The 144,179-nt window shown below is 46.4% G+C and overlaps 2 pseudogenes across 1 annotated transcript; one reads left to right on the top strand and one right to left on the bottom strand.

The window, feature by feature from the left end:
* Positions 1-41,206: 41,206 nt before the first annotated feature.
* LOC144163849 (putative 4-coumarate--CoA ligase 1) lies at positions 41,207-135,714 on the bottom strand (annotated as a pseudogene).
* Positions 73,336-83,078, top strand: LOC144164295 (uncharacterized; annotated as a pseudogene). Its single transcript, XR_013321144.1, has 4 exons — positions 73,336-73,877; positions 74,701-74,835; positions 75,914-76,036; positions 82,495-83,078. The product of XR_013321144.1 is annotated as an uncharacterized LOC144164295 (transcript).
* Positions 135,715-144,179: the final 8,465 nt, after the last annotated feature.

The raw sequence follows: 144,179 nt of genomic DNA, 5'->3' as shown, positions 1-144,179 counted from the left end.
GGGACGATGCAACTTGGGAGGATATCATTACCATCTGCGCTTTCCGTTTCTTATTGCAGTCCGCGATACCGGTAGTGTTTTGTTTGAGTCAGTTTGTTCAAGAAACAATTATGGTATATTTTTATGAGCTCTGCTTCAAAGTACTTATGCGGGGAACGTTAAAGAAAGCACTTTGTCTTTGAGTTGTTTAGTGTTAACTTATGCCCATTAGGAAAATTTGATAACAGCAACAACTTATCATTTGTTTCACTCACTACACCTTCCGCTGACAATCCACCTACAATAACGGCGGTATCGGGCGCTTACGGTATTGCCCTGGATAAAGTTAAATATAGAGCAAGTTATTTAACGGGAAGAAAACAGCCGCTCAGCAGACACTGTATCCTGGGCACGGGAAACCTGTAGAGATAAAAGACTGTAACGATGGAACTTTGGAAACAGAAACATACTGCTTCCGATGTCCCCATAAGTGGAAAAAAGTATTTCTTTCATCTGGGAAACCCATAACGTTCTAAGTTTTTTAAGATAATTATTTGGGTTACGGAGTCGTTCGCTTTCTTTAGGTAACAAATTCCGCCCCCCCCCCCCCTTTGACTGTTCTTTAAAGCAGAATGCGTGTCTTGAATTAGTGCAATTGCAGCGGAAAACGTCGATCCATTTCTTTTTAATTTATGTTGGCCTCGGCATTATATTGTTATTAGGCGCTAAGTGTTTTCGGAGACAAATAAAGATAAGGATCTCAGAAACAGTGCTTTAACACCCAAGATGGATATCAGCCGGTAACTGCCAGGATCATTGTGGTCACAACTTTTGAAAATCGGTGCGACTCTTGCTACTTTCAGGTTGTCAGAGAGAAACTCTTTGAAAACGGCGTAATACAAAAAGATGTAGAAACTAGGGATTAGTTACGTGAATTCTTTCCTTCATAGCACAAACTGTTATCACACCAAGACCGGCGGCTTGTCTGGGAGATTTGATATAGCTTTCACAGTTTCAGGGTAGTCAGTTTAATGAATCACAAAGGGGCATTCCATTCCATTGCCGCTTGGATCCCCTTACATCTAAGGAACCTTGCCAGATAAGTGCGGCCCTATGGTGGTACATAATTGATTAAATTAATTATGATGTGGTTATGGGATGGCAGAAGTTTTAGAGGATTGTCCCGCCGAAATAAAAATCCTTTCCCACATTTTTATAGCTTTTCCTTGTGATGCGTCATCTGTTAAGAAGTGTGGAAATTACGGTGGCAGAAAGATTCCGCTTGTGAAGCCTCCGTTTAGGGTAACATGAACCTCGTTTGTTTTTTTACGTACAGCATAAGTTTGTAATCCGAAGAAACAGGTGTTGGTCGTACTTATATCTATCATGGGTTCTGCACTTGGGTACTATAGACAAAGATGTAAGAAAGTTAAAAAACTCGGTAGGCACGTCTTCATCTAGGATGGGAGTGAGTACGTGTTTTGAAGTTTCACTTTCAGCAGGGCATACCTGACCCTTAAATCTGTAGCAGATCTGCTTTTTGTCAGGAACAGACTCATTAGTGCGGAGCCAAGCAAACACAGGGGAATGGTCGCTAAAACGTTCATCGTACACCGCAGCCAAGACTGAGTTCAAGTCAAAGAAAATATGTTCAACAATTTTGTCAGTGTTTTAGTGTAACTGGAAAGCACTGTTATCAGGCTAATAAATCTATATGACGAGAGATGTAGTCTGTAAGTTAGGTTTTGTTCGGCCTATGTATCAATATATAGCCACCCTCAATTACTACAGGATGTTTACGCCTGGGGCTTTACACGTTTAGAATATTGTGCATTCTGTCAAGGAACAGCGGTACACTAGAACTAGGAGGTCGCTCGATGACGCCTACAAGTGCTCCAAATGTTAGTGCCACAACGCTACGTATCGTATAACAACACATGGCGCGGAAGTTGGAATTGGAACACATGGTAGTTGGAAAGTTGGAAGTTGGAACACATGGAGTTGGAATGAAGTTGGTACTCTATTACCACTACGTTACGGGGCATTCACACGGCGGACATATCCGCAGCCGGACCGGTGACGTAGCGCGACATCAGTGGACGGTCCGGCGCAAGGAAGCAATCACACCAATGATAAAGCGAGCAGACGAAAGCACGAACGTGCAGAGCATGCTCTATACGCGTGGACTATCCGCACGCGGCGAAAAGCGCAAGTGGTTTGAGTGGTTGAGGGTAGCGGCAAAGATGGACGCCGACGAAAAGCCTCATAGCACATAGTAGCGCGGCGATGGCGGTAGCATTGGCCAGAGGCATGAGCCGCGTGAGGTCATGATGATGAAGTGGTTGTTGGGGGGGGGGGGGAAGGGGGGACAGAGGCCGGTAACTGTCTGGCGTTACGCCGACACCTCAACCGGCGTGAGGTCATATATACAAAAAAGATGTAGCGCCCACATTTTCGGAATCGGAGATTCTTGAACTCCTGCTTTTTTTGCTTCACGCACTCTTCCCTTACCGGATTTCACATAGCTGCCGACATTATGGCAGGCTTGCGTCACTTCTCATTTTGTCATCGGCGCTGGGCAGGCAGTTTACGAGCGCTGCTATCAGTGTTTCGCCCATTCATATTTGTGTCTCACCTATCAAATGCTCCTGGCGCGAAAGCCTGTATCGCCGTGATGCCGTACCGAAACAAGTACGCGTACCTCGTAAAACGGCTCAAGGGCATAAAAATGTCAACAAACGAAAATCTCGATACGCCCGCTGCTCCAATAAGGGAAGCATGGTTGCCAGAGTATCCAGCCCCGTGATAGCCAGAGCAAAGTATTTTACTGTATTCCCCCGCTACAATAGCGAACGAAAATGAAGCCTCGCATTGTCAGCCCGCATTGCCCGCGGTGCGTTTGCGAGGGCCACGAATCGCAGACAGCGTATCTCATGGCACGCATTCCCCCTCCCGAATCAGCGATTCCGTCCGCTATGTGGATCAGCCTTTAGGCGCAGTAAAGAAAACTACAGGATGAGTGAGACTGCGTCCCGTTGTTTTTATAAATTCAGTTGTAAGTTAGCGCTGGTCCTTGCCTCTCTCGTCCTGTTTTCTTTCTGCGCTTAACGGAGTTATAACGATGTATCTGTTATTACAAATAAAGAATCCATTGTGTCTAATGTAGCACAGCCCAGAAAAGTTCATGAAAGACTTCAAATCTGCTCGCCGCTCTGCAACCCAGCTTCGGACAAAGCAACAGCCTGCGAAAAAACCTGTGCCTGATCAGGAAATTTAACAGAAGTTTGTCGTTTTTCCTCGGACTTGCAATATTACGGTTGCAATGGAAAATGAGGCGACTTACAAAACCCCTGGTTGATGTGGTAACACGAAATGGCCATGCGAAGCAACGAGTGTGGTCATAAAGACGCAGTAATACATTTAGAATAATTTAGCGAGATGCTATAATAATTTATGGAGAATATTTTGGCTATCTAGAACAATTTAGCTAGACGCTAGAGGCCGAAAGAGTTTCCGGCATTCCTTATGCAAATTGGGCCTTGGTAGACCCCATAATATTTCCTCATTATTTCACCATTTTTGTTCGCCGCCTTACCGAAGCTTTTCTTACACTCTGAGCACTAATGCTCATTGACAAGATTGGTGCTTTCGTACCCCAAGCGTAGATTCCGAAAGCCTTTGCTTTCGTGCCTTCCCTAGAATTTCATATTTTAGAGTCCTAGACACGAATTTCACAACAATCTTCTCTTGTTTTTTTGGTTCGAATGCGTTAAATCTCTTTGATGTTTTAGCAATCGTTGTTATCACGTGCACCAATTTCCATCCGCACAGGCCAGAACGCCTTTGGTCTCCAGGTTGTTCCGCCTGCTACATTGTTTCAGTCCCACGATTCATTTGTGCATGTCCTGGGCTTGCTGCTGGAGCATCTTCGCTCCGGTGTAGTTTTGGTTGTGCTGTTCTTTTACACCCGAACCTTTCGCGCCCGTTCTATGGGCTTCAGTCCTCAATTGTTGAAAGGCTTTTAAATGAATACATTGATTATTTTAACTACTGTATTTTACCTAGAGGTACCTGGTTATTAGCTATGCTCCTGATAGATATCTATTCTAATGCCAGTGGTGACGTTTTTTAATTCCCAATGCCAGTTCCACTGGAGCCTTGCCTTTAGAGCGTGGTTTACCAGCGTGCACTTAGACAAGAGTTTTTCAGGGATTTGTCGGCGTCGTGTACCGCCTGAGGTCACAGGAAAGAATGGAGACATTGTAAGGAAACTGCAAATTTATGTATACTCCAGAAAAGAACATCCAAGCAAGCGCAATAGCACTAAAAATAGCACGAAAAATCTATACTAATCCCAAAGCAAATATGTAGAGTTTAAACCCAAACGACATCGAATAAAGTCCTCACAAAAAATGCTTTACTCAATTTGGACTACCCAGTACAGCTGTCATGATGATGCGGACTAGCGTGGACATCCCGGATAGCTGGATGACAGTCTTGCTCCTAATGCCGAGGCCGGGTGAAAACGGATCGCTGATGCTGCCGTTTCTTGAGGTCGTTGCTCATTGACGAGTTCCGCAATAGCCGCACATCCGAGGAGGTGGCGCCTGGTTCCCGTGGAGCGGCTCTTGAGGAGCCCGTCTCGCCGTAAGTTGACGTTGGGATGGCACTACGCATAGCTACTTGACCCGTAGTTGCTGGGGGCCGCGCAGGAACCTGGAACCGCTGCGCCGCCTGGTCCGCCCCTGCCCATACTTAGGTTCCGTTGTCGTTGACCCGGCAGCACTCCCTGGTTTCGTCGTTCGGGACCTTATTGTCCGCTCCTGGTTCTCCCTTCTGTGCTCCGGCTCCCTTCTCCTTTGTCTCCCCGCTTAAGCGACTTCAGGGCTCCGTCGCTGCAACTTCTTATTCACCTGATATTTCAATTTCTTTTTTGTCCCTGATGGCGATTTCAATGTGGGGCGCTGCCTTAATGGTTACTTTTTCGGCTATAAATGGTTGGTTGGTTCAAAGTTACTGCATATATACAATTTGCGAAACTCCCCATAGGCCCCATGTATCACAATCCGGTGTTTGGTTGCCCTCCTGAGCCCGGGCTAGCACGGGGCAACTTGACTAGCCTGTCGTCTGTCGGCAGAACGTTGAAGTAGTACTTAAGTGCTTGCGGATGCTGCCGTAAGTAATAAGGAAGCCGCAAAGACACAAGTAAATTTCACTTAATTAATGTATTCTAATTTGAGAAGCAATCTTTTTTTACATAAAAAATTTGAATAATAATGGTCAGGCGGGTAAAGCTGGCTCAAAAATGTGTCTAAATACGGATGCCGCCATGATGCCACGCTGTAGTTGCCAGATCAGTAGTTGAAGATATGGCTAACATTTTGTCTTAAAAATTAGGCACAAATTTAGGACTCTAAGCTAAAATTAGGCAACTTTTATGGCAATAACTGAGTATTTTTACAAGTTTGTATGCTTTTTATTAGTTTTCTCGAAGCGTTCATGCTTGACGAACAAAAATAAATGAAATATTAAGCAAAAAGAGGACATCGGGCTGAGGCGCCAAATTCAGTTTCAGTATATTGTGCGGAGTGTCAGTAATGTGGGGGTAATTTACAAAGGTTCACTCTAACACGTTGTCTGCTGTGTCACTTTGTTGCTTGTGAAGACAAGCTTGCGAAGACGGCCGACGATACGGAATAACGCCGCCGCCGCCTATCTTCAAGGACGCCTCCTCTACATGTCCGTAGTGGGTGCGGCCGATTTCAACTCGCCGTCAGCCGGTCATATCATGTTACACGAGACATTGCTGGGCAGATCGGATCCTTTTAACCGTACATGATTCGTAAATTAAAAGCTACCAGATGTACGAAACATTTTACCATGCCTAGCGTATAACCAGGCTCTTGTTTACGAGTGCTGTTATACTTTCACTGAACGGTGTTTTACGTGAGTGAGAGACGAAACAACCGCCAACTAATAAGAATTATTGTAACTTTATTTGCGCAATAAGGTGGTCTTCTAGAGGAGGACAAGGCGAAGCCGAAAGGTAATCCCGAATGTAGGAGCTGAAATCTCCTGTATGCGTGTGTGCGATTGGTGCATGCTCCTTCGATCGCTGGAACAAGCAATCTAAAATTTTCGAGAATATAATTGATGCTTTGCATGACACATTTCATAAATTCGGTGGGTCAGCGACATTGTTTCATTACGTCTACTTGCACCTATACTCTCATATGGCCCATGTATACACCTGCACAGAGGAGACGGAGCAGTAAACTTCATTCATGTGAGATGGGCGTCCGTGTGGCGGGGCGTTAAGAAAAATTATTCTGTGCTTCCCTGGGTGCCTTCGCCAATGAATGCAAACTGCCACCTGTTCACGCCCAATTACCAGGACCACCCCGCCTGCAGGCGGTTCTGCCTGAAATGCCTGCGGGTTCGGCCGGAAATCTGTCTGTCAACAGAAACCGCCTAGGAAGCATGTTGAGGTAACACACATAGGCGCTTTCTTGTGTCGCGAAGGGACTGTCATTTATTTTGTGCAAGAAAAAGTCGACGAAGGAAATACGTCTCCCTTGAAACGTAAATTAATTTGAGTGTACCTATAAATTATTCTTGCCCCGCATTAGTTCAATCATGGAGGTTAATTTTGAAAGAGCTGCCAAACATAACTATTGCAGGGGAATCAGACTGCCTAGCATGAGACTATCAATCGCTAATATAGAATATTCAGACACTTAATGTGTATTACATATGACAGTCATTAAGAAAGCCGACAATAAATTGAACTCTCAATTTTATTATTAGCGACAGGTACATCTGCACATATCGGTTCAGCCAAGGCCACCTGGAGAAATTCTTCAGCTGTATACGCCAGATAAAAGGAAGGAATGCGAAATGCAAATACGATACCCGATAGAAGGAAGGAATTCGATATGTGTAGAACAGCCTTCTCATTTATGCCAACAACAAACCGGTGGCCGCAAGGGTGTCACACCAGACCTTGTGGAATTTCCACGCTTCCATTCCAGCGTGCTCACAGCAAAAAAGGATGATGACGAAGTTGCATTACCGAAGCTGGGTTCCAGTAATGCTGTAGCTGATTATGGAAGTTCTGGCTAATGCTCGTTCAGATTGTGGTCACCAGCATTCTTATTTTCATCAAAAATAATGGGCCATCACAATGCCATCAGCACGTGTATCATGTGCTTCCCACCATAGAATATATTCCGTCTCGCAATTCCGACAACGAAAAAAAGAAATTTGACATTGCCAGCCTTGCCTTCTCATCCTTCTACCGGTTTTGTTTGAGGTGTGGGAAGTTATTTGTGCACGCTAAGCCGAATAAAATCTTGCGCACAAGTTACTTTTCATACGTACCTTAGTCTTTGGCTTCCAGAACAAGCACAAATAAACACAGAAAAAGCAAGAGGGTCATATGTACAAGCAGTTCCCATCCAACAAATTTTATTTCACCACCAGTAATACCACCAGACCTCTAGGGAAGTTTGTGATGGTAAGAGCAAGGCTAAGATGACCTAATGTGCGACTTTAAAGAAAAGAAAAAAACTGTAGAAGAAAGCTAGGGAGGTGAACCAAAGAAAAAAGAAGAACTGTCCAGCTGGCTGTGCTACATGTTGAAATGGGAACAGGAAATTTGAAAGGAAAGGAAAGGACTGGCATAAAATAAAGGATAGAAAATTCGGGAGAAAAAAATGACGCCATGTCCACGGAATGAATGATGATAAGTAGGGCGAAGCTCGAGAGGGGGAGATCATCGGTAACCGTAACTCTCTCGTGAGAGTTCGCCCATTACATCATTAAGAAAGACGTAAGACTGTGTGCGTACATTGTATAAATCAACTTTTATTTTCGGGGTCAATGCTCCCAGGCCCAGACCTGGTGAAATACCCCGCGCCATCGAGGACTACCCCGCACCTAAACCACAATTTGTCACGTAGGATGGGACACAACGGTAAAGAAAGAACTTTTATTTAGGGCGAACTGGTGCCCGAACAAGACGAGAGGAAACGAGCAAAGGTCTTTGCACCTCGTTCGATCTCCGAGAACGACTGCCTGCGTTCGTGGCGTGATCTCTTGCGTGATCTCCCCCTCGAAGTGCACGTGCGCTCGCGCCTCCGTTGGCGAATACAGACAAGCTCGCACTCCTGGTGCCGAGTTTGGCTGCCGGTTGCAGCCGGTTCTTGCGCGTGCAACGCGGCCCACTTTGCGACATCTCCGAAAGCATGCGGCGGTCACGTACCACGAGACACAAGGCATGGACAGACCCATGGCTTTAGGAGCTTCGCCCCTAAAAAAAACATGTCGTGGAAATGACCAGTACAAAGACAGCACCATGGGCAAAAAAAAAGATAGGCATAAAACATGCAGGCAAAATGACAAAATGGTCAAACGAAGGATGCTGCATGCTGGTAACACCCCTACAGCACCTGTGAGTGTTTTTCTCTTATTCACTTCAATCTGCTTCTTCAAGGCGAGAACTGATTTGGCTATTTCAGGTCCATCTTGTTTAAAACCACTGAAATATGTCTGATTTTCTCTGTACATGATGTAAATAGGGTACATAATTTCTAATTTTTTAGAAATTTCTCCTGAAGTGTCTGTTCCTCGTGGCAAGTTTTCGTGACTAACTTCCTCGTAGAATTGCATGTGCTTTGTTCAGTTTTTGCTCTTTTATGCTGCCTCTGCTTGTATTTGTTTATTTCGTGCTTCTCCTCTTGTCCAGTGCTTAAGTTATTTTATAATAATATTGTTTTTTCTTCAAAAAGGTTTTTTGGCTTTTAGCCCTGTCTGTTTATTGGTTTCAACCTGACAAGCTTTGCTGGAAATAGTTCCTCACACATTTTTCCTCTTTCTTTATTCGGGGAGAGGGGGCATGAAATTTTAAAAGGTAACGAGCCCTGCAGCAACTAATGAACAATTGCATTACTTTTTTTGTGGTTGGAAGCACTAAAAGCTATAGTTCCACAAATCCAGAATGGATATGCGCGTTCCACATGACATCTTCTAGTCTCTGGTGTGCTTTTGTTGAGAGTTTGTTTAGGCGGCTATTAAATAGATTAATTGCGACCTAAGGTAAACTGACAACATTAATCATCTATCTGGTGTGACGTCCCCAAGGATACAATCAATGCCAAATGTTCTAAGCGTACCTAGAAAAAGGAAAAATCTCTTGAGTGAGTTTCATGATGCAGATAACACAGTATATTAGGCTTGGGTATTTCACGGTTATTGAATCGAAGCTAATGCAAGGGCCACTACCTAAAAGCATTTCAACTGCAGATAAAAGTTGTCACACGTGCTGCAGAGGCCTCGTAGACAGGCACAGGCACAGAAAGCGTGTTTTTTTAGCACGAAGTGCAGTCACAAATACGATTTCAATTTACAAGCATGTCTTGGAAGCGTTGTCCAGTTCGAACTTCCATGCACTAAAAAAGCCAGTAGTTGTAATGAGCACCTCAATAGATTGCGAAAACAATCAGCTGACGCATACAGGGGGGGGGGGGGGGGGGGCGTGTGAAACATGTTAAAATAGCGCTGTACAGACGGGTCAACAAAGAAAATACTACACTGGACTAGCGCTGCATATAAACTGAACTCTTTTACCACACACAAAATGATATATACAGAAACAGCGCATGCGCGAATACGGGGGAAGGCACCAGGGAAAAAATCAGGGGAAAAAAGCTATCAGGGGGGAGTGACTTCTTTTTAAAGGAAGAAGGAAAATAAATGGATTGGGGATATTAAGCTCTCATGGGAGCTCACCTGCATTTAACACAGTCCAGAAGCGGGAATAGTAGGGGATATAAGATAGGAGAGAGAAAAGTAAATATTAGAAAAGTGCGGAAAGAGTAGAGAAGAGTAGTTCCACTGTGGTCGATTCCGTCGCACACAACACACCATGAACACTGATGGCTGGCGTAATGCTTCGTCCGGGAGACGAGAAGCCTATAAGGGAACGGTGAAGCGCGGAGGAGAGGTTGGTGCGACGAAGAGCGAAGTCTCCGGGAAAACTTCACACAACGTTTCTGCACAGCAAAGTTGTCACGGCGGAACTCACAGCAACGGTGGCTGCCATGATGGAATGCGTTGGTTGCTAGGTGAATACCCATTACTGCCGCCAACTCTAGTAGGCAAAAAGACAGTAGGCAACGCTGTCAGGGTGGCATCATGTCTGCGCCCGGGTGTAGCACGGTTTCAATGCACGGGCTGGCCGGGCAGCTTTTCCTCTAGAGTCAGTAGCATTAACTCTATGATAATAGTTTAGCGAAGTTCAGTTTTTGTCTCCTAGGTGCCGCTCGCGTCAACTTTCCCCCCAGCTTCAACGGAGCAGGGGGGCTAGCATCATGGAGGAAGAAAAATGTTAGGAAGAAGCATGACGTCAGGCGGCCCAGCTTCGGCAAGCCAACCTCCCCTGAAGCCGCTTTCTCCTCTCCTCGGGCTCCTCCCGCGCCATGCATTACGGAAAATCCACCACGCTCAGGCCCGCGGTAGCATTTAGTTGCTCCGGGTATCTGCCGGTGGAAATGGAGGCGAGCGCCGTCGCCGAAGGCGCCATACAAGATTGTTCGCCAGCGTTGCGCTCCAAGCTTCGTATCGTGGAAGTACTGCCGCTGTCGCTGTTCAAAGCAAGGCGAGACTTCGATCTCATTCTTACGAAGAACCATCACGAGCTCCAAGCCGAATTTCACTTCTGACGTTGGATCGCTCGAACGCGCAGCCGTTAACATTCACAAGCATGGAGCGGCCTACAGCTGCGCGGTGTTTGCCAGGTGTGCTGTGACGATTGCGTTTGGCATTCTGCTGAGTTATCGCGCGTAACGAGTGTCGTGTCGGCGGGGAGGTGGTGAGAGAAGCTTTGGTTTCACGCGCGCGCGCTTTTTTATACGTTCGCCTTTTCGGTGCTCCGGTATGGTGGTACGTTTTTATTTACTTCAGTGCACTGGAAAACAAAGGCTTCAGAACCCTTATGTTGGGTGTGACCACCTCGCGTCGCAAGCAGCACGCCGGCTGTTTGTCCGCTGAGGACCGCTCGATCGGTGCGATACGTATATGAAAAAAAAAAAAAAAACGAATGCTAGATTACGCCTGGGAGGGACCTTGCTGAATTGTGGACTGACAGCGCCTTGGCAATAAATGGTTAAAAAAAGGTTGAAATGGTTGATCTTTTTAACTTTTCCTGAGATCATCTCCACGTCTGCACGCGGCGGTGGCACACAACTTTCCGACTGCGGCGTGAACTTCGTCGGGTCCTAAAGCTCAGTAAACAAAGATGTTTTCTGCCTCTCCCGTCCGACCACTTTGCCCGCACGATCAGGCCGCTGCGCGTTTCGGGTTGCAGGCAGAGCTGCGCGCAACGACTCGTCGCCGAAACTCGAATACGCGGACGGCCCGGCAACCAAACGGATAGACGCACGCACGCAGCGTCGGCGAAGGGCCACATTAGGCGCAAAGAACTACTGCTTGCCGGTAACGTGAATAGAACATCTCCCATCAGTATTTCCTTTTTATTTTTGATGACTACGCTTCACGATTGTCACGTGATGCTCCCTCCTAAACTTTTCTTTCCTCCATGGCTAGCACCGCCCGGATTGTGAAGGAGTGTTTCGAAGTGGTATATATTGAGTAACTCTGGGTTGGTTGGTACCAAAAATGAATGCCGCGTTCCCACTATGGGGGGGGGGTGGTCTATTTCAAGGTCTTCATCTTCTGCTAATGGCGTTTTGACTGATGTCTGCTCAGTGGACTGCCCTGTAATCGCGACGCTCAATATGCCCCGCACCACTACCAAAACTCTAAAGAGGCTTTATTCTCCGTCGAAAAAGCGCAGCCAGAAGGCGGGAGTCGTTGAGAAAGTCGCACCTCAAAGAACAGCTGAGACAGCCATCGGTATGTTCCCACGAGCGACGGGTTCTACGCCTTCATCGCACGACCCAAGGGTTATCACGCAGGATGACGGCGATACCTGTGGCTAGGTGATGGCGCATACCCACTACGGGGGAATGACTTGCTGTGGCTATATGCCTTAGTTTGGTGCGCGTATTTCCAAACGCTTCGCTGAACAGAGCACCCACGTGATATATCTGTTCGCGCGATGGAGAACAGTAATCGAACGCTGTCATTGGCTGCGCCGCAAACCTCAAACGACCTAAAACTTACCAAACCACCATTACGAACACAAAAAAAAACGCGTAGAATTGAGTTTAGAGAAAAAAGAAATTGGGAAAAATAGTTCAGCAATGAAAACAAGCATACCTAGTAGGGCTCGAACTCCAGCTGGTAACGACAGTACTCAGTACTCTACATCTAGGCCACAGAGCCCGAACAGTGGGCTTGTATTAGCCGGTGCTCAAAAGGATAGCGCGCGCAGTGACGTCACGCATGTCACGTGAGTGCTCTGTGCAGCAAAGCGTTTGAAAACACGCCTCCCGGAGCGAGGGAGATTTTTTTTTTTGTGTGGTGGCTCTTCCCCTTGGGCACAAACGTTGCTCAGCAATTGCCATGGCTGTGTAAAATTCACTTACCCAAACAACCCAAGTGGTTTAAAATTGGGGCCGTAGAATTACGTAGATGTTTTAAAACACGAAACACAATTCCTACAAGTTGAACTCAACTAAAAACTTATTAAAATTGCGCGGTTCATTCTAAGTATAATGCGCACATAACATACGCCTCCCACTATAACCGCAGAATTTACAGTTCGTATATTTAAAATGCACTGTGCTCATTTTTGAAAGAGTGAATATAAAAATTACTTTCCGGAACAGTATAAAATAAAGGGACATAAATAGCCCACGTCAGAACGGACAAGGTGTGGCGAAGGCGAATGTACGAACATTGAATTTAGTTCCCAGTGAATGAATTCCCAGTGCCAGTACTGAAAGGGCAAAAAAGAGGGATGTTCGTGGCTATCGCGCCTTCAGCACATCGTCCTTCGTCGAAATTTCCTGCAAACATGATGATATGAGCCCTAGTTTTTTGGACGATTTGCTGTATCATGACAACTTTCCGAGTCATAAATAGATAATTTCAGTGGTTTCGAAACTACGGTGCAGTTTTACGTTTTCTTTTCTTTGCGTTGCTTTCAGGTAAATGTCAAAACTTTGGCTACAGACTATGTTCCTCAGTAACAATAAGTGGTTTTGCCAAATATTTAGGAAAACATACAAGGCGTGAGATGTTGAATTTAACAAGGAAATTTAATGTTTTTTTCTTCGCTTGTCTTCGCCAAGGTAATTGTAAATTATCGGAATACCTTCAACTATAAGCTATAGTGTGTTCCTGACTGAAGGAAATATGGTAGAAAGACCATATTAGCCACGGGCACACTACTGTTGCGGGAAGCGCACGTGGGCGCTCCCGGACTGCTCCAAGGGACGCATCACCGACGGTGACAAAACAGTAGATGACTCGGAATTCTGCTCGAGAATTCGCGGCCGCTTGTAATTTGATCGCAATGCTATGCGACATCGCTCTACGGTAAACATATCTCTCACATCTTCCATGCTTCGCCTCATTTGTCTTGCTGCAACGTAACAATATTGGCGCTTATACAACATTCGTCTTTCGGTGTCACTGCCTTCTCCATGATACCAGGCGGGAAAATAGGTGCTCACATGCGGCTTATGCTTTATAGAGACGTGGTCGAATCGTAAGATAACACGATAACATGCTATGCGTAAAACAAAATGAAACCGATGCTTACGACTGCTGAGGTGATTGACTGCCAAAGCATCCCTGGTTATTCAGGCACTGCGATCCCTTATGCGCGCACATTCTGCTCAGACACCTTGCTGTACACCACCGCGTTTTGGGTAAGGTATCAGAAAAACAAACCAATAGGCAAAAAAACCGAAATGACGCAGGGCAGATCACCGGAAAGTATGGAGGCAGGACGGATCACACAAGAGTTTCGGCGTAATGAGTAAGCGTGGGTAACGACATGAGCCGGCAAAACTGGGCGAGGGAGAAATGGGACATCGTTGAAAGGCTCTGGTGTGTCCTCTGTAAAGGCATGCGCATCCTATTGGCGTTTGCTGTTTCATAATTAGGCCTCATCGTGCAAAATTTGTGTCATCCAGTGTACCAAAGCCTTTAGGTCACAAAAGTGAGGTTGATGGTAAATATTACCTAAGGAATCTATAGCGCAACAAAAAGAGACGAAGGGCGGAAAGGATGCACAAGGACAAAGCGCTAACTTGCAACTGCTGGTTGATTAAAGGACGCACTTTATACCTACGGGGTACATAAAAAGCGGTAACCTACGCGACACAAACCAAGAAGAAGGAAAGGTATATTTTATATCCTACACACATTCTCATCGCCCCCTTCCCGAGAAACGGGCTTCCAAATAAGCAATCTTTTTCCCGATGAAGCCATTTATTCTTGACTAATGCATTGCCCGCCGGCTTTGAAAATTTTTTGTCGCGCTATACACCAATTCAGTATGATCGACCAACTAGCCCAACAACGTACCTTATTAGGAACAATGCGAGCGCGAGTACGTCCACGACAACAGAAAATCGACAAAGAAAGTGCTCACTCGAAACAGGCATCGCCTTGCATGTATATACAAACTTTTCACCGAAGCATGTGCCCAAGGAAACCATAGAAACACTGCTAGAATATTTGCAATAACAGAGCAACTTCCTAAAACACATAGGGAAGCTGACGTGCTTACCGAAAATGACGTGCTTACCGACTTAGATGCAGGTTTATAAAGTTTCTTGCGCGCTGACTCCGAATATCAAATTGAATTTTATCGTAGATGAGTCCAACCGGGATTTATCTTCAAAACACGCGATCCCGTTTTAAAGACGCGCTATTTTCGTCTTTGACGCCTCTGATTGGTTGTGCCCGTCATGACGTCAACGGAGCATATCCTTCGGCCGCGCGGGTTGTCGCAAGCATTGGGAACGATTGCACGGCAGCGGCGCTTGCCTTCTCGGCAAGTTAGCTTGCAGTTTAGTGTTCGCACATGACTGCAAGTTCATTTTCCAACTTCACGTTTTGGTGGTTCCAGTATCTTGAAGCTTGATTTTCCTTTAGACGACCGAGAACCCCAAAGCATTGACTGTGGCGTTGGCTAGAGGCTTCCGTCTTAATATTTCTGAACTGGGCAACCAGAATAGAGGGTTTCTATTCTTTACGTTATTAATAATAAGTACTGCCTGAACTATTTGTTGCTATATACGAACCCATTTATGCCCCAGAATAAGCGGCGTTTTATGAACAATGTACCAGCTAAAAGAACGTACATGCACTGAGCGAAAAAATAGTGTTCATGCGCTCTATACGTATATGCGAGAGATATGTTGCCGGCACACGCATAATCCTACAAGCGCACTCTGCTTCTGAATTTCCTTTGTTCGTTGTCCCCAACCCCATCCCCCTTGTTGATCATCATACACAAACCCACACGCGCGCGTACGCGCACGTGCTATTTGGGCAGCGGCGCTAAGGCGCCTCCGCGATCGCTAGCTGCACTTCGATGAGGGGCCTTTGTACTGCTTGACTGAGCATTTATTCTGAAAACACTCTAGCATACTGGTGCCTCCGCAGCCTTATAGGCTCTAGTAGAGCTCTATTGTCACGTGTGCGTTGCGCATTCTGCTACAATATTACGGCCACCTCGTCTTAGTTAAAAGACCAATCGGACAAAGCAGTTACGTTGTAGTTAAGTTACTTTAGGTAAGAATCACCAAACGTTTGTGGTAATTAATCCTTGGCCTGGTTCAGCATTTCTTTTTTCAAGCTTTTACCGCTCTAGTCGGACATAGGCCGTACATTTACTCTTAGCGCCTACTTTATTTAGTCTCATCGTTATATATTTCAACGACTATTGCTGGAGCAGAGTTGAAGTCCTGCGGCAACAAGTGCTTTCCAGCCTATAATATGCAGGGGCACAGAATCTTGGGCAAAGAATTAGGCCCCCGCAGTCAACACGAATTATGGTCGGTGGTGGTTCGGAGCGGTTTTTTTTTTATTCCAGACAAATATTACCTTATCGTGGCATGTATACTTAGAAAATATCTAATGTGGTGGTCTTGGTTCTTTTGCTTTGTACAAATACTGTTTACCTATTAGCCGGGAGAAAACGTCTATCAGGCTTGGCCCCTTGTGTTAGTTTCGCCAAAAATTCGGTTTTTAAACACTGTTCTAAGCCACAGAAAAAGAAAACCGACTCGTTTAATGAAACCCGTATTTTCTGAACAAATGTCACTGTTTCTGGAACGTAACGAAACATCCCGGGCCAAAGTACAGCAGTATTCAGCATCCCTCCTAAATCTAGCTTCTAATTTGAACATTCATCTTCGCCGCATCGAGAAAAAAGAAAAAAGAAAAGAAAGAAAAAAATAGGAAAATCACATTGAAGCGTTTTGCAAAGTATTTAACTTTGTGTAGTGTATTCTCTGTCATCAAGGACAGCCACCTCGGTTGTCGCTTCCGTATGGTAAAAACATCCCGGCGTGGTATTATCCTGCTTATAAATACGGCATGGTAATGTATTCCTCTCTTGGCGGTCGTGCATAATTTTTGAACGCGATAATTGTACAAATAATTGCTATTAACACCAACAACAACAGAAAGTGTCATTCTTTCTTTGGCGGGCCTCTACAGGAAACAAGGCGAGAAGTGCAGGGCAGAGGCGTCCTATTCGGCCGGAAGTCCAGGTATGACGTTTTCCGCCCGTTTTCCTCTGCGCTGTTCGGTTTTTCGGCATTGCGCGCCAAAATGGGGGCGGGGCATCGGGCCAATTTTGTTTGCGCATTGCGCCGCTTCTATTGAATGCATTTAAAAAATATTTCCTACGCGGGAACTATTTAATATTTACATGCTGGTATTCAACTTTTCTCTTAATTCGAAAACCTCTTCACCTTCCCATTAAATTGACTTGCGTGCAGTTGCAATGATGTTGCACTGACCCAGTTGTCCCCGTTCCTCCTCTAATTAAAGGCTTCTAAAAGCTCCCTGCCACTGGTGTTCACTTCAGCCGACATACTAATCTTCTGAAAGAAAAATATCAATTTTCGACTACAAAGAAGTAAATGGCCGGCACTGATTACAACGGGATGGTAAATGCGCGCCAGCATCATTGTTTACTCACGAATTGTGCTTCTGTGCCCTGTCATTCACACATCTGACCGTCTGGCCAATATATGGCTCCCTGAATGATACCGGCATCTCGTACACCTTTCCCACGTCGAAGGGCAAATAATAACGCTTCGCGTACTGCTCTTCGCATATTTCTTTGTAGTTTTGGAAGCAAGAAATGTGAACATACATGCGGCGAAGATAGTGGAGCGGAACACACCACAGGCACTTTGTGTTTTTCTGCCGTGTACTTCACTTTGTTTCTAACCCTATGTATAGAAGGTAGGACTACTGGCTTGGCGTCAGGCTGTTTTAAAGGGACACTGAAGTGATATGTAAACATTGCGGGATTACTAGCGCAAATTGTAGTCCGGAGTCCCCAGGCCATGTTTCGACCACTCTAGGCGCGTTTACGCGATTTTATTTAGTAGAAAAACTAATCCGAAAACGCTGTCCTCCTCTCTTTACGGTCGCCCATTTTCTGTGGCGTTTTCGTGTGACGTCAGGAGGGGATGAGCTGGCAATTGGCTGCGCCACGGCTGCGCTACTGCATGGCTCCCCGGCCGACAGAGTCAGTCGGCCCAGCGTTTCGTCCGCCGGCCGCCGGCGGGTCGTCGCAATCAAGGAGGTTAAAAAAATTGCTTGGTCGCAATTCGTTCCTTAGTTGAAACGAAGCCAGGACACGTTTATGAATGGGAGAATGTGCCTTTCTTTACTTGGTTTGTTTGTACACTGTATCTAGCTCCAAGTCAAGGTCGCTTCACACAAGCGCTGCACATGCGACACTTCGCTGACTGGTACGCCAGTAGGAAAATATATGGCCTCTTGAAGGCGGGAGAAGAGTCAGCGAAGTCAATATAGATACTAAGCAAATAAAATCAACTGATATTTTTACCGTACAGCGTAAAACTAGGGTGCGGGAAGCACTTTTTTGCGCTGGGCGAACAAGCACAGCGGTCAGCAGCACGACTACGCATCTGCGAACGCTTTTCCGTCTACGAAATGCAATTGCTAGACGTGAGCTACTGTGGAAACTCGGGCGACGCTTACTGCACGATCGCAGTACAACAAATAGTCACCTAAGCGGCTTGAAACGCCAAAACTAAATAAAAGTGTAAACCGGTTGTACAATATATACCCTATATTAGCAAGGCATTCTCGTCACGCTCCGTGTCCTAGCAGTCTGGGGCGCTAGGAATACACCGCAAGTATTTTGCGAGTCACGAGTTCGAATCCCCGCGGGTACGTGCTTTTTTTTTTGTAAGTTAACTTTTTTGTTTTCCGCCGATGTTTTCACTATTGAGTTCACCTTTTTTGGGGCCGCAACGTTCATGGCTACACGAACTAGTTCACAAAACGCGCGCAGGCTGGCGCTGGCGCGCTAGCGAGTTCTCGTTGGCGTGCTGTTGCCATAAGCACCGACTGCTTGCAGGCAGTGGGCACAGGCCAGAATGAACAGACCCTTGGCCTGGTGCGAACACGCTTTTTACGATACAGGCATGAGGGAGGCAAGCTCCAAATATGGGGGAAAAGCGCATGACATTTGGGCGCCTGCGGGTACGCGGAGGGCGTTCATGCACTGCGTAGGTCTCGGCTAGTGAATGCTACGACTACAAGCCGTCCTGGGAGGCTTATCTTGTGCATTTTACAGCCGACAACATGGCAGAAGCACGGTACGATGATTACTGAAATATTGAGAATGCCCATCCAACAAAGCCATTGGTTATGTTTTACAGAACCGAAACCGAAACCGAAACTTGTGTGATTGCTAACCTTGGCCATCGTCCAATCACGGCGCCCCTCCTCTCAACGTCACAGCCTTAGTTGGTGCGGCCGCCGCAAACCGCGCATGGTAGTTTTTCTTCTTTCGGGCTTTGTAAAATAATCACCGATTTGTCAACCGGATAAACGATGAAAAGTGTGCTAATTTGAGCCAGTCTACGCAGTGCATGCAAAAACGGGAGCTTGACAAATTCACTTCAGTGTCCCTTTAACGCCATTCGATGAGCTTGATCCTTCGCTTTTATTAGTGAAGGTTCAGAAACACCCACCAAAACAGAGGTCGGGTAGCCTACCGAATGAAATATACCTATTTGAGAGTCAAACTCTCACTAACCGCATGAACGCACGACCTCTTCAGTACGGATTAGGGAACCGGAGATTCTATGGCCCATTGAATGTCTATGAATGAGCAGACGCACATGCAGAAGCTGTTTGTTGGCGCATGGAGAATAAATTCAAGAAACTCGGCGGGATAAAAACCTAGAATTGATTTGTAAATACTGCAGTGACGTATGGCAGGGCAATTCATGAGTATATTCAAGACCCCTCTTAATCCTCCCAAAATTCTAATAAAATACTTGTGCGAATTCCGTGTAGTTACAAGAACATGTTGTATTTAAAACCGCTTAGAAATCAGCCCCATTAAACTATTGAATAAAACACATAATATTTTGCTAACGAGACTAAACCCACCAAAGTAATTTAAAAAAATTTTGGTACCCTCGGGAGCAGTCTTGCTTTTTCGCATGAATTGCCTTACGATAACTGCATGCTAATATTAAACACCGATTTTAGTTTCTCGTTCAACGCCCATCATTGAATTTATGCCCCACGCACAAAACAAAGCTTCCACCAGATGCTTTGGAAGGTAGCGCTGATGATTTCAGACATACGTTTGGATACGGCTTTTTCATCACTGACGGAGTGCGGGGAGCAAATGACTGTTTGATAGATTGGTGAAAAGTCACGTTGGCCTGTTTCCGCCAAACACTCACCAGAAAAATCGTTTCTCCTTAAATAAGTAAATATACTTCTATTTCTAGCGTTTCGCCTCACCTTGACAGCGACAAGTACTATACCTCTAGTTCAACCAGGTAAATTTAAAAAGAACTCGGACATTGTCTTCTTATAGCTGATGTATACTAAAATAAACTGGTTATTAGAATTGCAGCAGCGGCTGGGGAACAAATGACAGTTTGATAGATTGGTGACACGTCACGTTGGCCTGTTTCTGCCAAAAACGCGTCAGAAAAATCGTTTCGCCTAAAATAAGTGAATATACTTACAATTTTAGGTTTCCTCCACACCTTAGCAGCGACAAGTACTATACGACTAGTTCAACCAGTAAAATTAAAAAAAAAACTGAAACGTTGATTGTCTTCTTATAGCTGGTGTATACTACAATAAACCGTTTATTAGAAATGCAGCGGCTGCTTTTTTTCGCGTATCTTGCGAACTTGAATATAAATGTGGTCGGTGGTGCGGAGCAGAAACGCCTGAGGCCATCACCGGTAGATTGCGAAAAGAGCTTCCTTGCTTCGCTACGGCGAATTCTCTAAGCCTTCCAAAAAGACTTGGCATTCTAAAACGCACCGATGTCTACTGTACATTTCTTTGTTTTGACAGGTAAGTTTATGCGGATCTTTTATAATACGCGTATGTAAAAAAATTAAAATAAATCTTGCATAAATAAGGCACACAAAGGTATGACCAATGCACATATTGCATCGCAAATGCATTACTGTGGCGCATTATCGTGGTGCTCCTACATCACGACACCTGCGTCTTTGGTCACCGCTGTAGTCAAGGGATCTCGCGTCGTTTTCTGGAAAGAGGTCCATTTTCAGCTGGCGGATTACAGTTTAACGAGCTGGTTCTATTTATGCCCGCACTACGTCTTAAGGTCCGTCAAAACCAAGAGGCCGAAGTTTTTTTTGCAAAAAATTATGATAGAGCAAGGCGTATTTAACCACGTATAGACGCAATGCGATGAGAATATTTACGAATTGCTTGACAAGTAACAAGAGTGCGTTCTTTCGGTCGTCAAAGTTCGCCCTGTTCTGTTCATCAGATATCAGGATGTTTCTACTTGTGCTCAGGATCACGTATTTGTACAGCCTTGTGTTTCCTTCGAGAGGCAGCATATTCAGCCTCACGAATTACGAATGACGATACGTTCATTTTACAGTACTCCTTGCCAAAAATATCCTAGACCATTGTCAACTTGATACTGCAAGGATATATATAGAAAACAAGACGTTACGCTAATTTACCCTTAGGTATGGAACTTCAGAAATGTTCTAAAATATTTGAGAGGTGAAAAAGGCGTCGTTACAAAATCGGAGCCAAGGGACATAGTACTCAGGCGAAAGTTAAGTGACTTGCCGTATACGCAATTAAAAATCTACCACACGCTGCAAAGAAGACCTCAACACGAACGATTTAAGAGTGCTTAAGACCTATAAATTCAACGAAACTCCTATAAGCCTGTGAAAACAATGATATTTACGGAGGGTATTTAACAATATCACAAATGTAACGCAATCATACCTGATTGTCAGCATTTCAGCTATTGTGGCAATCTCAGTGTAGACCTACAAATGGAGGTTTGTATGACATCCATTGTACCCATTGGGAATGTCCGGCTGGTCGTTCCAGGAAGCACCATGCGTCTTTCTCATTGCATACTTGTATTCCAGGCGGTGTTCGATAGGGAAAGCTTGGAAGATTATTTTAACGAGAGTCAAACCATTTCTTACATCAGTCCCTTTGGCTGCTGTTACCCAATTCTCTTCGTTCAAAAAAAGCATTAAACTGCAATGCCCAGCGAAATTCACGGTGCATAATAACAAAATAGTGTGTTTCCAGAGCCAAGCATGCGTGTAATAAAGGTACATCGTAAAGGACACTCTTTTGCCCAACTAGTCTGGACCCACGTCTAGTAGGCTGGTAATTCTAGCCTTACTACTTACGACAATTTCTACGGCGTATCACTGTTTTACCTTCCTATTTTATACGACACCAGTTTGACCACGTCACAATCAATCAATTACACATGTTTAAATGTTCACACGTACACAAATACCGCCCATCCAATGGGCGGCCAACAAGAAAAATCGCGCGTTATCTCTAGATTCGGTTAACTGTGTAGCTTCACGTTCTAACTTCAAGTCTAATCACTTTACTAAAACATCCCAGGATGATTAGGGACACGGAAAAAAAGCCAAAAAAGGCTTGACGGGGGTCCGTGCTCCCTACAAGGCATACAGTAAAAAGCTGAGCAGGTTCATCTCAGCCAACGATTATCTTAATTCGCACTAACGGTGGACCTCTAAACGTACCGTCACGAAACTCTGTTTGCCTTGTCTCGCAAATACGAATAGTGTTCTACTGCTTACGCTATAAATTACAAGCGAAAAAATGTCCAGACCGTGAAATGTAACACGATAATACATCTTACATTCTCGTTTGCATTCTCGTATTGAGTATGTTTATTAAAAATGTTGAGATATCATTTCTTAACCATATTTACGTTACGGCGCTTTTGCAAGAGAACACAGCTAAAATTAAGCTACTAATCACCATACCAACACATGTGGTGATTAAAAATTTTGTAACTAAGACACTTAGCGAAACTGTACACACTTAGCGACTGTGCAGCTAAATTGCCCCCTACTGTGTTAGTCCTTTATCGTTCATATTCTCCGTTTTTTTTCTTCTGCAGTGGGAGTCATTTGTTTTGTGGATCCGATGAGTGCTGCTACGACGGCCGCAAGGATGTCCTCCGGCCACAATTTGATTTCCGCAAGTGATCTTATGGCAGCGGAACGGGCAATGGGGCATGCACAAATTCCAATTGAAAGATCCCTAGCATCTCGCTCCATTGGAATGCAACAATCAATGCTTGTGCGCCATTCAGCAATTGAAATACCCACGAAGCTGCGTGCGCCTCTAATGGCCAGGTCCTTGGGGTCGATTTGGAGACGACATTGGGAGGAAAAGGGCCAAGGCCCCGTGAGCGGTAATAAGAAAACACCAATGAAACGATAAATGATGTGATTTACCGTGTCGGAATCAAACACAGTCGAGAAAAGGCGCTGTCTCGGTAAACCTACTGGAGATAAGCAATATGTACCCCTTTCTTCCTCGAGGCCTTCCTATCTAATAAACAATGGTATCAGCATATATTTCCGGCACCGTTTTGCGCTTCCTTTAAACCAATAGTTTGTTTAAGAACAAAACTCAGCAATTCCCCTTTAGAGAAATGTAACACGGGCTAGAAGTTTGAACATATGCCTAGTTCTAGGAAAATACATCATTACACTATCGTTCGTGCATATTTTTGAGTTGTGTTGGTCGTCGGTTGAACTAATTCCACAGCTGACACCAGTTGGGCGTCTGGTTGCCACATCGCACCGCGTTCACCAATTGTTGAGACTCCGAGGTTTGGGAATCCATTTTGGTAGAGCAACTGGTGAACGGAGCCGCTGCGCAAGTGATAGTTGCTTGCTGATGAAGAAAAACTTTAAAGACGTATTTACATGATGAGTACAAGTTTGGGTGCTGTGCTAGCAACAGCCATGGCAACAGAAGCAACTCTAACAGCAACCCCAAGAGCGACACAAGCAACCCGAGAGCGACACTCGTCGGCTCGCAACACCACCTTTTTGTTAAAGAAAAAGTCCCTAGAGATCTCCTAGAGAATTCAACTCGCGAATGTCTGGTCCAATCACAGACCCATAATCTCACACATTGGCACCGACGTCACGCGAAGCCCTTCTGGTGTATAGGCCATGAGGGAGAGGATGCGATGGTGCCGGCGGTACGAGAAGAGTCATTTTCCTCCGTACGAGGCGCGCCTGGCGGGTGTTGACCAACCATGCTCGCCGATTACAGATTTCATAGTCCGCTCTTCCAAAGATGTCTCTGCTGTTTCTCCAGAATCTCCCTGGCGGTGATTGCTCAGGAAGTCACCTGCCCAGATAGAGCTGCTCGTTTCTGCTAATGTTACTTAGAGGTTCAAGCAGGCTTAGAGGTTTACTTAGAGGTTACTTAGAGGTTACAGGGCACGGTTCACGCAGGTTTCATGAACCACTGTAGTCCATGCGGATGACACCTGGGGCGAGCCGATACGGACGAATGTGCTAATTAGCGCCGAGGGCCGTGCATGTGTGCGACGGGTCCGTGTTTGGTTACGCCGGGTACACAGTGCGGTCTTAACAGTAGGCTCAGCGGTTTTTAACTGTGGGCTTTTCCACAAATATGGGAACGCAAACCCTGACCAATATGAGAATGTCAGTGAATTCGCTGAACATAATATACCCCGCAACAATAACGTTAGGATGCCTTCAAAGTGCTCGTATTTGTTTTTTGTCGATAACGGCTGTTTGTATTGATTTATAATTCTCCTGGTATCACCTCGCTTCGCTGCAATTGCCTTTCAAAGAGTGAAGTCTTCAGCCACACATGCCACTTGATTACCTGTGATCTCTACGACGCCCACCCCTCGCGCAGCTCCCTTGAAATTTCGGTCTTTTTGTGATACGCTCAAAAACGTTTGCGCATGTCAAAGAAATTTCACGAGTCGCTGGTGGCGCGGAATCTTTCCTTGACGCCATCTTTGTTACTTTTCTTACTTCTACTTGTATCTTAAGCCACGACCTAATGCCTGAGTGCGAGGTAATTTTCTAATTTTGCGTAAAGTGTAGTTTTTATGCGTTCTTTGTTTTCTAACCTAAACAAAACACCCGTGTCAATTTTTAATAAAAATAACGTCTAGAGTTTGTTAGGAGTGAAGAATTTCCCGAAACATGTGTAATGTTTTCGTTTTGCAGGAGAATATTGACAAACTTGAAGTATTCTTTAAGATAAGGTATTATGAAAACGTTTTTCAAACATAAACGTCACCTGTAACAAACGGCTCCTATATTGGCTAAGTGGCCGAAGTGAACTACTCGCAGAAATGTCTAACAAATTCTAGCGTTTATGTAACCCCGTCAAACCTATGGCAAAACACTTTTGTGTTGCGCTGTTTTTTCACAGTCAGACTTTTCTCTCGGTACTTCTAGAGGCAAAAAAAGTGGCAGGTGGAGAAGCCATAAATGACGTAAAAATGTATTTATGTTGCCCAATGTAAGCACACTAGGTATTCCTCAGTTGGAAAGGGCGCCATAGAGGAAGATGATTAAATAGTTTTTTTCGCGGCTTTCTTTCGGTCGTGCTTCATTGATTTAAAATTACTTAATTCTTTGCCGGAATAAAGCCCTTGGTTGCAACGTATATTGCTGTAGGATGTTACAAAATCAGCAGTATTAGAGCGTAATAAAACACAAGTGAACTTATAAGCACCTAAACGAAAAGACTAGCGTAAAAGGGCGCACTTTCGAGGTAATGATTGACAGCATGTTTAATATGTCTGTCAAACCCAGACAAGAATAAAAATAACTATATAAAGGTCTTGCATGCTGCTGGAATTTTCAAATGCAGTTCGAAGAAAAAAGGCGACGGTGCAGTACTTTTTTCGCAGCACCCCAATATTCAAATTTAATGACTCGGAGGAGGTGCTCCGTAACTTATCTCGAGACGCCAAGAACCGTCCGTCCACTGACACCCTATACAGCGCCCTTTACAACCATTCTCTACACAAGATAACGCTTATATGGGTCACAGGGCACTTCAACTCCGACAGCAATGCTCGAGCACACGCGCATACTCGAGAACTCTATCGTGTGCGTCCATGTTGTCTCCAAAATTTGTACCACCAAGGCCTTCAGATGGTTCTAACTCCTGATCCACGCCGACGGTATCTCCGCGCGCTACGTGCCAGAAGGAAGTTTTTTGCAGTCCCCAATCTTACCCTCTCTCTTAAGCCGCACCTGTGATACGGAAAGCAAAATGCTGCTCTCTTGTTTTGCCCCACATTGTATCCAGAAAGTACATCAGATATACTAAACCTGCACTTGCTTTACAGCCAACTTTCCTTCTAACCCATAAGCACGACACCTTCCCTAGGAGTCATCCACAAGAATTACTGCCCAACCCACGATCTCGCATCACTTCCTCGGAGGAATGGCTGAACGCGAGTCCTGACGTTGGCGTCAAGTTGATGTGAAAGCACATTTTGGTTGCTAAAGCAAAAGCACCTGGTGCAAAAGCACCTGGTCATGTAGAAACGTGTAGTGACACACTCTGGGGAGATTTACAAACGAGGCCCTCACTAAGTGAACAGACTGCCGAACGGCAGTCTATAGACTAGGCCTGTCTAGGTATTAGTTTTTTCTCTCCCTCCAAGGATAGAAAAATTCACAGAGGACGATCACAAGGATTTTCGGCTCGTATGCATCAATGCAAGCGCCGATATTTACTACATTCCTTGAAGTTCCTTTGTCTTCCTCTAGCATAATGACAAAACCTTAACTTCAGTATTCGAGTATTAACGGGGGTTTTGACTGCAAGTTTTAACGATGATCATTTTGTAATTAAAGAAATTTCTCAAGCGCTTAGAAATTTATTAAGTTTACATATACTAACTTGACATAAGAGCGGATACTAATGCAGTACGTTCGCGCGGGAGTTTACTCACCAATGAGACCTTCATCATTATCATAACCACAAGCCCTGTCTTTGTTAAAGTCGACTCATGTGCACTGCATTCTGCACAAACGCACCAGCAGAAAGGCACGGAGAGCTTCGGCTTAACCAATCTTGAGAATATGATTTATCACCAACCATTCATCAGCAATACCTACCACACCTATCCTAGACAAAATGTTTGTTCTCAAAAGTGTCCAAAGTACAATCGACTACCAATGCTTCACGGCGCAAATACTAAAAAATATTATAGCATCCCATAGAACCCGAATGTCGCAACAAAAGTGCAATATACTGGAGGGGTAAATAGGAAGTAAAGTGTTTACTCTTACGTATTCCAAGTTCATGATATAAGCAGCAAGTATGATTGACATTGCTTCTAGTTCGGGTTTGAATAGTTTGCCTGTTTTATGTTGAAATAGTGCTAAATGTGGCAAGTGATAATGTTTTTATGTTTTGCGAGTAACAAAACAAGAATAAAACTGTTCTTCGTAAATATATGGCCATGAAACAGTAAGGCCTCCTCAGAAGACCCCGAAAACCTGGAAAACATGGAAAACGATCTAGCACAAATTGTGACGAATTGAAACTAGTGTGACGAGCAATCAAGGGGCTGGGTCACTGTTTCTCGTTTGGGGTGGTCCATGCAGAGTTGACAGGAAAAGAGAGACACAGAGAGATATCAACAGATAGCAGTTATCAATGAATTGGGATTTAAACGGTTACAGCTCCCTCACCGATCTCGAGGATGGGGTAGCCTCGGCGCTCTTACGGCACCTGGTCATGTAGAAACGTGTCAGACAGGTCGCCGGTTCCGGGCCGTGGAGGCGGGATCCTTTGTTCTCGCACCCAGGTGCGCGGGAGGCGCACTCTCGCCACTGGATAGGGGGCTCGAGCTCTCGGGCCGGGGACTGCGTACTCCGCTGGGCTGTGCAAGTGATCTCGGAGTGCAGCGGCGGGTCCGCTGGTCCGTGTTGGTAGAAGGTGGCGAGAGCGGTGCTCTTGCCCTTCTCGTTCTCGTGCCAGAATATATGAGTGCGCTATCGAATTTCTCCGACGGTGGCTTTCTACGGCGAATCGCTTGGTTTTGGGTGGAGATGAGGCCCCAGTGGCTTGTTTTTGACTTATACCCTCCGCGGGTTCCGTGGAGGGAGCGATGGGGCGTTGGGAGACAAAGCAGGTCTAGGCGGTAATTGCATACTCCACGCGCGTACGTAACGCTTCCACCAGCGTTTCGAGTGCTTCAAGGTTGGCTTGGGCTCTTTCCCGTGAAGGACGACGTTGTATGCATGTGGAATGGAATAAACGGTGGTAGCGGTGAAACGACCGAAGGTCACATTGGTTTTCACCTGCACTACGCGACGCAAGTGCGTTGCGCAATCGGACGGCGGAAAACACAGATTCGTGCGGTTGATGCACAGGCCTATTGTTTGTACCAGGGAGATTAATTCTCATTACCTTTGCTTGTGACTTTCGCGACATTCATATTGTCGGTGTGACAACTCTGTTAACTTACTTTACCAACATTTGACACCCTGTACACTAGTACTGATTGTTTAGGAGCAATATTGTCATGCAAAGCAGTTGCTGGAGTTTTGATAATTTGGCTCTACTTGCATATTTTTATTTTATCATGAATTCATTTTTATGATCGTAAATAAAGTTTCAAGCACCAGCTATCCTGTTTATTCCCAAGGGTATGCATTAAAAGCCATGTCACACCATAGTCAAAATTAGAATTTATGTACACCCACTCCCTACCACCCGGTCAATTCTAAGCCCTAATGTAGATTCTCAAAGATATTGCTTGTGTGATTGAACTGAATTACACCGGCTTTTTGTATCGTTTCAGTGGCTCTGGTCTCCTGATACTGTGCATTGTGCCTGTTGCCGAGGGTAAAAAAACAACGCAGGCCCTTACACTGTCTCTTGTGTTCTTCCTTCACGATGCAGTGGAATAACACCTGCAAAAATGAGATGATGTCATGGTTGTCGTGAGAGGGGAAAATCATTTGTTTAATCTGTTTTACTCACTGAAAAGTTTTGCTAGCTTGTAATCGCAAATACGATATCTTAGGCTCATCCGAGGAAGCTTGTCAAGAAGAATCTTTTACAAAACAAAATTAGTACGGTGGTCAGCCTATAGAACGACATCGTTAACCAAACAGCTGCCCGCTCCTCGTTTCGCGCAACTTCTTCAACCACCCCCTAAAAACATTATTATAAAATAATTTATTTCGCTTATCCCTGAACTCAGGCGGGCAAACTTTGGGTACATGTAAATGTACCCAAAGCGCGCCCTTTCCGTATTTACGTTTTCGCGAAGGCATTTTCACATGGCATTTTTTGTGCCATGCGCCTTTTGTCCGCTCTTGTTGTCTGACTGCGTCAGATAACCGTCATTCAGGGCCAGACCGTTGGACAGCCCGTTTTTGCCGGTTCGAGCATCTGCTGATGCGTTTCACTATGGGAGAAATGTGAAAGCCTGTGGACAAAAGTCACTGGCTCTGCCACTACCCCCCACTCCCCCCTGACCCAATTCATGCATGAACAGACGACGATATAGACAGATATGCCGATGACTCCTACAACCAAAGCGAAGGCGGGAGCGGATCATGTAAATAAACTATTTCAAACATAGTGCAATTCCTGGTGGTACTTCATTGTTTCCCCAGCTTCGCCCTGCTTCAAGGCTAGCGTGTCGTAGTTCAATCTTCGCCTTTTTGAAAGAAACAGTAGTCCTTCATCGAGCAAACGTCAACCCTCCCTCAGGAAACGGCACAACATACACCAAAGAATACGACGCACCCAAATATTGACACCGTTGTCTTTAACTCTAACGACTCGCAAAAAGACAAAATGGGTCACGTGCCGCGAAACATACAGTATGTGACCAAGATCGTCATAAATAATGGGACGACAGCGCGTATGAACTGACGAATAACAGGCGGTTTTCGCGATTCGACATCCTAACGTCGTCAAAGCGAAGGCAGCCATGTCTGATTTTGACATTTTACTCGACGGACATTACGGATGGTCATGGAGAGTATCTGTGCCATTTGGCCTCGCATATGAGACAGGCCACAACCTTTATTTCGCAACTCAATTACCAACCGTGACGTTATAAAACGCTCTCGGAGGAGGGGCGTTTTTGACGGTGCTGCGATGGTCGCGGACTCGGCGGAGATGCTCAGTCTTCCCATGTGGAAAGCCAACAGGAAACAAAGGACGGCCCGTATATTCTCGTGGGAAGGTACCCTGGATGTCAGCGGATAATGAATATCCGCAGGGAAAAGGTTGCTGGAAAGACTTCTGGAAGACCAGGTGCCCGTACAGATCGCCAAAATGTGTCTTCATTTTCTAGTTATGCACCGCACACTTGACAATGCGGACGCCCTGGGTACTTGTGGATGAAATAGAGAGAGTGATGACAGCACAGAGGCAATGTCTGGGTCTGCCTAATGTACGTAGCCTGTTTGGCTGACAAATTTTGATGAAAAAACAACTAGCATTCTTGAATTTCCGACGATTGTCGAGATGTTCGCGGCGCTATTCATGCGGAATCCATCAGTCTCATTTTTTCTATTCTTCAGGCCAGGGCTGAGGGCTCCCCGGGGAGAGATAACAATGGGCCACAGTGTGATCTCATTCATCACCTTCGATGCCTTGGTGGCCAGGGCTGCGTTCGAGGAAAACGAGTATGTGGGGATAAGATTGTAGGTATGTTTACAGGCCTATGTTGACAGGTGCTGGAGTGTCATTCGTGTGGTAGCTTCGTTTTGCTCAATGGCAGGCTGCACAGACTTTAATGTGGTAGGTGCGACGCAGGTGAAGTATAATGATTTCTACGATGGCTTCAGTTTCTGCAGCTGTGGGCATGATGCTGCCGGCGAAGTACACGTGCGCTGACCGATAGTGGCGTCCTTTTAGAAGGTGCCATGGATAGAGCTTCGAACTGTCATGGGCACGTTGCCACTATACACTAAAAGGTTTACAGTTAGTTACCTTAGCCAAAACAATTTCTTACTCGCAAAATCGCCGGATGTCTAAGATTAAGTTATTAGAGTTACAGCTACAGTTACCGTGACAAAGTAACGTCGTTAGTACTAAGCTTCTGTATAGAAATAAGTGATGCATGTAGAACCAACTGACAGAGCCTAATAGAAATGTGCTAATGCATGCGAGTATACCCGGAAGTGCACGTAGTAAAACCATTGGGGAATGGACAGCGAAAAAAGTGCCACACTCAATCCAAACAGCACGAGTCGCTGTTTACGCCACATTTCGTTGAATAATTGTTTAGCCGATGCATTTCTGGTTTCGTAAAATTTATTTGGAAACACGATTGGAACTTTGGATGTTATATTGGTAAGAACTGGCTTCTGTGAGCGTCCTCCTTTGGGAAGGTCTGATTTTTTTGTTTCTTTTTCGTTTTCGTCTTTGCGCTGCAATGAAAACGAAGAAAAATTTCCTAAAGAAAAGACATCACCCTAAAGACCGACATTATCCTCTTGGCGAGATATTCTCCTAAACTGCGAGGGGAGCAGTGTTGTGGTAAGGTAGAGAGGAAAAGAGATAGTCTGGAAAACTGTAAAGTGCAAACTGTGTCAGCCTTTAACGAGGGTTGCGTTTGGTTAACTTTTATTAAAAAAACTGACAAACAGTAATTCGTTATCCTCAACAGATACTGTGGAAAATGTACGTGTTTTATAGTTACGTTTTCTCCTGACTTAGAATAAACTAGTTATACTTGCAGGTTACGGAAAAGGTAGAAAAGTAGCTTCTGACCGCAACCGGAGAGCAGTAACTAGAAAGTGCTCAAGAATTGTTTGGAATGCTTACCCAGGGGTGGGGGGGGGTGAACGTGTGTAATATGTGGGAGGTGGTAGCTGGAAAACACGAGGTTGCAACGAATTCCCCATTCTTGCATTGAAACTGTGAGGCAGTTGTGCTGAGATTAATGTTAGTGAACTACCTATCCCCTCATATAACAGCGCTTGACTGAGGCGCTTATGGTATTAAAATAAATGAACAAATGAATAATTATTATAAAAATAAACAACATAAATAAACAAATAAATAAATAAATAAATAAATAAATAAATAAATAAATAAATAAATAAATAAATAAATAATTAAATAAATAAATAAACAAATTATCATCTGGACGTTTCTTAACAAATACAAGAGGGGCGTGTAAAGACACCCCTTTTTCTTTACGGGTGAATTTTTTATGGTAGCCTCTACATTTAAGGCTTGCATGTTACCATGTCGTGAATGATTATGCGTACATGACACGAGAGTACAGCAACGCCCGGACTACTCTTTGTATTTCCTGTTTTGTAGTCATTGGTGGTGGCACGTTAGGTGACAGACACTTTAGTGAGTTTGGTAATTTGTGCAAATATCAATTTGACCCATTTTGTGGGTTTAGCATCTTGTTCGAAGAACATAATTACAACATTGATATGCCTAGAACGATAGATGTGAAAATAGTTTTGCTTTTCTGGGGCTGTTGCTAAACACTATACAACATATTTTGATTTCTCTTTTGAGCAAGCGTGCGAAATAGGCGTTGCCGCTGATGATAGCGAAGTCCTATTCAAAGGTGTACCTTTGCTCCCCAGGGTAACCGTTGTACAACAAAGTGTGACGTCATGGGAGTACATTGCGTAATGGATATTGGGGATAGCGTTCATCTTTTGAGACTTGTGGCTGCCACGCTGAAGAATGTAGGAGATAACATGGTTCTTAGGGATGTGCTATGGGAGGATAATTCATGCCCAACCCTAAAAATGATGCATCTGATTGAAACACACTGAACAGCAGTAAGTCAGTTTTCAAGTTCAACCGAAAACAACCACGTACCCTACCCCTTTATGTCAAACTGCACAGTTCGTGGCCTTACTTCTAGAAAGTGGTTATCATTGACAACGGTGGATGGAGTAAATTTTCCCGTAAATGCCGCTTTTTCTACTGATAACACCATGCCAAGACAAAGCCCTGGACAATGTACTGCGACGTAAATCCCCCATGACCACATCTTCAATCCTCCTTGTGCGGGCCTCGCCCTCGGTTGCAACTCTCAAGATGTCATCCGGAAAACCTACAACTAATAGAGGGTGACAAAAACTTGGTTTATGATCTTGCTGCGTCCGTCTGCACTTTAGGTGAAGAAAATGCCACGGCTTATTTCTGAATTTTACTGAAGGTTCATCATCATCATCATCGTCAATGCCTATGTACGCCCACTGAAGGGCAAAGGCCTCTCCCATTCATCTCAAATTACACCGGTCCTGCGCTAACTGCGACCAATTTATACCTTCAAACTTCTTGATCTCATCTGGCCAGTCTTTCGGCCTCACAAGGCCACCCTCTTACCTGCTTGCCTTCTCTATAGATCTACTCTGTTACCCTTATGACCAACGGTTATCTGCCCTTCGCATTATATGCCCAGCCCACATCCATTTCTTCTTATTTTTATTACTAATATGTCCTTATTACTGAAGTAGGTAGCATATAAATATTTCTGCATTCGTAGTGTTCGTTCGAAGAATTCCGAAATCCAGTGACGTGGTCGCTGTGTAAGACTTCCACACCTATTGTCCACATGCTTGGAAGGCGGAGCGTTTTCTTAACAGAAACCGGCACAGTCGTAATAAAGAAACTTCAAAGTATAGCATGTTGTCATGCTAATACAGTTTGGACAGTTTGAGAATTTTTGCCGTGCCACACATGCCTCTTGCGAACCTCCATATTCCACCGATAATGGAAGGCGACTTACCTGGAAGTGGCCTTACCCTGTTGTTTGAGTAGCTAGCTTTTTCGAACGGGGGTTTCCAAGGAATTGAATTTAGTGGTGAGTCTACGTTTCAAGGAGAACGTCGCTTATTGTGATAATATTGCGTTACACGGCTTTATTTGCAGCTTACCTTGAAGAGGCTGGCTCGTGTTGCCGCTGGTTTCGTATGCTGAAACGCATTGCGGCAAAGCGAACTATCTTTACGTTCTCCATGGAGGACGCTGGGGACGATCATGATGACATTGAGGTGTTTGGCATGGACCCACTCGGCGGGAGTGGCGAAGGATAGTTTTGACTGTGGCCCTATTGGAGGTTATACTGAACCATTGACAGTAGCCTCCCCCGCAGCTGGATTCCCTTTCTCTGCGGAAGCTCTCACTCACCGTTCTAAAACGTGCTTCGTTTATGTAAGTGATTTCCTTTGCAGTCAGTGAGATTGAAGGTACACTGATGGAGTGCCCCTTAACCACACAATCTCTCCTCCTTTAATTATTTCCGTTCTGGTTGAACTGGAACTTCCGGTGACCACCGTGCATTCTTAAAACTTTGGAACCCACGTGTGATGCCTACAATGCGCTGCCAAGTGCCCTTTTACCCCGTTTCACACTACAACCATGTTCTCGCAAGCGGTCATTTAGGCACCGGCCCGGACACTGCCCAAGAAAACCCGCCGATAAACAAAAAAAAGAGAAAAAAATACGACAATGGTGCCTTATACTCATGGGGCCTCACACGACCTAAAACGGACATTGAAGCGGGTAGACGTTCAAGTGGTTTTTTCCGTGCCACATAAATTGCTAGGCATTTCCCGAGTGCCTACTGAAGTCACCAAGCAACCTCGATGGCGTCCGAGACAGCATCAGAATCGTTATGTGAAGTGTGTTGAAGGTATTAAGTACCGTAATCCTCTTTCATTTGGAAAGCCCTACGTAGGCCAGAGCAGCCGGTGCTTAAATTACCGCTTGCGTGAACATAATTGCAACGTGAAAGTGGGGCTGACAGGGCACTTAGCAGCGCTTTGTCGGCCTCACAAGTGTGTGCCGACGTTTCAAGAATGCACCATGTTGAGCGGAAGTGCCTATCAAACCATGAGAAAAATAATTGAAGCAGAAGAGATTGTGCGATTAAGGGAAGGCAGCATCAGTGTTTCGTCACTCTTACTAACTGCGAAGGAAATAGTTTACTTACACGAAGCTAGTTTTGGAACTGGATGGTAACGGCGTGTGTGGATAAAGTGTAGGGCGTTTTATATCTTGCTTATCTTGCTTGTCCGCTTTTAGGCAGTTGTGTTACTATATATTGCATGCACAAATGTTTCCGTGTCAATAACGTATGATTTGGAAGTCAGCGGGGCGTATGTCCCTGATTGTCCTTGGGTGTGTTTTTATTGCACTGTATTTTACTTGACCATCGCAGAATAAAATATTGTTACGTGTACCAAGCGTTTGCGTTCACGTAAAGCTGACCGAAATAGAAGGGCTTTCTTCTGCTGAATCAGTAGTGTTAGGATTTCATTTTGGTACTTAACTTTGGATTTGACATCAGTGTTCATGTTTTCTTTGGCAATAATTGCGCTTCGATTTCGGTATTTTCCGTTTTCGCTACGGCCAAGCATTGCGCATTAACGTGTTTCGGAAGGAATTGGTTATAGTTTTTTTTTATTTTTTTCCTCCAAACCAGCTTTCATGACGAACAAAGCAATGTTTCCATCATTTTACACAGAAACAATATTCGAGCAACTACGCAAAAAAAACAAGGACTATATAACACGTGTCGAGAAACTACATGACAATGAAGGCTACTAGCAATAAAACATAACCACTTCTGGTTTGTTGTAGTCGCCGTATTTTTGTATTGAAGTCGTGGTCTCTTCACTAAGAACACAGATAGTGACGGTGTAACGTTTCGTGTACATTGATGTCTTCGGCCGCTATAAAATAAAACTCCACGTGGTATGTGAACGCCAACCGCCTTTTATGAGTTTAGTGTGTGCCTTTCCAAAAAGAAGGGGTTATGGACGACGTTCGCTGATCATGGATGATGCCTTACAACCGTGGAAATCTTTTAGGCTGTCTCCGTTGCACTTTCCTGCGAGTGGTGTTAGCGGTAAACAGAGTCTGACGTTCCGTAGAACGTTTAATGAGGTGGAAGGTAAATATGCCGTAGTACTGGCTTTTCAAATTTGAAATTCAAGCTTCCCTGCTTGTTAATCAGAGCCCAAGTTACAGGAAACAAATTGCGGAATGTGTACAGTTTATCAGTCTCTGTAAAACGTATTTGCAGCAATTTTAATGAAGCAATATAAGCGTAGCCCTGGAGGGGCAATCCACGAGCTGCCTTTACATATAATTTTATATGCAGGTATAGAGAATCAAGTTATGTCCAAAACGCATTACTGTTTCAGGTCATGAGGCAACAATGGGGTTATTGAAGCGTTCGGAATGTCGTGCCGCGAATATAACTGGTATATTCAGTTTCGGTTTACTTTTGTGTTCTTTAACCCCCAGGAGGCGCGTCTGTTCTTTATGTATGTATTGGATGTGTTGTCTAGAATAAACGGCTTTTCGTACGGCGGTGCTGCCGCTGCTTATGTCCTTCGCAAACGCCACATTGGCGACGAGGATGGGATAACGACACGTCAGGCTACCTTCAGCATCGAGTGCCATCCAGATCTGCCCGCCATGAGTTTCTCCAGCATTGCTGCGCCGCCGCCGTTCCTCCCGGCGCCCGCCCGTCCGTCACTTCCATGGGAAGAGGGGGAGCAGACTTTCAGAGTCTACCTTCTAGCGTCCGGAGCAGCTGAGTTCCCTCGAGAGTGACGCAAGGCCATTATTCTTCATTGTTTAGGGGCGGAAGGGCAGCGTATTTACCGGACTTTACCTGCAGGGTCAAGCGCCGCTGCACCGGCAGTACATGAGAAGCGGGCAGTACAAAAGAATCCTCCCGCCCACGCTACTGACGAGTACGGGTCCGCACTCATCGCCTTACGGCAGCAGTTTCCGACGTCGTGCAACGTTGTTTCCACCGCCGCAGCCAGCACGCAGGCGAGTCCGTCCATGACTTTGTTGCTGCTTTACGGGAGCTCGTTTCGAATTGTTCGTTCGCTTCAAAAAATGATGCTCTGCGGGACCGATTTGTAGCCGGCATTGCTTCCAACCGCGCTCGTGAACGGTTGCTGCTCGAGGGTTCCTCCCTTTCGTTCGAGAGCGCAGTGCGAATCGCTCTTCAGTTTGAGCAAGCAGCTGAAGAACTGAAGGAATTTTCTGCTTCGGTCGAGCCTGTTTCTGTACGCCGTCGTCCCCAGTATTCGCATTCTTCACGAAAATTCAATTCACAGCCACAAGCGCATTTCCAGCAGAACTTTTCAAGCGCGAGCGGTTCACGTTCGCCGCAGGGGCCACGACCCCCTCGGCGAGACAGAGATAGCCGGTCGGTTTCACCGCACTGTTTCCGATGCGGCTCGCGGAATCACCGCGCATCAGCGTCTCAGTGCCGAGCGCAGGGAAAGAAGTGTTCATTTTGTGGTATCAAGGGCCACTTTCAGAAAGCATGCAACCGCAAGCGACAGATGCAACGGAGGGTTCGTGAAGTTGGATTTGATGACGATGCTTTGTCAGATTAAAGTTCTGAGCATGTGTTGACTGTGCGGCATTCCGCTCGCAGCGCAATTTACATACAAGTGCGCGTAGCGGATGTCAGGTTGGCATTCCTTGTTGACTCGAGGTCGTCTGTTTCTATTCTGTCAGAGCAAGAATTTTGCCGACATTTTCAAAGCGGTTTGCTCCAACCAGCTCCGCACGTCACTTTGCTTGACTATTCAAAGCGTCCAATTTCCGTTCTAGGCTGTTTCCAGGCAGACGTTTGATTTAAAGGGCGCTCTGCACCACTTCTTTTCTACATCGTTCGCCAAGGAACCTGTCTGATTGGCTTTGATGGCATTAGGCCTTAAATCTTTGAATTCAGGGCTCCACTGTCGAGTGCGTGCACACGTCCGTTGCCCCGCCGCCGCGTGTCAATGACCCGATATTTTGTCACATTCCAACGCAGTCAATAGAGCAACCCAGGCAAGCAAACCTTCCGCCAGCCTTGGCACACGTCTTCGGTTCACTTTTCAGTCCTGAGTTGGGCCTTGCTAAGTGGTTCACGCATCGTGTCAAGATTCGGCAAGGAGTGCAACCGGTATCTTCGAAGCTTCGCCGTCTTCCGTATTCACTTCGGGAACCAGTGTCAGATGAACTTCTCAGGTTGTTGAGCCTTGACATCATCGAACGTGTCGATGCTTCTGAATGGGTTTGCCCATTGTTGTCGTTAACAAGAAAGATGGCAGCATCAGGATTTGTGTTGACCTTCGCGAGCCTAACAAGGCTATTCTACCAGACTGCTTCGCGTTGCCTCATACAGCGGAACTTCTTCATGCTTTGGTTTGGGGCGATACACTTCTCAAAACTTGACTTGGCTTCAGCCTACCATCAGGTTCTTTTGCACCCTGACAGCAGGGACCTGACAGACTTCATCACACATGAAGGGCTGTTTCGGTTCAAAAGAGTTTGTTTTGGGTTAGCTTCAGCGCCAGCGGCATTTAAGAAGATGATGGTCATAATTGTTGATGGCTGCCCTGGTATGTTGTTCTACATTGATGCTGTGATAGTCTTTGCAAAACTGCAGAAGAACATCTTTCGAACCTAACAACGGTCTTGCAGAAAGCCAAGGACGCCGGCCTGAAATTGAACGACAAATGCCTCTTCGACTTTCCAGAACATTCTTTCCTAGGTGATAAGGTCACGGCGCAAGGCATCTCTCCGCTTCCAGAGAAAGTTGACTCAGTAGTTAACACTCCAGTGCAACAGACGTTGCCGCCCTTCGTTCATTCCTGGGTCTGGTGGAATACTATCCCAAGTTCGTTCCAGGCTTGGTCCAGGTGATCGAGCCTATGCGCGTCCTGCTTCGGAAGAATGAGCCATTCATATGGTCAGCCGAGGCAGACGGCAGTTTTCGGAGGGTCAAGGAAATGCTCTCTTCAGGTACAGTTCTACACATGCTCGATCCCACACTTCCAGTCATCCTGTCAACCGACGCTTCCGACTGTTGGCTGGGAGCCGTTCTGCAGCAGCAAAATGGCCACGAGCTCCGCAAAGTTGCATTCGCGTCTCGTACCTTGTCATCAGCGGAAAGAAAGTACTCGGTCAGCGAACGCGAAGCATTGCCATGCATTTGGGCGTGCGAACGATGGCACACTTACCTTTGGGGTCGTCATTGCAAGATTCGAACGGACCATCAGGCGTTGGTATCGTTGCTGTCGTCGCAAGGACGTGGAAGAAGGCCACTCTGAATCGCACGCTGGAGTGCACGACTCCTATGTTACAATTTCACTGTCGAGTACCACAAGGGGTCCACCAACACGGTGGCCAGTGCTCTTTCTCGGCTGCCAGCTCCCACGGCGGAGGCAGAGCTGGCCAAGGAAGAAGAACTTGTGTCGTTGGTCGAGCCGGCTTTCGTGACGAAGGAAGACTTCAAGCAAGCTGTCCTCAACGATGGCTGTCTACAAACTGTCAAGTCGTTCGTGCTCGGTTCTTGGCCACCACAGAAGTCCGTTCCAGAGGAGGCAAAACCATTCTACTCTGTGCGCGAAGAACCTTCTGTTGTTGATGACCTTCTACTGCACGCAGAGCGCCTTGTTGTTCTGTGCTCGCTCACGGCTCAGTTCATCGCCGTCGCCCACGAGACACATCCGGGAATCACGCGCACAAAGGCGCGACTTCGTAAGCTGTTCTGGTGGCCACGAATGAACAAGCAAGCTCAATTTGCCGTGAAAAACTGTCACATCTGCCTGGAGGCAGATAACTCCGTCAAAACATCACCAGCGCCATTGCAGCCTGTTGACTGGCCTGAAAGGCCGTGGCAGAAACTGGGCGTAGACATTGTTGGCCCATTAGAACATGCACCTCACAATTGCCGATTTGCTATAACGCTGGTCGATTACCATTCCAAATGGCCAGAGGTATATTTTTGAAGCGAAGTTGCCACAAGCATCGTCAAAGATTTCTTAACCAGTGTTTTTGCTCGTGAAGGATACCCGGAGGAGATTGTTTGCGACAATGGGACGCAGTTCACTTTACGTGAATTTATCACCTTTATTTAAAACCGAGCCATCAAGCTGTCTCATTCGTCTGTATACTACTCCCAGGCGATTGGGCAAGTCGAGAGGTTCAATCGAACTCTGAAGAACATCAAAGTTTCACTCCTCGAAAGGAGACCTATCCGACAAGCAGTGACGGACTGCATCGCTATATACCGTTTTACACCACAGGCTACCACTCGGGTTGTCCCAGCAGTTCTGCTGCATGGACGAATGCCCAGAACCAGATTGGATGTTGTGGGGTTTTCGGCACCAGCTTTTGCAAAAGACCCAGCAAAGGAACTGGAGCGACTGCGCCAAAGGGTCAGGCTTCAACAACAAAGCAGCAAGGAGTACACGGACCGGAGGAGAGCTGCTAAGGAACCGAAGATAGCTGTGGGGGATTTCTTTCGATTCAAGAAGCCGCCCGTTCACTTCAAGGGGGGTCGCTCCTTTTCCTCGCCAACTGAAGTGTTGGAGAAGAGAGGACCTGCCTCTTTCCGACTTGCAGATGGCCGCACATGGAACGCCTCCAAGCTGTCCCGGGTTCCCGAGAGGGGAACGAGTCCTCCATACCAACGTTCGGAGCTACCTGCGCCGCAGCTTCCGGTGCGAGTGCCGCAGCCTGCCCTGCCGCCGCCGCCCTCTCCCGGATCGCAGCCGCCGCCCACTGGCGTACTGCAGCCTGCCGTACCGCAATCGCCTGCTCCTGATCCGCAGCTGCCTGTTCCGGAGCCTGCCGTGTAGCAGCCGCCTTCTCCTGGGCCGCAACCGCGGTCTCCTGGTGTACTACAGAGCTCTACGAGCTCACTAGCCTCTCCGGCCGTGCAGCGTCCCCATCAGCCGTCCCGAGAGCGCCGGCCACCGGCCTGGCTCAAAGACTATACGACGCACTAGTTGTCTGTGTGTATAGCACAGTGTGTATGTAGAGTGTAAATATGTATGTGTATACAGCGTGTAAATATGTACAGTGCATGCTAGGGGTTTCTAACACTTACTAAACACTAATCACTAAATATAAGGGAGGGAGTATGTTATATTCAGTTCCGGTTTACTTTTGTGTAATTTCACCCCCAAGGGGCACGTCTGTTCTTTATGTTCATATTCGAAGTGTTGTCTAGAATAAACGGCTTTTCGTACGGTGGTGCTTCCGGTGCTTACGTCCTTCGCAAATACCACAATAACCAAAAGGAAATTCTACGCACAGCTGCAGCGACTTCGATAACAGCGATGCATACAATACCTGTTTGTTACCAGTTATATGCATGCATCTTTTTATAAATACAATATATGTACGAGAGTCGCACTCGAAAATGCTAGGAAAATGAACCTACCATAACAAAAAGCAAAAATAGCGCAAAGGACGGGCCTAGGAAGAAAAACAGCACATGCGCTGTGTTTTTCCTATTCTTACATATTTACCAACCAGCCCAAATTTTTACTTTGCTGCGATAAACAGCCATGATGAGACAAACTGTCTGATACCTATAATGACTGCGCTGTGGTGCGCGCGCATTAGAAAAGTGAAGAATTGCTGCGCAGGTATGGTAGCGAGACGCCATCAGATCCAGCGGAGCCGTAATTTCAGTAGTTAGTGCTGTTACTTCAGCTCTCCACCGATTTACTGTAAATTCCCTTCTTAAAAATCTGCTATCAAAATGGAGACGAAAGAACACTTTGGACGTAATTTATTTCGTGCCTGATCAGCTTTGAAATGTTTGATTTTGATAGCGCATTACGAGCAGTAACGACTACGCTGTCCAATTTTCTTCACGCACGTCTCTCCACCAAAGTGGCGTCTCATTTCTTGCCCAAAATTACTAGCCCTTCCTGTATACTTCGTTCTTTTGCAACTCCGAGCGCCGCACCTTCCCAGTGTCGGTACGTGGTAGAGTATGTGTGAAGTAAACACCGCCGTAGAGGTGCTTGTGCTGGCAAGGTTACCTGCGTAATAAAACACGCTGTCAGGTATGCACGTCAAAGCATCATGCTCGTGTGTGCACACTGTTTCGTTATTACTTGTATTTATCATTTCTAAAACAAGGTGGCATGGCCCACGGATTATTTTCCTGTACTGCAAAATAAAATCCCATCACGCGTTGTCTAGGAGATGGCTTGGAAATCATTCTTTAATTTCAGTATAGTGTATACGACACGAAGTTACTTACTCAGAACACAATCTGTGAGAATATTTTATCTTACCAAATATAGACACCTCGATCATGGGCGTTGAATTCCGACTGCTTCATTGTTCTTGAAAGATCTGCATTCGATTAAATTCTTTGTTGCGTATTTCATTCCTAATTAAAGTTTGTACTTCCTTGCATCCTCAGAGTTGCCATGAAATTAGGATGTGGAATGAAGCACCAAAAAATTTAGGCATCAGAAGCGGACCCTTTTCACACCTACCTTTTACTGCCTGATCGCCTCCACTCAACAGTAGAACGCACACCCGTACTTCCGAGGAAGCTTCTGTGTTAGTTCAGAGGGATCATGAATACTTTCTTTTGTGAACAATGCACGCGTGTTTGCTTTATCAGAGGTACTCGTCTTTTTCTTGTAACAATGGTTATTGCTTGTGCCAATGTTCTTATACGATGGTCTGCAAAAACGAAAACGACCGATTGCGTAACTAGCACCTCAAGATGCTGAGGAGGCCGATCTTTCTCCAGGAAGCGAAAAAAACGCCTGCCTAAGAGAGAGTAAACATTACTCACGCCACTGGCTGTTTTCTTGCAAATAAAATGTACTGACATACTTGCGTCTAGCATGCGAGAACGCGAGTCGAAGGCCAGGAATGTGCGTGAAGCAAGAGCACAGCTGTTTGGTGAGTGTCGTATCAGGTCTCGATAGCAAGGGGAAAGATTCCGGGTACTGGCCAAGCGTTCCTACTATTGTGTTTATAAGTGGTATTTATTGACTCTCCAATTTCACGCCTAGCCTGTTTTTTCAAAAAACGACGATTCAGCTATCATGCACCTGTGTTTTTGTCAAACGGGCAGCAAGAGAATTAGCACTGCTGAGGGGTGAAGAGCTCTTGTTATTTTATAGGTTCAATTTCCATCCGCGATGGAGGAGGAGAGAAAAAAAGCTGTGTGGACAGCTTGATAAGTTCCTCCCCCTTCTGGCTCCAGCGATTGGCATAGAACTCGCCACAGATAATCTAATAAAGACCAGTGGAATATGCGGTATACAAAGCGAAATAACCAATAATAGTATGACAAACAGAAAATCCCTGTTTGACGGAGCCGTAAAAACAGAAAGCGTACGCTGAGCAGGCATTCAAATTGTCGGTTACCGCGGGGTCGCAGCGCAGCGCCACTAAAGAATACCAGCGTGGCAGGCTTTTGCAATCGAACTGCCCGTGCCGTGCTGACGCACCAAGCACGCGCCGCTCATTTCTTTATCCTCCTCTTTCATAGCTGGCGCCAAGGCACCGGCTAAGCGCGCAAACCAGAGTGCGCTACAGGGCCCCCCGCCCAGACGGAACATCGAACGTAACGCGACAGCAAAGCTGGTGGGCGTTGGTTTTGGGGGCGAGCAGTGGAGTGTTGAGGCCTGCGATGCCTGCGCGGAGTTCGTTCAGTGGCGTCTCGAGGTAGGCCGGTTTGAGACGGTGCAACGAGACCACTTCTGCGCGGCCATTCAACAGTATGGTGGCGGACTTCTGCGTCTTGTTAAGTACTCGGTACGGCCCATCGTAGGAGGGGGTAAGAGGCGCCTTTATAGCGTCCCGCCTGAGGAAATTGTGTGTCGAAGACACCAGGTCAGGGTGCACAAAGATGCGGTGGTCAGAAGACCGATGTGGGACCGGTCGCAGGTGCTGCAGGCAGTCCTGCAGGCATTGGAGGTACTCAAGCGGCTGGGGCGAGTGGGCCATAGGGACGAACAAATCACCAGGAAGCCGAAGGTGTGTGCCGTAGACAAGTTCATCATTTGAAAAGCCGAGGTCCCGACAAAGAACGGCACGCAGGCCAAGAAGTACTGCAGGAAGGTGATCGACCCAGTGCTTTCTATCCAGGCGCGCAGTGAGCGCACTTTTAACTGGAGATGGAACCGCTCAACGATGCCGTTTGCCCAGGGATGGTATGCCGTGGTGCGGCCGTGTTTAGTGCCAAGCAAGCGGCTGAGGGAAGTGAACAGAGTACATTCAAACTGCCTGCCTCGATCCGTGGTAACACTGCCGGGGCAGCCGAAACGGCAAGCCCATGTAGAAAGAAAGTCTTTTGCGACCGTTTCAGCCGCGATTTCCAGAATTCGTACGGCTTTGGGCCAACGGGTGAAGCGGCCAATCATTGTGAGAACGTACCGGCAGTCACGGGAAGGAGGAAATGGTCCGACCAAATCAAGATGCACGTGGTCAAAGCGACAGCTAGTTGGCAAAAAAGGCTGCGTGGGAGTCTTCGTGTGGTGGTTGCACGAACGGGCCCACTTGCGGACATCAGTGTTGATGCTCGGCCAGCCGTACCGCTGTGTAATGAGGCTCTGAGTGGCTCGCATGCTGCGGTGGCAGATGTCGTGGAGCGAGTGAAACACAGCACGACGAAAGGCAGCCGAAACGAAGGGTCAAGGCGCCGCCGCTGACATGTCACACCACAATTGAGCCAGGCACGAACGGATGAGGCACAAGTTGTAGAGGATGGGAACCCGGGTGGTCCCGCAGTGCTTGCAGCTCAGGGTCTTGAATCTGCGCCTGAGCTGGGCGTTCCTAGCCCACTGCAGATGCAGCACTGCCGATATAGGTAATGCGTGAAAGCGCGTCAGCAGCCTCGTTGTCCATACCTTTGATGTGCCGAATGTCTGTCGTGAATTCTGAAATATAGGGGAGCTGACGGAGCTGTGTGACTGCGACGTCCGGGGACCGCGAAGACGCGTCTTGCAAAAAAGGGCCTCAGGACGCAAGCTTGCTGTGGTCGGTAATGTCTTAATCCGGGTCACCACTGTCGGGAACCGCGGGGTCGCAGGGCAGAGCAACTGAAAGAGTACCCTGCGTTGCAGGCGTTTGGAATCGAACTGCCCGTGCCGTGCCGATGCACCACGCACGCGCCGCTCGTTTCTTTATTGTCGTCTTTGATACCCGGAGCCAAGACGCCGGCTAAGAGCGACAACCAGAGGGCGCTATAAAATAATAATTCGATACAAAATGTTCTGATGTACGTAGATGGGCTACGTACTAACAACTGAACACAATATATATGTATAAATACGCATAAACTCATACACGTATATATTGCCGCGAACCATACATTGGGTTTGTTTATTTGTGTTTTGCTTTTACCGCCCGGCTGCGCCGGTCTGTGTTATCTCTGCGCCAAGGGAAGCGCGTGTTCCATTCTTTCTTTCTGTGCCGCATGTGTTATCTGTCGTGATAGGGAGAACATTCCGATCTAACGTGAACAGCCCAGAATAATCTTGGATCTACTATGTTCTCAATGTGAATCGACGTTTCGAGAACCACGCGCGCCGAAAGGTAAAAAGCCTGCAGTGCGGACGCCGGGGCATTCGATTCGACGACACTCGCCTGTGCCAGTCACTTTGTTGACCGCTGCTTCGCCGCCTCTGTATTCTTTTGAGTTGTTAGGGGAGCACAAGTTTGCTCCAATAAACGTGTTTCTCATTCAAGACAACTGCATCCTCCTTGTCTTCGTGACATCTGGTAGAGGTGCTGGGTACGCACCCTTCATGCCCACTACAACCTCGAGAAGCCGCCAAGCCAGTCCAACAAGAGCCAGCCCCCGCCTGCAAGATTTACCACCCGAGTTCGGTTTGATGCCAGAAGGGCCCAAGAAAAGGAACGCTGCAACCAACACCATGGTGCAAGAAACAACGTCGCCAATCGTCCTGCAGCAGCCCCGGGAACCGCCATTGTTCCGGGGAGCCCCCGCTGAAGACCTCGAAGAATGGTTGGAGAAGCTGGAGCGCGTCCGCATCTTCAACAGGTGGGACGACGAAGAAACTTTCCGGCATGTCTTCTTTTACTTAGAAGATGCTGCTCGAACTTGGTTCGAGAACCATGAGAGTTCTTTGACCGACTGGACTCACTTCAAAAGGGAGTTCCTGAAGACATTCACTACCGTTGTGAGAAAAGAGCGAGCTTCGCTTTTGCTTGAAACTCGGACACAACACCCCAACGAAGGGGTCGTGATCTTCGTTGAGGAGATGAAGCAACTATTTCGCCGCGCAGACCCCGAAATGACGGAAGAAAAGAAGTTACGCTTCTTGATGCGCGGTGTGAAGGAGGAGCTGTTTGCTGGACTTGTCCGCAACCCGCCCAAAACCATCGCTGAATTCGTGACCAAAGCCAGCACGATTGAGAAGGCTCTCGAAATGCGTGCTAAGCAGTATGACCGGAACTTTGTTGGCGCGGCCAGTGCGAACTACGTCGACAACATGCGGATTCCGGCTGATAGCCTACGCGAGACCATCCGCGCAGTAGTAAGAGAGGAGGTGCGGAAACTTTTCCCGACGACTCCGCAACCCCAAGTCGCTTGCCTAACTGACGTGATCCGGGAAGAAGTTCAAAACGCTTTGGGAACTTCTGTGGCATCCGAAGTACACTGCGAGCCCCGAGCTATGACGTACTTCGCGGCTGTTCACCGACCCCGCCCTGCTCCAACACGTCGTCAAGAGGCACGTCGTCAAGAGGCCCCGCCCTACCGCCGCCCACTGTCGCCCGCCCGACCCCCGGTAGCACAAACCCAGACGCCGAGGAAGACTGACGTATGGCGAACACCGGATAATCGTACTCTGTGCTACCACTGCGGAGAGGCCGACCACATCTACCGTCGCTGCCTATACAAGAGACTCGGACTACGTGGTTTCTCCGTCGACGCACCACGCCCCCGAACCGGCCAGCGCCCATCTGAGATTGAAGAATACCTGTCGAACACCAGCCGTGGACCAGCCCGTTTCAACCGTTCGCCGTCGCCCTACCCGTACAAGTCGCCGGACCGCCGTAGCAGTGCTGCCTTCGCACGTGGAAGGTCTCCCAGCCCACGCGGGGGAAACTAAAGGCAGCAACTTCTGGAGGTGAAGTTGCACAACGGCGGAAAAATGAAAACCCTCCAACGAAGCAGCGACTCGCTGAAGACCATCATTCACGACATGCCCTCAACCCGACGACCCGACCGAGCCCTAACGAGACTCCTGAACACGACGACAGCTACAGGGCGCGACGCGTACCCGACCTGACCGAGACGTCCGTTGAGAAGACGACGACAACGACGGTGCACAGTGCCCGACCGTCAACACGTACAAGCAGAGATACGACGCCCCGACGAACCCGGAACTCGAGGAAGACTGCATCTGACGTCAAGGTGTCCATCGACGGCTTTGACGTAGTCGCCCTCGTAGACACGGGAGCTGACTATTCGGTAATAAGCGGACCATTTGCGTCTAAACTGAAGAAAGTTATGACCAGATGGGACGGTCCCCACATACGCACAGCAGGAGGCCACCTCGTGACGCCAAGTGGAACGTGCACATCGCGCGTCACCATAGACGGCACAACGTACCCTGCGGCGTTCGTCATTCTGCCTAACTGCTCCCGCGACGTAATTCTTGGAATGGACTTTTTGATGGACAACGGCGCAATAATTGATCTGCAGACCAAGTCAATAACTTTTTCCCCCAATCACTCCATGACGCCGGAACCGAACCCCGAACGACGTGCTGCTGTAAGGATTGCCGATGATCATGTCACCCTGCCACCCCGCGCAAGCTTGATGGTCGCAGTCTACTGTGAAGATGCTGCTCCTGACGTCGACGCTATCGTAGACACCGATCAAAGGGTGCTTCTCAACCGTGGTGTGTCGGTCGCAAGAGGCATTGCGCGCTTCAAGGAACACCAATCCCACATTTTGGTTACGAATTTCACCGAGGAGTACCAGCATTTAAACAAGGGCGCGGCAATTGCATTCCTCGAAGAAGCGCAAGAAGCAAGTGACGTGATCGCGGTCGCCGACTTTGAACGCACATCCGTAGAAACCTTCAAGCTCCCGCAGCCTTTCGACGTGAATCCGGCGCTACCGCAAGAACAACGGAACAAGTTATTGGCTTTGCTGCGTCGCTAAAGCGAATGTTTTTCGTCGAGCGCTAAACTACGTCAGACCCCTCTAGCGAAGCACCGAATAAATAACCGAAGATGGAGCCCGACCCACCCGACAGTCACCGTACCGCGTCTCTTCACACGAACCGGAAGCCATCCGGACTCAAGTCGACGACATGCTCAGCGACGACATTATACAGCCATCGAAAAGCCCCTGGGCTGCGCCCGTCGTACTCGTAAAGAAAAAAGACGGCAGATTAAGGTTTTGTGTTGACTACCGGTGACTGAACAAAATCACGAAAAAGGACGTGTACCCCCTCCCCCGAATCGACGACGCCCTCGACCACCTCTGCCACGCGAGGTACTTCTCATCGATGGACCTGAAGACCGGCTACTGGCAAATTGAAGTGGACGAGAGAGACCGAGAGAAGACTGCATTTATAACCCCAGACGGCCTATACGAGTTCAAGGTGATGCCGTTTGGGCTGTGCACAGCACCAGCGACGTTTCAAAGAGTCATGGACACTGTGCTAGCTGGCCTTAAGTGGCACACCTGCCTCGTATACCTCGACGACGTAGTGGTATTCGCCCGGACTTTCGACGAACACCTTGCAATGTTGGAGTCTGTACTCGAGGCCATTCGTACGTCGGGGTTGACGCTGAAGCCTGAAAAGTGCCGTTTCGCATACGGGGAACTCAAGTTCTTGGGCCACGTGGTCAACGCCGCGGGAGTCCTACCTGACCCGGCAAAGACTTCAGCCATTGCGAACTTCCCAAGGCCGAAAGACAAGAAGGGCGTGCGAAGATTTCTCGGGCTGTGCGCATACTACCGGCGCTTCGTCGCAAACTTTGCACGCATTGCAGAGCCACTCACGCGCTTGACAAAAGATAGCACCCCTTTCAGCTGGGAAAACGACCAAGAAGAAGCATTCTGCGAGCTGCAAAAACGCTTGCAAAGACCGCCCGTGCTCGCTCATTTCGACGAAAATGCCCAAACGGAAATGCACACGGACGCCAGTGATATAGGCTTGGGTGCCGTCCTTCTCCAAAAGCAAAGCGGCTGCGAAAAGGCAATCGCCTATGCCAGCCGTGGTCTGTCGAAGGAGGAGAAAAACTATTCTGCCTCTGAGAAAGAGTGCCTGGCTATTATATGGGCGATTTCAAAATTTCGCCCATACGTGTATGGAAGGCCATTCAAGGTTGTAACAAACCACCATGCGCTGTGTTGGCTAGCCAATTTGAAGGACCCCTCTGGCCGTCTTGGGCGGTGGAGCTTGCGCCTGCAGGAGTTCGACGTTACAGTCGTTTATAAATCCGGCAGGAAACACTCCGACGCCGACTGCCTGTCCCGCGCCCCCGTCGACCCACCACCACAAGACGCTGACGAAGACAGCGCGTTGTTCAGGATCGTGATGGAGAGCGACCTAGCCGCCCAGCAGCGTGCCGACCCCTACTTACGCGTCATAATCGAGTACCTCGAGGGATGCAACGTTGCCGTTCCTAGGACCTTCAAACGCAGCTTACCAGCATTCAGCCTGAGAAACTCCGTCCTCGTGAAAAAGAATTTCAGCCCCGGAACAAGAGCGAATTACCTTCTCGTCATCCCCGCGGACCTTCGTGACGAAATTTTGGAAGCGTGCCACGACGACCCGTCGTCCGGACATCTCGGCACAGCGCGCACTATTGGAAAAATCAAGGCGAGGTACTACTGGCCCGGCCTCACCTCTGACGTGACCCACTGCGTCCGGACTCGCCGGACTTCTGCAACCGATCGCCGTCCCATCGAGACCATTTCAACAGATTGGAATGGACCTTTTAGGCCCGTTCCCTACGTCACGATCACAGCACAAGTGGATTGTCGTAGCGACAGACTACATGACGCCCTACGCAGAGACCGCCGCTCTTCCGAGGGAGACTGCACAAGAAGTGGCAAAGTTCTTTATAAGCCAAGTTGTGCTGCGACATGGAGCCCCGGAAGTCCTAATCACCGACCGCGGAACGGCATTTACTGCGGAGCTGATGCAAGGAGTATTACGCTACAGCAACACGGATCACCGAAGAACGACGGCGTACCACCCCCAAACGAACGGACTTACAGAACGTCTGAACAAGACAATCGCAGATATGCTGTCAATGTACGTTGACGTTGAACATAAGACTTGGGACGAAGTGCTTCCGTATGTCACGTTTGCGTACAACACGGCTATCCAGGAGACGACGCAGCTGACGCCGTTCGAGCTTGTCTACGGTAGAAGGCCAACTACGATGCCCGACGCCATGCTTCCGCACGTAGAAGACGACGACCTCAACGCCGACGTCCACGGATATCTTCAACGTGCGGAGGAGGCCCGCCAGCTCGCTCGAGTTCGTATAACGGACCAGCAGCTGGCGGATGCGGGCCTCTACAACCTCCGACGCCGAGACGCCGAGTACCAACCAGGGGATCGTGTGTGGGTTTGGACTCCCATCCGACGACGCGGACTCAGTGAGAAGCTCCTGCAACGGTATTTCGGACCCTACCAGATTCGAAAACGTGTCGGCCAACTTACCTACGAGGTGATCCCCGATGGTGATTCCGGAACATCACGACGACGCACGCGGCCCGAAGTCGTTCACGTGGTTCGCTTAAAACCTTTCTACGGACGATAACGAATTTTATTTTTATTTTCGGACTGTCGCTTATGTTAGCATCGGGTCGATGCACTCTTAGAAGGGGGGGTAAGTCCGCGAACCATACATTGGGTTTGTTTATTTGTGTTTTGCTTTTACCGCCCGGCTGCGCCGGTCTGTGTTATCTCTGCGCCAAGGGAAGCGCGTGTTCCATTCTTTCTTTCTGTGCCGCATGTGTTATCTGTCGTGATAGGGAGAACATTCCGATCTAACGTGAACAGCCCAGAATAATCTTGGATCTACTATGTTCTCGATGTGAATCGACGTTTCGAGAACCACGCGCGCCGAAAGATAAAAAGCCTGCAGTGCGGACGCCGGGGCATTCGATTCGACGACACTCGCCTGTGCCAGTCACTTTGTTGACCGCTGCTTCGCCGCCTCTGTATTCTTTTGAGTTGTTAGGGGAGCACAAGTTCGCTCCAATAAACGTGTTTCTCATTCAAGACAACTGCATCCTCCTTGTCTTCGTGACAATATACACAAAAAAGATATCTCTGAATACTCAAGAAATATATATATATATATATATATATATATAGTCTAAGGGGATGTATTTCTCAAAGCAAGGTAGCTGACTAAAGACCTGTATTGACCGTTATCCAAGATGGAGCGGGTTCACAGACGCGCGCCTGTCGTCTTCGTCGTCGGTGGTTTCCGTTTTGTTGTCACTGTCGATGCTGCTTTCGAGGCTGCGGAGTCTGGCACACTATCGTGTTTCGTTCACTAGCGCCTGTACCATTCATCTCCTTTACAATTCGCCCGCGACGAATAGGAGCCATCCTGGCGACTTAGGCGCACGAGACCATGGCGGGTTCGAAGTATCGCTTCAGGCATGCTACGTGAACGTTCTCTCGGCCACGGCAGCCATTGTCAGAAAGAAGGATTCAGAGGCTCGACCACATAATTGACAGGCGAGGTCCGTTCGAGTACATGATACGGCCCGTGATACTATGCAATCAGCTTTCTCGACAGCCCAGGAGTCGTGGCCGGAATCTAGAGCCAAACGAGCTCATTCGGACAAAATTCTGGGGCAGGCATCGACGCATTATGGCGGAACTTTTGGCGTCCTTGCTCGTCTGGCGTGAAATAGCGAGCCAGTTTGCGACACTTCTCTGCACGTCGGTTGACGTCCGAGATTGACAAGGCTTCAGACACGTCGGGTCTGTAGGGCAGGATCGTGTCAAGCAGGCACGACGGCTCGCGTCCATACACAAGGAAGAAGGGAGAGAAACCCGTGGTGGCTTGCTTGGCAGTGTTGTAGGCGTAGGTTACGAATGGAAGAATTATATCCCATTTGGAATGATCGGACGATACATACAGTGCCAGCATGTCCCCCAGGGTGCGGTTAAAACGTTCGGTTAAGCCGTTTGTCTGCGGGTGATATGCAGTAGTCTAGCAGTGAACTATGCGGCAGGCCTTTAGGAGCGCTTCAATGACACAAAAAAGAAAGACACGGCCCCTGCCAGTGGGAAGTTCCCGAGGAGCGCCGTGACGTAGGATGATGCGGTTGAGCAGAAATGTTGCAACGGCGTCGGCAGTACCGGCCCGCAGCGCAGCAGTTTCGGCATACCGTGTCAGGTGGTCGACGGCTACGAGCAGTACAGGGGAGGGTCTGTAGAGATCAATTCCTACCCGGTCAAACGGTCGAACGGGCACGCCAAAGGCTGCATCGCGCCAGACGCACGAGGGGGTGGTGGCTTGTGCCGTTGACAGTCCGTGCAAGAGCGAACATAACGACGAACGAAGCCATACATACCACGCCTGTAATATCACAGTCTAAGGCATTCGTAGGTCTTTAGCACGCCGGCGTGAGCACACTGAGGCTCACTGTGAAACTGGTCGCGCACTTGAGAGGGCAGATGTGTGGGAATGACAAGCAACCATTTGCGCACAATAGGGTGGTAGTTCAGCCTTTACAGCAAGCCATCACAAATAGCGAAGTGGGACGCTTGGCGCTGCATTGTTTGTGGTACCGACGAGTTCAACGGGTTAGAAAGGTAGTTTCAAAGCGACATGACCCACGGATATTTTCGCTGCTCAGATGGCATGGAACTCACGTCACCGAGCGATACAAAGCACTCAGAGGGGGAATTAGTCGTCTCGGCAGGCAACATCGGACACCGGGAGAGGGCGTCAGCCTCGTGCTGCTTGCGGCCAGAGCGATACACCACGCGGATGTCAAAGTCCTGAAGGCGGAGTGCACAACGTGCCAGTCGGACAGAAGGGTCTCTCAGGGACGACAACCAACAAAGCGCATGATGGTCGGTGTCCACGTCGAAAGGTCGGCCATACAAATCAGGACGAAACTTCGAGAGGGCCCACACAATTACCAAGCATTCCCGCTCAGTGACAGAGTAATTCGACTCCGCAGGTGTGAGTGAGCAGCTCGCGTAGGCGACCACGTATTCGTGGAAACCGGCTTTTCTTTGAGCCAGAACAGCACCCAGACCAACTCTACTCGCATCGGTGTGGATTTCAGTTGTGGCCGACGGGTCGATATGGCGAAGAATTGGCGGGGACGCGAGGAGGCGACGTAGGGTTGTAAAGACGTTGTCGCAAGCCGATGACCATGCCAAAAGACCCGTCTTGTTGCCGAGAAGTTGTGTCTATGGCGCGATGATGGAGGCGAAGTTACGGAAAAAGCGGCGAAAATACGAGCATAGCCCGATGAACCTACGAAGCTCTTTGATCGTGGTCGGCTTCGGGAACTCAGCCACGGCATGAAGCTTGTCCGGGTTAGCAAGAACGCCATTTCTGGAAACGACGTGACCAAAGATCGTCAGCTGGCGAGCAGCAAATCGGCACTTCTTTAGGTTTAGTTAAAGGCCTGCGTCCATCAGACAAGCTAAAACTTGCCCGAGCCGCCGTAGATGCGTGGAAAAGTCGTGTGGGAACACTACGACGTTATCCAGGTAACACCGGCATATTTTTCATTTGAGGCCGCGACGAATATTATCCATCATCCATTCGAATGTGGCGGGCGCGTTGCACAGGCCGAAGGGCATGACGTTAAATTCATATAAACCGTTTGGTATAACAAAGGCTGTTTTCGGACGATCCGAATCTGCCATCGGGATTGCCAGTATCCGGAGCGTAGGTCAAGGGACGAAAAATATTCTGCTCCTTGAAGGCAATCTAGGGCGTCGTTGATGAGTGGTAGCGGGTAAACATCCTTGCGAGTTGTTTTGTTTAGGCGACGGTAGTCGACACAGAAACGGATGCAGCCATCCTTTTTCCGCACGAGTACTACGGGCGACGCCCAGGGGCTGTTCTATTGTCGAATGATACCACGCTGAAGCATGCCACCCACTTGTTATTCAATTATTCTCCTTTCGAAAACGGCAACGCGGTAAGGTCGCTGGCGTCAGGGGGCCTGGGAGCTGGTGTCTATAGGGTGGCTGACCGTCGTGGTGCGACCAAGAAAAGTCTGCGAACAGTCAAAGGAAGAATGAAATTGACACAGTAGTTTCATCAGTTGGTCTCGTTGGGGGGCGTAAGGTCGGCGTCGATGGCACGATCGGAAACTTCCGGGGATACCCGAGATGCAGTGGCAGGAGGTGGGCAGAGTCCGGTAACCTCAACGTGCGGCAGGTCGTCTAAAGCGGCGATGAAAACGGCCGACTCCACTGACTCGGCGCGTCCAGGGCACTCGCCGCGAAGCAAAGCAAATACTAGCTCCAGGATTTGAAACGAACAGGGTGGTTTGGCCATCGCGGATACTGAGCAAGGCAAAAGGAAGCAACAGACGTCGGCGTTGGCAGAGCAATTGCGATGGCGTGAAAATTGCATTGACGTCGGAAGGAAGATGGCAAATCAAGGGCACCGGGATCGTGGAGCATGAAGGAATAGTGGTGTCGTCGGCGACAGAAACTTTCACGGAAAGTTGTGTTGGAGAAATTTCTGATGGTATAACAAGCGGCGAAAACAACTCAACTTGGGCTCGGGAGCAGTCAATGATAGCATTGTGGCGGGAGATGAAATCCCATCCCAGGATGACGTCATGTGAGCATGAAGAAAGGGCAATGAACTGGACAATGTACAGAACGTCTTGGATGAACACCCGCTCAGTACACGTACCGACTGGTTCGATCGAACATGCTGAAGCAGTACGTAAGGGTGGTCCAAAATGCGGCGTCATAACCTTTTTCAGGCGGCGGCAAAGCTCTAGGCGAATAACAGAAACGGCGGCTCCAGTGTCGACAAGCGCATGAGTGGCGTCTCCGTCTTTTACGATGTCGACGACGTTGGTGTGCGAGAGGGTAGGTCTTGAACAGTTCGACGATGACGCAGCTCTTGCCTCCGAAACTGCGGCGCCTAGTTTTCCGCTTCAGGAGGCAAGGGGCGCCGATGCATCGGCGAACGTGAACGGCGTCGCGGCGATGGGTGACGGTTGGTGGTTTCAGGCGAGTTGGCGGGCGAAGACGTCTCAGCAAAGCTGGTCGGAGGACGAGGCATCGACTGCGGCAAGACATACGGCACGTTACAAGAAGCCTGCCGTGCAGGCATCCCCCCGCGGCGGCAGTAACGCGCCACGTGTACGGGAGTTAAGCAAACAAAGCAGATTGGGCGATTGTCCGGCGTGGTACCAGCGGTGGTCGAAGATGACGGGTCAAGCCGTGCGCGTGGCGTCCTCTGCAACACAGGTGGCATCGGCAGGTAGCTGGGATACGTTGGTGTTTCTGTGAGCTCAGTGGGCTGTTGCGGCATGGCCGGGAGGATTGGCTGACTTGTGGCGGCTTCGGCAAAGGGCCTGGAGATGGCGTCGGCGTAGGTTAGAGGTCCGGCAACAGGTAGTGTTTGCACCGAGGTCACGTACGTGGGCGGAACCGCAGGTGGTGTGGGTTGCGCGATGCCGGCATCGATGAGCGAAGTGGTCACAGGAGCGTGTTGGCGGGAGCAAGGAATGGTATCGGCCACCTGCTGCTGGATAGCACTTCTAAATGAAGGGGCATGGGTGACGTCAGAAGTCGGTGTGAAGGGAACTAGGGAAAGCTGACGGGCAACTTCTTCCCGGATGAACTCCTGAATGCGTGGAGACAGAGTGATGTCCCTACAAGGAGTTAAACTCGACACATCCGGGCCAACAGATCGCCGTGTAAGAGCTCGCTCTCTCCTGAGCTCGTCATAGCTCTGGCACAGGTTGATGACGTCGGTGACCGTTTTGGGATTCTTCGCCAGCAGAATTTGAAAGGCGTCATCTGGAATGCCTTTCAGGATGTGCTTAATTGGGTCCTCGTCAGTCATTGTGGCACTCACCCTGCTGCAGAAATCGACAACTTCCTCGATGTAACTCAGGAAGCTCTCACCGGGCTGCTGCGCTTGTTCTCGCAAGCACTGCTCTGCGGGAACCTTCCGCACTGAAGGGCAACCGAAGTGTTCCGAAAACCTCGATTTGAATTCCGACCACGTGGGGTATCGCTTTGCGTGGTTGCCATACCAAAGCTCGGCCGTACCGGTGAGGTAAAATTCCACGTTCTTCCGCTTAACGTTGTCATCCACGTTGTTGTGCGTGCTTGCTCTGTCGCACGTGGCGAGCCAGTCTTCCACGTCCTGCTCGTCTTTGCCATTGAATACTGGGGGATCCCGCTGACGAATGGAACAGTAACAGATGATGGTCGTCGAAGTAGGTGCAGCCGGGGGCTTTGTCTCGCGAGGAGTAGCCATGGCGCTGGGGAGTGTCCGGGAGCGGAGTTCCAGTGTATAGAGGGGTCAGGACCACAGCAACCTCCAGCAATTCTAAGGGGATGTATTGCTCAACGCAAGGTAGCTAACGAAAGGTCTTTAATGACCGTTATCCATCCAAGATGGAGCGGGTTCTCAGACGCGCGCCTGTCGTCTTCGTCGTCGGTGGTTTTCGTTTTGTTGTCACGGTCGATGCTTCTTTTGCGACTCCGGAGACTGGCGGACTATCGTGTTTCGTTCACTAGCGCCTGTACCATTCCTCTCCTTTACATTATATATACATATATATTCTACTCTTCTGAAACGAAATACACACTCATTTGTCGGTTAAATATGAATGGCTTAGAACACACATGAATGATTATAGGTACGCATCCAGGATACCTTACAGACGACAGGTCAGGACCAGCCGTGACCACAGCTCACCTTGTAATAGAAAAAATTGAATCGACCGCTGTGTAAAATTTCCCCGAAAAGCCCAAGGTGTTTCTCTGGTACGTGGACGACTGCTTTTATGTCATCAAAGAAACAACAGCAGACAACTTTCTGTCGCAGCTAAATTTGATTGAACCAGCAATCCAATTCACCATTAAAAAAGAAACGAACAGCACCTTACCATTCCTCGCCGTTTTGCTAGAAAGACAGCCAGACAAACTAAATTTCACAGTATACAGAAAACCCATCCACACCAGCCGCTACCAGCAATTCGATTCCTGCCACCCAAATTCCCACAAATCATCTGTGGTCTCAGCTCTCTTACTTAGTGCCAGAACTATATGCTCAACAGAAGAGGACCGGAAGAAAGAAGAAAAAGCCGTAATTGCTGACCTGAAAAAAATTGATACACGAGCAACTTCATATGACGCATCAAACGCCGTTTCCCTCAGCCGGGCTGCAACCAAGAAAATTCCTCTGTACTGACGCCGCCGGTCAACAACCTCTCTCCTGTCTCCGCCATCTGCCCTACCCAGCCCCTCCGCACGCCGACCCACCCGCATTTCCGTCCCCTATGATAAAGAAACGAGTGAAACATTATCCCGCATTCTTTGCAAGGAAGGTATTGTCATCTCCCACAAGCGAATGTCAAGTTTTGGACGGCTCACACCTCGACCTAATTAGCGGCCGCCAAAAGAAAAATCCCAAGGGTTCGTCTACAAAGTTGCTTGCGCACAATGCCCCGCTAGTTATGTTGGGGAGACCATGAACTTCCCGGAACGCCTCCGCCAACACAAAAACGACCTCCGCAAGTCCGACACTCTGCGCAGTGCATTGGCCGAGCACTGCGGAAAAGCTGACCACAGGAGTAACTTTGACGGCGCGCAGGTGATTGCCACCGAAACCAATTACTGACAAAGATTACTGCTTGAGTCCTGGTACATACAAGCGAACCGGCAAGGCCTGAATAGATCCCTCGGAGCCCTCCCCACCATCTACGCCCACGACCTCCGACGCGCACGGGCAAGAATCCAGTAAGAAAAAACGAAAAGAAGAAGACACCTATATAACTGCTGCTTCTTGTCTTACATAGTCACTCCTGATGAAGTAGCCGAGTGGGCTCCGAAACGTTGGGACCGCTTTGAATAAACTCCCTTGGTTTTTGTATTTGCCTTTTAAGAAGACAGACAAGAACGTTAGAAGGATATCATAGGGATGCGTATGTTAAAAACATGCTTTTCAACTGTCTACCAGTACGCTAGAAAATATAAATATTTTCTTCGAGATACTGGTTTAGAATGGTGCTTTAAGGTTTGCAAGGTATAATTGTTTCGATATGCTTGCAGCGACCGGCGTTCCGTATTGTTTGTAGAATATTGTGTTGGTGTGTCATGGATGAGTTGGCTAAGCTTTCGCAAAATGGTAATTTGCTTCCAGTCCTGAATTAATGCGTTACAAAGGTAGTAATTACACACCTGTTCCGCCCTCGGTTTTTGAAGCTTTCGGAATATATTTTGCCACTTAAACTCAAATGTGGAGTGAGAAATTAACCGCTTTTCTCTGTACCCTACACAATTTTTCCAAATTACCGGACGTGGTGGTACCCCAGAGAAGCACACAATAATTCAAATAGGGCAGGAACAAAGATTTGTATAATCGCATCATGATCATCTTCGGGAGGGGTACTGTATGTCTGAAAACTACACTGATTATTGTGGCAAGTTTCTCTAACGAAATATGCAAGTGTTCATCCCACGACATATCGTCTGCTTATATAACAAATTTTGGCATAGTATCGATATGTACAATGTCATTAATATATATGTTGAACAAGAAAAATCCTCACACACTACCGCGGGGAACTCCATTTGGGGTCTGCAAAAGAGTTGACGAATGCCCGTTGTTTTTCACGCACTGAAATTGATTTGATAGGTCATCGCCAACTAATCTACGGCCGAAGCAGGACAAAGGCCTCTCCCATTAATCTCCAATTATTCAGGTCCTGTGCTAACTGTGACCAATTTACGCCCGCAAACTTCTTGATCTCATCTGCCCATCTAACGTTTTGCCGCCTCCTTCAACGCTTGCCTTCTCTAGGGATTCACTCTGTTGCCCTTAATGACCAACGGTTATCTTGCCTTCGAATTACATGTCCTGCCCGCGTCCATTCGTTCTTAAATTCTACAAATTGGTCAGTAACACGCGTTTCTGCCCTGACAGACTCCGCTCTCTTCTTGTAACTGAATGTTTCACCTTTGATCTTCCACTCCATTGACCGCTAAGTCGTTCTCAATTTAAGTAGAGCCCTCTTAGTCAACCTCCAAGTTTCTGCCCCGTAGGTGTGTACTTGTAAGATGCAGCGGTCATACAGTTTGTTGTTCAGAGACAATAGGAGGCTGCAATTTATTATCTAAGATTATCTGCCTTATGCACTCCCCCCCATTCTTATAATTCTAATTATCTCTGCTTCATTGTTGAGATACGCGGTCACAACTTGGCCTGAGTAGATATATTATGAGCTGAGTTTGTGTCTTGCTGCCTGCTAGAAGATATTTGTACCTATCGGTAACAATGATCATCACCAGTAGCTTGCGTATACTGCATCATCTGCTGTAAATACTCATCATCACCGGCGCAACCTCCTTTACTGCTGATGATCATCAGCAAGGACGCTGAGTGGCCATCTTGGTTCTTCCCCGCCTGGCACCTCGGAAAAAAGGAGCTGCGAAACCAACGGTCCCGTCTCCTTCTAACTACAGCCTCACAAGTGGTGGAGTTGCAACTCGATCCCGAGCTGTACCTCCACTTTGACACCCCCGGAGCTCCGTTCCGGTTACCGCTTGCCCGAAGACCGATGTCCATGTCGCAAGACACCCCGATTGGCGCAGCATCCGTGCCTCTGCAATGCATCGGTACCACTCCCCAGCGCGACCCGCCCGAGTTCACTGTTCTCCCTGGCGAAGGCGTGGATGAGTGGCTGGACCGCTACACACGCGTCAGCCAGTTCAATAGGTGGGAGGATAGCCTCAACTTGTTCAACGTTGGTATCTCTCTGAAGCAAAGTGCCAGGACGTGGTATTTAAACCGCCAACACAAATTTACCGACTGGGCTGGCTTCACTACGGAGGTGCAAAAGATTTTTGGCTCCCCTAAAGCGCGAAGTGACAACGCGAAGAAGAAACTGGAGGTCCGTGTGCAGCAAGCTAACGAGACATACACCTCATACATTGAGGATGTTCTAGCACTGTGTCGCCGCGTCGACAAAGATATGCCAGAGTCCGACCATGTCGGTCACATTCTCAAAAGAATCGGCGAGTTCGCTTTCAACGCACTTGTCCTGCAGAACCATTTCACCGTAGCAAACGTAACATCCACATGTCAGTGTATGGACAAGCTGCAATCGATCCGCCTCCCACGGCACACGGCGTCTACCACTATTATTGGGAAGGAAGACCTTCGTGCGATGATTCGAGCTATAGTTCGCGAAGAGGGGTGCGGCAACATCTCTCATTTTGCGCAACTGTGTTCACCAAGCCGCTACGGCTCCTGGTCTTCGCGAGATGGTTAAAGAGGAGCTTGCGGCTATGCCTGCGCTAGTGCCGCCTGTCCATCCAGTTGCCCCATCAACACCGTCCTACTTGGAAGTCGCTGGCCGGACACCTCTGCCGTTGTCCCCGATCACGGCTCACCCTTTGTCTGGCTTTGTTGCGACCATGCCTCAGGCTCCGAGCTCAAAGCCCTACTTTCAACCAAGTCGGGATGCCATCGCCAGCAGCCCGTGTGCAACAATTGCGGCATTCGAGGTCACAAGTCCCGCTTTTGTCGACGCCGCCAATGGGACAAACAACGCGGCTATGCTGCCTATGAGCGCGAGAACGTAACCCCGAACTGCTACGGCTACTGGCGGCGTGCGCACCCGTCGCCCCCACGCCGCTCCCCATCTCCGCCTCAGACTGACAACATTCGTCGCAGCTCCCGTGCGCAGCGACCCCGCTCGCCTTCGCGAGTTCGCCGTTCCATTCCCCCTCTTCGTCCTGCGTCTTACGTCGCCGACCACCGCCTGTAAAACTACTTACTGCAGTTTTGGGAGGGAAAACTGCATCTCCTACGAAGATTACAAGTCCGCAGAGCGTCCGTCGAACTTTCTGTCCGTTTTGGTTGAAGGTGTTTGCGTCGATGCGCTTGTTGACACGTGGGCGAGCGTTCCAGTGATAAGTGCGGACTTGTGTGCTCATCTACGCAAGGTACGAACACCCTACACGGGACCTTTATACATAGAGCTAATAGCAGCGTCCTTAAGCCATCTGGACAATGCACGGGGGTATTGTTGTTGGATCTCCTCGACATAATGCTCAGTGTGCGGTGTTGTCCCCCTGTGCTCATCATCTTATTTTGGGTTGGAATTTTGTGTCATCCGCATCCGCGTCATTTTATGAGAACATCCTGACATTCAACTCACGGATACAAAGCAGCTCTGCGGCATTTCTGAAGTACCACATCTACACCTCGTAGCGAGTTCGGATTGTGTTTGAAACCCCCGCCGCGACACGCCCTTTTCTGCGTGCTCAAAACGAATCTGTGACGGAGACGTGCTTACAGTTCCCTCTCCACGTTTTTTGCCCAAATGCGTCGCCATCCCGACATGCCTCATCTGCTTCGCACAAGGATCAGCAAAACTTCTGGCTACAAACAACACTTTCGAATCCATTTTGCGCCTCGCCGGCCATATTATCGCTTCCGGTACTATCGCTCCCATTGGATTCCCTGTGCTGCGTCTCTTCCGTTCCGACACCTGCAAAATCTGAGCTAACAATTTCCATACTTAAGGCTACCATCCGCAACTATCTCTCAGAAAGAGAAACAAACGAGCTACTTCAGCTTCTGGAAAAACACAGGGACACATTTGAATGCCTTTCTAGCAAACTGGGCAGACGTCTGTGCCAGCGAATCGGATAGACACGGATAGGACCCACATCGTCCGCCGTCGCCCATGCCGTGTCATCGTCGGAACGAAAAGTGATCGAAGAGAATGTAGCGGACATGCTGGAACGAAACATCATTCGTCCGTCTTCCAGCCCGTTGTCCTCCCTCGTGGTTTTGGTCCGCAAGAAGGATGGTTCCGTGAGGTTTTGCGTGCACTATCCAGCTTTCAATAAGATCACCAAGAAGGGTGTTTATCCAATGCCGCGTATAGATGACGTGCTCGACTGCCTACAGGGGGTGGAGTTTTTCACCAGCTTAGGCCTGCGATCTGGTTATTGGCAGACACCTATGCACGAGCCTTACAAATAAAAGACAGGGTTTGCTACTCCAGACGGCTTATAGGAGTTTAACGTAATGCGGTTTGGTTTATGCAACGCCCCAGCCACGTTTCCGCACATATTAGACACAGTCCTTCGTGGTCCTAAGTGGAAGACGTGCTTGTATTGCCTGAAAAACATTGTTTTTTTCTCGTCGAATTTTCCCGAACACCTCCGGCGTCTCGACAAGGTTCTGAATAATCTGGCCAAAGGGGGCCTGACTCTGAACACCATGAAGTGCCACTTCGCCCGCAAATACATCAAAGCTCTCGGTCACATTGTCAGCAAAGATGGTATACGGCCCAGTCCAGACAAAATTTTCGCTGTGAATTTCTCTCGACCTCAAGAGCAAAAATTTTCTTTGAAGTTTCTTAGGGCTGGGATCATATTTCCGCTGTTTCGTTCGCAAATTCGCCACCCTGGCCTGGCCCCTTAATCAGCTGCTGCATTCCGGTAACCCATTTGTCTGGAGTGACGACTGCGAGAAGGCGTTTCAGAAGCTAAAGCAAGCAGTTACTTCCGGGCCTGTACTTTGCCATTTCAATGAAACACAGCCAGCCCTCCTTCATACGGATGCTAGCCGGCATGGAATTGGTGCCGTATTGCTACACCCCGATGCTCTCACTCACATGAAAAAGTTACAGCCGTTCCACTCTACGTGAAAACTGTTGGAAATGCAGAGCACTGATTCGCCATAATGGGCTGTAGCGCCGTTATCCGCTCACTGCTACCACCCGACGCATTTCAAATTTCCCGCCTTCGCAGTGCTCGCGCGCCCCCTGCCGGAAACTGCGCCAGCAGGAGTTGTTCTTTTTGTGCTTGTTTTCCTCCCGCATCGCCGCCCGACGTTCACGAATGGCTGCGGCTTCTCGCTGGCGAAGTTCGGCGTCGGCGGCTCGCTTGCGGCGCTTGCGCTCAGCATCCGCAGCACGCCGCCGCGCCGCCTTCTCTTCCCGCGTAGACATTGTCGATGAAGTCGATGGTGAAACGTGAAACGTGCCGTGAACCCCCTGCCGCGGCTATGACGCAACATGAAGCGGCTATGACGCAACGTGGCGCGGCTATGACGCAACACAATCCAACACAATCCACTTTAATCCAATCCAATCCAAATCCAAACCAATCCAATCCAATCCAAGCCAAGCCAATCCAATCCAATCCAATCCAATGCCAGACCGACGGGGAGCGATGCGGACTACGGACGCCAACGCGGGTGACATCGTGAGTTACTTAAATGCTCTGCATTTAAAAGTGGTTGCCTACGCAAGCCACTCTTTGACGTCCAGAGAAAAAAATTACCCCATTACAGAGCAAGAAAGTCTGGCTGTTGTGTGGTCAGTACAAAAGTTCGGGCCATACCTTTACGGCCGACATTTCAAAGTCGTTACAGATCACCATGCCCTTTGTTGGCTGTCTTCTTTGAAACATCAATCACCACGACTTTGGCGCTAGATTCTCCGCTTGCAAGAATATGACTTCCCTGTGATCTATAAGTCTGGTCGCAAGCACCTCGACGCGGACACGCTTTCCAGGTGTCCGCTAGTGAAGTCTTCAGACGACGTTGCACGACATTCCAATGTGCCACCTTTGCACATTGCACCTATCGATATTCCTATCAATGATACCCCGACTTCGTCGCCCTTCAATGCGCATACAGTTATTGTCGGACAATATTCGATCGGCTCACCGGCTCCATTCTTCCGTCCCCGCATTTTGGAAGCGTTGCACGATGACCCGCCTGCAGGCTACCTCGGATTCCAGAAGACACACGACCGTCTCCGAGGAAGCTTCTTTTGGCCAGGGTTTTCTACGAGTGACGCCAAATACGTCGCCTCTTGTGCACCTTGTCAGCTCCAGAAACGCTCCACGTCACCCCCTGTTGGTCTACTCCTGCTTCGTCCAGGTCCAGCAAGCCCGTTTGAAAAGACGATCGGTATTGACCTTTACGGTCCCTTGCCTAAGACAGCGGCCGGTCATCGCTGGATAGTTACTGCCGTGGATCACCTCACTCGCTACACTGAAACCACTCCACTTTTTTCAGCTGGCGCCACCGAGATCGCTGACTTCTTAAACAACATTTTGCTGCACCATGGAGTGCCCCGCGTTTTGCTAAGCGATCGAGGCAAGACATTTGTGTTACAAATTCTCGCCGACTTGCTTGGAGTTTCCAACACCTGTCACAAGATGACGTCCAGCTATCATCCCCAAACATAAGGCCTCACAGAACGCTTCCATCGAACTCTTTCTGATATGATCTCTACGTATATTCAACCTGATCATCCGAACTGCGACGCCATCTTACCTCCTATTACCTATGCTTACAATACCGCTATTCAGAGCACAACCGGATACTCCCCACACTACCTTGTATACAGCCGTCACCCTTCGCACATTCTGGATACCTGCTTCTTCGCCGCTCCCGTGTCACCTTCTGCGACTTCTAACAATATTCGCTTAACACTTCTACTCCCTCGCCACCTATCTGAAACGGCTGTGCTGTGCCGAGGTTAATGATCATTACTTCCGTTTTCTGCTAAATAATTTTCAGGCCCACGGTTCTACCCTGTCCAATACGGAGAGCATGCTTTGTAATTAGACCCCGTAGTTACTTTGCAAGGCAACGGCATCAGTAAATCTGAGGTTACTGAGATATTTTCCGTTAACCTTTACTCCCACCTGCTCCCAATCCCACGTGTCAATACTTCTTGTAAACATGCTGTGAATAACATTGGAGAGATTGTGTTGCCCTGTTTGACGCCCTTCCTGATAGGTCTTTTACTGCTCTCTTTTTGGAGGATGATGGTAGCTGTGGACCAGTTGTAGATATCCTATAGTATTTTACCAGAATGCTCCTCGAACCCCTGGTTCCGCAATGCGTGAATAATTGCTAGGGCTTCGACTGAGTCAAATGCTTTCTCATAATCTATGAAGGCAACAAATAGGTGTTCAGTATACTCAGCGCGCTTCTTTATCACCTGATTGATCGTGTGATTACTGTTCATTGTTGAATAACCTTTACGAAACCCTGCTTGTAATTTAGGTTGACTGAAATCTATGGTTGCAGAAATTCTGTTAGTGATCACTTTGGTAAGTACCTAGTAGACGGTTGACGGTCAGCTGATCAGCCTGTAATTTTTCAAGTTTTTCATGTCACCTTTCTCTTGGATTAGTATGATGCTCGCTTTCTTCCAAGATTCCGGTACAGTTGTGGCTCTTAGGCATTCCTAACCAGGTTTGCCAGTTTTTCAAGTACCATTTCTTCACCAACCTTCAAGAGGTCTGCTGTTATCTGATTCTCACCAGGTAATTTGCCCCCTTTCATTTCTTTCAGAACCTCCCTTACTTCTTCAGTCGTTACTGGTGAGATGTCTATCTCTTCTGAAATTCTTTCTCGTTCGGCATTATCCTGGATGTCCAGGCTACTGTACAGATCTCTATAGAACTCCTCGGTTACTGTGACTGTTTCATCCCTATTTGTGATGGCATTGCCCTGCTTGTCTTGTGCTTATTGATTTTTGATTGGATAGGTACGGCTTGAATAACGGTAATGGTTGGCCCCATATTCCAGAACAGCAGAGTTTATCAATTAAAAGATCACAGGTTAAGTAATCAATGGCCTTAATGAAGTCGAGAAATATTCCTAGCACAAATTGTTTGATGCATATAGCTTTTACAATGTATTCCTTTTGGTGAAGGAGAGAAATTTATGTGGACCGCTGAGGGCGGAAACCGTATTGTGCATCTATATTTTTGTTTGTTTTATCTGCAATGGTTGCGAGACGAGCGTGGATAATTTTTAGCAATCCTTTAGAAGGCTCGTAAAATAAAAACAGTGTGGTACTTCACAAAGTTATTACGATCACATTGCTTATAAATTGGGGTAACTTTAGCCCTATGCATTTTTTCGTGAAAAATACCCGAGGAAAACGATAGGTTAAAATTATGTTAGCACTAGAGCTATGACGTCGATTACAAATTTTATAGGTTTAATTAGTATGCCTTCCGTGTCGAAACAATTGGTATTTTTAAGGCTACAAAAGTGCACAGTTGTCCTTCAGCAGAAATTTCCCCGCATTTCCCCGAGGGGAAGAATGTGAAAGTGCGAATGCATGAGTTGAATTTGCGCGGTTCGGTAATGTTCGCGAAAGAGAGATCACACACACACACACAACTACAAAGAAAGAAAGATGCATTTATTCACAGACACCTATTTGTGTTGTCGTTGTACTTGATTGATAGAGCGGATCTCAGCTTTGAAATTTCGTGTCATTACTCCTTTAAGTGGGTGCATTAGCCCTTCTCACGCCCGATTCCTGGCCAATCCCCCACTTGGGTATGTGCCATGCACAGACACCTATTTGTGTTGTCGTTGTACTTGATTGCTAGTGCGGATCTCAGCTTTGAAATTTCGTGTCAGTACTCCTTTAAGCGGGTGCATTACCCTTCTCACGCCCGATTCCTGGCCAATCCCCCACGTGGGTATGTGCCATGTCAGCGGCCAGGCAGCGCGCGCCCATCTCTCCCCGTTGCCAAGGAAGACGAGGAGATTCCTGGCCAATCCCCCACGTGGGTATGTGCCATGTCAGCGGCCAGGCAGCGCGCGCCCATCTCCCCCCATTGCCAAGGAAGACATGGAGCGCGCGCACCCACAGCTGTTGCTAGTGGACGGACGGCGGTCACCGGAATTCAGGGTCGCTTATAAAGTGCATTCGCACTTAAAACAGGGTTTAAATCATGGTAATAAACTTTCTGCTGTTATTTTCAGTGTCAACTTTCTGCATCAATTTTATATCATGTTTCCGCGCACTAACAAACGTTTTTGATATGCGAGGGTGTATGACAGGACAATATAGCCATAGTAGTGTCTATCAGGTTATGAATATTGTTGGCCATTCGGCGAAGTTTCCTCACAAGTCCACGTACAACATATCAGTCCTTATCCTGTTCAGGATCACTGAGTGTTTTCAAATTGACAGTTATACAATAGTATATGAATTTTTATGTCCGCAATGAAGATTAATGTCACAATAGAGAGGTAGGGTATTAGACAAAAATAACGTAAACGAATGTATGAACGCCTGAAACTGCACAATAGAAGCCAACCGAGTACTTATTTTAACCAAATAAATCGTTTTTTTGGTACCACGTGGTTTTTATTATATATACATGAAACAGCGTTTTAAGCTTTACCTGCGGCCACAAGTGGTTTAGGTGAAAAGGCTTCTGGAGTAAGTTATCTTGTTAGCCACGCTATTCCTGCTGAACGGCCGGAATTTGGTGCTGCCTATTGAACCTGTCGGTGGCATCTAGCAGTTGAGAAGAAAAACAAGGGGGGGGGGGCAGGTAGGCCTTTTAATACTTACCCTTATAAAAGGAACCGGCAAAAGCCACTTAAGCCAATGCAGCGACCTTCCAGGTCCACTTACGGGGAATTAGCGGTAGCAAGAGGTGGAAACAGGGGCCTAAACAGTCTACGGCCGTGACAGTTAGTCAGCAATGCGCGGTAGCGCACAAATAAAGGCACCTTGACCGATCTGATAAAGAAAAGGTGCGCAGCTGAACAGCCTGCCACCACAGATTTTGTTGATGTTACGGTGCCATGGACTTTCGCGTTGACAGGGCTTGGGTCGCGGGGTGGGGACGATTTATCATATTTACTGAAAGCTGGTTCCTCGGAGCCATGGGTTTGGAGTTTTCGAAACGCCAAAGAGCAACTTCCGATCAAAATTCTTTCCAGGAACAAGCACATGAGCCCATCCTTTGAGCGCATTCGACACTGCCATTGTGTAGTACAGGCCCTGCGGTTAGGAATGGGGGTCGTTACTAAAATCTCAGATATAGGTACTCGGGGTGGACAAGGTACGTCTCGAATGTGTGCGGAGTGAAAACTTCGGTTGTGTAGAAAGGGCAGGCGATGGACTTGCACGGTACAGGTTTGGCGGGGCGGGTTGCTTCAATGGTTCTTGTTGGCATCTACATGGGTTATTCTTGATAGAAGACTAGCAAAAACGACCACCACTTCCCTTTTCGTGTCGTTGTGTGCCATTGGGGTCACACTAACGCTTCTGGAAGGTCTCCTATAATAAATGTGTGCAGTAAAATAAGTAAGCACGATGGAGTAGCGGGGCTGAAGAAGAGTAGTGGACGATAGGTGAGGAAATGCTGGTGCGACTTGAGGGGGCGCGGGGCGGAAGCAAGTGCTGCTTTCGCACCTATGTTATGACGCCCATGAGCACGTGGAATCCTAGTACAAACATTCCCATGATTGATGATAGCGCCTTGTAGCCTTCGTGCATTTCGATGGCGTAGTAAAAAAAATTCAGTGAATTGCACTGCCAAATTCTCTCTTAATGGGTAAACAGTGAGGATGGTAGAAGAATATTCACGTCAGCAAGTTTTGCGAGCGCGCTTGCGTGAACCATGTCGTATTTGGAGAGACTACTGAACATGAGCAAAGGTCGATAAATTGGCTCACCTGCTACGATATTTTTTATATCATCAGCGGAAACTTTCCCCATGTAGTCCTTCTTCAGAATTACGAATGCTGTGGCGACCTCGCCATATTCAGGGTGCGGCAGCCCCATCACACAAATTTCCTCGACTCCAGGGCAGAGAGAGGAAACAAGAAGTTCAATCTCCGAAGGGACGACTTGGTTATCCATACACTTGATCACCTCCTTCAGTCGTTCCACATAATGGAGCCGGTAATTCTCGTCGTAGTAGCCCAAATCACCTGCATTGAACAGCAGAAAAATCAATATTGATCTGGAAAATCAGTGAAGCTCTCGTTTCAAGCATCACAGAAAATATGCAGGTGCCACCTTTGTGGAACGATAACAAGCCTTCTGAAAGCAACAAACACCATAAATGTGCTTTTAATAAGACTGTTCGCACAACCATGAGAGTGTTTTATATAAAGCACAAGTTTCTTAAATTCTGTTAAGCTCCTAGCTGTCCCATTAAGCGTCTGTTTTAGGGTCGCCTCTAAATAACACACACGATGTAGGTTCAACAAAAATGGAATTTGAAGTTTTACGATGCGCGAGAAATTAGGAGATAGCTTGAATGGTCTCCTTCCTTTTATTTTGGGACTAAATGTAGCAAATTCGCGCTTGTGCAACGTTTTACTTGAGTGAAAAATATATAACTTCAGACGCGACATTGTCGTTTTTCAGTGAAAAAGTATTAGAATGATCTTGCAACTAGAAAGACGTGTAAAGACATGTTGGACCTTCCATCGCAGGGCAAGCGAAAGAGGGGTGAGGAGCCCCATCGCAGTTATGCATATCACACAGATTTGCCAGCCGGTCGGCCCGGCCGTCCGCAGAGGACTTTTGCATTTACTATGTTCGGCTGGAATAGGGCTTTCTTATGTCCCCGTTAAAGTGTCGGATGTCTATCTGTGCATCAGAGGTCAGGTACGTCGTGAGGGCATGAGTGTCTTGTACTAAAAGTTCAAAATTCTTCTCATACAGCGTCGAAGGAACAAAGTTGCTCTTTTGTGAGCACTGCGGCCTACAAAAACACACCAGCGAGAGAAATGTCGATCGAAAATTACGCTGTATGAAGGTTGTAATAAATATTATTAAACATAATAATATGATAAATATTATAATAAATAGGGTGGAGGAATAGGCTGTTTGACACTCGGGTTACAATGGATAAGACGACTGGCACTAACCATGTCTGGTCTACCAGGCACAGGCTCGAATGCTGCCGGCACCTGTTTAATTTTCTGCGATTGTAGATGCTATGCGCACGGACGCGTATGGGTATTGTGCGGTTCTAAGGTATTCCGCACGTAAAAATAATCCAGATGCTTTAGTACCAAAGCAAAATGAAAAATTGAGCACAATCTTGTCATAAACTCTTTCTTCTCAAATGCGATACAGACCCATGCAAAAACGCTATGAATTGCTTTCCGTATAGTGCGCGCGGACTATTCATGGTTACAGCCCTAATTACGAGGGGGTATTACTTTATTTCCAGGTCATGTACGATTTCATTTATTATTGATACATTAGGCTTGATGTTCGATGACTGTGATTAATAGGTATTTCAAAGTTAAAAGTTCCTATGAAGGAGTGATTACGAAAGCTTTACTGTCCATTTACCGAACTGGCCTGGTTATATCTACAGCGAAGCTGTGTACACCTAGGCGAAACGTGTCTTAAAGCAGAGCTTTGTACGTCTACCACCCAAAGGTTCTTTGGCGACCATTAGTCTCAAGCGAAATCTCCAGCGAACAAATAAAATAATTTACTGGTACCGCCACGAATCAAACCTGGATCTAATAGAGTAACAAGAGTAATAAAGCGAGAGCCCGTTGTTTTGCAGATTTAGCTACGAGCCCAACAGGAGATGGGGAAGACAGTGTTGCCATCACCAATCACATCTACGAGTTTCCGACTGATTTCTCGCTGAATGCCACGTCATAGCGTCATGCGACCTGTCGCGCCGCTCAGTTTCGCCCTCGGCATGTTTAGCGGCCCTGTGCGCGCATTGCGCATGTGGTAGGAGTTGCAAAAATTCCAGAAAGGTCACTCCAACGCATGGCATCTCTCTTCTAGTACGCCAATATGCTGAAGCCTGTGGCGTGTTCCCGTAAAAATCACAGCTCCTTGTTGCGAGCCCTCACGCCACACTGCACATGAAGGAACACATTCAAATTCTCCTTGATAGCCAGGTAATCACTCCAAGCCCCAGTATCAAGATCGTGGGCCTACATCTCCAGGCCGGCACCAAGAGTGATGTATCCTTGCAGTGCCTCAAGCTCAATATCAATCAAATCCTTCACATGATCAGGCGGGTTGCCACCAAGAGGCGAGGCCTCAAGGAATCTGATACCATTTGATTAATTAGTAGTATTGTCCTCTTCAGAATCACTTACGTCCACACCTGTCTTCTACTCGGCAATGAGGATATAACATGCTTTTTATAATGATTATAAAACGGTTGAGCAGGCCATTGGTCAAAGGCCAAAGAGACTACTTAGAAGGGGGCTCTATAACACAGTGCAAGAGCTTATACATGGCAATCGTTCTAAGAAGAAGCTACCATTGAGCAGAACTGCGGCGGGTGGCTGCATCATTTACCAGATTGGCGGGGCACCACAGAATGTCACTTTGCTTGATGTATTCCCAGGCATTTGGGTACAAGAACTAAAGATGCTCAGTTTGCTTAGAACAATAAGATCCCTTCACCCGACGAGGGTCGCCGACAATCAAGGGTTCATGTACTCAACAGCACCCTCGGTGAAGATCATGCAGTTGTCTACATAGACGTCTCGTAACATCGAGGGCAGCAGTACACAATCATCGCGGCTTCACTCAGAACTAACGTCATTGCGTGTGCCTCACTCAAGACCCAAGACATCACGGCAGCAGAAGAGGAAGCCATCTCATTGGCTCTCACTTACCCAGAGGTTCGGAACGTAGTCACTGATCCCCAACAATCCCACCGGAATTACCAATGGGGTTGGTGGTCTCGACCTGCACTGTGTGTGCTAAAAAACAACTCCCCGAACGCTTCCATTCAGCTCATCGCGACACCCGCTCATGCTTCCATGGACGGAAACCAATACGCTCACCAACAAGACTGCGCTTTTACCGCCGTCCTATGGAGGCGCGAGGACAGTCAGCCGCTTGTCTAGTTCAGGGACAACCCAGCATTATCGCGTTAATAGATAGACCCTACCTTTGCTATACCGTGACCTTTTCAAAGAACAACAAACTATCCAACGGCTCATACAATCCGGCTCTTTCCCACATCCGACGCGTCTTCACTTAATGCAGACGAATCGCTACGGCGCTGAATGCAGATTTTGCTCAGAAGTGGGAACACTCAGCCACACAACAGGGGTGTGCGACAATGGCCCTGAGCGTCCTCCTCTCGTTCCGTCCAAAACCAACAGCAATGCGAGAGGTTATTGTCGAGCCGCTGTCTGCACACCCAGCTTCAGCTGGGGGACAGGCGGTGCACAGGCGGGGTGGACTACATGTGGGCTCCCGTGAAGAAGGAACTAATCCTCTGGCCAGTTAAGAAATCTGAATTGCAGTATTTTCCTCCTCCTCCTCTTTCGTCTCTGCCGCCGATCTCGTCGCCTCTGCCGGTGGTAGCAGAGACGGAGAAATGAGGTCGTGTAACGCCGGGTTTGAGCTTCTTTTAAAGTCATAAAAAAGAATTTCCACTCTTGTGCAACATGAATTCAACTCTACCAACCGCCGTTTATGCATTAGGCATTGGTTTGTCCTTACCAAAACAATCTTTTTGAAGTTTTAAAGGGTGTGGTTAGTGCATTTTACTTAGGACTGGTTTCGCTGTTTGTAGAGCGACATAAGTAAGTGGCGTCGCATAGGTAATCGTTGTGGGTGCCGTTTACAGCTTTGCTTTCCAACCACATTCACAGGGTGGATTGCCACGAATATTTTTCTTGTCGCGAGGGTGTTCGGCAGAGACCATTGAATATGACCAAAAAAAGAACAGTTGAAGAAAATTTGCAGCGTAACGAAGGGGAAGATTAAGGTCGTTAAACGCAGTGTAACACGTGTTGGTGAATACAGGCGGTCGCAATATAAAAGAGATCAAGCCAGCGGAGCGCAAAACCCACCGGCGTGACATCTTTCGTCCCAGCGCCTGCTGTCGAAATAGCGGGTAACATTTGCGGGTCCCTCACACGTCGCGGCATATACATTTTCTATATATAGGCGCCAGTGCTTTCTTTCCCTCGAGAGTTGCCCTGAGAAGCGTTTTCCCCGGAAGGGGCATGTCCAAGAACGATTTTTCACAGCGTGCGGCATGCGCCGAAGTCTTTGTTCCGTGCAGAACCGAAACACATCTCCCAGGTGCTTCTCTAATAAGCTGGCATTTCTGGTAGAGTACCACAAGCACCAACCGTGTAACACCCCCAATCCCTGCAAATATGAAGGTTTACGAAGATAACAGTTTTGATTGTTATATTACTGCAAATAAACTTTTTAATGTGAAGGGGAACGGAAGTCTTTGAATACCGAGAAAAACAAGAAACTAAGATATAAGAAATAATGATGTAGGATAAAACAACTCAAAAATGCCTCACATAGCGCCATCAAAAGACGGAGAAATCAATACATGCCCCGAAAAATAGCCCCGAACGGGAATGAAAATTCCTGAATTTAAAAAACCTTGCCTCACCATGTTTATGCACACAAATGCATAATTGGCTGGGTTGGCATGTTTAATTGTCAGAAAAAAATAAATGTACATGGATAGATAAAGAAAGAACAAACTTCGCCTGTAGAGAAGCCATGCAGTTCTGGGGAGAACATTCTGTAGAGAAGCCAGTATTAGTTCTGGGAAGGAACATTCGAACTCTACCTCAATTCAGCTGTATGGCTATAGATGTGGATGTCAAATTGTCCTTCGCCGAAACTCACTCCAAATTGAAGATTTCCTCTAAATCTGGGCCATATTAGCAGTCTTTTTCGTCGGAAACACACTGGTGACCGTTCAGTGACACAGAAAGATTTACCTTCGGGTTGCTCAAATTCCAATCGATGGAAAGGACATCACAAATATAATACCCGAGCTCCTGATAGATTTCCATAAAACGTGTTGTATAGAGTTGGTGCATGCCTAAATGAAAGCTCAACGCAAAGAAGGTGAGGCCAGTGGCCGATGAGACAGGCTTTTCTCTCGCTTGTACCATCTGTCACCCCCGTCGTCTTCGCTGGGCAGATCCTCACAATAAATCCTGACACGTTGTTGTAAATCGGCTTGCTTTGTTATCTCCCGCCGCCTGAGCCAGGCGTGTGACCTATCAACAACTCAGCGTCATGTCTTTCCTCGCCCTTTCTTCCTTCCCAACTCCCTCTCCCTTGCTATGCTTTAAATACTGTGTTCACGGACGAATAAATGGTTAAGTCCCCAGCGCTGTCTCGTCTCTCGTCCACGCACCGTGTGTGCGCCGGCTATGTAACAGTGGCGACGAGCAAGAAAGGGACCCATGAAGTAAAGGAAGAGCACGGCGAGCAAAACCACGGTACGGTCCTTCAAGAACCTGCAGCAATGACAACGGCAGCCATGGCTCACCACCATCTTCCCGAGTATGACGGCGAGAGGGACAATTGGAAAGCGTACGTCATCAAGGCAGAAGCTTATTTCGAGGCAACGGGGGTTACCGACACAGCGAAAAAAATGCGTTGCTCGTAGCAGCGTTAAACACGAGGACTGTGCAGATTCTGGCTGGACGAGTCGCTCCGAAGAAACCGAACAGCCTAACCTACGAAGAAGTCGTTGCAGCGCTGGATGAATATTTTGACCCGAAGCGCCACGAGATAACGGAAAGCTTCCGGTTCTTCAATCGATGTCAGCATGAAGGTGAGCCTTTGCAACATTTCCTTGTCGACATCCGACGCATTGCAGACAACTGCAATTTCGGCAGCATGCTGGAACGAATGCTCCGCGACCGTATAGTCTGTGGTGTCAGATCAAAGGCTTTGCAAAAACAGCTTTTGGCAAAAGCTAACTTGACTTTGGAAGAGGCCGAAGCGATAGCATTATCAGCCGAAACGGCAGAAGATGACGCAAATAAGATATCGGGCGATACAACTACCGTACTGAAGGTTGACGCGCAGCGCGTGTTGACGAAAGAACCTACTCTAAAATGCGGACGCTGCGGAAGTAAGAAGCATAACAGCCACGCGTGCGGCTGGGCCAAGAGTAGGTGCTATCGCTGTGGTAGGCCGGGTCATTCGTGCAGACGCAAGGCATGCGGGGACGAGCACTGGCGGTGGCGGAAGACTGTGCGGAGGGGAACGTAGACGAAGCTATGCACCTCGGACTTTGACTTCATCTCGGAAGTGGCAATTAGAGCCCCCAATTCACAGGACATTTACTTGGTGCGGCGTTGACATGCCAATGCTGATTGACACGGGGTCGCCCGTCTGCGTTGTGCCACGCGAAATTTGTGAAAAGAACCGGGAGAGATGGCTGGCATTGCAACCTTCATCTATCAAGCTTTCCTGTTATCTTGGCAAGCTCCCCATCCTAGGACAATTGGACATGAAGGTAGCCTACAAGGGTGCCGTTGTAGACTGCTCCTTGGTAGTATTAAATTGCCCCGGTCCTAGTCTATGCGGGCGGGACCTAATTTTTCAGCTGAGCAATGCAGGGTCACCTGTCCTTAACTTGACTGCGGAAGCCGGATCGCCAACGAGTCTGCCGGCCGTGGACGACATCGTCAGCGAATTTCAAGACGTTTTCAGCGCGGAACTCGGCTGCATCAGCGGTCCCCCTGTGCACCTTCAACTCAAGGAAGGAGCTACACCCAAGTTCTGTAAGGCACGATCCATTCCTTTCGCTCTCCGGGATAAGGTTTCTCAAGAACTTGACAGACTGGTAGCAATTGGGGTGTTATCACCGGTAGCGCATGCGGAGTGGGCTACGCCCATTGTGCCCGTCTTAAGGAACCGTTCGGATTTGCGTCGATTTCAAGATCACGTTAAATCCTGTATGCGAACTGGAGCAGTACCCATTGCCGGTGATTGACGACATGTTTGCGTGCCTAAACGGGGGAGAGTACTTCAGCACTCTCGACCTGCGTGACGCGTATAATCAAGTACCGCTTGACGAAGAATCGCAGAATCTATGCGTAATTAACATGCATAGAGGGCTATTTTGCTTCAAGAGGCTGCCTTTTGGCATAGCGTCTGCTCCAGCCATCTTCCAACGAAAAATCGAAACAGTCCTGCAGGGGCTACCAGGCGTGCAAGCTTACCTCGATGATGTGTTGGTTGCGGAGCGACAGGGGAGCAGCGAGACCCTGCGAGCGGTACTGCAGCGTTTCCGTGAGCATGGTGTAAAACTCCGTTTAGACAAATGCAAATTTAGTCAGCCTTCAGTCACGTACTTAGGGCACCAAATCGACAAAAACGGCCTACACCCCACTGAGAAACACGTGGAAGCAATCGCCCAGGCTCCTAGCCCGACAAATGTGCAGGAACTACGCTCATTTCTGGGCATGCTGTCGTATTACTCCAAGTTCCTTCCAAATATGTCATCTTTGCTTGCACCTTTGTACCAGTTGCTTGGCAAAAATGCGCGTTGGGTCTGGGGAGAAGCTCAAGACACCGCCTTTGCCAACGCAAAGCAGTGCCTACTTGCGGCAGGGGTGCTCGTTCACTACGACCCCGCGAAGCCATTAAAACTGGAGTGCGACGCTTCTCCGCATGGCATTGGTGCCGTGCTGTTTCATACAGATGGAAAAGTGAACCGTCCCATAGGCTTCCGTTCGCGAACGCTGACCACTGCTGAGCGGAATTACTCTCAGCTAGAACGTGAGGCCTTGGCCCTTGTTTTTGGGGTGTCGAAATTTCGCGACTATCTCCTCAACAGAGATTTTACCTTGGTCACAGATCACCAGCCGCTTCTGGGCCTGCTGAAAGCGGAGAAGCCGACGCCAGCGTTGGCAGCAGCTCGAATACAGCGCTGGGCTCTCTACCTCGGCGGATTTCGCTACAAGCTTCAGTATTCGCCCGGTAAGCTGCTTCTAAACGCCGACACCCTTAGCCGGCTACCGCTGCAGACTCCAGCACCACCAGCGAGAAGCGAACCCCCAGAGTATGTTTACGCTCTAGCAAGTTTCGATGATGGTACTGTGTCTGTCGAAGAACTCAAAGAGCTCACAGCGCGGGACCTGTTACTAGCGAAGGTCGTTGAGTACACCAACAATGGCTGGCCGAAACATGTAAAGGACACAGAGCTGATGCCATTCTCGGACCGCCGGTTAGAACTATCCGTGGCTCATGGGTTGTTATACTGGGGTCATCGAGTTGTTGTGCCCACACAAGCACGAGAACGGGTGCTACATATGCTGCATGAGACACATCAAGGGTCATCGGCAATGAAGGCTGTCGCCAGATCGGCATTCTGGTGGCCGGGACTAGACCGAGAGATAGAACACCTCTCAGCGTCATGCCACAACTGCGTGCAAAACCTGCCTATGCCTATGGAGTAAAACAAGTTAAATTAATCCCCACAAGATCGGGGCTCACCGTCGTGTCTGCCGACCGCGCCTCCATAGATAACTTGGAAAAGGCACTCGAGAACCACTTGCAGTTAAAAACAGCGCTAAGAATTTCTCGCCCGCCTCGCCGTATGCCTCAGTTCAAAATATCTGGAATGGATCCGAGTATAATTCCTGGAATTCTGAGAGCGAACATTAACGCTCGCAATGGTCTGGACATACCTGAAGAAGGCTTTAGACATCGCACCTACTTCAAAGATCGTTCTGGCAATAATGTACACATTATCGAGGTTTCCCCTTCTGTGTACAAACTACTGAAAGACCGAGACCGTCTCCTTATTGGCTGGACCTCCTGCTCTATAAAAGAAAACTTCTATGTGGCTGCTTGCAACCGGTGCTGTTCGTATGGTCATGTTTATACCCGTTGTACCTCGGATCATGTCTGTTGCCCTTACTGCGCTGAAAACCACTCTGCAGCAGAATGCACACTCACAGATAAAAATAAGGTGGTATGCCGTGAGTGCCGCGCAGCGGGTAGACGCCATGATCACACGTTCAACGCGCCGTGCTGTTCTACTATTGCCTCGCGCATTACAAGACTGCGTGCAAAAACAATTTATGAGGAGGCCACGCCCGCTCTCTCTCCTTCCGCAACATCGTAAAAATCACAATGGAAATATATTACTCATTTAACTCCACTCACTTACCTACAAACAAACACCTTCTGTATTGTTATTATTCGCCTACTAAGCACCGTGAATATGCTATAGCCATTTCAGTTTTCCATTTAATTATCTCCTGTTTTAACGCCCGGACCTTCAAAAATGTGAAATGGCTTCATTGATATTCCTCCAAGCGAACCTTGACCACACCCGTGCCGCCACCGGTCACCTTGTAGATTTTATAAAATCGAATGACGTTGACGTCACAGTGATTTGTGATCCCTATGCTCGTGGATCTACGATTCCAGGAATACCAGAAAGCTGGCATATGTTTTGTCACCCACACACACCCCGTTGTGTGGTGGTTATTCCACGGCCCAGGTTCGACGTGTTCCCTATTTCCATCTCACCATACATCGTGGCTTTGCAGCTGCAAGCTGGCGTTGTTATTGATAGGAGTTTATGCAGCACCATCAGTACCCCTTTCTTATATATTAACATCAATAGAAGGAATTTTAGACAGTCATCCTATGGTAAACGTTGCAATCGCCGGAGACTTTAACTCGAGAAATCCACTATGGGGTGGCACCGTTTTGAACAGCCGTGGAGATGAGCTAGCGAAATTTATTCACGCTCGGCATTTACTGCTTTTGAACGACTCCAGCTCCATACCGACATACGCAACGCCATATGCTGATACCTGGATTGACATCACTTTAGTTGCTAGACCTATCTGGACCATGGAAACCTTCTTGAAGGTTCGAGACACCCCTACACTTTCAGAACACAGATATATCGAGTTTGGCCTTCGATCGTCTTCTCCTTCCCGACAGAAACGCCTGACCAAGACTGGAGCAAGACGACTCGTGGAAGAGCTCGTTGAGGACCCTTGGATTAACGACTTGAACCCGCAGCACGTGGCGTCACCGGACTTACTCGACAAAACTTTAGACTGTTTCTATAAAAAAAACTCTTAGCTTAAAACAAAAACATGAACGTGCACCTACAAAATTTAACGGCAATATTTGGTGGACTGATGAACTAGCCAAAGAAAGATCTACTGTTCGCACACTACGCCGAAGATATCAAAGATGCCGAGATCCGCTATTAAGGAATGATCTCCGTTTTATCTATTATAGGTCTCTGGCCAGATATAGATGCAGAATAGAGCAAAGCTAAAGAAATTGCCATTCGAAGAAATTGCACAACGGCGTCAAGGAAAAACATCTTCGGCCTCCCTTTCACCACTGCTTTTCAAAAATGCTTCTCCCGATCGGCACTTCCGGCCCTCTTGACGTCCAACGACGACCTAACTACCAACACATTGGAGTCTGCAGGTCTTCTTCTGGAGCGGCTCCTGCCAACTGACTTAACTCAAAATGACACGCTCGCTCAACGTGCCTTAAGAATATTCGTTAGCAGAAACACGTATGCAACGCCGACCCACGATGATGATTTCACCATTACGGAACTTCAAAAGGCAATCAGAGATTTGAACCCTAACGCTGCTGCAGGGCTTGATTGTATCACGACCTACATGATGCAACTGTTATTTCTTTTTGCATCTCCGTTTTTGCTTCTGATATTTAATGGTGCTTTACACCTCGGCCACTTCCCACCGCACTGGAAGAAAGCTAGGGTTACCTTTCTCCTGAAGCCTGGTCGTCCTCCGCAAGAACCAAAATCATATAGGACAATTTGCATCAGCTCCATTTTTGGCAAAGTCTTGGAACGGATGCTAAACGCACGTCTTTATTTTTTCATGCACCGGGCGCAACTGCTCCACCCCAATCAATACGGATTTACTCAAGGACAAAGCTCCACTTCTGCTCTATATGCTCTTCGATTACAGCTGCAGCAGTGTAGAGATGAGGGAAGTCTTGCGTTAATCATCTCTCTCGACTTTGAAGGGGCTTTTCATTCCATCTGGCATCCTGCTCTGCTTTATTTCTTCCGAACTCATAACTGCCCTTCCAACATTTAAAACCTCCTGTCTTCGTTTTTGAAAGGCCGTACAGTTCACTACAAGACGTTTTCGGGAGAGATACAGGCAACGACAACAAAAGGCAGCCCTCAAGGATCTCCACTGAGTCCTTTGCTGTGGAATGCCTGTCTGTATGATTTACTCCAATTGGGAATGCCAGAAGATGCGTACATACAGGCATACGCTGATGACACCATAATTCTAATAAAGGGTCGTACGAGAAGACAATTGGAAGCCATTGCGGAGGAGGCGCTGAAGAGAGTACATCGGTGGTGTCAAGGCGTCAAGTTGGTACTAAATCCCGCAAAATGTGCCTGTCTGCTCGTATCTCGTGGGGAGCGAGGAGCCATACGTAAGCCTACCGTGAGACTGGGCGGGGTCAGTATTAAGCACGTAACCGAACTAAAAATATTAGGGGTCATGTTTGATCGTCACTTGACATTTGTGGCTCATACAAACTACTTGAAAGAACGTATGGAAAAAATGACGGCGGCCTTAACGAAATTTGCCCGAATGCATACTTACGTGAACAGAGATCACTTGCGAGAACTTTATCTACACGTGGTACTGCCCGTGGCAACATATGCAGCTCCTGCGTGGTGGTACACACACCAACACGACAGCTTGCAGGCTCGTGTGCATTCTCTAATGAGATCTCCTTTATTTGCCGTTACAGGAGCATACACCACCACTCGCACTGCTGCCCTCGAGGTGATTGCAAATGTTCTGCCACTGAGCATTCACCTGGATATTCAAACTCGATTATTCCTTCTGTTTCACCGGCACCAAACCATTACGTTTCACACACTTACAGTTAACCCGTCTGAAATTGACTTTCCCATTGACTTATCTTCAATTCATCCGGCACGACGAACTAGCATTCCCTACCAGCGCTTGAGCGTCCAACAGGTACCTCACATCATGTCACGACCGGGACTGCATGCGTAAACAGATGGCTCCCACACTTCTAAGTCTGCTGGTGCTGCATTTGTCGTTTTCTCAGACCTTGAAACCATACAAGCCGTCCAAAGATTCCGCTTGGTTTCCCCCACTAGTTCTTTCAATGCTGAAACAATAGCCCTGCACCAACTAATCCAGTATTTCTTCTGTAACACACCCACTTCCCCGCTGCGCATATATACAGACTGCCTCTCTCTACTCATGGCACTGAACAACCCTTTCACCATTTCAAGCAGCATCCAAATCCTCAAGGATAACATCAGCTCTCTTGCATCCATCGTACCAGTACATATGTACCACGTCCCCAGTCACTCTGGAGTCTGGGGAAATGAACTTGTTGACATCATAGCAACTCACGCCGCAACGCGAGGTGTAGATGTGCACGGTAAAATCACTAAGCACATGGTGCGTTCTGCTTTACTAAAAGTTGGTCGCTTAGTTTGGCAGAATTCTTGGTCGACCAATCACTGCAGTACAGAATTGTATCGATGGACCCCGAGTGTTTTGGATATACCGAGGTGTTTCCCGCCCCCCAGGAAATTGACCACATTGTTAACAGGCCATGGACGTTTCCCGCACTACTTTTACCGCCTGCAATTACAGAACAATTGCCAGTGTTTTTGTGGACATAGTGCCTCATCTGTGGCTCATTACTTACTGGACTGTGTTAAAACAAGACCCTACATCCACAAATTGCAGAGGCTCACAAGGCACCCCCTTGAACCACCACACCTGAGATCTCTACTTAATGACAACGCTGCAATTAAAATCCTTACAGACCTTGTGGACTACGTGGCTAGGTCTGTACCAGAAGTTTGACTGCCTCGCCTGTCTTTCTGGAAGCCAACTTTAACAAGAGACGAAGTCATAAGCGGTCACGTGACTTGTGTGGTGATGTGTTGCGCAGTGTAATACAGCAGTGCGGTGATCTGTAGAGACTTTCCCATCGACCTAATACGCGTTAGTAGTGGCTCATACGTGATCTAAGTGCGGTTTGGTGAATGATGAACTCTAGTTTTGGACCACAGTGATGCAGACACGAAAGCGCAGTGAAGTGTATTTAGAGTGAATGACTGAACAATGTGAAAAGCGGTGCAAACTGTAGTGCGCGATAGTCTTTACTTTACCGCCGAGTACTGTTTATTTGAACTGTGTGGTTTTCTGTCACTTCTAGCCGGTTTATTTCTGGTTGATTTGTTTTAGAGTGATCGTTGTGTCCATGGGTCTGTATGTGGTGAAAAAAGGGTCATTAATGCACCAACTAATTTCGCATAGTTCTGGAACTCACTGTAAGGACATTGTTCTAGTGGACTGTTTTGCATGTATTTATGTGTGTTCTCATTTTATAACGCTTTTCAACTTTTTCGCAACTTCACTGTCATACTGTTAGATTTAAAAAATTAGCTCTGATGTATAGGATTATTTTAGTGTGTGTGTAACAGTAGCGCCTTTGGATGTGGAGTGTGATTTTTTTTTTCTTTTTGTCAACATCGAATCGGCTTTTTTCTAAAAGTATTTTTGGCCTAGTGCCTATTTTATTTATTTTGAATTGGTTTAAACCTGCGATAGCTTTGTTGGTGTGGGTTTTGTCCTCGAATTTTTTTTTAGTTTTTTCTTTTAGTGTGTACATTAGAGGACAGGAAATAAATGGGATAAAATGGGGTCATCGAGTTGTTGTGCCCACACAAGCACGAGAACGGGGGCTACATATGCTGCATGAGACACATCAAGGGTCATCGGCAATGAAGGCTGTCGCCAGATCGGCATTCTGGTGGCCGGGACTAGACCGAGAGATAGAACACCTCTCAGCGTCATGCCACAACTGCGTGCAAAACCTGCCTATGCCAGCCTCTGCTCAACCAATGAGTTGGCCAGCCGTTAAGGAAAAATGGTCGAGGCTACACGCCGATTTCGCCGGGCCGGTCGCAGGCAGTATGATATTGGTGGTCGTGGATGCGGCCACTAAGTGGATTGAAGCCGTGCCCATGAGGCATGCAAGCACGCAGTACACAATTGCCAGCTTACGCAGCATTTTTGCCAGATTCGGTGTTCCACGCACAATAGTTACGGACAATGGCACGCAGTTCACGAGTGAAGAATTCGCCACTTTTGCGAAGAACAATAACATCGCACACCTCCGTACGGCTGTGTATCACCCACAATCTAACGGGCTCGCTGAACGAGCTGTTCGGACGATTAAGGAAGCTTTAAAGAAGATAAGCGAAGGCACATTGGAAGAGAAATTAGTGAAAGTTCTTTTCAACTACAGGAGAACGCCGTGCCACGAGGGAAAATCCCCTTCCGAACTTCTATTCGGCTACCTGATCCGCTCTCGTTTGGACTCGTGTTTCCCACCTTTCCCAGGGTCAACCCGGGAGACGGAAGAGTGGACACTGCCGCCCGACACAGCCGTGTACGCCCGTAACTACGGCCAGGGAGAGAAATGGACACCAGGGAAAGTTCAGTCCACAACAGGGTCTCGCATGGTCATCATACAAACGCCCGCTGGGGTGGTTCGACGTCACATAGACCAAGTGCGTTCCAGGCCGAGCCCGGCATCCGCTCGGAGCGGCGTCCACCGAGACCAAGACGAGGGGAGCACTTCGGCTGCAGCTGCGCCCACACCAACCGACAACGAAGGCGATTTGAACGAGCAGCCTGCAGACCTGGTGGCACCCGCAAAACCGTCACCGCCTATCCAGAAGGCGCAGGAACCACCGCAAGTTTTGCGACGCTCTACTCGGGAAAGAAAGCCTGTACAGCGTTTTCAATACTAAGGGAGGAGAAATGTTGTAAATCGGCTTGCTTTGTTATCTCCCGCCGCCTGAGCCAGGCGTGTGACGTATCAACAACTCAGCGTCATGTCTTTCCTCGCCCTTTCTTCCTTCCCAACTCGCTCTCCCTTGCTATGCTTTAAATACTGTGTTCACGGACGAATAAATGGTTCAGTCCCCAGCGCTGTCTCGTCTCTCGTCCACGCACCGTGTGTGTGCCGGCTATGTAACACACGTATTACCTCGAACAGGTCCCGAACGACCGCACGCCTCCCTCACAATGAGCACGCTGCCGGACCGTGTAAAGAATTGTCACCCTGGCTCGGCATGCAGCAAAATGCGCGACATCCGGTTACAAGAGAAACATGGCCCTGCCGCCAACTTCGGAAAAATGGGCAAGCAGTGCCTGAATACGTAGGACATGCCCGTGAACGCAGCTGTTTCGACAGCAGCTCTGGGATGAAAGGTGTCGCCCACATAGTTTTCGCGCAGCGCTTGATTGGTCTCGTATTTTGTGGCCTATAGGACGCACACTGTCGCAGCATACGCACGAAAGGCACACGCGCCAAGTGTGAGGAAGCAAAAGTAATGGCAAGGTCTGGTTTTTCTTGCAGTGTGAGTGTGACCTAGCGCAGCCTTGGGGAGCGCGGAAACGCCACAACTGAGAAAGGAACACGGAAACGTCGCTTGCGAAGAATGGCACAGCGAACTGTGCAGGGAGTGCGCCAACAGCAGCTCCGCCAGCAGAAATGTCCACGTTGGGACTACTCTACCGGCCATTCACTGACCGTATCTTTCGCGAAGTGGCGTTGGCGCCAATTGATTACGTATTGTGGTAAACCCCAGCAAAAGGTGTCTGTGCCTTTGTTGCTCGGCATGAAGGGTAGCTTGAAGTGACACATAGGTGTTCACAGATGCTATGTGATGTACAGGCGTCTTAAAACTTCACATAAACACTGGGACAGCCTTCTGTAGCTTTGTTAGCTTTGCCCCTCAACACTCTGTAGGAAACTTTGAGGGCCGAGAATCTTTTGTCATCTTCCGCTTCAAACTCCGTGCTTTTCTCCCTCCATGAGAATAGCTTGGAAAATACCGGCCTTTGCAGCGCAAAGCAAGGAGGACATTTACACCAAACGTATTTTCCTATTTGCCAAATCGCCACTTCTGTTATATGCACCCTTACATTGCTAATATAGACGTCTGTCCTTATATCTTTATAGTCGTTTCAATGTAGCAATGCATGCATTAAAATCCATCTGCTGTCACAATGGTGAGCATGGCCGTCTCAAAATTCGAAACCCCCGGATTGTAGTTGTATCTCTACAAACATGTGCTCTCAAAGCTCTAAACGTGACTTCTACACTTTGTGGCCACCTTCCTCGCTATAAATGTTTGTGTCAAACATCAATCGTTCATTTCTCAATTCTTTTAGCTGTCCATGAGTTTCAGTCGCGTTTCTTGGCAGCCATGCAATATCATTTTCTACCGGGTTTACTAATTCTTTTTTTTGTTTCAATTGTCTGAAGGAAGGGAAAAGCAACGTATTGTACTGTCTGGTACTGGAGGTGTGGGAAGGGCATGCATGTCGGCCCGTGTCTGAGCCACACCACTTCACGGCCCCACGCTTTCTATGCTAAGAAGCACGGCACGCATTTCTTTGCGTTCGCTTCTTGAGAAGGGTCTGGTTTCGGCCTGTTGGTTATGCATCATCTGAACTGAAAGCGCAAAGTAGACACAGACAAAGAAAGGGGACAACAGGACGAGAGCTATCAAACAACAAAATGTATTTGAAAAAAACCCACAATATATACAAGCCACGCTTTCCACTTGTATACCACCACACATGCGTAGAGACACTTATAATCGCCTGAGCTAGTGTTAGGAGGATATTTAATGCAGATAAGAATTTTGCTTGGTCGCACTCCGAAAAAAAGTCCGTGTTTTGAAGCGAAGCTTGCGCGGAGGGTGGTGGCATAGACCGCTACGCATTGTGGTAAGGCGAACGTGATCCACGTGATCTGTGAAAGCAGCTTATGCTCGGCGCTTCCAGTTTACCCAGGAGCTTGCGAAGAAGTTTCGCACTATTTCGCGCCACACTGAAGGCCTACCCGCGTCGTTGCTCGCATCACGCCACACTGCAGATGCGGTCGCTGGCTTTCGTATGGCAGTTCAATCGCCCACACCCAGTGTGCAGGTAAGGCCTAGTTCGCTCCGCGGAAGACTGGACAGCCATTGATGAGAATATACGTTCCGAATAATCGCCGAATAATGATCTACAATAATGCATATCAAATTATTTATGTTGGAGGAGAAGTCAGCGAAATAACGGGTTTTGTTTTGGCCGATTGGTGGTTTGGCGTTCTCATTTTGGTCACTGCCTCCTCGTTTTGCCAGACACATTTTCGTTTCCGTTTGCAGTAACGTGGATTCATTTTGGTTGTCTTATTTGCACTGTGGTTTATCTTAGCGTGCAGCCCTTTTTTCGGAAAGAAGCGGTTGGTTAGTTGTTTTTAAATAACGGTTTCCGGATGGACAATGGTCGTAAAGTCAGAAACAACCAACCACAAGCCATAAAATTATAACACAATGACCATAAACCAACAACAATGTGCATGTATTTGGTCGACAGAGAATAGGAAAAGGGCGGTGCAGTGCGAGCATAAAGGTGAAACATAGGTTGGATCAGCGGAAATGAGGTTGAAAAGTCTTAGGTACCTGGTCGTGTCGTAAATTACAGTTGATCTCAGTTAGCTTAAGTAAAGCTCGTTGGTAATGATCAAGTAGCTCAGTAAGTTCCTCAGGGGGGCATCTGTAGGGAGTCAAGCGACACAGGTAAACTGACGCCGGTTGACCTAATGAAGGGATCTCATAGTGAGCGAACAATCTGTTAGCATAAAGCCTCCGCTTTGTAGAGACTTAAAATGAACAGTTATACTCCAGCGATACCACCGAATTCTAAGTACACCATCTCCTGCCTGGAAAGGGTTTAAATAACGATCAACCAGTATCCAGGTAGTAGATATATTGACGGGAAATCGGACGACAAAAAACAGCAACGCGTTTCATTGACGTGAGGTACATGTCTTTTTTGTAATTATGTTAATGTAACAGCAACTGCCACAGTATCTCGAGCCGCAAACATTTTTTTTTCATGAAATGACGGTACACGACCCAAGTCTGCATAAACTTTCTTATGTAGCCATTCCAAAAATTTCTTGCCACTCTCATAACCAACTGTGGAATCAGAGACAAACGATTGGACGTTGTAGAATACCGATTTATAGGTGGAGTTTACGCTGCGCCTAATAATTTGTGTTTCACCAAAGGCCGGGTGTCCATATTGGAAGTGTTTCAACTAAAGCTAAACAGATCTAAGGGTTTGGCACCTGTATATGCGGCTTGGCAGTAGATGCCATTACTAGGAAATTCTTTTCGGTGCATTGACCTTGCGGGCATCGTTTGAAGGGTCAACAGAAACGGCAACAGTTCGAAAAAAACCACGGTATTCGTCAGATGCACCATTTGTTGCACGTGATAGAACCCTTTAACTGTGTTTCTCCGGGAAGCCAAAAGCAATGAAGGGAAGATACAGGCGGTTTTCGGTAACCGCGGTGATGGAGTCAGGCAAGCCGACTTGGTGCCTAAGGAGAAGGTGAGCACTGCTACAAGTAATTCCATGCCGCCAGCAAGGATGAAAATGCGTTTAATAGCGTGTATGTATCATATTGCTGTGGTAACCGGGTTGGGTCAGCAGACAAAGTGGTGGCCGGCTGAGTACTTCGAGTACTTCGCATCAAGAACACTAGGATACTTACGTCGAAACCTACGAAACGCTCCAAATAACGTCCGCAAACAAGCTTACTTAACCTTTGTTCGCCCACAGCTGGAATTCGCATCACCCATATGGTCCCCCTTCCAAGCCTATCTCATTAACCAGCTAGAAGCTGTGCAAAGCAGAGCGTCACGGTTCATTTCACGCATTTACAGTCGCCCCTCGAACGTCACACAAATAAAGCATGACCTTTCATTACAGCATCTAGAAATACGGCGCACAGTTGCCCTCCTGTCTTTGCTTCATAAATATATTCACGCGTCCAGGCCACCACCCTTCCCACTAACGGCACCATTGCGCATGTCTAAACGACTACACAATCAGCGAAGCATCACACGCATCTTTGGAAAAACAAATTCATTCAATTCATCGGCTTTGCCTCGTGCCATAGCACTCTGGAATGACCTACCCGACGTCATTGTCAATTTAACTAATCATGAAATTTTTCGCGAGCAAATAATGATACATCTATCTCAATAGCATTGTATACCACCCTTCAATTATGTTTTTGTTCTTTGTGCTTTTTTTTTTGCGACTGCGAAATTCTTGTTGTTGCTTGAAACCCCTCCTTGTCATTTGCGCAACCACTGTTATTAGTTCCAATGTATTGACTTGTATTGTGGAAGAAGTGTCACCCACTAGCATTCTTTCCTGTGTACCCCCCTTACTCTATGCTCCGTAATAGAGCCTGTAAGGTATTTTTAAATAAATTTAAATAAATAAATAAATAAGATTAAGTTGAGTGTTCGCCCGTAACAGTAAATTAGGGCAGAATTAGAGACAATTATTAGCAAGAATTAGGCTGTACGGGCAGTGGTTGGATGCCGTGAAAAGAATAACTGTTTAACGGCCCGCGGTTCTTTGATAGTGAACGGGCGCCAAACTGACCACTAACCGAAAACGTACACCTGTGAGTGACTCACAGCCCAAACAGGTGCAGGTGTTACAGGCTTCCGACGACAAAAAGAAGTCAAACACGTAGAAAAATATTTTCTGGTGAGTAGTACTAACGGCGGTGAGTAGCACGAATTGTACGTTCACTTCAAGGGAACTATGTATAGGCGGCAATGAGGAGATGTTTGAAGCATGGATTCAAAATGCAGCGTATAAAATGAAATTCCTCAGCTCGTAAAACCCATTCGCTTTATCTTCTGAAAGCAATTGAAAAATCTTGCAAGAATCGCCGGTTAGTAAACAAGTTTTGTAATAAACCAAGAAAAAATGTACCTACAAAATGTCAGTCAATCAATTTGTTTCTGCATTTAGTTGTTAAGTGTAGATGGGGTTCAACAAAGGCAGCAAACGCCTTTGAAGTGATGCGGTGTTCTCTACTGCTCAAGGAGGAATGCGCAAACAGTTAACTTATCTAAGTTGTCTTACTTCTTTTTAGAATGGACGTAGGACTGTCATATTTTCATTATTTAAACTCTCCTTTATGTGCAGCTGGCACAAAATAAGCCAGGTGTGGAAGGAGTGCAGCTTATGCAATTCACGGGACCAACCAGCATGATCTCAAAGACTGACGGAAATCTCTTGAGTTTTATGGGAAGCGAAGGAGGCACTTACCAGTTCTACACCATCCTTCTCCATCCAAAACTTCCGCCGTTGCTTCGGGCTTTTTGTAGTAACCCCGCATTATGGCTGGTGTGCGGAAAAAGATTTCGCCATGTTCGTTGGCTCCCACGGGTTTGCCATCCTTAATTGAAAGCAACTGCACGGAATGAGAGAGATAGACCATCAGGGCAAATTACCGCTTAATTCGTCAATATATTATTCGAGCCTTCCCCAGCGAAATCACAAAATATTGGTCGTTTTCTAGAAGTTTCACTTAGAAAGCAACCTATTTGGAACACATCGTGATGATATGGTCGGAGTTGTGTCTGCTCTTTCGGCATTTTTCTTTCTCAAACCCATTCGTGTATTAGCAAAACCTTCTTAAAGTAACTGTAGGACATGCTGAAGCCTTACTAGCAAAAGTGGAAACCAACGAGCGGTGTATGTGTCGCTAGCAGCGCGTGCATTCTTCTCATCAGACGAGATTTTTCGAGAATTAACTTTCGTATTTGCATGTAGTGTGGTTGATATTTAATTGAAAAAAATTCAGGTAAGCTTGTGCTCATCCAAAACGTTTGTGTGGTGAAGCTCTCCTACGTAAGAAGTGCCTCACAGGTAGATACGTTTCAGTATGACTGTTTGTTTGCTTAGTTATGGTGCTAGTAATCGTTGTCATATGAATCGAAGAGTTCCTGGTCTTCTTCGCAGCCAGTGGTGCAACCAATTCATCTTAAGCATTGTAGGTTTCCACCATTTCTCTATCTTGGACATGACGCAGCGACGGCGGGATCTGCCATCGTCTCAGGGAGGATTGGTACACTTGTAGCCTTGCCCCTTATTATCCATAAAGACTTCTAGATAGTGCGGCAGCCGCAGTTCCTTTACCCAAATAGGCTGTGTTTTCACCTCTAGCAATATATTTGTAATTGTTTCTTTGCATGCGCGGTAGCCATTGACGATCACGCTGTACGTTTTTTCTTTATCCACTGCGCTAGCCAAAGACTCGGCGGTCGCTCCGATGTAAGCACTCACGAGAGCTCGCTATTTTCTTGCTCCTTGAGTTTTTGCCAGTTTTTTTTTTTGCGAAAGGCACTGCACCTGCCAAGGACGCTCGTCGGAGGCACCGCAAGGCACGCTACAAGGCACGCCGCAAGGCACGCACTCACGAGAGCACAGCATTATCTTTGTATGTTTTCCTGCAAAGACATGATACGGAGATTAACTACACCTCCGATGCTAATATAGTGGCCGTCCACATCCGAGTACACAGCGACTGCAACCTTTGAGTTGAGATTGAGTAACTTGTCACGCCTGAACTTATTTACACACGCTTTAGCAATGCTATAGCCCCAGCTTTGAAGTCCACGTTTGATGTGCGGAATGAGTCGAAATACGCCTTCTTAGAATACGGGGCTGTAGCCGTTAACTCTTTAAGTAAGACCGGACGACCTCAAACGAAAACATTGGCCCAGAGAAAATCGCGATTTCCAGGTAACTGGCAACGCATATTCTTAGAGAGCATGGTATAGAATGAAGCGAGCCATTTTTTGTTTGAGGTGTGTATTTGTGTTTTTTTTGGATCCCCTGGGGTGCGGGACGTATTTTTAGTGAGCTGGTATTTTGTAGACGGCGGCGTATGCCCCGCCCCCACGTGCACGATACATTCAACCATATTTTACCTGACCAACCGTCCAAGTGCATCTGCCAGAAGCATTAGCAGCTCCCCTGATGCGCCATATATAATAAACGGGTACATTGCTACCTTGCTGTTTACGTCTGCGTCTACGAGGACGCAACAACACACTCTGCTTTGTCAGTCACAAAAAATAATTCTGTAAATAGACATTCAGGCAATACATTCGCCAGAAGTTCCAAACAGAACTTTTCGTGTTTTCAACACAATTCAACACCTCACCGTATACAGTGAGGTGTTGAATTACCCTTTCGTAACAAAATTGTGCTACGTAATCACTCCTGACTGGGACCAAAGCTAAGTCTGGTTCACTTATCTGAAAAGTCGAAACTACAAACAGAATATTCTATTATTTCGGAAAGCTTGCTTCGCAAAAGCATGTACCAATAGTGAGCGATCCACATGTACCAGAAAATTATTAGTATCTGAAGTGAGGGAAAAATTTACCTTCAACTCAGCATTGGGCGACGGGACTCCAACGTCTGTGAAGTTGATCTCGTCTACACCAGGTGAACAGTTTATACCCATGCCCTCACTGAGGCCGTAGACAGACCGGAAGTTGATGAGATTGGGGAAGACCTTTACAGCGTTGCGAGCGAGCTGTTCCGGCACGAGGCTTCCTCCCGAAAGTAGTTTTCGAACCATCTCAAGGCGGGTGTTGGTCCGCAGCATTTCGTTGACGAACCCGTTAAGGCGGTTAGCAAACGTGCACAGCGATGAAACCTTAGAGGGGGAGGGAGGAGCAGAGTGCGCAACTATATAGGTTATGCACTTAGTAAAACAGTGTCTGTATTTGGCTCAGATTAAGCAAGTTAACCGAGAATATTATTGCGAGGCACCGCCAGTTGGAGGTGGCTCTGCCTAAATATTTGTAATACAAGGACAGGGCGAAGGTTATTGGCAGCTGTTAAAACCTCCTTCATCAAAAACGCGTTCTGGGAATTTTATGACACTAACTTACCCTTAAAAGTATTTCAAACCGTGTGTATCTTGCGCCTACTTCTAACACTACCTTGCTTCAGGGGCGAAGCACCTTAGGACCTCGCTTTGTGCGTGGCTTGCCGCTTGGCGTCTGTGTACACAGTGTTGGGCATGCGCGAGGAGCATTGAATTGGATTTGATTTGGATTGAATAAATTTGGAAAAAAATGCATTCTATCGGATTGGATTGGATTATCATTGTATGTACAGTGCACACGCGTTGTCACTCATTTACATGCACCAGTGGGGATTACCACGGGTGATTTGCGGTATGAACGATCCCCAGTGCTTCGCCAACTCGTTATGATTCACTTCGTGGAGATAAGTGAATGTTTCGTTCATTGCGTCGAATATTTTGTACTCATAAAAAGCATTAGCCTAACAGGTATAGTAGGCATGACTGCCAAAAAAAATTCGTACCAGTACATTTGCATCAAATTTCAGAAATAAAAATATTGTACCAGGTTTCTAGCACCGGTATGGTTCCCAAGATGGACAGTGAGTCCTCTCGAAGACATCTTTACAAGCAGTCCCATCCCATGCACGAGTTCGGAGCGAGGACCAGTTGCGCACTGTCTGAGTACCTTCGCTGATCGCCGCGTACCCACCCACCCTGCGCCTTCTTAAGCAGCCAGAAAGATCGTTCAGAAACATGAATAGACATTTTGTCTTGCAGGCGACTTACATGTCCCGTGGATTCCTAACAAACTCGTTTAGAAAAACATAACCCCACGCTTAAAAAGTTTCAATGAGAGTCCGCACGTTTTTTACCTTCCTAGGGCACAAACTCTGGCACACCTCCTTACTTTGCTTTACCATCTCAATGTAAGAAGCAGGGAAGTATTGCGTACACTGCGAATGTCGCCGGTGCAAGATATCTTGATCAGCTGAGAACGTATTTTAACTGTTCTAATACGAACTTTATGCAATGACGGGCTGAGGCTAATAGAACGGAAGCAACGCAATTCATTTAGATGTCGCAGCTGGTCTATGAACGCGATGGGAGTGTAAATACAGAGAAAAACTCGGTCATTCCTCCACTGAAAATACGGCATCATGGAACAATGGCTATACTTTGGCGGCTAGGTGGGAACGCTTCGACAATAAAAGCGTTTAAAAGTATTAGCAACCACCCCGTCTAACAAGAGAGAATTGAAAACGCAATGGCTCTGCGTAAAATAAATTCGCACTGATTATACACATAAACTTAAGAACATCCAGTAATGATCCCTTATACAGAACCTGCCAAGGCGTGTGTTTGTAAATACACATGCTCGCCAAAATATTACAGTACTGTACAAGAAAAAAGGTGTACAAGATTATTTATTGGACTATAGCTCAGACATCACAAAATCCTAGTGGAATAACTAAGTCAAGCAAACACAAAATTGTAGTTGCACTGGAGCCGTACCTACACCTAAGTATCAGGGTACCACACCTGGTATTTGGTGCAAACCTCGATGAACTCATTATAGGTGAGCGCAGGAGAAACAATTATTGATGACGCACCGGCGCAGACAATCGCCATAATGTACAAAAATCCAGAGATGTGCGTGATGGGGTTCCAGCCAAGAAATATGTCCGTCGGTTCGCCCGGCACGACCGACCTGTAAATAGTGCAGTTTTAGATCTGGTAGACACAGTATAGCGTGAAATGCGTGATTCGAAATAGAACAACTCTCAAACATATTCTTTCTTTAAAGAATAGGTCACAACGCTACGCCAAACACCTATGGCTTCTTTTCTCATGGGCGTTGATTTCTGTTAAAGAAGCAAGTAACAATCGGCCGCAAAAGTTTGCGGTATTTGCAGAAGGTGGAGGACCGGCACAAACTAATATTGCTGCGACATGTGGAGTCCCATTCGTCCCGGTCGTGGCTCACAAAACTTGCGCGCCAGGCGCGATTTCTGAATTTCTATTTATACTTTCTTACCAAGCATCTGTGGCCGTTTCCTCTCCTATGACGTATTTCCGACATTCACGGCACCTGCTGTCGAGCCGCGTGACCATTGCCGCTAGTATGTTCTGATGGTGCAACAAAAGACGTAGCTCGTGACCCTTTGTAAAATCACTACTCTACTATTTGCTACTTAGACACCAAACTCTGCGTCTATTTCATTTTAAATCGATTAGGCCTTCGGTTCAAAAGTAAACGTGTATTAGAGGTTTTGGCGCAGTGTACGTTTTATGATTCGAAGGTGCCTAATTGGCATCTTAGACTAATTCAAAAGTGGCGTGATGGTACAAGATATTGTACGCGCAATTCAAGAGATGAAATCCCTCGATAATTCGAAGCTGAAACAAAAGCTTTCTCGTAAAAGCTTCCTCGTAATTGATTCTATGTTTAGCAATCCGACACTGCGAGTACGTGTTACCCTGCAGGTACGCACCACTTTTCTAAAATACCCAGAGTAACTGTCGGGTGCACACTACAGACCTAACGTTTGGGGTTGGGGTATACGGCGCGAATCGGTAGCTGCTGCTTGGCGTTCGCTTCAACCACATCTAAAGTGAAACGGACAGGAACGATGATGCAGTCGTCACCTAATATGAGAATTTGCGCGGCTTAGATATTTTCTGAGATAGTCTGCTCTCTGTGTCGGCGTAGAAATGAAATATCTACCGGCTCGTGGCGGGATGGCGTAAAATGGCTTTGTATTTCTGGTGAGAATGTACAGTTTTAAGGCTATCTTTTAGGCTACATGATATGTCCCTTGTGTTGTTGTATTTAACCATACATATAACAACACCGTGTTGTTGTATATAAGTGGTATCGTATAAAATTAAATTTTTGTTGACAGTAGCGCTTCGTCTCGTCTATGTTCTTCTTCTCTTCTCTGTCCTCGTGTTAATTGGCGCTTCCCGCCAATGCATTGTATTGCCAACTCGCCCAACCTTCCGCTCTTGCATACCAAAGCTTTTCAGTTGATGTTTCTTTGAGTATAGGATGTCTGCAAAGCTGGGTTCCTCTTTTTTGCTGCATTTACGCGACTGTAGCATCTGTTTGATGTACAGGCGCCCCGAAAATTATACAGGGCAGTCCTTCCTGAAAATAAAATAATGTCTATTTGATGCGGCCGCCAGCAAAAATAAAATATGTGGGGCGCAATTTTGTTTTAGAATTACTTTCTTGAATAGTCACTTAGAGGTTGCTGTCCAGGCATTAGCAGAGAAATCCCCTAAATATCTGCAACACGTGTTCCCTTTATTTTTTGCGACACCTGTACGTATTTGCTGATTCCTTGTTATTCTCATTTGTTTTACTCTCAAGTGTGTCAGGGGCTACACGCAATCACAAGCTTTCTTCATTGCCGCACTTGTGAATTGGGGTTTCTTTGTGTGTGGGATGTGTGTAAAGATAGACTGCCATTTCGGGTGGCTCGGTGCCCAGTCTTATTCTACATCTAGTTTATGTGCGTGCTCGCTGATGGCTTTTGATCTGCTAAGAGGACGCAAAACTCGGCAGGCCTCATGGCCTATTGTCTCGGCTTCCTCTTTTGCTATACAATAAAAGAAAATACCCTTTAAATTTCCAAGTCAAGCCAGCATGTTTATTCAGGCCAGCTTTTGAAACATTGTGCTTCTTTAAGAAGTTGCCCATGATAATGGCAAGAATACTGAAAGCAAACGAGTAGATGTGGCCAGGAGTGAGTATAAACTTTTCCACTCGCATCTGCCACAAAAGATACGCTGCGCGAGGTCGATGGGTTCTCCCACACAGCTCTATGTTATCGCTTTTTAAGGAAATCATTTTCGCCAAGAAACGAGGCAACTCATGGCTGCTAAGCGTGAAACACATACATTTCCGCTGTAAAAAGGAATGAATTTGCCGAAAGCAAATTGGCTACCAACTTTTGACAGCGAGACAGGACGGCAATTGCAACGAGCATGCGCGCATCAACACTCGCAGAGCAGTTAGTCGCCTATGGTGTGCGTGCAAGACGGTCACTAAAGATATTCCAATACAAAGGGGGCTGTTGAGGTGGAGGGAAGTGGAATGAGCTTTGTGCCATTCATTTGCCTGTTTGTGGTTTTCTTGTGCGCGGCTCGCGGAACACGGGACACCATTCCTAGGCACGCATACCTTCTCCTATGCCGCAGCTATCGCACATGACCCCAGTAGGCCTTAAATTATATTGCGGGGTTGTTGTCTTGGTCAACAAAATAAAATCACCACCATGGCACCGCTGCGATTGCCTCCAAGAAAGCTGATCTACTTTTCGCTTGCCGCCTTCATCTTTTGGGGAGGTGAGCCGCTACTTTGTGGTCCAGCATTGTATTTGTTACTAATGGATATTTAGTTTAGGCAACATGTAATATGAGAAGGAAGCCCTCAATTCTACCACTCGCCATCTTCTGTGCAAACGAAACCTTCGTGGTTTGAGGAACCTGATAGTGGTGGTTCAATATGAAAATCATTGCAGCTACCGGCGACATTCTCAACAAAACGTTGTGAATAATGCCGCTTTCATTTCAGTTACGCACTTGGTAGTGGTCACAAGAATAAAACAATCTTAAGAGTAAAATGGCTCTGGTCTGTGCTAGTTGGTACATCTTCGGTGGGAATCAGCTTAATCTTAAGAGTGCCTTGTGTTAAACTGCACCTCAACCTATTTCTTCTAAGCTCTCAATCACTGAGTAATCTACTTACAGGGGTAAACAGAAATACAAGAAAACACACCAATGACTTCAGCACCAACATCACTTTTGTAGGCGGTTCTCATGCGAGACCCAGCTTGCAGAATTCGTACTTGCTATACTACAGAAATTGACAATAACCATCAAGTAGACGCAATTTTCTTGAATTTTTTTTGATGCAATCGATCGTGCCAATCACAACAAAACGCTTGCTAATCTATCATCACTCAACATTCCTCTGAGCTGATATCATGGGTCGAACACTTTCTAAAAGGACGCAGAGAATTCCACTTGCAAATGAGCACAAGTCCTGCCTACCAGCGTTACGTCCGGTGTCCCGCAGAGTGCAAGCCTTTCACCTCTACTCTTTTTAATAGGCATAAATGATCTCCTTATACACAGTACAGCAAACCTAAGACTCCTCGCATGTGAATCCGTAGTGTACTAAACCATGTAGGCCGATGATGATCATCCTAACCTGCAATCTGACTTAGGCAGAATTCCATCGGGCTGTATCATATGGCGCATGCCATTAAACCCATCGAAACGCAAATCACACCCATTTTCTCCAAGACATGCCATATCTCAGTGCACGTGTCGCGACAACAATGTTCCGATCAGTTCAGTCATACCATAAAATATCTGGGGGTGCACATGACGTCATCGCGTTTTTGGGCAACGGATATCGACAGCATTTGCTCAGAAGCCTGGCGTACTCTCGGATGTATTCACCTTAATTAAAAATTGCTGCCCAGGAAATTGATACACTATCTTTTCTAACATTCGTTTGGTCGAAACTGCAATATACATCAGCCTTCTGGCATCCATCCCCCCAATACCTAACCCTTCAAACTGAAGCCATTTAAAACCGCGCTGCCCGCTTTATGACCTTTTACTATTAGAATCATGTCAGAGTCAGTGCACTTAAACTTTCCGTTTCCCTCGCGACCATTGAATCACGCCGCGTCATTGCTCGTCTATGCTTGCTTCACAATTTCTTTCACAAGTATCAGCCACAATCAAGACAGACGTTACTAAGGACTCCTTACAGAATATCACCCTGCCTAAACCACAATAGCCCATTCGCACCGATAACAGGCGGTGCGTCAGCATTGGTGCCGCACTTTTTTTCCTAATACCATTATTCTATGGAACGCTTTTCCCACCCATAATGCCTCGCGAACCCATAACAAACAGTTAAGAGATAAGCTTGAACCGATATTCCCATGATATAGTAAGGATGAAAGTCTACTTTTGTGACTTCATGGTGCTACTGGTTCTTCAACAACTTTTAGTAATTTGTAATTGTGTTTGTAATTTTGTAATTGTAAACGTTACTTTTGTACATTTTTGTAATTTGATTTTAGACATTCCTTGGGTGTATTTTCCTGCTGTCGTGTTCGTATTCTCGTTTTCTTTATGTTTTGTTAAATAGCACCCCTGGAAACTCTGTTATCTCCCCAACCCCGTTATGTAATGTCTCCTGTACCCCCTAATTTTTTAATTATTGAAATGAAATGAAAAAATATTCCTGAAGTCTAGATAAAGAACTACAACCGACCGACCGGATATAGAAAAAATAACTGCGGGCCCAATAAACTTCCGCCGATAGCACGGCTAATTCCTTATTCGGGCCGGTAACTCGTTCGTTAATTATTTAGAACCTCCAAACTACTGCAGCAATACCAGCTATCCAAGCAACTGTCCACTGTGTGTATAAATTATTATTTGCACAGTTGGCAATACGCAGAAGTTTACGCATGAAAATGGCCAAAATAAGGTGTTAACACCTGCCTTGAAGTGGCCCAGTGTGTAATAACAAACGAGAGACCCGTTCTGATGTTCAGCCGTGTGATGTGTTCGGTTAGGCGATCAAAGCAAAGTCAGGCACCATCCCCTGGGCCAGTTTCCTTAATGTAAGAAGGTATAGCCGGCGTTTTTAAGTAACAACTTGCCACCCGTCTTCATTGAGAGCTCTCCAACATCAAGTCACACGTTCCCAAACAATGAGAAATAAATCTAATTTCAAAAAGGAACAATCAGCACTCTCAGCCACTTTCGTGCAGTACTGCGAAGACTGAACTTCAGATGTTTTGTACAGTTTTTATAACCCAATGTACTATTTTTGGTACACTGGTATTTTGCTCCATATTTATTATGTATAACTCTATATCTGTGTGCTGCGTTAATCTTTAACAGCAAATTAATTAACATTCGCTGACCCCGCTGTACTTGCTTTTAGGTAAACAGAAGAACGAGTATTCATAAGGCATGCTCTACGCGACGACCTAATTGCAACAGTAACTTTGGTGCACATTCGATTTTGGATGAAACCATAATAGAGGGAGCTGGGTCCCCTATACGCTTCTCTGAAACGAAAAGGGCAACAACCATATTTGGGTGGTACGTCTTGTTGGGGTATTCCGTTTCGTTTATAAGTTCCGTTTATAATTTTTTTCTTAGAAGGATAAATGTTTGCGAGCAGCAGCGTTGACAGCGTTTATCCGGCAGTTTAAAAGGGACCCATATTTCCAAAGCACACATATGCGTATAAACTAAGTGGGTTCTATCGCCTCGATTGAGTTGGCGTGGTGGAGGGTCGGTTGAACAGGCGTAATTTTGAAACAAAAAGACACTTAGTCCTTCTATTTGCCGTGGGTGACAGTTTGTGCTGCATCCATTGTAAGCAGGGCCGTTTTGTTGCGATGCCTCAAGCAGGCATCAAGACAAATGCGTCGATGCATTCACCTAGTAATACCAGAAAGTAACGATAGCACAAAAGCATCGTAACAATCACTCAAATAGGGTTGTACCTAACTTGGAATGATTATATGACCCCACAATACAATGCTCCATGCTGACGTTGTTCTTTTTTGAAACTACATGTGGGCAAAGGAAGCTGGATGGTGTCGGTGCGTCATAACAAAAAAACCTTACGAATAAATGATCACGTACCAAGGAATCATGTATTTAATGACGATGTTATTGTAATGTAGTTTGTCTTATGCTTTAGGGTTGAGAAATATGAAAACCAACATTTTTGTGCTACGCATCTGAGGCCTGTTTACGTTACCGTTTATTAATTGACATGAAGATAGGTCGTTCTAGAAAAAAACATTATGAAGCAACTTAGCAAAATCCTTGGTGGAGATGAAACGACGCACAAAAGTTCATATTTGGTTGCCCGATGATATATGATTAGTTTATGTAAAAAAATGGTCGTGTAAGCTTTTATTACTGTTTTGACGCCGGAAATAAGTTCGACTAAAGCTGTTCATTGCAAAATTCTCATGCAATGTTATACATCAATCCACAAACGCATAAAGAAGTTTTAACCTCAAAAAATGGAAAAAATACTTTCTGGGGAAGATCAATATTGTAAGAGGAAACAAAAATACATACTATTAAACTTTATATCAAGTGTCACTGGGAAGGAGAACAGGATTGGTAAAGGAAAATAAATATTGGGCCACTATTTGATTGCTCTGCCAATTTGTATTCCTTCGGTAAGCTGATGCGTCCCATGAAAACACAACTCCGGTTGATGATTTACAATTCTAAAGACTGCATCAGGCGTCCTTACGATGCGTAGATCGCTGAAACAAGTACTAGGCAAATTTGTTGAAATAATTTGCACCCGAAAACTACAAACTACCTTTTTACAGGCCACGAAATTTTGTATGGAAAAACCGCTCACTTGAAATAAAAAAGCATGGGTCATTATCTTCGTTATTTAGGTCGAACAAACACTAAAACGCACGCGTTTTGCACCAAATTTGCAACGAAAGAGTAATGCGACACTTCCACTGCCTTTGGCAGTCCCGTGGTGCCTGAGGTGTAGATGAGTCCCACCAGCTCCTGCCGAGGGTCGGGTACGGGCACCTCGCGAAACTTTTTCTCCTCCAGGAGAGCAAAACCTGAAACGGAAATAAAGCCGGGTGCTTCGCCCAGGACCAGGCGAACCTGCAAGCACCAAGTAGTGATCCATTTAGAAAGAAATGCAATCGTATCTGTTGGCAGCAGATGCCACTCAATCGACAAAAGCTTACGTCTGGCCTAGTGTACGGGCAATATTATTTACGAATTGGAACTTGGACTTGTTACAACGGTCATATAAAAGTATTTGCTACGCACTGAAACACAAAAGCAGGATATTTGTTCCGCATAAATTGTGTAATATGACGGCAAACTACGGCTGCTATCAGAGGAGACCGTAATACAGATGGGTATGCACATACTGACGACATTCCCCGTTCAGATTTTCATCACTTCTTGTGATAGTAGTATGCATTCAGCAGCATTTAACGACACTGCCTACAATGCGGTCTTAACATTACTGGCGGTCGTCATGAAAAAGTGCCGCCCTAGTATTTTCAGAAATTGAGGTTTAGTAGTGTTAATTGCACACGTATTTTAGGGGATCTGGTAGAACGAAACGCGTTACAATACCTCTATAAAAAAAGAAAAAAAAATATCAGCTTGTTGGTAAACATTTCCTAAGCAGCTGCCTGGAGAAAACGTCATGCCAGCTAGAGATTAGAGTCGACTGTCTCACTTTCGAAGAAGATATCTCCGAAGACTAGTTGGCAAAGTGGACATGTCAAAAATATCACCTCCCTCCACTCATCAGAAAGAAATTAGTATTTTTGCGTGCTGGAACTACCACGGACGTGAACCATGAGAACGGCGAAGGGTATATTTATAGTATTTGCACTTCATCCATAACAAAGCCCAGGCGGGGCCCGAACCTTGAAAGCACCTCCTTCCCCAGATGTTTTTCTCAAAGCATTGTTACACTATCCTCAACGTTTGGCCTTTCAATTGCGCTAACTTGCTACAGACGCCGGAATAAGTATGCTTCACAAAGAATTCAATCAAATTTAATGAATAAAGTGAAACCCTAGTGCAACAAAAACAGGCATTTTTTATCATACCCGCAACTTGTTCTGAAAAGATTTCCTCTATTAGTTAAAAGGAAAAAGACCGTAGCCAGCAGACAAAAAAGTATTCGCATACTGATTCAAGATATTATTGACGTCCCATAAAGACAGCACGTGCAATGCAGCTGGGATGTTTCACGCTCTTCCAGCCTTTTTCATTTTTAGCTTGCCATACGCAATGCGGCCACATATATCTGCACAAGGGAAGTAAAACTTTCAAACGTCCGGTTACACTCACTCTGGCGAGAACGTGTGTGCCCCTGAATTTTAATGCTTTTTAAAGCCATGACTGCTTTGTGGTTTCTCGGAAGCATTTTTGTAGGTAAAGTCGTACGTTCTTTTACAGTCAATGTTACTCTTCCAAGCTTTGCGCTTCGTATATTGCTCTCACAATAACTATCATGCGGCATACTTTAGTGTACTCACTGGTCACTAAACTAATTTTAGTTAATAAACAAGTACGTACCCTGATGAGAACGTGCAGACCAAGGCACGAAAAGTAAGTCGGAGATGCGGGAATACATACCCAGAAAAAAAACGATGACTATGACAAGTGAGTACCGGCGTTAGTAATCTACCTTGGCGTACACTATCTGTGCTTACACTACTCATGAATACAGTTCTCTCGAGTGCATGTACTCGTGATATAAGTACTCAGAAGTGCCGTACTCTTGATTACATATACTCGCGAGTTACAAACGTTAGCGTTGCATAACTCATTCGGCTGCCGGAGTGTGTGCACAAGTCTTACGCATTTCGTAGCGCCCCTTAAAGGAAAATAAAATGAGTTGTTAATTAAGGGGGAAAAGTGCGGCTTTTTCTAATGCCTCTGCTGCGGTGTGGCCTTTCACGTCAACCGCCAGTCACAGGGTTGCCATAGTGAAAGCCCGGTCGAGAATGGCCGACTTTGCTGCACATTCTTTTGGAGCTTTTAACGCTGCTTCATAGGACACTGCTAGCACGCACTACTCATGCAGAAATCAATCTTTCTCGATCTTTTAGTTGGTAACCAAAAAGCTTTGGTCTGTTTAAGTTATGCAATATAGTTAAAAAGGAACCGGAGAATAAAATTCTACCTTCTGGAGACGTTCTTTGGCTCTCTGGCTCAGTCGAATCCCTAGACCTCGTGCGGCAAATCAACTCAAGTTGTTGATTCCGGCAATAAAGTAGTAGAAATGCTTTTGAATTCAAATAAATATTTGTACATCTGAGTTTGTGTGGGAGGAAGTACAGATTGAGAACGACTAGAATGTGTACAGATTGAGTACGCTTGTAAATGCAGATTGAGTACGAGTACAGGCGAATATACATAAGTTGAGTGCTCATGAGTACACATTGAACACGAATACTAGTGAGTACAGAATGAGCATGAGAAAAAGTGAGTAAAAATTGAGTACGAGCACGCGGGAGAATGTGTTTGGGTACCAGTACTTTTACCAATGGGTGAGTTCGAGTGTTTTTGAGTACAGACAAACTTTTTCAGCCTTCGTGTACCCGAGCACAACCTGAGGGAAAAAAAGCTGATTGAGATGAGGTAAGTTTTTCTGTTTTGCTAGCCTTGGCCTGCATTCAAAGGTAGGCAGTTCATATATATCTGCCAAAACAAGTTTAAACCTGGGATCAACATAAAATGTAAGAAATGATTTTTATCCTTGCACCACACAAACGTAAATTAAGGTTCACATGCAGAATGAGCTGATATATTAAAAGTTGGTCAGATATAATGGGCTTTTTTTATCATTTGGGGGCCGAGGCTTAATTTTTATGATGGGGTCACAGATTCCGGATTGTTTTTGTCGTGTCGTGGTTGCAGTTGGCTCCGGAATCAAAAGGGGAAGCTATTGTAGAGAGCAAAATTTTGTGACGCATTTCATACAACTTGATCGAAAGGCTATCTGCCTGAACAATATCTGATGCTAAGGCAGTGTTTTCGTCGTCTGTTGGTTGTAGCCGGATCACGAATCAAACGAGGAAGCTATTCTGGAGAGCACAATTTTCTCTCGTATTTAATTAAAATTGTTCGGAAGGCTATCTACCAGAAGGATATTTCCAAACACCTGCACAAATTTTGGCTTAACCATTCAGCCCATTTTTTGGACAAACGACGGATGTGATTGTCTTATTGTACGGAGTTTTTGTACATCCAAAACGTTATATTGAACAAGTGCAATTGTTCAGAATAAACTAACAGCGCTCGCTTACTGCCAAAATTGTATGTGCGATTATCGTGCGTATGTGTTCAATGTTATGGTGCTCGTCACAAGACGGCTTATATTGCCTTATCAAAATTATTTCCTACAAATGCAATACTGTTAAGAGGGGAACCTAACTTTAAAGAATAGGTGTAAGCGTGGTATTATAAAACTGGCCGTTCCACACTGTTGTTGCACCGTTTAGCATGGGGAACTATAAGAAGTTATGACTAGAAAAACCTAGCTGTAACTCTTGCGCCATTGAAAGCATCCCAAAACAAAGGGTTAAAGAACTGGCTAATAACACATCTTTACTGTTAACCAAGTTTCACTTAGTCGTAATGAATGGTTAGTTTACACTGAAGTTGTAAACGTTTCAGAATAATAGTCTGCTGCCAGAAAATGGCTGTCTACGGTGGCAGTTTGGCTACAAATAAATGTCTGTAAGTGTTCTTTTAGCAGAAATCTGATAAAACAAATTTAATGAAAATTAGCAGCTTAGCCGACTCTAATATTGCACAGCTACGCTGATCATCCTTTTTCGCAGTGTAGCAGGGCACTGCATTTTGCACAATGGTCGCTAGTAATTACAAAACTCTTAAAAAATTGTGGCAGCACTTACTAACACAACATTCACCATTGCTTGTCCCAGTATAATACAGGTAATTAGTGGTTTTAATAAATGGTCATACATAATCAAGTAAACAGCTACGCGTGAAAATGCAGATCGGGTGAGCGCGCAGCACGACATAGAGACATTCAACACGCACACATCATAACAACCAACAAATAAATTGACAAAGAAAACCGAGGGATGCACGACGAGAGCCAGTATAGCTTATTAAAGACGATAGTCTTTCTTGGGCTACCTAATCCCAGAAATTTTGGTCTCTCTGTATGATTGTTTGTCTGTCTGTCTGTGACTCGATTATTCCACCCGGATCAAGTAAAACACGGCCTGCGCAATAGTGTTAGCCATCATGTCTCGTTAATACGGAGCCCGTTATAATGACCCCTCATAATATATACGAAATTTTCGGCTACCGGTCTCTCGCCATGCAGTTCTGCCCCGTTAATATAGAAACCCGCAGTACAGACAATGGACGCCTATTTTGGGGAAGAAACCGGTAAATACAGGAACTTTTGTATTGTTATATTCGGCACGAGTCCGCAAAGCAAGAAATAGAAAAAAATGACTGGTGACACCAGAGGCCCGCGCGCGTGCCAAGAATTTACTTTCTGCCCAAGTATCAGGCATTTATCTCGGAACGCTGTTCCTTCCATACCATCCAAACCGATTGAGAACATTCAGGATCAGCGAACAACATTCTATGGTATTGTAGTGACGACAGGGTGACACCCTTTCCCTATCTAACATGATCAGCCAGGGCGCCATGCGCCGGAAAGAAGGAATCCTCAGGCACAGGAGACAAGCTAACTTAAGTAGAATACAAACTTAGGCTAGTTCATACCTTATAAAAAATAAAACTGCGTATAAAACAAGGACACACGAGAAGACGACTAGACACCACTGCGCCCAGTGTGTCTAGTAGTCTTCTCATGTGTCCTCGTTTTATGCGCACTTTTATTTTTCGACAAGATAACAGGACGATATTAGTTCGTGCCAATATTCGCTGCGCTTAAAAGCCAAGGCTTCTCTAGTCAGTAAGGTAGATAGAATGGCTGGGGATAAGCGTAAATGGACCGAGCTTTCCCTTATGTTTCATTGGACGATTATTCCAGAAATGAGCTTCGCTTAAACGAATATTCCTTAATGTTTGTGTTTTTACCTTTGATTCATTACTATGAACGACTCACATTATGGAAGATTTTTCTCAGTAACGAAGGTGGTCATATTAACAAGACATGATATAGTCACAGCCAAATCTACCCGTCCAAGTCAGGTGTAATGTTCATACTTGTCAACATTGTTGAAGAAAAACCAGGCATTGCGCAAATATAAGACAACAAATTAATAAATAAGTGATATTTGCAGTGGTAGTTTATAAAAAATTCATCGATGCTTGATTTTTGCGAAAGTAAATTCTTCATCCACTGCAGAAAAAAATCACTCCACTATCCCCTGCTGTCGCCCGCGCTGCTATAGCTTTTCGTGGAATTTTTAAAATAGGCAGCACCATTGCAAAAGGTTCCACAATATAGGGTCCACCTTCTGCTTGGAACGCACGTGGAGTACCGCAACGTGGTTCTGTAAGAGTTGAAATAGGGCCCTGGATTAACGCGCGTCTCCGCCGTACGGAAGCGCTGGCATGGAAGCGCCGGGCCTGGAGCAGTGGAACGCGGTAAATTTAAATTCATTTTTGCAAACCTTTCACGTCTTTACCTTGGGAGGAGTGCGACGCAAGAGGAACAACGTGAGGTGAGATGTAAAGTGAAGGGAGACATTTACTTATCCAATGTCGATAAAGACTATAGTCTTTTATCGAAATTTGCAACGATTGGAGCAGATACTCTACTATTTGTTTTTAATCGTTTGCTGTACTGACATTTGTATTATAGGCCTTATAGCCAGCAGCAGAATATCCTCTAAATTTAGTGTGGCTGGTGGCGAATATAAAATATTAAAGCAATACTTTCAAAATGATGCCGTAATTTGTAAGCATGCACAATCAACATGTGGATTCGCAAAAATGTTTTAATTGCAATTTTGAGTTAAAAAGGTGGTGTAGTTATTGCTTTATAATTTACAAAAATTTTGAAACTATCAGGTAATGTTAGTTTTAAACATGCAGCAGTTACTAGGTGCGCAGCCTAGACTAGTAACTGTTGCAAATTTTTTGGCAAAACCCACCTGCCGTTCTGAGAGATAGTAAAGTTTCTAAGGAATTATTACATACAGCCGTTACTTCCTCTTCACGAGCTTTTTAAAGACGACAGTCTTTCTTGGACTATTTGAATAAAAAAATTTAGGTCTGTTTGCATGTTTGTATGTCTGTCACTCGATTCAGCCAGCCGGCCGAAGCGAAACTAATGCTACGTAATAGTCATATATACTCCCAGCCATATCTATACGTTTATTTCAGGTGTTAATATTCATTCTTGTCAACATTGTTGAACAAGAACAAGACATAACGCGAATATAAGACAGAAAATGAATACATAAGTGCCATTTGCAGTGTTCCTTTATTAAAAATTTAAGGATGCTTGCTTTTGGGGATATCAAATAAAATACTACATATAACCGCAGAAAACCATCGCCTGCTGTTGCCCGCGCTACCTGGCGGGATTCGACAAAATCTAACCGCAATATCAATGACAGGTGCCACTAGATAGGTTCCGCGTTTCGCTTGGAACGCTCGTGGGGTAAGGCAACGTGGTTCTATAAACGTTGTAGTCGGAGGCCTCGGTTCACGCGCATCTCAGCCGTGCGGAAGCGCTGGCATCAAGGCATCCCACTTGGGGCACTGGAACGCGATCAAATTAATTTACCTTACCTAACCTCTAGCGTGCTATCTTGAAAGGAATGAGACGTGAGAGAAACCGCATGAGAAGTGTCTGGTAAAGAGAAGTTGTGCATTCACTTGGTAGGGGCGCCAGGCGACCAGAATCGTGCTTGGAAATTTGCAAGGAGAAGAGAAAATACGTGGCGAAATATTTCTTATGAGTGTATTTCATTGAACCGAGTCAATAATTTGATGCATGTCAATGCCTCCCTTCCCTTTTAATGCACTTTTAATGTTATGCGAACAAGAATGTGGCAGCTGTGTAAACTACGTAGATAAAGGGGTGAAAATAACGAGGGTCGTTGCCAGTTAATACCGGTGTACGTGTCTCAATTTTTGTCGCAAGGTCTAAGCCTTGTTTTTATATTTTACGCGAAACTCCCTCTAAAATGGATTACAAGCTTGAAACAAACATTTGGTAAATGTGTAGTCAATGGGCGTTTTATTACATTGTACGTTTTTCACGTTTTTCACCGGTACTCACCTGCGGGGCAGGAACTTGGAGGCTTACTAAGAGGGTTCAACTTAAATTGAGAACGACTCAGCGGGCAATGGAGCGGAAAATGATAGGTGTAACATTAAGGGACAAGAAGAGAGCGGAGTGGGCCAGGGAGAAAACTGGTGTTAAAGACATATTAGTAGAAATTAAGAAGAAGAAATGGACGTGGGCAGGGCATGTAATGCGAAGACAAGATAACCGCTGGTCATTAAGGGTAACAGAGTGGATCCCTACAGAAGGCAAGCGCTGCAGGGGGCGGCCGAAAGTTAGATGGGCAGATGAGTTCAAGAAGTTTGCGGGGATAAATTGGTCACAGTTGGCACAGGACCGAGGTAATTGGAGAATAATGGGAGAGGCCTTTGCCCTGCAGTGGGCGTAGATAGGCTGGTGATGATGATGATGATGATGATGATGACGTTTTTAACACCAATCTTGCAAGGCACGAAGTCTTTCGTGACGTTCATCTACAGGGCACAAAGAACCCAACGCCGAGTAAGCATTGCAACTTTCACCGGACTTGGAGGGTGCCGTAATTAGGTGCACGTGTACAATTGCCCACTAACCCAGCGGGAACTCTCTGCGTGCCAACATGCGGCGACGCGGAGCAAATCACCTCTTTTTCCAGGTCGCCTCATCGATATCGTTTGTTTCAGAATTCGCGCGCTTCCGGCGTCTTGCTGGACGTCATTACGCATTCGGTTAGATATTTTCTTTCCGCCAATTTGGAACAACCACCGTACTTCTGTTATGCCGTTCGCACAGCTGCCATCCCCCTTGGAAATCGATTATTGATGTTCGTTTCCAAATATATTCTACCCCTTATCTCCTCGGCCACTTAGCCGGCACGACACGTTTGCCTCAGTCTGCAGCCGGACAGTGGTGGAATTCTAAGGACTACACACAAACATTTGTAACTGTTTTGCATTCGAGAAATTTTAAATTTTTTACGGAATAGATGTGTAGTCTTAGGTAACCTAGCCAGTAAATCAAATCTTGTCTCCTAGTAGTAACGTAGCTGCTGCAGTCTGAAATCCTTCCGGTGCCTTATTAATTACTTGGCAAATCGTATTGGTATATTTTGTGCGTTAGGTGGCATATTCGTGACAAAGTCAAATAATCACCTTTTCTGTGAATTTCAGTTCCTCGCACACTTTCCGAGCTTTTTCAGCGAGCGACTCGTCCGTTAGGATGTAATTTGCATCCCCATCTTTCATTTAATACAGCAGCTCTCCTGCAAAATAAAAATTATTGCTTAATTTAGATAAAAATGCAGACTTGTTCAGGCTAAGAATGAAGTATTTAAAGGAAGGGCAGTTACGGCAAATATTAAAAGGTCGCATGGAAATAAAGAACGCATAAATTTATCTACGAGTCTTCAAAGTAATGAGTGACCGTTTCCCCAGGATAATTCTGTTATTAGTATTGTGATGGTGCTGTTACTCAGGGAAATCGCTGATGGAACAAACATTCTGTACTGACACCAAATAGAAGCAAAAGTCGTTAGCCACGGCGATATGTTTGGATGGACGCCAACCACAAAAATGCCTCTGTTATTACATATAATCCCACGGTGAAGCTTAGTAGCGCTATTTGCACAGCCCCCTCCAAACCTTGACAGGCTTCTGTGTTCCCTATAACGGCAATTGGCACAGCGCAAATACTGTGAAAAGTAGGTCAATAAGTAAGCAAACGAAAATTCTTAATAAGCCAGCGGTACAAAGGAAGTATTTATAGCAGTTGGAGAAAGTATTCACTCAATGGTCGATACGCCCAGCGGAACTGGGCGTGTCGAAAGTAAAATAGATGTGTAGCCTAAAGAAATAAAACACTCAGTTCACGATAAATAAAATGCTTTTATTCCGTGTTCATAGTTTACATTACGTCATCTGCAATTCGGGTGTGTTTCAGCGAGCTTTTGCAGTGAACTCGGCGCCATTGCTACTACACGTCTACTAATTCCAACACAAATATGGCGCGAGCAACCCCATACTTCAACAACGTATAATCGCCCCCACCACGAGAACGGTGCGGTGGGCTGCACCATTTAAACTGATAACATAAAGGTTCGCAGTCATGCGCGATGGACAGACCCACCCCTTCCCATGATGTAAGAGCTATTACAGCGCCTGGAACACCGGACTAGCATGGTAGCGAGGACATACACCTTCCCGGTTGCAAGAGATAACTTGTCTCTACCACTGAGTAAACATGACGTACTGTTGCGATTTTTAGAATTTTTTTCATCGCTTTCGAGCACAACCAAGGGTGGCAGTGGGTAAGAGATAACGTTTAAACAAACCGCCGTAGGGTTCTCTTCCACACCGCATTTTCGTTTCTGTTTACTGTCTGGCTGTAAGGTTTTTTGGAGAGCTATGAATTTTTTGTGCGGTTTAATTGTGACAGAGAGTGTATTACCACAGGGCAGACAGGTATTTTATACACTTCACCATGACAAGCATATTTAATTGAAATCAGCCACTAGTGGCCTCCGATTTCGCTCAAGCCCCGACTGGGTTTCTTGACATGCTCTTAGTTTCCCGCATTACCCTTATCTCCCCCTTGCTACTAATCATCTTCAAACGGCTTAGCCCGTACTCTCACCCGTCTCTCACTGCTTTGAAGGGACAGACAGCCGATTTTTGTCGAGTATATATTCTCTACCCAAATGAAAGGGCATCACTTAGAGCTCATTGACGAGAAACGGTTTTGCTGATAACGCCCTAGAACTTTTTAAATCGAAATTTTTAGATCTACCAGCCGTATGTGTCCCTCCCAAAAATAATGCTGGCAACTATGACGTAGAGTAGCTCGGCAACATACGTTTGTCCGTAGGCGAAATGAAAAAAGATATATAAAAAGTTGTCCCCAGCTAAAATTTTTAATCGCAAGCTTTCCTGTTCCTATAAGTGTTTTTTTTTAATGCATTGGTCTATTTTGCACGAAAGCGCCATCTGTTGGGATAGAGGATAGATAGAATGTGGCTTCAGGTTGTGGAGGTGGGAAGTTCGATTCTCCCCGGGCGCGGCGTTTTTTTTTTTGAACCTCCCGTTGGCATATTTGGAAACTGAAATCAAATATTTTGGCAGAACCAACGCTCCTGATTCAGGCAGAATTGCCAATGCTCCTTCACTGGGTCTCTTTACTGAACGCTGCCGTTGATTCTGGGCATGAAGGCTCAGTTAGCCACACTGAGAGCAACCCCGCGACGGCGGGCGGCGTGTCTGTAAAATTTTCAAAATAATGCTTAGAAATACATGTACAATTTAACCTGGTACAAATATTTGTGTTAAAAGTTTTTCAATGCGTAAGTAAACATTTCAGCAGTTACAGTAGCTGCTAGGTTTGCAGGTTACGTGACAGCGATATAAAAAGTAGTGTCAAGTTTCGACGCTACGAGCCAGGGAAATGCTACTTTTTCTAGTTTCGGTTCTCTTATTGCGCGCCTAGAGACAGTGGTGCTAGGGAAACACTCCTCCTGTCTTTTTTTTTCTTTCCGCTTTTCTCCGGCGCGACTGGGGGCGCACATGCGCGATTACGGTCACCGCAGTTGCTGCTTCCGCAAGGCGAGCAGCGAGGCCGACGCGCGTCTCATGTAGTGGGCGATTTCTCGTATGTGCACGATGTGCTCCCTCTGACATTACGGTGCTGCAAAAGGAACGCCAAGAACACCAGGATGAATCGTAACGCGAAGACTCTTTGAGTGCTGTTAGCAAAAAGTGAGAACGTCGTTCGTATGCCGTACGTGAAGCTGAGCGGAAGGATACGACTTGTGTCGTGCGTGTGCTGTGCTTGAAGACGGACAACCTTGTCTGTGTTGTATTGGTCATCGGTGTTTCTCGCCGAACGTCGCGTTCGCGCACGTAACGCAAATAAAGTGTTTAAGTGATATTCGAGCTGGCGTCGTTACTGCTCAAGCGGCGTGGCTTCTTGCCGTCGGAGCGAGGCTTGTCCTTTGGAGGCAGCGGGGTGGTGGCAGCGGTTTCCGGGTGGGAATGGGGGGACACGGGGAGAGGGGAAGGAATCCAACCGGCATGAGAGAGGAGAGCATTACCTCTCCCCCACGCAAGCTGCGCGCTTTCGCATTGTTGCCATGGCAATTAGAACGTCTTCAAAGCCAACATGGCGGTGGCGTTGTTAGGGCAACAACAACGCAGTAATGTTTCCCCATGCTTCCCCATTTAGCCCGGACGCTGGGTTGAAGGCTAAGAGTCCGCCTCCTGCAACGAACCGCTCCCCTTCCAATTTCAGTACGTTTGCTGCCAAATTAAAATATTTTCGCCAATTTGTTCAGAAACTTCTGGTGGCTACCGGGCTATATAAAATGCTGGCTACCATATCAGCTAGAGAACATATATGCGACAAAAATCGGTTGTCCGTTCCCTGAACAATTTACTTCACTCTCCGCAAGTAGCAGGCTTGCACCATTTGAGAACGTCCCTTTGGCGGTCGAAAACCAAAGGCAACGCTGGTGTACCTATATAAAAAATGGGAACCACCTTTACTTTACCGAGCATATATATATATATATATATATATATATATCAAGAAGAACTGTCTGTTCGAGTTTGCTGCTTTTATAAACTGTTTGTTGGCTTATCAACTGCCTAAACGTCTTCATTTTAGAATATATTTACCCACGTCTGCGAAGACGATACTTGCACACAGAAAAAAATAAGGGCCCTTACGGTGCTTTCTGTGATTACAATGCGAGAGCCTGGAGAAACATTTGCACAACTGTTCCCCACTCCTTTGTATTTGCAGGATTTTTCTCTCTATTCTTTTTTTGTCTCTTCCACGAATTACTTCCACCGCATGTTCTTGCTACACCGTGTACGCGTGGCTTTCTTCGCTTTCGCTTCTTCTTCTTACTGCGCAATTACATAAGCAAGCAAACTCAGACTAGCAAAGACCATAGCGTCCTTAGCGTGAGGGTTCTGCACGGCTGGTGTGCACCAGTCTAGTCACGTGCAAAACGTTCACGAGCCATGCGGCTTTGACCATTGCACTTGTGAATTTCGGAAAGCGCGTGCATAAGCGAATCAAAGTTACCCATTCGTAAAAAACGGCTCTAGTAAATACGTACCACGCATATTGGATCAACAACGGCAAAAACCTTTGTTATACTATTGCAATGTGCGAACATGGAACTGTTCGTAGTAAACTGGGCTGCTACTGTGGAGTAGTGGTTTCAAATTGCTTCGGATCACACTTACGTTTCAGAAAAAAAGCTACACTAGCCTACATCTTTCAAGGTTCTTTCTTGCGTCGCAATGACCTTCAGCCACTGGAGTGCCAGCAGCGTTTGTGTTATCACTTGTTATGCACCGAGTTTGCCTCTACGTTTCCACCTTTATAGTCGAAGGTTTAGTGGCTGCTGCGCCACTGCCTCGGCCTAAATCGGCGGCTGGCCCGTCTTTACATGTCGTTCACGACATAATAACCACTTGAATAGGCAGCTGCTTTCAGCTATTATATATGGAGATGCTGCGCTGACAAAGTTTAGAAGCACAAAAGATTAGAGCAATGCACAAAAAAATGGACCCACACTGAAGTTCTGATTTGCCGGCGCACAGTTTATCATTTTCACCATCGAAGGCACGTCGGCTGGGCAGCCTATGGGTGCGATTCAAATGAAGGAACGATCGAATGCAATCTTACAGTAGATGTTGCCAGAATGCAGGCGCAGGAAATGTTAGAGGTAACGTTCCCATAAGCACTGTGTAATTTGCTTTCGCCCGTGGTCCACATGTTTAGAGGGATAAACGTGAGCCACTAATAGTTACTCTTTGCACTGGCATCCATATTCTTTACCGCGCAATAACAACTGCAACATTAACAAGGCTCTTTTGCAAAAAGGATGTACTTCAGGTTCTCATCTTAATACAACATGAACATCAGCCCACGCTTGAAACCTTCATCGTAAGAACAAAAACTTGTTTTGCGAATGGCATAAACGCATTTACAAACATGCAACATCATGGCTGACTGTTCAAAAACGTGTAACGTCGCCATCGCACAAGTGGGACCGAAAACTAACTTACGTGAGTGTCCCCCGCTCTTAATAACTGACAAATGCAAACAATTGTTGTACAATGAATGTGATGACATGTACCTGTACTGATGGTCTTAATTAAGGGAAGTTGTGTCGGATAGTCGACCGACCCCACAATTTCCGCTTTTTAGGGAACACAAGATTAGAACGAACACGTCCGAATGTGCCGTACAGTGAACGAATTCGCGTGGGTTTATGCGTTTTCCTGCTAAATATAGGCACATAAAAATCAGAGGACGCCGGCAGCTAAGCAGGAACAAACATCTGCATTCTTGTTGAACTGACATATCTTACATAGGGCATTAAGCAAGGCCGTTGGTTTGCTGGTTGCCTTAATTCCTTGTGGTTGAAAGCACAGCTTAGTGCCGTTTTCACCGCCAATCAAGTCAAAATCCGTCGAAGCACTAGGGGAAGGACACTATCCCAAAGAAACAATCGCAACGGACCCATCAGTGAGGGCGTAATGTAAATATTTTGCCATGGTCTACCTTATTTTGAGATTACTGGAGAAGCAAACTTCCAAAACTAGAAATGAAAGAAAATTATATGCACAGCGGGGTAGAGCTGAAGATTTCTGTAGAAACCTCTTAGATGTTCAATGATAGAAGAGATATGCAAACGCAAGCGGATGTTGTTTTTACGTAATAACTTGGCCGCTCCGCCGAAAAAAAAACTGAACATTGCAAGCTTCCTTTGGAATACGTTTTCTATGCCCAATGTCAGCGTAATTGGTCTTCAAGAAGCTATCATAAGGCGCGGTGTCGTGCGTGTGGTTGCGCGCTACTGTGCCGAGAACTTAACGAACGCTTTGCCTAGGGGTGTGGCAATGCTAACCATTGAGTTTTGCACGAGAGCACTATACATTGCTCTAAGCATAGGCATTGTCAGAAACCCCATTTTTCTTCGACGAGCTCTCCGTACGTTGAACACCACTATTGGCATGCCAGTATGCAAACTGCCGTCCGGAAAATGTGAATGGATCATATGTACTCATCTTCGTCTGCACTTGCGCTGTGTGTATAGTCACGCGGCACGAGTGGCAGCTGCTCCACGGGAACATCGCCCTCCACCGATGAAGGCAAGGCAGTGGCTGGCGACCTTCCTGCGAGGAGGCTCTTACTCCCACCATGTAAATGTTGTAAATGGATCGCTCACCGGGATTAACCGGTTCGTGTCACCCGCTCTGCCGGCACATAATACAAATAATTGATTGCATGTCAGAGCAACATCCGTGAACATTGCGTACTGCATCGTAATTCTTGCATGACTTTAAAACTTTGTCCAATTTCCCAGTATTGTTACGGAGAACTCTGTGGATACGCATCACTTTCCCTAAGTTATCCGCAGAAATGTGCGAGCGTCTTTTGGAACACAGTAATTGAGGCTCCATATTTTTCGTGATGTATCATGACGTCACCCGTAGAAGAAATTTACGTAGCGTTGAGTAGAATGAGCCCTTTTTCATGATGGGTGTGGATGACGACGCTCAAACTCGAATCGCCGTGGTATTACAAACGCCCCAAATTGGGGTCAAAGTTGCGTTACTTCAACTTTCGCCTTACAACACCGAAGCTAAAGTTAAAGCTGGTTTCAATGTCCTGCGGCTATAAGTTCACGTTGTTCATCCTCAGAACGTGACCTTAGTCCCCATGTTGAACCGTACTAGTCCCGGTTACCCCACGCATATAATGTGTTTCAAGCTTAGCTCAAGCTCGCTAAAGCCCCCAAAATACCCGAGGCTTTATACAAAATCAATCCTATAGCGTGCTGTAGCCAGTTTCGCCTATGTATCAACAACGTGTACATGGATTCGGTTCGGCGCACCGCTAAACATAACCACGCTTTACCTTCCAAAATTTCCCACCGCGGAAGAGCGATTTTAATTCAATAGAACAAAAAAAACATATCTCTAATTTTTTTTTGAATGAGCGAAGATTTGGGCCTGAAATGCGTCATCGCTATAGTAAAACCTCACAGAAGTTCTTAGAAACTAACCCATTGCTATTTTTAATACCATGCGCGCCTTTATTGAAACCGGATTTTTTTTATTAACTTAATTGCTTGACTCGGATTTATCGTGTCGTTCAGTCTGAAAAATTATCATGGCAGGCCCCCCCATGCCCTCAGTTCCATGGCCTGGTTGAATAACTCGAACTAATAAAACGTCTAAACTTGCATTAGATGGAACCCCCTGTGTATGCACTATTTCTTAAACATTACGGTAAATTCCAGCCTTCATGCCAGTGCTTTCTGCGTCATAAGAGCTTAGCAATCTCATTAATGACCCTGCGAGATTTCGTGCATTCTGATCCTACCATGAGTTTTCATTTAAAGGCTACAGCAATACGCATCTGTTTAAAATAACAATTACAAACAAAAACTAGGAACACGCCAAAGTGCAACAGAACAGTGGTCAGTTAAGAGACCTTAACAGAGAGTTATAATTTAGCAAATATATACGGAAAAAACTTGTCGACGGCAGATTGCCAAAATTTTTCATGGATTGAGGGAACAACCGCATTATCTTCTATTGCACAGAACCCTTGTTGTATTACCTGTGTTGAATAAAAGTATGGACACTTTGGTCTAGCCTATTTTTTTTTTCTGCAGTTAAGTTTTTTTGGTCAACGTATGAGGGGATACGAGAACACTATGCATGAGAAGGGAGATATGATTGATACCTTCACAAATGGCCCGCAAGTACGTTCTGTCACATTCGTATTGAACGCTTTTGCTAAAAATGCGCATTCTCGTTTGTTCGCCGTGTCGTTGTGTGCCGTGTCTGTGTTTGCCCATTCGTTCTCCTCTTCTGCCATTGCGGTGTTTTCATCATCAACGTTTACCAACTTCAGTAAAAACGACAGTTGGGCCAGTTTGTGCTGATACTTTGTGATGTAGGGTGTGAAACGGGACAAACACCAGAGAAGACATCGACGGTGCTAAACCACAACTGATTTTAATATACGCATAAACACAAATATAATCGCGGAATGAACACGTGCCCAGGTCAACCCCCCGAAACGGCAGTTCCATAAATACAAAACGTACAAGATTAGAGAATAAATAAACACATGATTACAATGTACTCTCGGCGTCAAATGAAACGCGAACACGTAAACATGAACCACAAGGTGTAAAGTTGAAAGATACAGTGCGTAGAAATCTTATAATGGCGCGTTATTGGTATGTTTGGAAATCTGCTTTTCCCAATTTTGTTTTTGGAACTAAACTACGCGCCATTTTTGCTTTTATGGAAAGAAATCGCGCTATTTGTGGGTTTAGGTTCCACTTCATTTGTCGCTGATAATAAACAGTCAACAAACAACCCACAAAATATCTAAGTTAATGCTTTTGATAAGAGCAGAAATTCTTTTTCATGTATAGTGCCACCGACTCCTGGCTGACACCCTTTTCATTGTTCTTTCTTATATAGAAAGCTTCCATTATTTCCAGTGTCAATTGACCGTCGTTTGTGTTCTCCGCTGTCGTCCGCTTCAAGCGCTACCTAACGATGTACACCAACTTGTACAGTTCGCCGCACTCAGTGTGTTAGTAAAGTGTCAACTTGGTTTAGGGCTCTGTCTAAGAATACTTCCCAGCAAAGAGCAATGCGGCGACAGGTAATATTGACACAACCACCTGGTGTCTATGCATGCACGACCACCGCGATTTGTAAACCCCGTTTTGTCCCTTACTGCTCACTTTCCTCGTCTATTAACAACCGCATTGCCGCTCAGTGGAAATTTTCGGCTACATGTCTCAATTTGCAATTTTTCAGCACGTATGCACCCAACATCCTTCGGTTTTAGCGCGTGTTGTGGGCACCACGGGAATGGGCTTGACAATGTTAGCAATCTCAGTGCTGCAAAGTATAGTGCCTAGAACGGCATCATCAAACAATTGCGCGCAGAGAAGCTCCTGTTGATTTCCCAGCCCTACGCAAAGAAAATGCGAAGTGCAGCTGAGGTGACGTGCAAATTAAATGTCTAGAAATGACTGATAGGTCACAGGAACGATGGATAAAACTTTCTTTAGTAGTGGCAGCATTCTTTTTTCGCACCTTTGTTGTACATTAAGAATTACCGAGCTGTATCGGCAACCATGAACGCCATTTGAAGACTGAAAAACCAATCGAAAAAATAACCATATATGTTAATGCTATATGTCCTCTCACGTCAATTCTGTCGCTTAACATTGCCCTTTTTTTCGTGCTGGGTAAAATGCTCGCACAGCTGACAATTAGGGCGTCGCCTGCCAAGCGTTCCTTCAAGTAATTCACAAAGCAGAGTGTAGGGCCAGCCTCTTGTTTTAGGTTACCACTACATTATAGAAACAATACTATTGTGCAAAGCAAAGCAGTAGAGAAATTCGCGAAACCTTCAAAACCCATTACGCCAGAGTATTCTGTTTGGAGTAGTCATGCCTTTCTGAGCTTGCAAAAGTAAACTGGCGAGGTTTTCTCTCTTGTGCCTCTGCGTCTACCAATTGCGTAGTGCCTTTGGTAACATAATATCGTCTTCTACCTCCTATCAAGTGAGAGCCCAGCTTTTACCCTCTGATTTGGCCTCCTTGAAGATTCAGGTTGTCACCGCGTATGTACAAACTGAGTACAACTCTATTCCAGGCTAATTTTACTGCGATAATCTTAAGTGTACAGTGTTTCGAAACTGCGTTTTCACTGTTATGATCAGGCACTGCAAAGTCAAAATAGAAAAGCATGTTAGAATACAATGTAAAATCTAACCAGCACTCAGAGTAGAAACCAATTGTGTTACGTTCGCGCCACCTCAGGGCGTGTTAAACGCCGGTACCAGTCAGTGTAGTTCAAGGTTGCATGATAGTTGACCGTGATTTCATGTGAGTTGAACAAGAACACCGGGCCGACGGAGAACTGCGAGCCTAGGAACGAGACTGAGTCACATTCCCCTAGTAAGTCTGTCGAACTAGTAAGAGCAACAGAAAAAAAGAAAAAAAAGCGAAAAGACACCAAGAAAATGTAGGAGTGTATGAGTCAATCAGCATCTCCAGGTTCGGCTAAACTGCTTTGCCCTTCAAATTACCAAGCAAATTGGACTACTACGAGCAATTAGGCTGTTTCCTCTGCCCCAGACAAAAATACGAATATTAACATTGCCGTAGTGGCTGAAAGCAATATCTGCGTACCTGCTATACGAGCAATGTGGTGTTCCACAGCGCGTGTTTAACTGAGCCACTAAGGTCGCGCAACTCATGTATAGTACCTTAGGGTCCTCTATTTAGGTCAATTTGATCAATAAATAAAACGCAGTGCAAATTGTTTTAAAAACGACCGTGACTATAAAATAAAACACCTTAAACCGGCACAGTGACTTTGTCGATGTGGTTGCCTGTGGCATCAACAAAAAAAATAAAAGAACACAATGGACGATGACAGAGAAACACGAGTAGACTCGACGAGCGCGCACTACTGACTAGTTGTAGGGAACGCTTGTCGAGTGTTGTGTTTTTCCGTCCTCGTGCATAGAGCACCTAATTTTTTTGATTACATGAACCAGCGCGCCCGAAAAAGCATTTAATTAAGTGGCCTCGGTTAATAAGTGGCTTTGATACTCACGATGCGTCAGTGTCGGCTTTGAAAGAATAACAGTTGCTCCAGCGAAGATAATACCGAAGATCGCAGCGAAGCTATTCACGCCGTTTTTTTATGTGGATGCATACGTGATCACCCTGCTTTATTCCCAGGGCCTGGTATCCAGCGGCATAGCGCTCCATCAAGCGAAAGAGTTCGGCAGGTGTGTAGGACCTGGTGTAGTCCATCTGCGACATTTACAGAAAAATTGATATTTAATGTGGACCCAGGTTCCTTATCAAAAATACCAGAAGGGTCTTCTTCACCAATGCAAACGAAGAACATTTTAGCTAGCTTGATACATGTAATTTGCTATGCTTTGCAGTCACTAGAATGACCAAATCAAGTTAATTATTTATTGTTTCTGAATAACTTCTTGCTGGTATTGTTAGTCACGGTCTTAGCACATAATTAGTTGCGATAAAAAACCACGCGTTGTACGAGGTAATAATGTACCATGCTAGTATTTGCAAATCAAGGTTAGCATGTTTTGCCTGCCCGTGTCGTCTTTCTCGTGTATATTTTCTTAGCGTAACTAATCACACTATTACGCGATCGTTTGATAAAACCTAATGATACTACGCGGATTTTCCGAAATTAGAACTACTTTAATCTGACATGGGAACTGTGTTGCAGGCAGATAGTGTGGCGCACACCACATGAATGGGTATTAAAAATCTGGTTCAGTATTTTTTCTTTTGTGCACGCTAGACAGTGGCCGAAAAACCTATAATAATATTCCAAACACTTTCTTGCTCCTACTGGTGCTATTGCTTTTTGCAAAAAAAAGAATAAAATACACGAAAACACCTAAGCACTCTTCTTAATGTAGATGACGTGAATGCAATCATGTCCTACTGACGGGCGTGTTCTCTTCTTACCATCATTATTTTTATTCGGGTATTTTGCGGCTCTCAGTAAGCATGAACAACACCTCGGCTACGCGTTTTTATTAACCCTTTATCTGCGTAAAGGGCAACGCAGCCGTAAATGCAAGGCGTCAAAATGGCCAAGCTCAATCATTATCAGTCTCCCTTCACCAATGGGTGCAACGGAAACAGAAGGGGCCGTTGGGTCAGTCGGTTCGGATTTGTTTTTAAGAGCACTCGGGTCTAGACCGGGTGCCGAGAGACACAGGACGAGCGGTGACTAAGAACATATTTTATTCGCACAAAAAATAACTTGGGCATGCGCGCGCCTGTAAACACGTAATAAAAAAAGTGACCGAGAGAAGAAAGAGGCGAGCAGGCATTATCATCTCATCTCGAGGAAATTACTCACAATCTAGAAGCTCAAGCGCTGGCACGCTTACACAGGCTCAGGTTTGGGGATTGCAAAGCCTTCAGCAATTTCCCTTGTGCTGCAATCGCTGTTGCGCGTAGTTTATGACCGTTCCACCATATTGCGGACGTCAGCCACACGTGGAGCAATCGGTAGACAAATACAAACAAGGAACTCCTCTTAACGAGCTTTTATGCTCGCGCAGGCAAACATTGAAGCAGTGCCCCGTCTGCCCAATATAAACATTACCACACGAAAACAGACTGGAATAACACCACATTGATTTTGCAGGGACCGAACCGCTTGTTGTGCACGATTGAAGAGTCGAAGTGCTCGAGAATTATGGTTAAAGCAATCTTCAAGCGCGCCTCCTCGCGTGGCAGCGCCGTAAAAGTACAGGTGGTAGTTTAGGCCACATGGCAGACAAATAACATCAAGCCACCTTATACACTGACAGTTTTTTGCTGTTAGGTATGTGTCGTCCGCGGGGACATTCTCCGAAGAGAATGGCGGGGGCATAATGGCCTCCGAAAAAGAAACACATAAGGCATCGCAATGCGCGCCAAGGAAGAACCTAATCACAGAGCACTTCGCAGAAAAAGCAGCACAATTCTCACAATATGGAAACCTGATATAATCTTATTCGTTATATAGCAGTTATAAGGGGTTAAGAGGTCGGTAGACATAGTATTGCCCAATGAGCACCTGGTTAAACTCTGTGAGAGCTAACCTTGGCTGGCCATCTTAAACATGAGAATTTTTCTGAGAAGCTCGTGCTTCTAACCTTCTGCCTAGATATTAACTTATGAATGTCAACTCATTGAGGAGGTTGCTGTTTTTTTAATTTTGCGTTTAAGTAAAAGGGTCTTAAAAAATTGAATCACGAAGCAAAACTGCAGCTTCATACCACGTTACTCGCCCAGTATTTCTGACGACCACAGTAGCCTGAGCCATCCTAGTATTAATTCACCGAGGCTCCCTTCTCCAGGGAAAGGTTCACTCTTTCCTCCGAAACATCATCACAATAAGATCGTTTGCGTTTCACATTAGTGGGACAAGTTGTTGTAACTTTAAGCCTCTCCGTGGAGTGCCTCAGGCATCGGTGACCTCGCACTTGCTTTATAGTAGGATATTACTGCTTGCCTGGCATCTGACACACACTTTCTTATGTACGTGGACGACCTGGCTCGGAAAATGGCGTGCCTCCAACAAGCCTTGTCTGACACACAGAAATGATATGGATATGCTGGGCTTACAGTTTCCGTGAAAAGTAGAGCTATTCTGCCCGTGGCCAGTGCTTGTGGCTGTTGCCGACTGGAGGTGTCTCCAATCGCTTTACAACTGTGCGAACGACATGTACGCATTGCCAGTTCACATCATGTCATGGTGTTAGAATTTTATGTGTGATGGTCAGCGTCCATGTGACTACATTCCGTTCGCGTAAAAGCGGGAGAGATACTCCACCTCATCCGACGCAACTCACCGAGTTCTGGTGGCCCTGTTTAAAAATGGCCCGTTTACTGGTGCGATCTTTCCTCCCGACTCGGCTTATTTACCTGGCCTAATTCCAACACCTGAACCTGGCGAAGTGGACCCGACTTGAAGCAGTTAGCCGAGCCGCCATGCGTACCATTACCTGCCTCCTTAGGATAACACCGATCTACCCTCCACATGCTGGAGGTAAATGTAACACCTTGGATGAGCTCGTCCATCAGCGTCGTTCCGCCCGCATGCATCAACTGACTTTTGTTGCGCAGGCGACGGCGTTAGGTAACTGCAGGGATCGTTCACTACCCACATGCCAATCCTGCGTCATTAGCACGGCACTCTGGTCATACCGCCAGGTCACCTACAAGAGGCCTCTAAGCGACTGCACAATCTATCCGGCGGATATTCTGGCAGGCTTTTCGCGGTCGCACAAGAACTGGCGGCTGAGTCTCAACCTCACATGGTGCAGGCATTTGTGGAAGCTGGGGCCAAAGAAGACCTGGAGACCCCAACACTACTACAGCCCCCCCCACCCCCTCCTCACTCAGAGGCCTGTCAAACTTGCTTCTACAAATACGCCGTGCCCGGCCATGCTGGATAAGATTACAGCCATCTGGGATAGTTTACCAGCCCTAACTCCTGCTCTTCTTCAAGCACCTGAGGTACTACTTTACAAATCTATACAAACTAAACGGCGGCCATAAGTTATTTACATCGAGTAAATACCAACTCGTCTATCTGCAGCGACATTCATGATATACTGGATACGTACGGCTGCCCTCTTCGGCTGTCGTGGGTCCGGCGAAACACAACCCCAGTCACATTGCGGTGGATGGTGTCTGCCAACCTCCATTAGTTCCACGACCATTGGTATTACAGACAATACATGCCCCAGGACAATTTCTCCAATAGAACGATCTTCGTCCCGCCACGCGCACTCTAATTCTACACTGTAGAACGGACTTCCCTAGTAAACTCGCTCTCTAGGAGGAGGTCTTGGTGCGTAGACGTCGTGTTGGTCTAGCCCTCTCTCCCGCTGTTACACGGCCGAGGCCACCAGGCTACCATGCCCAGTTCGCACAGAACTGCCCCTTCTCCATGGCTTCTGCTAAGACGGAGGCACAGAACACTTGCGGTGAACGTGCCCTTCATTGGAAACGGCCAGAACGCGACACCATCGAGGCACACGCCTCTACCCTGGAAGACCATCTCACCTCCATTGGTGAATATGTGGACCCCGACACCGTTCCCTCCTTGTGTTTTGTCGCGAAAGGGGTGTTCACTCCCCTTTCATTAGTTAACTCCCCTTTCATAAAATCTCTTCACTCTGAGACTTTCTCCCTTGCCCTTTTACTTAATTTCGTTGGTTCCTCTCTCAGCTTGCATCTTTTTTCTGCCCTCCTCTCTCTTGGGCCTTTCTTCCTTTCCCCCTCCCCTAACCGAGTAGCATGAAGGCGATTTTGTACGCCGGCTAAACACTCTATTTTCTAATAAAGAGCTTCTCTCTCTCTCTCTTGTAATGTAGTGTTGATACCATCGTGTCTACTACTGTAATTAAAAACCTGAAAACTTACTGTTACTGTTTTGTGCCCGAGGATACAGCTGAAAGCTACGATGTTCCTAAAAATGACCAAAGGTTTCTTCTGGACCGCGGTTTTTTAGTCACACTTTGCAGTATGAGCTCGCAGGGAGAGAATGACAATCTTTAGGTGTACAGTCCTACAATATCAATCAACATCCACTAGGCGACTTCTATAATGCCGTTTTCTAAGCAAAAACCTCACCTATATTTGGGAAGACTGCGCAAGCCAAACTTCTTTGCATACTCGTTGATGGTATGTTCCACCAGTTTTAGGGTGTCTTCCAGGCCCTCGAGCTGATCTCTTCCCATCCAAACGATCATGTCATTTGCCTCAAGAGCTTTAATTACATTGGGTGCACTTACGAGTTGTCTTCAAAGGTGCAAGAGAAAGATGCTGGACAAGAGTGCGAAGAGGATTCACCCTTGGGGATCTCGTTGACTACACTACAGAGTGTGACGGCGTCAGAGGTGACGGCTCCTACATTGTTTATGATTTTGTGGGCAGACAAAAATCCACGATGCAGTCTTACGTTCATGAGGGCAGCATTGACAAGATGATGGGTGACATGAAAAAGCGCTACGGTCGAAGACGATAAAGAATCAGATAACAGCACCTTGGTTGCTTGTCTTTTCTCATCTTATTCCGTACGTTGTTTATAATCCTCAACCTGTCGTTGTTTCGCCACACTTAGTGTTGTTCACGTTCGGGATGATTGCCAAGTCTCCCACGTTGTCTAAGACCCAATTCGGCCTGAATGCGGTAGTGGCCCTCGCGGAGTAAAGTGTTGGAACAGAATCTCCTTCATTTGGCTGAGCACATTTCGGGAACTTACTTGTTGTCTAAAGCCAACTAGCTTTACGGCAATTGTTGTTTCTCTTCCAGGTATTCTTGCAAGTCTTTAAGTATTAGTCTTTCCCTAACGTTTTCTGAAAACACAGCTACGTCCAGATTTTGTTCCTACAAATGATTTGCAAGCCCTAATTTAGCGCAATTTTCTTAACAAAGGCAAGATCTTTGCTTTACCACTGACTTTGGTATGTTACGGTTTTCCGAAAGTTTGATAACAAACGGCCCCCCATTATATAGTTTAATTTTGAAAGTTTTTCTAATGTGTAATTTTTGGCTCTGTTTGTTCGATGTGATTGCTACGTTGTAGGAAATGCCCCTGACTTTCGCTGCATTTTTTCACTTGCTCGCTTTTTTTGCTAGATCGCCAATTATTACTATCAGCTATGAGATGACTTTCTCGGGGCGAGTATCTCAATCGTCGTTTTGGGATAAATGGGGTGAGCATACATCAACTTTCTCTACGGACATCATTTTGATGTTACAAAAGACGGCCCCAATTTTATTTTATATACATATACTGCCAACCCCAATTAGGGTTTAAGGCAGGAAGGGCACATACACCATGAAATGACAAGATTTATACAAACGGTACTCATGTCACAAGTGAAATATTACATAAGCGAGGGAGACAAAACTGACAGCAATAGATTTTATGATTACATCAGTACCATACCAATAAAACTTATATATTTACCAAAGGACATCAATACCAAGTAGTTACTGAAAAAAGAGTAGTGAGCACTTCGTACAGTGGACAAAGAACTCAATTCGTCATTCTAAGACAACAAATAACATTCGAGCAGAGATGAAAGGTTTCCAATGATTGACTGTATGTTATAGTGATGGGCAAAATATTCCTCTCACAAATTGCTAATGTAGAAATAGAATATTTGAGACAGTCAGTCTGGCACGGATATTCATTCAGTGTCAGCATAATGCTTTTGTCGTGTTGGCGTCGTTTCTGTGTAGGATATATACTTTGAACTGGCTATGTTCAGCTGTTTCTGAACTAATTGATACAGCAATTTTTGACGTGAAAGTTTAGTTTGGTTTTTATTGTTAATGACCTGCTTTTTAAAACGTTCCGTGGGGGAGTCTGTTATTCGGTATTTATTATAGACAAATCTTATCGCTTTTCGTTGTACTCTTTCTAGAGCATTTATGCGATCGATTGTAAAGGAAAACCACGTGACGTTCGCATATTCTAAGACGGATCCGCCGAATGTTTTTCAGGCGAGAATTTTTGTTTCATGCGGCCCAGAATCGAGGTTTCAACGAAAAAAAAACAGTCGTTTTAATGCAGCTGATTGGACGGGTCTCAGATGGATATCCCATCTAAGGTCTTGTGACAATGTTTAATACCAGAACGGAGAACCGCATTTAAACATTCAATGTTCTGTCGCATTCACCTGTTTGCCGTGTAAATCTAATGTTAAGTTATAGCAGTGTTCGTGTTTATGAAACCTTCGTTTTGCTAGCATGCGGCTATAACGAGACGTTGAAAATAAAAACCACAGATTTATGGGAGGAAGCTATCAAGCTTTTTTACAGGGCAGAGCAGCGACGCCGTGCTTAAAACTTCGTTTTTCTTGTCAATGTGCTAACGCTGCATTCAACTTGTGGTAGACAGTTTGTTCAAATGCGTCCAGCAGTTTATATTTCGACGCCATACTCTGGCTGAATTTCAGAGCAAAGCTAGATAGCTTGATAAAAACAATTCCTATTGGTGTACTGGCGAACCTGTAATGCAGTCGCACTAACCATCTGTGCAGAGACACGTTTTTAGGATCCCAAACCTCAGGCATTTTGTTGAATAATCACATCAAATATTGATTCACTGCAACTATTAAAACTTTTCAGATGGTTGCACGTGATGTTTACTTTGGATTCCAGGTGTGCGTTTTCTTAAAATCAAAATTTATGCGCTAATATATTTGAAGGGCAGGAGATCCTAAGTGCCCATTGAGAATACCGAATATTTTTAATGCTGTACAACTATTTCACGTTTTTTCTTTCAGAATGCCTAGGTCATTTTCATATCCCCACTTTCCACCTGGTCCAAGCACACTTCTGACGCTTCTTACTTCAAATGAATTCTGTCTTGCTTTTTCGAAAGACTACGCTTTTTCAAGCCGTGAAGTTAACAAGAACGCCGTATAGCAATATTGTTCCTCTGAGCGCATAATGAGAAACGGCCTCCTTGTTCAGTTGTTCATAAGGAAGTACGTATAGGTCAAGAAGTGCGCACCTTCCCAAAAATTTCGTCGTCCATGCATGCAGTACTCACCACGGCAATCTTATCCCCCGCAATTTTGAGGTGGGCTTTTACAACTGTGTATAGGGAGCAAACTGGAATTTCCACTCTTGGGTGTGGAGAGTAGATGACTCCATTTTCCATACGTCCCTTCAGTATTTTTGTCACTGCAGAAATTGAAACACTGGTTATAATTACCGGATTGGCAGATAGAATTTCTGCGTTCTATCTTTTATGAAAGGTAGAAAATCTGCAGATTGTTTTAAGCAAATACGGGGCTGTGGGTACTCGTGATAATGACGTTTTGCAGAGGTGCACTCAGGCGACAGGTTTACGTATGAATGGTTAGAGTTTATTGGCTTCACTGTAAAACAATATCTTTTGTGCTCAAAGAAACAGCTCAACTCATGATGCCACGTCCGATACACAGCCATGTTGTGTGGGGATAATGACTCTTTAACTGCAACCTTTTATGACTAGAAACGTTTTATGTGTGAAAGGACGAGACGAGGTCCGTGTTCAAGAAAAAAGTGTAACAAGGGCAGTGCGGACTTACCAAACACACGCGAAAAAGAAAATGCTGAAACCATTCGTTACATTAAACCCTGCTAATGTCCTGCCAAGGTAGCCCCGCTCAAGCCACACTTTCAAGTTTAGAGTTGTGGGTGCGAACGTCGTTTCCCCGTTTTATTTTTTAGCTTCCAAGTTTTATTCCTACCACACATTGCTGTTAGCGGCTAGTTTCGGCTAGTAGTTCTCAGACATGCTTGCTCTTTCACTTAATTTTAAGTTTTCGTGAACCTTTGGGACCAATGCGGTTGCGGCTATATTTCCGTCACGTGAGCATCAAAAATTGCGTCCTGCATTCGAAACCTAATGGCCGGAATGTGTTTCCGGAGAAAAAGCCGAAACGTCTGGCATTTTTGTAGTGATCCCGCTACCATTCAGATTGCGAGGAAAATGTATGCTACGACAAACCAAGAGATGAAAAATTTGGGTACATGAAATAAACTCATTTTCTCTATAAAAATCCAAAACAAATAACTACAGTGCTCCATCCGACGCCGTACTGTCAATACGAATTACCACGCCAAAATTACCAAACCTAGAATTGCCCTCGTTTAATCAACGCGCGCTCCTAATTAATGTGGGGCTTGTAAAACTCAACATTCCGGTCGTCGCCATTATCATAGTAGTCGTTACTATCATGATCATGGTACCACTGATAGTGCCTAATGCAGCCTGGATTTCATTAGGTGATTGGGGCCCCCCTCTTGTAGAATTTCAAAAAAGGGCGTGGAAAATCTATACACCACCTATCGTAAGCTCATTTGTAATGCTTCCAATTGTTGTGAATAGACAGAGGCCTTAGGACACTCCAAGCGCTGCACTAAAAAGACGGCCATAGCCGTTTCAAAAAAAAACAATGCCGCGTCTGGCACAATTTTACTCTTTCAAATGTAACCTAACCTAACCTAACATAAAATGTAAGAATGAAAAGGCTACCATCCTAAACACCACAAACTAGCGACCGCTAATACCATTCTAGTTTAAACGACAGCTGAAAAAATTCCTGCATATCTGCTCCTTCTGTTGCAAAAGCCGCCGAAAGACGGTAGTCGACGGCGCACCCTTGCAATGTAAAGGCATCCGTTATCCTTACCGCTCACCCCTCATGCTGTTCGTTCCCCGTGTCGTTCCTCTCAAGATAACACGCTAAAGGTTTTCTCAATTCAATTTAAAGTTGCCTCACTACTCCTCCAAGTCGGGTGTCTCGATGCCAGGGCTGCCGTAGGGCGGAGCCGTTGCTTGAATTGAGGCACCCACTACAATGTCTCTAGTACAACGATGCCTACTGCACGAGTGTTCCAATACATAGCCCACTGTATAACGCCTTGTGCCGGCTCAGTTCCAGAAATTCCGCCGTTCTCTCTGGTGGCACCCTAATCCCAGATTCTTCTGTGTTGGCGAGGGCACGGTCAACATTTGTCTACACACCTGGCAACAACCGTTGGTTTAAAAAAAAGTTGTCAAGGCCCTTTGAAAACGAAAAAATGTGTTGTATTAAGGTGATTCTGGCTCTATCACCGACCGCCAACTCCTGATCGAACAAAAAACGTATAAAAATTCTCGGGGCCAGAAATAAACCATCTAGTAAGTGGCTAGGGTGACGCTACAAGTTGACAGGGTAATTATAAAAGAGGTAGTCTTTCTCAGGCTACCTTGTACGTTCGTAAATATTTTTACGCAAAAGTTTTTTCTCCATTCCCTTTGATCCAGCCCGATATGTTACGGGTGATTTTACTAGTGGTTTTGTGACCCACTGGAATTTTATCGGTTATTCGGTATGTGATTGGTGAGGAAAGAATGAATGTACCGTAGAGAACTACAGAGAGAAACGAGCTAAGTGCACGCTAAATGTTTATCCTAAGCTTGTATAGGGGACCTCAAATACTGACCATCGCATTAAGCTAAAGTTTGAAGTCGTCATTCTTTACGGAGCATCCAGGGAATGCCAATTACCGCGTCGTTAATATATCTACTACATTTGCGCTGGAAGTATTTCTTGGAACAGCGGTGACGGAGAAGCAAGCGAGGGGTGGTTGAAGGTGGTTTCGTACCACCCTTTCGGGGACAGTAAAAACTATAAGCGGCAGAACAAGAATGAATTGACTGGTAAGTTAAAAAGGGGACCACAACCCGTTGGACTTCTTTAAACAAAATTTATTTCGTATGGACCATGTATATAACTAAACGCCGAATGAAGCATCATTATTTTTCACTTATCTACTCCTATAGAGCGAAAGAAAAGGTAAATGGCTCTTATCGCAGTGACAACCACGAGGAGGACATGTATACGTTTTGTTCTAAAACTGCCGTAGTGAATCCGAAAGGGCGATCGTTGCCGGAGGGAACAGTACACGGAACGCCATTTAGTAGTTCTGCGATGCCACGCATAAAGCTTTAGTTTTTAATATTAGCTCATGAAGTCCATGCGCAATTTTCTAACTAGCAGACGATCCGGAGGTGCGTTTCGGTCCACCTCCGCTTCAAACAGCAGTTCGAATCGGCATAGCCATCGAAAAACCTTAGACCTTGGCACACCCAGGGTGATGGGGCTGCTCCAATGTGTTTCGGGTCGATACATGGGGCAGAGTCGGTTATACAGGAGGCCATGTCCAAGCGAACGTGGATCCCATCTAATCAAAGCGTAAGGTGAATGTCATGTAGTGGAACCTTTCGCTGCTATTGCCTTTTTATTTCTGAAATGCCGTCGGTATATAGCACTGGAAACAGCAAGCTACAGTTTTCTGCCTTTGATGCATTTCATTTGCTATCGCAAAAACAAAGCATTCATGAATTTTTAATAAAGCAACACTGCAAATATACCTGATGTATTGATTTTAAGCCTTGTGTTTGCGTAATGTCTTGTTCTTGCTCAACAATATTGACAAGTACGAACACTTCCACCGGACGTGGACCTTTAGAATTAGCTGTGAATATACGAGAATATTGCCAAACGTTTTTGCACTTTGGCCGGGTGGGGCAATGGAGTCACAGACAGGCAGGCAGGCAGACCGACGGGAGTGAAATGTCTGCATTTTAGTAGCACAAGACAGACTATAGCCTTTAAAATATTTCACGTACACTACGGCTCAAACATCAAGTTCTGTATTAGGAAGCTATGACGGAAACTCTACATCACAATCTCAGACGCTCTACCCTACCCCAGAATAGTAGAAATTATAAAGATATTCTTGGACGCCACTGCATCCATGGATACGAGCGCCCAGTAGTAGCACCGTCGGGGGTCACTCAACACTGCATTTTACAATTACCAGTTTACTCACTGGTGCCCCCCATATGGAGAGAACAATCCTAAAAAAATTGTCTAATCCAATAAAATAACAGTGCACCAATCTTAGCATTGACGAGAAAAGATTAAAAGCAGTATGTATACAGTGATATCGAAGGTATATTTTCTCGTTGCGCACAATTGTTGAATTATGAGCACGTACATTTGGGGTGTAGCGGCTGAAATTCAGGACGCACCCCGCCGGCAGGATTAGGCCACCTCGGCGACATGCTCCCTGCCATGGAAGCGCTGATGGAGACAACCCACGGCTGCAAACAAAAGGCGTCTTCAATGATGGCACAGCGTCGTCTTCGTTTTATTTTATATACGCTCAATAAAAATATGCCCACACAAACATATTGGACTATATCATCACTGAAAGAGTATAGGCGCTAACGCAACGATAACATTCTAATGCGCCCAAAGTTGTCCGAAAAAGAGGTTTATACGCATATTTAGAGTAGTGAAATACGACATTGTCTTAAGCAAGCTCCACACCGGCCGTTCTATTATTCATGTGAGAAGAAACCTTTGGGAAACAAAAGGAACCAAGCGCAATGTAATTTTTGGTGGAGAAAATAGTAAGTTTTATAAGTGCTTTTAAAAATTTTCACCGTCCACGCTACCCACCAAAAGGTTTACTGAAGGCGGAAATGTTTTCGCGGAATTATGATGCAGCGATCATTCAAACTTCTTCGCATTGGGCTGATCGAAAGGTAGATAAGGCAGTCGTTATGTAAGCGCTTAAAAACATTTTGTTGTGGATGAGGCATAAGACGTCCAAGAAAAGCGATGGTGTATTGCAGCACGAAACTGACATTTGGTGTTACACTTCCGCATCTAGTATACATTACGAGTTTCGTCCGAATGCCGATCAAGAAATACAAAAATTCAACTTGCGGCCAAATGTGTTTACGTGATTTAAAGATAAAAAATGCTGACACCTATTATTGACTCTGTTTTTAGCAATATCGTATCTGCACCTCACTCTTCCCCTTTGTTTCGTTGTCTTTTTGGCGCATAGTACTCCATCCACCTCCCTTTTTTCGAAATTCCATTAGCTCGTATATTTTCACTTGCATTTTATCGTCTTACGGTGCCACTTACATCAGCAACCAGATATGCCAGCGATTCCTTACAATCTCGGTTTTCAGTGTCTGATATGCAACTGTCTTTCCAAGCGTCATCAACTTAGGGCATCAAGCGGGAAGAAATATTTTGGAACTTTTATTTTCCAATTGATAGTATTGTGACCTGTTTTAAATCGGGTCAGTTATGCCCTCAAAGATTTCTATTCTTCCCAATCCCCCGAGTAGGTATGTTCCAGGAAGAAAGCAGCTATGACAACTTTTGTTCTACTGCTGACAATGTGCGGATATAGCATGTGGTAGCGCAATGTACTGGTAGTGGGAAGCCAAAGGATAATTGTCACTGAATCGAGTATGTGGTTATTTATTAGTTACGGCGGCGGAAAGTTTCTTTGCCGGTCAACATTCAACGATTTGTTTTGCGGATTGGGGCAGTTAGATCTTAAGCAGAATGGGGTGCTTCCATATTATCTGCGCCTAACTTTAAGGCAATACTAAGATATTTAAAACAAATGTCTATGAGGCTTTAGGATTCCGTGACAACAAACCTGTATTACTTTTCTTGGCACACGAGGGAACATTCGCACTGAAAAACGCCAAATCGCGTCCACAAGAGCGTGCTTTCTGTGCGTTGATGCCCAGCTCTCATGAGCCACCCAGCACTGTGCATTGTCTTCGACGTAGTCACTGCATCCGAATCATGAAGAAAATATCGCGTGACCTCTCCAACATGAATCATCTAGTCTACGCCGGCGCGCAACGCCTGACACCACACAAGATTTGCCCGCACTGCGGCATCACAGACAAAGAAAAAGCAAAGGATGCGCCCGAAAAATGCTCATGATTGCGGAACGACAGGTATACTTCCTTCACGAAGCACGATGCCTCCAGACTAGCAAAGAAGCTTGTCTTCGGGAAAGGAAACAGCTTCAGGTATTTCTAGGAAAACCACCAGCCACCTCTGCATCATGCAGATCCTGTTTTGGAAATGCGCCTAGTTGGGCGAGTTTCGCGTTGGATAGAATCCTCGTTCCATCTTTCAAGTCTCAACGAGACCATCGCAAATGCATACACGTATCACCTCGGTCAAACGTCGAACACTTATTTAAACAACTGCATATGACCAGAAACACTTGAGCATATTTTACTGGAGTGCCCTGCTTAAAATCAAGGAGAAACGACCTCGCACAAAATATCGAATGCGCCAACCACTTTTTCACAACGTTAAAATTAAGTTGGGACCATGGACTTCTCCCTCGTCTCAGCGGAAAGTGCTAGCCGTATTATGTGATTACCTCCACGACATCACCGCCTCTGACACATATTCAGACTAGGTAGCCATAAAATCGTTTCACGTGGCACACTCACTAAATCAAACACAGTCAACATTACTTTTTCCACTTCGTCTATATCGTCTTTTTTTTCTTTCTTGTGCCCTATATTCTATATTGACTGTATTCCCTTCTCGCCAACCTGGTACAGTAGTAGGTGGGCGACAACATTCCGGCTAGCCTCTGTTCTTTTCTCTAATTAAGAGCTCTCTCCCTCTCTCTCTCTCCCTCCCTCTCTCTCTCTCTTTGTCTTTCTCCCTACACCTTAAGAAGTCTAGGAGTGTTGGGGACTCTGTCTAGCAGGAAAAATGTTTGTCCCATATTTCACTTCCTTTTGAAACGTTGGGCTACTCTTCCCAGGAGTGGCGCGTGGCTTTCAAAACGAGAGGCACAATACTCCTCCTGAGGTTTACTTGCTCCTGTCGAGGCTTAGTACTTGAACCCTGTGTGAGAATTTCAATACTATCTCCAAGGCAACCTTCCGTCACTCCCTTTAGGCATGAATAAGCCCTATTGGATGCCGTGTTACCGGCTACTGCCGAAGGGTACTACTACTGTTTTGGAAAGCATCCCGTTACATCCAAAGAGCGTTCTCCTACTGCTCCCGAGGCAGCGTGTTTTCGCTCCGCCTGCTGCTACACCCACCCTCCCCGCAATGAAAAGTGCAGGCAGTTACAAGCAAACAAAAAGGACAAGCTATTTTGAAACTTGAAAAAGAAGGAAAGGCAAGCCCATACTTTATTTTTCAAGAAAATATCACAACAATCGGTTCATTTGCAGTTTCACAGAAAAATCAATTTATTTGGAAACAAAAAATGACAGCATCAAAAACGATTCCTACTCCCCATCCACACAGAAGGAGACATACATCCTACTTAGGATACATTCAAGAAAAATTCAAAAATAAAAATTCAATAAAGAAACTGAAAACACAAACTAGAAACATTAAATTAATACAATAGAAGTGACATTACCACCCAAAAATAAACCCGTAGTGGCATTTGCACGAAATGCATCAGCAGGAATGCAGCAGTGGGGGAACAGTTAACAGTATTGAACTTAAACAAAACGGCTGTAATACATGAGTGAGTGCATAACACGGACTGGAAAGCCAGCTCTGGTTTAAATACATTAAAAACATTTGCAAATAAATATTGGGAAACAAAAATGTGGCACTAAAACCATACAGCGTGCATTACTAGTAACGCATTACAAGATGCCGTCAACACAAAGATAAAAAGACATTGACACAGAAACTCTACAACATATATATGTTGTGGGACAAAAGGAAACCGCCCGAAACATTTCCACTAGGTGTTTTAGCAGGGGAGGTTCTCAAATGAAAATGCGCTAGTAAGAATAAATAAATACATAACTCGGTATAAAAACCAGCACGTTCGAGCTGACGGCTTCATAATGCTGGTGGCGGCCTTCAGAACTGTATGGACCAGGGCACTGGGCTTAAACCAAAGTAACGTCTCCAGAAGGAAGAATATGCGCTATTCGTTTGAAACGTATTACACACTGAACAGCCCAAACACAGACAGCAGCAATAAAAACCCATCGCCGATGTCCAAGACTGTGAGAAGTATCTTGAGTACGACGGCAACTCCTGCTGACGCCTCTGGGCTCTCTTAAAAAAAAAACACTATCCGGGCAATTGGCGTCTTCCCCTTGTTCCTACATCGGCAGAAAGAGGCGGACAGAAAAGACAAGATCTACAATGAAAAAAGAATTGACGAAGTTGAACAATGGTTAATGAAGTTTATTGGGTGATAGCTTAGTGTTTGCGTCGAGAGCGAGCAGTGAGTTCGTATTTGAATGCATTACTTCTTGGCGCGGTCACCAGTCTAGATGCAAATGTGCGGTAACATTTGATGCAGCCACCCTCCTGTGCAAGTTGTCCAATGTCATGTCAGAGAGCGCGCCATACAGCTCGGTCTGCCTACGCACTGCGCACCAAAGACATTAGTGCTTTTATGTTTACGTGTTCGTAGCTTCCATTGTGTACCCCGCTATCGTTCCCGGTATAAAAGCGTTGAATAAAATTTAAATACAGCTAACTCTTTGTTTAAGGTTATAATCGCGGCATAATTTCCATTGGATTTTCTCGTCATCAGCCGACTGCAACGTGCGGCACATCATACGTTCGCAAGTTAAGTGTGAAAAAGTTGCTAGTGGTTCACATAGGTACTGTTTTCTCCATTCTTGAGTACGCTTCGTTCTATAGGCGCTGCAGATCGCAATATTTGATGAGAACCAATAGGGTCGTTATTTAGCGATCAGAACACTGGAAAACAAAAGGGGTAACTAAATCCAGCGAAGGCGACAAGCAACGCAAAAAACGCAACGTTATGGGTACAACGAACCGTGTGGGCGACAGCCAAAATGGAAAAAAATAATGCATTGCCGCCAATTCCCTTTGTCGCCGGCGCTGCCGCTCGCTTGTGGGCTGCTTCTAACCGGGAAAAAGCTCGCGACGGCGACGGCCCCTCGCCTATCATGTGGCGCAGCTGCCGGCGGCCTTTGTAAAATGTTTTCAGTGTCGCCCACAATACATGTTTGCTTTACCCATTGAGTGACGTTTCTGGCGCCGCTCATCGCCGTAGACACATGTAGTTACCCCTTAGCACTGCGGGGCGTACGTCCTGAATAGTCCCGTTTCATTCCATCGTGCCCTCAGTCAAAACGCAAGAAACCTGGCTGGGCAGAATTTGAGTCTGCTGCGGTACGCGCGCCGGTCTCAAAAATTATTGTACTTTTAGAGACGGCCACGCGCTACCCGCGCTCTTATCACTCAGCCTATTCTTTGTAGTGCTCAAGGCAGCCAGCCACTGCACGGCAGTCACTCTAAGCCTAGCCGCCCAGCAAGAACTACAGGATAGCGCTGCCAATATTCGCGCTATCATGCTTCTTACCTGCGAAAACATTCAGCTAGCAAAAACATCCGGCTAAAATACCAACATTCGTCGAAACAAAGGGATTGAAAAGGTGCAAAAATTGATGCTGTTTGCACACGGGTAGAAAATCCGATCTTCAAATCTACGCAACAATCAAAACAAGTCACGGAAACTTTAGGGCTAACCACTTACGCTGACGGAAGTTAGAGAGCAACTCTGCTTCGTTAAATACATAAGATAAGAAGACGAGGTTAACCAACGGCTTACCTCTACTTCTCGGCACCGTTTCTTTGTCCGGTAAATAAATCCGAGGTCTTTATAGCAGCGAAAGATCCTAAATTGAGGTGCGAAGCCTGCCGGACAGACTAAAAAGAACTTTATTGAAACAATTTCTGCAGTAGGCAGGACCCGGGTTCCGGCTCCGCCTCTACGTTGCCCAGTATCGCGCCTTCTTCTGCGACCCTACTTGTCACAAGCCCGTTTTACCGAGCCCGTGCCTTTCTAACGCGGCGAAGACATTCTCAATGGCCTATGACTGGTCGGTCTTGCCTGCAGATTCAATGGCTCTCTGGAGTTCATCCGGATACTCTTCGAAATGCGCGCTGTCTGGGTCGGTGGCACAGTCCCACATGATGTTCCACCGGTTGGCCGGTTCTGTCGTACACACACTGCACTGGTCACTCGGGTACTCGTCCGGGTACATTGGGTGGAAATAGGCAGACGACATTGTCGATGCCGTTTGGAGTTTGCGAAGGCCCGAATGTACTCCGGCTAATTCCGTGCTCATTGCTGCGCCGTGCACATAGTTCCGGTATACGCCTACACGCCGACACTGCTGCGATGTTCGTCCGAAAGATAAACGAGCTGCACGCTCACACGCCCCTACGAACAAATATACGGCGTCATCGCTGTCATGCGTCAAGGGCACCCCCCGAGAGGGGATGCATCAAAAACCCCCGACAAAACGAGGAAAAAGAATAACGGAACAGCCATTCGAAGTGCGCGCCAGGAGCGCGCCAATAAGCAAGCGCCAGCGCCGACGCACCGAGGAATCATGGGCAAAGGTGGCAGCGCACTTGTCGGCCAATCAGGGAAGGCCACGCATGGGACAAGTGGCGAGATTGACCATATAAGGACTGCGAAGAAGCAAGAACCAATGGGAGTGCGCCACGAGAGAGCCCAGAGGGCATAAAAGCGGGGCGCACAAAGAGAAAAGGGGAGGCAAGACAACGGGTGGCAAGAAACCGAAGAAACCAGGAGGAGGCCGGAGCACGTGCGCTTCAACGAACGAGCCAGGGGGACGCGGCCAGGCCATCGAACACGCCATCCGAACCTGGGCAGGAGCGGGCCGACTTCGCATCGATACCGTCATCCTAGGTGCACCACGAACCTGTGTCTTCGTGGCCCCAGCGGCTTCGGTCGGGCACCGGCGGCCAGCGTCCACGCTCCGTCCACGTTCGTCACGACGGCTCCGAAAGGCGACGTTCGTGCCAAGCCTACCCGAGACCTCCAGCGGCAGCGGCTACCAGGGGGTAGCCACCGAGGAAGCACGCCGCCGAAGGGATGACCGCGCGCGTCGAACGCCGGCATCAAGGACCTCCAGCGAGAGAGGCTAACGGGGGGTAGCCACAGAGGAAAGAAGTGAGATCGCGCGGAGCCCACGCCGTCCAAGGAGTGACCACGCGCATCGAACGCCGGCACCGAAGCGAGAAGAAGACGGCTACCACCGAGTCGCGGCCACGCAACCAGTGCGACACGTCAGCGCCGACGACAGCGGGGTAGGCCAGTCCATTAGGGACATAGTTGGAGAACACAACTGGTGAAATGTGGGACAAGAGGAATTAATGATGACTTGGTTAAGTTGCGTATTTAGAGTGTACTTAGTGTAGGACGTTATTGTAGAGAATTTTGAGTTTTGATTTGAATTGTATATTGAGGTGTTAAGTTACGGGTTTGTATGTGAGTTGTATTTTGCGATTGTAGAGGTTCGAGTGTTTATCATGTGTGTGTAGTTTAAATATCGAGTGCTTTGCGTGAGGGTTTTTTGTGTGTGCAATAAATGTATGTTGTTAAACACGTCAACGGCTTCCCTGTGTCCATTGCTACGAGATGGTAAAGACCAGCTCGTATCGGGAAGGCACACCAAATCGATACCACTTAATTTGGCTGTGTGCATTATTCGACCGTAATCGCCACCAGCTTTTAAATCTAGGTCCCGCCCCTGCGACTGAACAGGAACATGTTAGTCGGTTCCGTGACGATCCCACCGCACTAGAAGCAATTACCGAGTACGCCCTTGAAAACAGACTCTACAAATTGGTGTAGCAGCCTGGCCGACTTCCCCGTTCGGTATACAATGTAGTGTCTGCAGCGTGCACTGTTTTCAGTGTGAACCGCATTGTCCACAGTGTGAACTGTACATTTAAGTGTGAACTGTGCGTTTTTCTGCCACTGACTGACTTGATTGTGTTCATTTTTCGATTAGGACCCCAAGATTGCAACTGCGTACATTGTGCGACTTGTAACCTTCCCCGTTTCTCCTCATCCTTGCCCCCCCAGGGCCCCATGGCCTATCATTTAATGCAGTGTTACACTCACTCAGAAACGTATGTTCTTTTCGCTGGGACTAATGAGTAGTTGCCCGTGAGCTTGAAATCAGGGTAGTCCCAGCAGAGATAAAACTAAGTAAAAAAGTTATCTCCTTGGCGCTATATTTTTGCGATAGTGATCTCGGAGTCCAAATAGCGGCAAACAATTGTGACTTTTATAGATCCACTATGGGTATAGATGAGCAGTTTGTGTCTGTTTGCTGCGATGCATTTTTAGCTACCACATATATATATTTCTGTAGAGTCTGGGCTTTTAATTAGCTAGCATTGTGTCACAGCTCGTGCCTCAACTGTAAGCCACACACACGCAAAAAAGTATACAAATGTATAAACACTAAATAGCTTGAATAAAAATATAAATAGTGCAACAGAAGTTGCCCGGGGAGCGAAACCATCGGCCGCCCACAAAGCAGCCGAAACGAGGGGAGGGTGAAAAAGAAAACATCCACCTCCCATGAAGTCGCGCGCATATAGGTACAGATGTCACGGTGCTGCGTCCAAGGAGGTTAAAAACCTTCAAATTTTTTAACCTCATTGGCTGCGCCCCTACCTAAAAAGGGTGTGGTCGGCCGGGGCCTCTGTTGGATATGGTTTCGGAATACGCGGCCGGGCGCGGCTCAACCGCAGGCCAGGCGCTTGGCGATGAGCGCTCCGAGAACACGCCAGGCGAGGACAGCTTTCTGCCGCCTATTAGCTCTAGAAACTTAGTCGGTTGTACGGTCTCCGAAATATTCAAAAGTGAGACTCGGGTGTCTGTTTAACCAAGCGCAGGTAATAGCATCAGGCCAGAAGGGCTTAGTGCCGGTCCTTGAAAAGTGCCCGTGTGTAAGAAAAATAACATTTTCACTGAAAAAACCAGGGCAAGTGTCAAAGATGTTAAGGCAGACACTTCGGAATTGGAGGCCATCTCAGGAGGCGAAGTTGCACAGCCAGGTAACGAACTTTATGACAACCTAGGACAGCGCCCTGAGTCCGCATGTTTTGCCGATGACCAAAGCAAGCGAAAAAAAGAATCGGGCGTGGGTACCATGAAGGAGAAAGTGCGCGCAGACGAAAAGGTTGTGCGAGCCCCCACTAAGCAATCTCGCATGCACATCAGCGAGAAAGAGCATGCATCCCATAGTCACCTTCTGGGGCAAAGGAAGAAAGACGGTGTGAGGCGTAGAATGGCTAGAGTGCGTGAGCGTAGCCATTCAAGAAAGTGAGGCTAACGGGAAAAATGGCCCGGATAACAATCAAAGTTAACAAGAGGAGCAGACTAAGGGTCAAGATAAGAATAAGAAATAAGAAGGCCAAGAGTGAGCACGAGAAGGGTAGCTCTCGACGAAGATGTGACGCGCTAAGCAGCTTGCGAGCTAGTAGTGGGCAAAGAACCGCGCTAAAGGGCAGAGTGACAGGGGAGATTTAAAGCGCTGGTTTCTTGCCAAACCATCGGGCCAGGCTGTGCTCCAGCGAGACACGAGCGATATGAAGGAAGGAAGTGTTGATAACCGAGTGGATTGTGTAGAGAAATGTACTGAATGGTTGAGGCAGAAGAAGGTGAAGATGAAGCCATAGGTCAACGAACCTGATGGAAATCATGGAGTGAACTTGGGCAGAAATAGGACCCATAACGGTGACGAAATAAGTTTTGTATTTTGGGGCAGCATTAGTGAAATGAATGAATTAGTGATGAATTTAGGATTGAGACATAGTGGTGCCGAATATTAGATCATTGATGCGTTTGATTTGATGATGTGTTCGAGTAGGTTGTGTGAGTATGGTGGTGTAAGTGTAGGAAGCGTGCATAGAAGTGGTGTAGCTGAGAAGTGCGTAGTGAGTACGAGGAATTTCAAATTTGAGTTTTTGTGATATTGATTTTGGTGATGTTAGATCAAATTGTATGAGTAGTGTGGTGTCTGTGCATGAAGTGTACATATGGAGGTAGTTGCAAAGTGTGGTTGAGGAGTGGGAGGAGGAAAAAACGTTAGGTCGTGCCTCTTAATAGAGTGTTGTCCAATAAGATTTCACTGAAGTGTTTGATTGCGGTGACGTGCTAGAGCAGCGTGCTTGAGTAGATTGGGGTTTAAGAAAGTGATGTATCCGTGATAAAACGGGAACGTTGTGTAAACCAAGTGTGTGTGTTCGGGACACAAGTGAACTACAGACAAGGGTGAAAAAATTGGTGAAGTGAATTGTTTAGTGAAAAGTGTGACGAGAGAAGTGAGCAGTGGTGGTGAACCGTGGACTCATGAGAAGTGAGCAAGTGTTGTGAAACAAGAGGACCTCGGCGAACAAAATGAAGCAGTTTTTTTAGAAAAAACTCTTAAAGCGGGGGGTAATTTTCATGTGTTAAGGGCACCCCCCGAGAGGGGATGCATCAAAACCCCCGAGAAAACAAGGAAAAAGAATTAAGGAACTGCCATTCGAAGTGCGCGCCAGGATCGCGCCTATCAGCAAGCGCCAGCGCCGACGCACCGAGGGATCATGGGCAAAGGTGGCAGCGCACTGGTTGGCCAATCAGGGAAGGCCACGCATGCGACAAGTGGTGAGATTGACCACATAAGGACAGTGAAGAAGCAAGAACCAATGGGAGTGCGCCACGAGAGAGCCCAGAGGGTATAAAAGCGGGGCTCACAAAGAGCAAAGGGGAGGCAAGACAATGGGAGGCAAGAAACCGAAGAAACCAGGAGGCGGCCGGAGCACGTGCGCTTCAACGAACGAGCCAGGGGGACGCGGCCAGGCCATCGACCACGCCATCCGAGCCTGGGCGGCAGTGGGCCGACTTCGCGTCCGCACCGTCATCCTAGGTGCACCACGAACCTGTGTCTTCGTGGCCCCAGCGGCATCGGTCGGGCACCAGCGGCCAGCGTACACGCTCCGTCGACGTTCGTCTCGACGGCCCCGAAAGGCGACATTCGTGCCAAGCCTACCTGAGACCTCCAGCGCCAGCGGCTACCAGGGGGTAGCCACCAACGAAGCACGCCGCCGAAGGGATGACTGCGCGCGTCGAACGCCGGCATCAAGTACCTCCAGCGAGAGAGGCTTCCGGGGGAGAGCCACAGAGGAAAGAAATGAGATCGCGCGGAGCCCACGCCGTCCAAGGAGTGACCACGCGCATCGAACGCCGGCACCGAAGCGAGAAGAAGACGGCTACCACCGAGTCGCGGCTACGCAACCGGTGCGACGCGTCAGCGCCGACGACAGCGGGGTAGGCCAGTCCATTAGGGACATAGTTGTAGAACACAATTGAGGAGTTGTGGTACAAGAGAAATTAATAAGGACTTGGTTAAGGAGTGTATTTAGAGTGTACTTAGTGTAGGACGATTGTAGAGACTTTTGAGTTTTGATTTGAATTGTATATTGAGCTGTTAAGTTAGGGGTTTGTATGTGAGTTGTATTTTGGGATTCTAGACGTTCGAGTGTTTATCCTGTGGTGTATTTTAAATATCGTACGCTTTGCCTGAGGGTTTTTCGTGTGTGCATAAATGTATGTTGTTAAACACGTCAACGGCTTCACTGTGTCCATTGCTCCGAGCTGGTAAAGAACACCCCACCATCCGTTCACGTGACAATCGCGTGTTCGTGATGTTGCACTGACGCACATGCATGCAAGCTGTTGGCGAGCACGCTTCGTACTGTATTGAAGCACGTATTCCGATACGGGGCACGCCACCGTTACCGAAATGGAATGCTCAAACCGGCTGTACTTACAGGCTACTCTGCCGTTGGTGTCAAGTCTCTGGGCGCCCGGCTTCTGGCTACCTGTCACCGTGGATTCCTTCGAGCCCTGGCACATTCCGCCGCCACTTCCGCCAACGTTGGAGGCTACTGCCTCCTTCGTCTGGCAACGCGGGCCGTGCACTATCACCCCTTGCACGAACGGCGCGGGATATAAACACCAGCCAGCAAGCGTGTACGTTGGGCACGCCACCGCTACTTAAATGGAATGCTTAAACCGGCTGTACTTACAGGTTAGTTACAAGATCGGTGCTCGTTGCGTTAGAAGTAGCAATTATAGTCTTTTAGCGGTGATTGTTGCTAAGAGAACGCTGATGTCAGTGTGTGCTAGTGTCGCCTGTCGTCTTTTAAACATTTTGCTCTTACTGTGCGGCGACATTGAAGCAAACCCTGGCCCGATGAACAAAGCTGAAGGAGAAGCGTTTGATTGCGCCTTGGCGGCGATTCGCAAGCTTGAAACATGACTTATTTCAGTTTTGGCCGATGTGAAGACGCCTAACGACACCCAGGAAACAAACAAAAAAACGATATCAAGAGCATTTCTGAAAGAGTTTCTAATCTGGAATCTAACTCCTAACCCTTGGGTACTTCCACAATACAGCAAAATAGGACTACGCTTGATATTGCTGACCAACTAAAAAAGATTACTTCAAGGTGTGAGGACTCCGAAAACAGGCTACGAGCCTCTAACTTGCTGTTTTACGGACTTGTAGATGATGTGAAAGAAGATTTGACTGCGTCCGAAAAGAAAGTATTCGAATTTCGTGCCGACAAACTTAAGATTGCTGTCACTGGTGCGCAGTTTGAGCGTGTGCACAGAATAGGTCGGTTCAATGCGGATAAGAATAGACCTATCATTGCAAAAATGTCTTTTTTCAAAGACAAACAAAAAATTCTTTCTTCAGCCCATAAATTGAAGGGGACAACCTTCTCTATGAGCGAAGACTTTTCCTTGCCGACTAGACAAGCAAGAAAAAAATTGCTTCACCAAGTCGTTAACCAAATCATGGAAACTGTCTGTCGACAAGCTGCGTGTAGATTACGAAGTATACATTTACGATAGGACCACAGAATCTGTCATCTCAACCGTTCCTTCCATTACATCGTCTGCCAGTACAGTGTTTCACCCGGTCGCTGCCCCTTTCACGCCATCTGTCACTTCACCTCCGGCATAGCTAAATTGAGTCTCGTCACACCATACGCAGCAGAAAAATGCGCCTTGTCTCTCCGCACCGTTGATCGCACTTGCGTACACTATCATCCGTAGCTTACTGCCAAAACGCCACCATGTCAGATCCTTCTTAGAAGACAGTTGCACCGACATTCTCGCCCTCACCGAAACTTGGCTTTGCCCGGACGTCATTGACTCAGAGATTCTGATTGTTAAAAATTAATACAACATATATCGCAAAGACCGTGCTAGCCGAAAAGGAGACGGTGTTTTGCTGGCTAAGAGGAACAGTCTTGCATCGAATACCGTTCATTTTGACTCGCCGCTAGAAATAGTTTGGGCCACATGCTGCTCACGTTCTGGCAAGATACTGATAGGAGTTTGCTATCGCCCACCCGACTGTAACCATTCCTTCGTAGATAACACTAGGAGCTGCATTACCAAAGCCAATGAGCTGTGGTCCTCAGATTTCATTTACCTCTTCGGCGATTTTAATTTTCCGGACATTAACTGGGCTACTCTCTCATCCTCCTCCCAAACTTCTCAAGAATTCATTAATCTCTCGTTAGATTTGAACTTTTCCCAAATAGTCGAAGAACCGACCCGCGGACCAAACCTATAAGATTTATTTTTACGTCGGCCCCTGAAACCATTCACACGATGTCTAACCTAGATGGTCTTTATGACCATAAACTACTCCAACTTACCATTAAAATGCCTTTACCTCTTACAGGCCATTAGACTAAACGAATTCGAGATTATAATCGAGCAAATTTTAGCCTTATCAATGCTGAGCTAGACACGTTTTTCGACCATGCTTTCTTACCGTCCTTTAGTCTACACAATGTTGAAGAAAAATGGCTAAGTTTCAAAATAAAATAACAGAACTGGTAAGCAAACATGTACCGGTATTTACTATCAAAAAAGATAAATAAAACCCATCATTCACAAAGTCTCTTAGACAACAGCGTAATAGGAAAAAGTATCTGTACAAACGGGCTAAGCGCGCCGGTACACAGGAGAAATGGCAGGAATATAAAAGTTATCTATTAACATACTGTGAAGCAATAACTGCAGCCAAAAGTAAATACTTTTCACATGACCTTCCATCATTGCTCAATTCCAATCCCAAAAATTTCTGGAAAGAAATATCCCCTGCCTGGGATACTAATAAAATCTTGTTTAAAAATACTGACCTTGCTTTGGTTCCAGATCCAGAGTGGCCCACCGTATTTAACAGGTTTTTAGTTCTGTCTTTACCGCGGAAAGTCCCTGTAATATTCCTGTAATTCCTCAATATGATTGGACCTATATGCAACCTATCGATATAACCGTTGCTGGCATCTAAAGCCTTATGCGAACCTTAAAATATCAACGTCCGCTGGCATCGACAACATTAACTCGAAAGTGCTTAAAGGGACCATTGGAATTACAAGCAAGATATTATACCTCATTTTCTGCCAGTCGTTATCATCAGGGAAGTTACCATCTGATGGGAAATAGGTAAAATAGTACCCATTCACAAATCTGGCGACACTGACTCCCCCAACAAATATCGCCCCATTTCTTTTACTTGCGTTTGTTGCAAAATGTTCGAACATACCATTGCATCCCACGTGTTCAGCCATCTGGAACATTACAAGTTTTGCTTATCTAACCAGCACGGCTTTGGGAAAGGGTTGTCGTGCGACA

This window comes from Haemaphysalis longicornis, unplaced genomic scaffold (genome assembly GCF_048455015.1).
Source record: "Haemaphysalis longicornis isolate Haplotype H1 unplaced genomic scaffold, Haemaphysalis longicornis Haplotype H1 scaffold_13, whole genome shotgun sequence".
NCBI classification, from domain to species: domain Eukaryota; kingdom Metazoa; phylum Arthropoda; class Arachnida; order Ixodida; family Ixodidae; genus Haemaphysalis; species Haemaphysalis longicornis.
Note: the sequence above shows the minus strand (reverse complement) of the source record. Positions and strands in the feature narration are given on the sequence as shown.